This window comes from Gopherus flavomarginatus, chromosome 10 (genome assembly GCF_025201925.1).
Source record: "Gopherus flavomarginatus isolate rGopFla2 chromosome 10, rGopFla2.mat.asm, whole genome shotgun sequence".
NCBI lineage: Eukaryota > Metazoa > Chordata > Testudines > Testudinidae > Gopherus > Gopherus flavomarginatus.
The window spans coordinates 36,262,362-36,406,540 of NC_066626.1; the positions used below are offsets into that span (position 1 = coordinate 36,262,362).

General features: G+C 40.5%; 1 protein-coding gene across 3 annotated transcripts; it reads right to left on the reverse strand.

The window, feature by feature from the left end:
• Positions 1-13,189: 13,189 nt before the first annotated feature.
• On the reverse strand, positions 13,190-96,670 carry UBE2E3 (ubiquitin conjugating enzyme E2 E3). 3 transcript variants are annotated; one of them, XM_050916815.1, is made up of 6 exons: positions 96,594-96,670; positions 94,637-94,839; positions 91,934-91,984; positions 17,289-17,421; positions 15,519-15,666; positions 13,190-13,833 (listed from the first exon to the last, which is right to left on the reverse strand). In XM_050916815.1, exons 2-6 carry the CDS (start codon positions 94,828-94,830, stop codon positions 13,736-13,738), a joined length of 624 nt encoding a protein of 207 aa, XP_050772772.1. In that variant the 5' UTR covers positions 94,831-94,839; positions 96,594-96,670; the 3' UTR covers positions 13,190-13,735. The 3 variants fall into 3 exon arrangements, with proteins under 3 accessions (XP_050772772.1, XP_050772771.1, XP_050772770.1); XM_050916814.1 differs by lacking the exon at positions 96,594-96,670 and adding an exon at positions 95,943-96,301; XM_050916813.1 differs by lacking the exon at positions 96,594-96,670 and adding an exon at positions 95,436-95,791.
• Positions 96,671-144,179: the final 47,509 nt, after the last annotated feature.

Below are 144,179 nucleotides of genomic sequence, written 5' to 3' on the forward strand. Positions count from 1 at the left end.
GGCGCTGACTCTGTGCATGCTCCGGGACTAGAGTGGATGCTCAGCACCCACTGGCAGCCAGCTCCTCCCCCTTTCCCCCCCAGTGCCTCCCACCCATTGTGAATCAGCTGTTCAGTGGCATGCAAGAGGTGCTGGGGACAGGAAGAGGTGACGGGAAGGGGCAGAGTGGGGGCAGGAAGGGGCAGGGATGAGAGCTTGGGGGAAGTGGTGGGGTGGGAGCGGGGCCTGGGTCAGAGGTGGCGGGGTCGAGAACCCCCTGGGATTTGAGTAAATCAGTGCCTATAACATAATGGTCCTCACCAGTGTTATGCTGGCTTCAGTGCCACTCTAGGGGCCATAAATTAGAGCCATCTTTGCTTCCTCCACCCATCAAATGCCCTGAGCGTTGGCACTAAGCTCACCTCAGCCGAATATCGAGCTCAAACTTTCACATTAGTCAGTTTCTCATAAAAACAGTTGGGGAAATAGCTTCCTCTTTCAATTTCTTAGAAAAAGGAAGAGGTAGAAAAGCAAAGGCACTACAAAATGAGCAACTTTTAGTTGTTGCTGTCTTCTGAGTCTGATCCTTGTCAGCATTTAATACTTGTGCTAAAGAGAATTAAGTGTGCAGTATATGAAGTATCGAGGGTACTCTCATCTGATGTTTGCAGAGTGCTTGGCAGCTGTAGTAGTAAGTTGAGCACCTTTTTGAAGCAGCAGCAGTTCCAATAGCTTGTGTCTCACCACAGTCATCATAGTGTTATAGAAGTATGGAAACTTCTGCTAGATTTAAGACACAAAAACAAAAGAGAGGCAAGGCCTTAACCTGTCTAGTGACATTTGATTCCTACCCACCTCCCCAATAATAAGAAGAAATCCCAAACGACAAGTAAGGTCCTTACAGCCAAAGTTAGTGCCAGGCACAATAAGTGAGCTGCTAATAGAGCATTTGCTATGATGGGCCCTAAACATCTGAATTCCCTCTTCAAGGTCCAGAATACCCCCAGTCTCATGAAACCCTGAAAAGATCATCTCTTTCCCAGGGCAAAAGGAATTTTTGTGCCAAGATCTGGGTCTTGGGGACTGCAGTGGTTTTGGTTTCTTTTTCTGGCTTGGAGGAAGTTTCTAAATTTATTTTTCTTTGCATTATCATGTGGCAAAGGTTCCCAGGGCTGAGAATAGGCATATATTTAGTTGGTTAGTATAATGGAGTTGTGTAAATACAAATAAACAATCAGTGCTAACAAACCTAGCATAGCGGCTTCCAAGGTGAGCAACTACTTTGATCTGCACAATTTTAGTTTAACCCGAAGACTGTTATCATGATGTACATCATTTGAAGGACAAAGAAAAAGTATCAACAGTGCCTTCTCAGACTGTTGTTCTAAACCCAACCACACAGAGGAAAGGGAGAGAGGGGGAGGGAGGATGGCTGGCTGGCTATGCATTTGCTCAAGGCAATGGAATACCTTTTTAGGTCTTCCCGGATTGCCAAAAACAGTAAAGCATAATCCTATTTAACCATCATGCTGCAATGTTTGAAGGTGAGTATTACTTTACTAGGATCATTACATTCACAGCAAAAGGAGTTAAGATCAAGGAAAAAATTGAAGCCAAAAGAAACTAGCAACATAATCATAGCTGCACAACTGCGTTACCATGAGATGATCATTTTGAGCCTGCATTTAATCTCATGCTTTTTTTCCAAAGTTGTGGCGTGCATGTTCCCACCAAGTGTCAGGACACAACCAACCCTGAGCCACAGGTGCGTGCTATAGAATTCTGGCATTCAATAGAGCTAGACCTACTATGACCTGAGGCATGCTCTGATTTAAAATAATTCATCTCCAAACAGAAATAAGGAACCATGATCAAGTTGTAGATTACATGGCTCACTGCCCCGCGGATTTCTCTTACAAATCCCTTGGTACGCTCTGTCTCGAGCAGGAAAGTGTATGTGCCATAAGCGAGAAAGTCCTGGATCCCTGCAGTGCAATTTGTGGGACTTGGCAGTGATTCTGTAGGGCTTCCAGCATTTTTGTAGAGCTATGTTGGCTCTCGAGTGTAAATTTGAGCAATTTGCATAAATGTATAACCTTTTGCAGTTTGACTCTGTAATTGGCTTCAATAAAGACCCTACCACAGGCAACACCTTAAGACGTCTGCAGTTTAATAGCTTCACTCCAGGTTCCTAATGTAAATTAACAGGGCAAAGAAAGCCTATAAGTGTGCTGTGGTGATTACACAGGCCTCACTTTGAAGACTATCTAAATCTGATGGTGCAAGACTTCCTTTACAAAGTGTGTGATTTACACTTTGAGGCCTGAATCAAGTCACTTTAATTACTCGGTTAAAGCCTTTGCAAATCATTAGCAATTTGGTGTGTTTAAAATATTTAACCTTGCATCATAAGTCAATTTATTACACTCTGGAATGGAGAAAGAGAGCCATATTAGTCCCTGATAGCTAAATAAGCAAATACACCGCTACCTCAATATAACACAAATTCAGATATAACACGGCAAAGCAGCGCTCAGGGTTTGGGTTTTGGGGGGGGGGGACTATGCGCTCCGGCGGATCAAAGCAAGTTCGATATAACACAATTTCACCTATAACATGGTAAGATTTTTTTGGATCTTAAGGACGGCATTATATTGGGGTAGAGGTGTATATCATCAAAGTGGAAAGCCCCTTAGGTGACTTGTAGGTTTCTATGTCAGCTCTTCTAGTAACAAAATATAAGTCAAGTGCCAAGAAAATCTCTGTTCAGTTACACAGTAATAGTTCACCGTGACTTTCACTGATTAGAATAACCTCTTCCAAGATTTGAGCATTGGAATGGACCATGGAGAGTAAAGCATAAAACAACTCCAATGAAAGACAAATTGTTATTTAAAGCACCTTAACAGGACTTGGCTAATTTCCAGATGGCAGATATGCATGAATGTGTATTTAATCCAGGCAGTTTAATAGCTAATCTAGTAAAAAAAAAAATCAGGAAAGGATTTACTGAGAGCCAATCAGGGCTCAGCTTGGCCATAGATAAAGGCTGCCTAGAGGCGCAGGAGGCATTTTGTCCCAGACCTTCATGGGGGAAGGTCTGTCTCCAGAGCAGGAGACTAGCACCTGGGAAAGTGCAGTGCTGGGCAGGCTCGGGGGAGCAGAAGGGAACTCCAGCCCGCTACCTGCCAGGCTGCAGGCCCTGAGGGAAGGGCCTAGCTGGTGCAATGGGGGCCAAAGGGGAAGTGGCCCAGGGACAGCTGGACAAGGAGAGAGGAGGAGGACAGGGAAGCTGCCACTAAAGGGTTGGGACCCAGAGTAGTGGGCAGGCCTGCCCCCCGCCCCCGCTCCCTTCCCCCCTTGTACTGCACCTGGCCATGAAATAGGATGGCTGAAACAAATTGCAACTGGCCCTTGAAACAAGGGGATAGACTTTGGAGGCTGTGGTTGGCCACTGAGGCCAGTGCAAGGACTGTTGCTAAGCCCTCCTCTCCCCCTCCCCGGAAGGTGGTGAGGATGGATTAGGGGGCACTGCCAGAGGGGGAGAAATGCGGGTCCAGACACCAGTGAGGAACAGATGACGGCCGGGACACCACTAGCAGAGGGCGCTCCCCATGAACTGAGCTAATGCCTGGAGGCAGGAGGCGCCATGGTGGTGAGTCCCAACCCTGTCACAGCCTTCTTGGCAACAGAGGCGCACTGACTCGTATCCAGCTTCTCATCCACTGCTGTAACCCCTAGGTCCTTTTCTGCAGGACTGCTGCCTAGCCACTTGGTCCCCAGTCTGTAGCAGTGCATGGGATTCTTCCGTCCTAACGCAGGACTCTGCACTTGTCCTTGTTGAACCTCATCAGATTTTTTTTTTTGGCCCAATCCTCTAATTTGTCTAGGTCCCTCTATGTCCTATCCCTACCCTCCAGTGTATCTACCATGCCTCCCAGTTTAGTGTCATCTACAAACTTGCTGAGAGTGCAGTCCATGCCATCCTCCAGATCATTAATGAAGATATTGAACAAAACCGGCCCCAGGACTGACCCTTGGGTCACTCCGCTTGATACCGGCTGCCAACTAGACATGGAGCCATTGATCACTACCCATTGAGCCCGATGATCTAGTTAGTTTTCTATCCACCTTATCCATTTATCCAGCCCATACTTCTGTAACTTGTTGGCAAGAATACTGTGGGAGACCTTATCAAAAGCTTTGTTAAAGTCAAGAAATAACATGTCCGCTGCTTTCCCCTCATCCACACACCCAATTATCTCATCATAGAAGGCAATTAGGTTAGTCAGGCATGACTTGCCCTTGGTGAATCCATGCTGACTGTTCGTGATCACTTTCCTCTTCTTTAAGTGCTTCAGAATTGATTCCTTGAGGACCTGCTCCATGATTTTTCCAGGGACTGAGGTGAGGCTGACTGGCCTGTAGTTCCCCTGTCAAGGCAGGCCTACGCTATCCATCTGCAAAGCCTTGACCTGAATAAGATGATCCAAATCCTTCTCTTCTACATTCAGGTTTCCCTTCTCATCCACTCTTTGCCTTGGCTGTTGTTTCAAGGCAATTGTCTTTCAAACTAGACTATTTTTATTTGATATCATTGCATTTTTATTGGTACTGTAGCCAGTTGTCAATATTCCTGTGATAGGGAATGCCAGACACTCAGAGGCCCCCTGCTGGAGGCCTCCCGGCCCTGCCACACCCTTCCCCAGAAAAGGGCAATGGAGGGGGTCCTCTAAAATGCCTAGAGTGGCTGTGTCCCACATAGCTAATCAGGGCCCAGCAGCCTAGGATAAGAAGAGGGGCTGGAGCTGTAGGAGCATGGATGGTGTGTCTGGCTGATGGAGCTGCAGAACCCCAGACAGGCAGTGTTGCCAGAAGCTGCGGAGCATGAGAAGGAGTCCTGGTTGCTGGGACTCCATTAGGGCCAGGCCCTGAAGTAAGAGTGAAGATGGTGCATGGAAGTGGCCCAGCGAATTAGAGCACTGGTACGACACAGTAGATGACTGCTACCTACCGGTTCCCTGGGCTGGGACCTGGAGTAGTGGGTAGGCCTGTGTCCCTCCTCGCCCCACCCATTAGGCACTGGGGGAAGTGATCTGGACATTGAGGTACCCCAGAGGGGGAATTGAACTGTAGCGGCCCATCTGGAGAGCTGTGACCAGGAAGGCCCCAATAGGCTGAAGACTTTGTCTCCAGGAAGGGAGCCCTCGGGCACCTCTCTATCCTGGAGCAGGGGAAAACTGAGATAGAGGGCAGGCATATGCACTTGGCCAAGGGTGTGTGTGTGTGACAGGTGAGTGCACCCCCTTACAATTCCAAATATATCTTCTCTCTTTTCTGGAATAAAGATATACCCAAAGCAGAGGGGTGTATGGTGTTAGGTGGAATGGTCAGACTAGTACCCAAAATATTTTGTTTCCCATCCTCTTATATTCATAAGAATATTTTTACTATTGTAGGTTTCAAACCTGTTTTATGAGAATGGGTGAGACGAGTATTGTGCTGAAGACCTCTATTTAACAAGGCTGTAGCAGGGTCTTCTCATTCTGAACAAAGTAAAAAAATACTTTTTAACTGAATTAAGTGCTTATGGAGGATGACAGATTGACAACAGTGAAGAATAAAGCTTTCTGCTTACTAGGAGGCCAGGTAATGCAAAGGCAACAGGAGTGCAAGCTTCATCACACCACCCCATCTGCTTTGGAGAGAGTCCCTCAGGAGGCATTCAGTCTCCACACCCATGTAGGGTTACCAGACAGCAACTGTGAAAAAAACAGGATGGGGGAGGGATTATAGGTGCCTATATAAAAAAAAGTCCCTTTAAAAACATGATATCTGGTCACCCTATACCCATGGCTCCTTGGACTGTCTGCTGGCCCTGACAGCAATTGTGCTCTTATCCGTGCCCACTAGGGACTCCACAGAGCCTGGCTGTCATACAGCCAACATACGGAAACAATTTCCAGGCAGTGTTTACTAGGTATCATTGAACTGGTGACCTGGAGGTGAACCTTGCACTGTCCCATTACAAATTACCTGAATCCCCAGCCTTCTACAGGCAGCTTTTCCTTCCAAAGTTATATTTTATATCCTATTTACAAAAAAAGCATTTGGAAGGAATGGCATGTAAGCTCAAGTACCTTGGCTTCTATAAAGCTCATTTCCAGGAGAGCCAGTGTGTTACATAACTTCAAGTGCTGTCAAGTATATGGCTCTAAACTGTGTTATGCTGACATCTAGTGGAGATTTATTTCATCTAACATGATAAAACTGCCAAATTATTCTAAAAGAAAAGCTCTTACAACTTGATTAATCCCAACAATGGGGAATCTCCAGGGAAAGCCTGTTCTGAGCAGAGGCAAAACCTTCCAACCCTTTCCCCACCTCTGATAAATAACTAAGTAGCCAGAGATCTCTTTCTTCCTGACTCACAGAAACCAAGAGCAAATAGGAGGATTATCCCCCTCTCCCTCCTCCCACCTCTCCTCTATATTGTATGGGGAGTTTCTGGCTTTTCCCTTTCTCCCTTCATGTGCAGTGGGGCCACAGGGCCTTCCTTCTCAGCCCTGCACCCCTAGCATATTTGGGGGAGGGGAGAAGTGGACTTGGCCATTCAAATACTCCCTCAAACTGGGAATGTACAGACATTCAGTTTACCTATGACTGAAAAACCACTGTCTATGATGCCAGTATGTGAACCTTTCGGTGTCCTTATTAACTAACCCCACCCCTCCCTAGCCCGCTCACTGACCAGGATGTACCTGACATGCCCCAGCGTGTAATGTTATTGTAACCCTCCCCCACATGCTCAAAAACCTCCAACCTGGTCTCTTAAAACAAAATGCTGTTTTGTTTTTAGATGGTAACTTATTTTTTACAATCACCAGATCACTTCCTGGTGGAAGCCAGGAGATGCTTTGAAAGCTAATATCTACTTGGTAAAACAGTGAACAAAGAGCTGACAGGACATTGCCAGAGTTCCTCACAATTCCTCCCTCAAGGAACCAGGTGAGGTGGAGATAACAGAACTTCTCTTTCCCTTTCACAACCATGTGGAAATGAGGGGTGTTGGCAGGGGCAGGTGGCCATTTCTAAAGCACTTCACTAAAAGTGACAAGGGAAGAGCCTTCTCCTAAATGTGCCAGGAACAAGGTTCTTTCCCAGCCAGTAACAAGAAGCCAGACCCTCCAAAGGTGTTTAGGATACTCCCATCACAGCACCGAGGAAATAGGCCAGTCTGCAATTGCTACAGGAGTGTCCTAAGTCAGTTAGAAATCACCTTTTCAGCTGATTAAACAACTGTTGTTGAGGGGCTCTGATGAGAAGTCTCTTTCAGGCCTCATCATCTAGGCTGAAGCAATGAAATTGGACTAGGTTGGGTTAAAAGAGAGGGCTTCTCAGGACTGTAGAGGGTCCCTGTCAGAAAATGAACTAAGCCAAGTGCCATTCAGAAAATCCAGCTTCAAGGCCAAAATGTTGAAATTGGGCTGTGGAAAATTCTAAATGGATGGCCTTATTTACACACACATCTTCCAATGAAGTTAGGTTTGAAACTGATATAAAACTCATTAAGGAGAAATTTACAAAATATTTCATTTAGTTGTGCAACTTCCATGAAAGTTCATAGTTCTGTCGATCCCCTGAAGACCAATATTTGGGACTAAATGTTTGATTTGTCCTAGCTTTACTTTTTAATGCAAAGTTCAGTATTATTTTTTTTATCATCATCACTTTTCACATAATGGCCAGCTTCATATTATTTATTATTATTATTTGGACTCATGTCAGTGAAAATCCATAGCAAAGCTAATAACCTTTGGATTTGGTAAGTTATCTAGTCAGTGTATTTGACTGCCTCTGACACCTTTCATGTTCAGGACTGCAAAGCAAGTAGTATCCATATCTAAGTCAACAATATATCTCAAGAAATATAGAAATCCTGCCCAGTTTTGATCCCTCCAGGATTCACTTAATACTACTTCCCTTAAACAACAACAATCCATTTTCTGGTTTAATTTTCCTGAGCTATTTTAAAAATGCTTGGATCAAATATTATACTGCAGGCAATAAAAAATTGTGGTTATGTTCGGTGAAGGTAAATTAGTTGCTTATGTTATAGACCAAACTAGATAACCTACATCTTTGCAAAAGGTAACACATAGCATAATCAACAAGGAAAACCACTATGTAGTTTTGATTTGTGCTGTCTAACATAACGGAATATGACTTGAATTATTTCTCTTAAAATATCTACTAAAACTATTTGTACAATTTAAAAGGTAGATTATATGAACGTGTTTCTTACTGCCATTAAATCCGTAGTTATAAAACGGTTTAACTGGAAATCAAGAATGGTACAACTGAATTAGAATGAAAAATATTTGTTACAAATATGCAATAATAATTCTGATAATGAACAGTTAGCATATTTAGCTCCAGCAAAAAACTGAAACCCCCCCCCCCATAAAATAGCAAGTTGCAGTCTGATCCAAATTTTCATAAATATAAAGGACATCTAAAGTACTGGAATATATAAGCACAAAGACAGGCTGCTGCAATCACTGGCTGAAAGTAATCCCACCATGCACAACTGTACTTCAGCAGTTTCATTTAGCTTCCATTTATTGTCCCTATATATCCTTTCCTACTGCCGCTGAGTGGTTCCTCAGATAAATCTTAGATCGCTGATGTCTAACTCAATGGTTTGCTTCGGGGATATGTCCAGTTGGTGCATACCGGAAAACGGTCTCCCACAGGACGGAGGCTCACCCTTATTAGCTACCTATATCAGATCCCCAAAATCTCATCTATAACAGCTCATTCAGTGGAGCCTGGAATTTTTGCCATCTGGAGCTCCTCTTGAAATGATGACCTGCTGTTTATTCTGTAGAGAGAGACGAAGCCCGGATTGATGACATGAGCTGGCTGCTGTTTTCACCTGAGTCATGCAGAAGCAGATTGATAACTAGCCATCAGGGACCCTTTCTGTGCAATGCAACCTTCCCAGTGTATGTTGCTATTACTTTGTAAAGAACATATTACCCGTACAAACAGCCAGTACCAGAAAAATACAAAATCTCCCTTCCAGGTTTACTGGTGTTCCTTGGAGAGCTAACGCCCATTTGAAAGACAACTGCCACTCAGTGGTGGATTAGCCACTGGGGCAACGGGGCCCAGGCCCCAACTGGAATGGCCTGGTGCCCTGACCCAGTCCGCCTGCCCACCCGCCCAGCGCTCCTGCACCCGCTTCCTGACAGGAGCTCTGGGGGGGCTGCAGGCAGAAGGGGTAGAGAGGAGCCCCCACTTGCCCTTGCCCAGGCCCCACAAAACTGTAATCCATCTCTGCTGCCACTCAATTTTGTATCTGGAGTTAGGGATAATGACAACAGGCACAGTTGCAGGATATGTTAGGGCCAACAGTGGTCCAGCTCCTTGTTTACTCAGATTGCTGCACCTCAAGCACAAAAGTGCAGTACTACTAACATTCTAGCAATCATCACTCACCTCCCCAGCTGGTCAGGGTATTCGGAGACCTCCAGCAAAGGTTGATAATGGCATTTTATATCTGCAAAAAGGCAACTCCAAAAGCAACTCCAGAGATGCAACATTTTATATCTGATTTCCTATCTATGACAAAGGTTACATAAGTACTCTAGTATTTTTATAGATTAATAGAATCCCATCTTTCTCCTACTACAGTTACTGCCTTCAAAGCTGTTGTATTCTGTATGCATGGAATCCACTTCTCCCATATCCATCTCCAGTAGTCAGGCTGTACTGAGGACAAGCAGGTGGGCTGGAGATGTGAAATCCATCCTCCAACCCACAGCCAAGGTGTGGGGCTAGGAGACAATACTCTTAGCAAGAAGCAGAAGTAGCTGCTGCTTCCCCACACAAGTTGAGCCCAAGGGACTTTGGGGCCACAGGATTAATGTAAAGTGTAACTACAGTTGCCAGCTCCTTGGCCCTCTTCCTTGCAGCTCTCTGTGGTGGCCTATACAGGATCAGCAGAAAGCCCTTTGGAGCTGCAGAGATATGCAGCTAAATGTTTAGCTAAATCATAAATCCCTTGAACAAGTATGTCAATGCACCATTATAAGATGACTGTGAAGGGCAGGATTGTGACTTGTTCTGTACCCACCTCACAAGTCACAACATGGGGGTAGGGGGGAGAACCCCCTGGGGCTGCAGCTTTTCTCACCCCCTCTCTCCCAGGTAGGCTGGCAAAGGGCAGAGCCTTGACTCTACCCTGCATGAGCATCACAGTTGAGCCAGTGCAGAATGAGAACAAATATGCATCTGCTAACAGGCTAGCACAGACCTCTTCCTAGAGGGAGGGAGCAGATTGTGGCTGTGAGCTAATTCAGTCTCAGGCTTGCTTGTGGAGCAGCACAGCTCTGGGCCTATTACATTCTCACAATCTAGCCTCAAGTGATACCCTCCTCTTCCAGTGATGTATTTCTGATAATCAAAGAGCATTATGGCCTACACTGTATCTGAGCACATTCCTGTTAGCTAGCTGATGTTTTACAAGGATAGATATCGTAGACCAGGAAACTGCTGTCTTATAAATAATTCAGGAGCTTCTGTAAATATACAAATAAGGATATTTTTAGAATATCAACAGCTTTCTGTTCCTTTAAATCTATCATTTTTCATGGGAAACTGAATACTACCGTATTTCTGAAAATGCCCTGGGCATAATTTAGAGCAGCTCCAAAGCTGCTCTAAGTTACGTTGCCTGCAGGCAGAGGCGGTGGCTGTAGTGGACAAGAAGCTGGCAGAGTGCAAATCTCCATTTGGTCTGGCATGCACCTTTCTTTCCCTCCCTGCTCTCCAACAAGCTCATGCTGAAAAGGGTGGCACAAAACTGCCTGTACTAGTTCCCTGTGTGAGGATTTCCTGTGATGGGGAATCCCTGGCTGCCCCGTTAGGGTAGCTTTCCAAATGGTGCAAAAGAGCTGGAACCAGAGTGCTCATTGAGCTCATTGTGTTTGACTTGCAAATCATGTAGATTCTGGAGAGGAAACAGAAGGTCCAGAAAAGGAGGAGGGGGAGTTTTGAAATGTTAAAGATGTTTTTCGCCAAAATGTCATTTGTGTTGACATTTTCCAGCCAGCACTAGTAGTTGGAGATAGAAAATCAGAGAACTCGATTTTTAATAAAATAAAAGCATGCATAGCTACAGTGATTTGCCAGGAGAGATTATTAGCACTAGGAGAGCTAAGAAAATGGATTGTTATACACTTCAACTTCTCGTTTGATTTAGCATTTCAAATTGGCTGTAGCAGTTCTTGGATACCGTCAGGACTGGAGGAGATTTCTCCCCAACCTCAGGGAAACAGACACACATGCTCATTTAACAACTAATTGATTTATTTAACAATACAAATTTTCTTTCTACTGCTTGGTTTAGCAGAGAGAAGTTGAGAAACAAAATTAGCTTATTTTTAAAGTTTAATTGTTTACACAAAACCAACCTTTACTTCAGTAAATATAAAATTTACATACACAAACTACATTAAAAAGAACAGAATCATGACAAACCAACAAAAGGATGGGAATTCAGAGAAAAGGACCAAATGTCTAGGAAGGATAGAGTGAGGCAATGTTAAGAAGGTATCCCACCTGTACACCTAGGTATTTGAAGTCTGATGTGTGATATCAAACCAAGTACATTAAAATAAGAATTACATCTCTTTTATAGCATATCTTTTGTGATTATAAATATCTGAATTCTGTAGTTCACATATTTAACATGTGAAATATATATTTTGCCCCTTATTGGAAATTCAGTGGAGTGTTGTGCATGCATTCTTCTACGTACGGTGATCATCAAGGTCTTGGAAGTCTCTCTCCAGACTTCAGTTATCTTTTGTATGTAGCATCGTTCCTTGGTTCTTAGAAGCACGTTTCTTTGCCAATATGTATTATTTCTCACTACGTACAACGCTATAGTGAGAAATGGAGGTTGCGTTCAGCAGTGGTTCCCAGTACTTTGTTCACTTGCACTAGTTTATTACCACACAAAGATCTCCACTGTACTGGTCAGTTCCCTAACTCTTATTCCTTGTTGCCTTTCACAGCCCAAGCTCCAAATCCACCTCACAGCTCCTAAATATATCTAGTTAGAGATATATGGGATATATAGTCCTTTGAGCCACCTTGAGGAAACTCTACAAATATTTAGAGCAGAGCAAATGACACATGCTAAAGGCCACCTAACCCAAGAACAGGGATTTAACAGTGATAATTAACTTTGGATAATCTTCAAATTCTTCCACTGCTTTGATATTAAAACCTTGAAATTCTGCTTTCTGTACATTTAATGCACAGAACATCTTAGTAATGGAAGAGCTACATCTCCAAAAACACAAGGTCACATAGGAGAGAATTATTTTTAAAACAGGAGCCAATTCGTAAGTTAGTTTTAAAGGGATCAATGAACACTTTAGCTGTACTCTATTACTCAAGGGTCATCACTACAGTGATCAACACCCTAAAGAGAAAATTAGTGACTGTACTTGTCAAACTGTATAGAACATACACTTGCATTTTTGTAGCACATAAGATTTCCTGGTGAGAAGTCTAAGTCTCTTCTAATTTTCAGTTTCACTTGCACTAATGCACTTTCCCACAAGTGTTTCCAATCACTTCTCATATCATATAATCCCTGCCTAAATCTCCTCTATTCCTTTCTTTCCCAGAGAGCTGACAAAGCCTCCAAGAGGGCTTTGGAAGACTCTTTTCAATGGACAATAGCAGTTCTCTGGCTGGGCGAGCCACATTTTTGCCATCTAAAATTAAGAAATGAAGCCTCAAGCTATCAAGAGCCTGGCTCTGCTCCAACTGAACAAATGAATGGAAAACTCAGATTGACTATTATGGAAGCAGGATTGGGCCCATATAATGTATCCACAGTAACTGCCATAGCAACCTCTCACTAACTGCTCTCATTTTAACTTAAATAACCTTGTTAGTTTTAAAAAAAAACCCAAAAAACCAGGAAAATATTTTCTGTTTAAAAAAAAAAATCCACTGGAAAATGTTTCCTTTTAAACAATCCATAGGTATACATTTAATAGCAAGCCTTTGCTTGTGTATATTAATTTACCAGATGATCCATCGGGACCTGTGATACAATAGCTTTGCATCATTGTTATATTTAAATTCACTCCAATTCTAATTTAAATTAGGAAAACAAAGAAACTGCTCCTTGGGGAACATGTTTATTGTGTTTGAGATGATACACTGGGTGCTCTCTGAGCTACAAAGGGGAAAAGGAAATCCTTTCATTACAAACTGACAAAGGTAAAAGTTAAAACAGTTTTCACAACAGCATGTACCACATATTGGAAATAGATCTGGGTTTAATACAAATGACATAATTCCTAGTAATCTACAGCTACCTTTAATAACTTCATACAGATAATGAATTAGGCTAAAATGCACTATAATATTTGGTTGACTTCAGGAACAGTATCCTTAGTACATCACAAAATACATTTTGATATCCCAAAGAAGCAAGACTTGCAAGTAGGCTTTTTAAACATAACTAATCTACAGCTACAAAGTTCTACTCCTGATAGCATTTACCTTTTTTAGGGGGCAGAATCCCAGTCTTCAAAAGGATAAAAGCAGAGAGTAGAATCAGTATAACATATACACAGAAGTCCGTATTGTAAAGGCTATAAAGATTTGTTGCACACTGTAAAGTTGCCTTCTGCACCCTCACAGAGCACAAGTAGTTTGTCATTTATGTTGCATATCTCTTGGTCCACTGTCTGGCTATCCTGTCATGTTCTGCTCTGTTGGTCAGGTACTGAGTGGCTATGCTTCCGACCAGAGGATCAGCTGTAATGGTTTGGGGTAAAAGGAGAGGAAGATAGGGAAGAAAAACAACATCAGAAATCATTCTATTAAAAAAGGAAAAACACTTTAAAAATTACTTGCTTCCCAGTACACTGTCTTTGTTAGGCCAGAAAATGCTAGGCTTTGTAGCAGAGGTCTTGACACACAAGCCATTTTCAAGAACAAACACCCAATGAATGAATAGGAAGGATTTTAATCTGTTTTGATTATCTGCGAGCGCCAACGTTTAGTTTATTTAGAAGACAGACAGACATCTGTGTTTAATGTTATAGCTTTTCATTTTAGCTGACTGTCTGAACAACAGCTACAGGCTAGGAGTTGTGTAAAACTAGAAGCAACCCATAAGCCATTTGTGTCTGGAACTACTTGATATTATGCAATGTATATATAATTCACACTTTTAAAATGTTAAACTTAAAAAAAGAAACTTCACATGCCACAGGAGGCCAAACTGCTCCTGTGCAGATTAACACATCACCAGTCAGAGGTGACAAAAGCATGGTCTGAAAGATTTCCTCATGACACCCTTAAAAGAACAGTTGGTTACTTCCAAGCTAAATTTTCATACAGTCGCACCAGATTCTACCACCTCAACTGGAAGCCCATTCTCTGTAAAGAACCTCCTCACTGGTCCCTCAGAGTACATCTACACTGCGAAAAACAGGGCAGCACCAGGGAAAGCGCTCTCCCTCAGTCTCATTCAATTTGAGCTCTGGCTCCCTGCCCTGGTCAACTCACTCCCAACTCAACCCCTTTAACAACTTGAAATAAAAGAGAGAGAAAAGCAGGGAAGCTGAAATGTTGTTTGTTTACAGGGATAGGATTTACCATTAACACTTCACCTTCTTTGCTTTCCCCCTTCCTTTATTTGAAAACAACAGAATGTAGCTTCAAATGAACAAACATGAAAACTTAGATATTTCATAGAGTAACTGTATGTACTAATTTACAGCATTTTTTTATGAATGCAAAGTGCTGGACGCATAGTGCTGTGTATATTAATGAATTCAAGGCTCTTTCATGATAAAATCCTTGACCAAATCCTGCTCCCATTTAACCTAGTGTAAATCCAAAATAAATCCATTGATTTTAAAAGTATTGGGCCATATTCCTTCCAGTTTCACGGTCTTGGAGTTGTTTGAAACAGTCACCTCTTACAAATTTTCATTTTATTCTCTTCCTCTCCCCAAAAAATATATTTAAGGAGGCTGAACAGGATGCTGTTTTTCATATAATGGTCAAGTGGTTAAGGTAACGGACTGGTAGTCAGGAGATCTGAGTTCTGTTTCTGGATTGTCCACTGACCTGCCGTGTACGCTTGGGCAAGTCATGTCAACTCTCTGTAACCCCATTTCCTCCTTCTGTAAAATGGGATAATGCTATTTACCCTCCTTAAAGATGGATCAGTGAAAAGAGCCATATGAGAGCTAAGGGCTGAAGTGCAGATCTTGGCACTGGCTATGCAAAGGCTAGAAAATCTATTACAGGGAGCAATCTTGCCATGATACAAGTTTAGATGGATTTAAATAAAACAAGGGATTTTAATCTCTAATCTCAAACATATATTTTTAGAATGACAGAATTATTCAGCAGAGAATCATCTACTGAATCATTTTTTTGCAGCAAATGAGCAAGAGTTCATGCTTGGTAAATCAGAATTTGCTTACCAGGATTGCAGTCTGTCAAGAGAGAACAAATAGACAGCAAAACCTTTGAAATAGTCAAAGCAGGGCTCCAGTTGTCTTTCAGTATATCCAGACAGATGACTCCCTGACTGTTGATGTTGCAGTGATAGATTCTGGTACGGAAAGTAACCTAAAGTTACAGACAAAAATCATTAAATGCTATCTGTGAATAGCCTGTCCCTAGCTTTTGGGTAGCAGAAGTTTTGAAGGATGCATTCTGAATGGAGCAGAACTTCTGCAGAGACCTTTCTCGTTCACTGCATATTTTGTAAAATGCACTTATTAAAGTGTACATTTTGCTTCATTCATTGTAACTCTGCGGGAGCTTTGGCCTCATTCACTGCACATCTGGTAGGTAAATCACTTTATACAGACTCTTTGGCATGCACACAGAGTCATACATAGTACTACAGATACAGCGTGTATTCAGTATAAAGATAATATGGTGTTTGAGTAACAGTTTGATCATGAGCAAGACTATATTACAATTATTGCAATGCATACATATGAAAAAATGGCTTGAATGTGTAATCTTAGCTTTGTCTTTTCCTTACTTTTCTGTACCTGACTGTGCAACCTTACTTTTCTGTACCTAACTGTGCAATATTTAAATATTGCTTTTTAGGGAATGTATAGCTATTGTCATCTTCAAAGCATTTTGCATACTAAATCATCATCACATCCCTGTTAGGCAGGAATTACTATAACACATTTCTACTGCAGTAAGTGCCATCATCCTTCTGTTTTAATTGATTTCAGATTAATATTTGTATAGTATGAAAATGGTTTCTGTGCATAAACAAAATGAGTGAGAAATATTTCAATGCATTAGTTGCAGAAGGCACAGTTTATGGCAGAGATGAGTAAAACATCCATTTTAATTTTACTGTACTTTGGGAGACACATCTGAATGTTTCATGAAACTCACCCAACTCACATAATAGTATAATCTTGATGTGGAATTAGAAATATTCTGCAAAAACTCTTCGTCGTTCCATGAAAACAAACTTACGTCAAAGAACATTATGGTTTGTGTTTTGTGCTTTTTGGGAAGTCTGAGAATGCATTATTCTTTATGTTGTGCCCCAAGGAACCAACATACGTAAATAAATAAAGACACTTCAATGTGCAGTGACAGTCAAAAAGGCAGATCTAATCAGTTTCAGTTACACTGACATTTTATAATAATGGATACTATCATAGGATTCTTAGCCAACTGGAAGGTATAATGTAACATTTTTTTAGTTGAATTCATTCAGTTCTAATATCCTTTCGTTTTGTTACTGTTTGCTATGAAACTTATGTGTAAAGAGAAGATATCTTTTATTGGAATTAGTTTTTCACCTATTACTAGGGCTACCAGATAGCAACTGTGAAAAAAGGGGACAGGGGGTGGGGAGTAATAGGTGCCTACATAAGAAAAAGTTCCCCAAAAACGGAACTGTACATTTAAAAACGGGACATCTGGTCACCCTACCTATTACATCTGACCAATTACTTTAGAATTATCACTCAATTGACCACTAGGAAAGCTGGGGAAAAAAAACCAGTATGAATTGTGAAGCAGACATATTTCTTGAAATTGTTTGCCAAGATTTTCAAAGGTGGTTTTGGGGCATCTTTTAGGACATCTTAAAGGGGCCTGATTTTCAGAAAGTGCTGAGCACTCATCTGAAAATCAAGGCCTTTCTCCAAAAATCACTAGTCATTTTTAAAAATCTTGGTTACTATAAATAAAAACCTTACCCTTACCTTTGGTGGCTTGAATGGATAATCAGATGAAAATGTGATATCCAGGAAAAAAACACCTCCTTCATATACAGAACCTGGAGGTCCAAGTATAGTTGATCTCCATTCATAAATGTTATCTCCTTTAGGGCCAGCACTATTTAAAGAGAAAAGGAGAGAGAATCAATTGTACCTTTGTAAATAACATCTGCAGTGATTAACTTTTTACCAGTTTTATGTTTAATATCAATCATTTACATGACTTTAGCAGGTGCCAAGCTTCTCATTGACTTCAGTGGAGGATTATTGCTTAAAACTAGGCATTGTACATAGGTACCTAGCTGAATCAGGACCTTACTCCTTTTGAATGTTCTGGCAATATGGTGGATTCACGGGACCATCACTGTATTAAACACAATTTCCATCTTTGTGTTTTGGAGTATTTAGCTGCAGTAAGCTTCTGTATTCTGTCCTTCCAGTTGCATGGAACATACATATAAAAAAGAAATTATACCTCACACTCACTCACTGGCTCTGGGGCATTAGAAAAAAATTGTCGCAATTTATATTAAGGGCACATTTATGAATAGTTTATAAAGGGTTAATATAATAAACAATGGATGTTTTGATAAGTGCGTAATTGATTTAGAGATTGTTAGGTTCCAACAGGTGAACAGATTGTTTGTGTTTGTTTGTTTGTAACCATGGCTTATAGCCAGCTATAAACACCATCTATGGATGTGCTTATACCCAACTGTAAAATATACTACTCTAGTCTGTAATATTTATAAAATTATTTATAAAATTATTTATAAAAGTACCTTAAAGTGTGATTAACGAATGTAGTAGTGTTGAGCTGTTACATGTTTACTGTCACTTGTTTAGGATAATATAGAGTAAAATTTTGTACTGCCTACACTGGAAAGTTTAAGGTTCTCTTGTGGGGGAGGATAAGGAATTTAATCTATTGTAACAGCACCCCCAAATTAATAGGAACCCCATATTTATATATTTGTGTTACTACATGCTGTATATTTTAAAAATGGTTATATTACAGACATTTTCCTCAGGAAGGAAAGAGCACGTTAAACAAATTTTCTAGCAACTGAATTGATGTCAATATTACAAAACTGTTTATGAAATAATGAGCTAGCACTTTCCCAACTGCTGGGATGTTAGAATTAATGCTATAAAAATCTGAGAGTCCGTCTACATCGCTTCACAAATATCCAAAACAAAACCCTTTCTCCATAAAGCAGGCACTGATTTAAAAAAAATAAGTAAGTCTCTACAAAACCATAATTTAAGGTAATGTTTTGATTTTACATTTGCAGATTCCTCTCTTGATGAGATCCACGCTGATGGCTGTGCAGAGTAACATAGCTTGAGAAAGTGGCAATACGAGCACTCGTGTCTTACTATAAACTAGTTTCTTTCCTGCTTTAATACGCAAAAGAGGAACTTTTTCATCATCATCATGCATCCACATATCCTGTGTCATAAACATGGAAGCATTTTTAGCCTTAAGATGACATTCAAGAGAGAGCCAAATGCTGATTTTAATTATGAATTCTCTTCCAGTTATAATTCATAGCTTATTCATTTTTGTTAATCAGTGACTGTTTTATGTATTAAATAATTAGTCTGTTTGAGGCGTTTTCTTTATATTGCAAAAATAATCAGGAATTCTAGCTAGCATTTTTAAATAAATTTTAAAAATAATCTCCAGTGGTAATGTAGCTATTGTCCCTTTACCAAAAATAAAAGTAGACAGCTTCCAAGTTATAATTCTTAACTTTGTTGAAAAGAAATACTACGGATAAAATTTGGGCCTGTAAACCTTGACCCATGTCCTTTTGATTTGTATTGCACGTACAAAGGAGTTTAAAAAAAACTGCAGATAAATTTTAGAAGAAAAAGTGAAAACTGTGTACGAGGAGGCCAAGCAGTAGTTCTTAATGTTGCAGTAAATTGTTTGTACCTCACATCGCTACTGTAGATTATTCCATTCATGCTTTCTAAAAAGCAATTAGCATAAAAACTAAAAATACTGGAGCAATAATGATAATATTTAAAACCCACCCAGGCCACTGAAAAGTTTTAATTAATTCTTGATATTCATCAGGCTTATAGCTAATTAATATTATGCTTGGAAACTAAATTTCTATGAAGCAATTCAATTTCAGCATTAGTTGTCCTAATGGTTATTTTATAGTCTAATGCAGAGGCTAGTGTTCTTGCCTCATGTGTTAGCTACCTTTCTCTCACACAACTCTAAAGGCTGGATGGCATTCAATCAGATTAATGAAATAGCTGAATTACAAGAGCGACATATTTCAGCCAAATGAATCCATCACAATTAAGTACTGCTATGGCATCTAGCTTTGAGCCAATCTGGTAATCACTTACCATCTCGGAACAAGGCACCTATCAGTTAATAGCCCAGCATTTAAGTGCAATAACTCTCCATTTAGTATTTAGTGTTATCTTCGATGCTACTATTAGTCCTATGTAAAAGGATAAGGTTATATGTGGGGAGGAGAATGCTGTTTTGAAGGTTAGAATATTCTCACCTTTATAAGAGGGGAAGAAAGTGCCCTATTGGTACAATATTCAACATCCCTCTCACAGCTGAGAAAACATTGCTACAACTTCAGAAATAAGATAACACTGTAACAGTAAATACACTCAAAGGAGAAAACTGTTAAATCAAAAGATTGGTCATTGCATTATTTTTAATTGAGGTTTGGGAAATTTGTTACAACGGTTGGAACAGTGCCGCATGCTCCAATGGTGTGAGTGATACTTTAGCTTCACTAGTGACTGAAAACACCAGCTATTGTGACATTATTGATATGTGGAAACCATACTAAAGAGTGTAATACACAGCTAAGACAACACAACAGGCTATTTCCAATCAGTTTTTTTTCTACAGTACATTCAAGCACTAAATACTGAACAGCTGCTGGCTAAATTTACCAAGCTACATTTTATTCTTTTCTCTACCTGTTGAAAAAAGCAACACTCCCTGCCTCACAGAGATGATGGAGTATGACTGACACAAGGATCAGCAAATCAGAGACTAGAACCACTCACAATAGGATCAGGGCACCAAGAATCCAGTGATTAGAGAGGTTGTGGAGAGCATTGGAATCCAAAGGCCTAATTCAGCAAAGTGTTTAATCCTGTGTCTTCATGTAAAAATGCAAGTAGCCCCAAGGCCCTGATTCTCCACTAGGTCAATATGCAGCTTAGAGATAGTGGAGCACGGTGGCTGCAGGGAGCCAGATGCAGCTCGCTGACTCAGACCTACTCAGCCCTGGCAAAAGCTAAGGGGCAGCCCTCACCTAGGCCAGCGGAAGATTGGGAGTAGTGGAGATTTGCTCTGGCACACAGACATCTAAGTATTCTAGCTATGTAGCATATCTGTGCAGTTAATTGCTACTGTCTTGCTGCCCTACCACATTAGTTGCTGGCACATCCAAAATTCAGTTTTGCAAATAGGCTAAAAAAATGAAACAAAGGAACAAAGCAATCACATTTTTTTAAAATGATGAGAAATCTATGCTTAAAATTTACAGAAAATTTTATTTTATAGGTTAAAAAAATTGATTAGTGCAATTAGAGATTTATTGCTAAAATAAAGTTAACCAAAAACAGCTGCTCCTTAAATATCTGCTGCTTCACTGATGGGAAGGACTGTGACACAGGGCATGTCTACATAGAAGCTGGAAGGTGTTATTCCCAGTCTGGGTACACATACCTGTGCTAGCTCTGCTCAAGCTGCCTAAGGGCAAGTCTACACTCCTGCTTAATTTGATCTCACTTACATTGTGCATGGGTGTGGAAACATCCCCCCCACCCCCCGCAGTGAGATGAGTTTCACTGTCTACACTGGTGCTATGTTGGCAGGAGACACTCTCCCGTTGACAGAGCTTACGCTGCTCACTGAGGTGGAGAAATTACACTGATGGGAGAGCGCTCTCCCATTGGCATAACATGTCTTCACCACAGTGGTGCCACTGCGCCGAAGTAGCACTGTAGTGTAGACCTGCCCTGAGTACAGTCTTGCCCGACCTCCAGGTACAAACAAAGAGTGGCCAGCCCGAGCAGCCACAGCCACTCTGCTATTTTAAGGTGCTATCATGTGCATGTTTACCTATGCTGGGAATTACACCTCCCTGTAGACGTATCCCAAGACAAGACAAGGGACATATACATATCTTATCTGAATGACAAGCGGAAGCAATATATGTAACAGAACCTCAAGATAAGCACACATGGCAATCAGGGTACTGTGTAATCCTATGCCTGTAACCATTGCTCTCCCGTACTCCTTTCCCTGGCCATCCTTTTCTTGCAGGGCATCTAAAATTAGGCCTTGTCTATACCAGTCTTTTCTCCCTAAAACTTCCTGCCAGTGCTAAAACCAGTGCAGCTCTAGTGTAGAAAAAGTGCCAGCAGTTTTATTCTCATGTCTTCTACATCTGCTCTGGATGAGTTAAGTGATGAACACAACTGCAGGAGCCTGGAGACCTATCTACACCAGTACTTCCATCAATGCTATGCGTGTGAAGTTGCCACATTGGCTGCAAAGGTGGAAAACTTTGAGAGAAAAATGTTAGTGTAGATACATCCCTTGGCCCTGATCCTGCAATGAGCTTTGGTCGGTGCAGGGGACTGTCTGCACAGAGAACAGGGTTTTAGTGCTTGGTTCTGCACCACTGATGTCAATGGAAGTAGGAGCAGGCTATTAGCTTGTAAGTTCCTTGGGACAAGGACTTGGTCTTTTTATATGATTCTGTAAAGTGCCTAGGATACTCTGGGACAATTTGAAAATAAACACAAACACAATTTCTACTATGAATTTGATCTGAGATTTGTAGCACTACAAGACCAGTAAAACAAATGCATTTCTCGTCAGAATGCACCTGTCCTTCCTTATAACGTGTGAGAGTTTGTACAAACACTTGTCCAGAAGGTGGACTGAGCCTGAGATTTCAATAGAAGCTTTCCATGATTGTACCGGTTTTGGACAAGAAACTGAAAACAAACAAGACTTGTAATTTCTTCTACTCTTTTTAGGATTCTTCCAGTACAAAAGAGAGAATTCTAGGAGTCTTTCTGCCATCAAAGCCCCAATTTATTTAGCCAAAGACTGGCCAAGGATTATTCATCAATACTGAGGTGCACTTTGTTTCGCAGGAACCTTCAGTAGCATATTTTTACAGATACCACCATTCTGTCTTGATTAGTCATGATAACGATGTATATTTTTTCATGAAATACAGTTTGTATGTACTGGTTTTATATTAATTTGGTGCAAGAGTAGTTGGTCAAATTTACCAGTTTATTATGCACATCAGTACAAATCAGGGAAAATTATTTTTATTCATGTACTTTTTATTTAATGTTAGAATTACAACCAGAATGTTCCAATGCGCTACACTCTTCCTCTCTAGCTTTGATTACCTCTCTGAGCCTAATGATCAGGATTCCTTGTTACAGTTCACTAAATGCATTCAAACCTCCCACCTGGAGCCAGTTGCAGGAACTTTGCCTAGGACAATAATTTCTAACTTAACTGCTGCAAGTGACAGTAAAATACCATATATTATTAAGTAGTCTTCCACTGACAATACTTCTCATCTTAAATAATTAGACCTAAAATTTAGGCACGATTCATAATTTCATCATGATGGGGTTGGGTAAATAAAAAGGAAGGGGTATATGTGAAGGTAATTTACAGCCACTTGCACAAAGTCAACTCTATGCTGACCTTAATTATGGGAGGTAATGGAGGGCTGTAATATGCAAAGGTAATAATGAGATTAATAAAGGAAAAAAAGATTGGCTGAATACCAGGAAAATGTCCAAACAATGGGATTTGTCAGACTGTGCAACAGCCTCATAAGACAAGCTCTTACAACTACAATGGACACAGGGTGACTGAAGAGACCTTTCCAGTCTCTGACTGGAATTCCTGCCCAGCCAGGGCACTGAAAAGTTAAAAAAATTCAATAAAACAAAATACTACTCTATAGCCCCACCATGGCTGCTGGAGTGGTGCAACAGCCATAATGCTGATGTCAGTGGAGGCTTCCCTCAGCATATGGGAATCACTGAGTGGCATAAAAGCTACCATAGCAATTCCTATGCCACTCACCTTTTCAGGCATGATTCCTTTACACTCTGTATAAAGTGCCATGGTTAGAACAGCTCTAATTCGGGGATCCCCATATGTCAGAATGGCCCTTAGGATGCCAGGTAGAGGTTACAGTGAATTTAAGACATTCTGATTTATGATGGGAAGTGGCCTTGTCCCCAGTCAGCTTCAGGCAGCCAATTAAGCTGCAAATAGGGCATATTTAGGCTGTATGGAGAATGCTAATGAGAAGGAAGCTCACCTGTGAGGGAACAGGCACAACTTCTATAAAGCCAAGAGGCTAACCACAGTGGCTCAGGTAGCAAGAAGGAGGTCTGCAGTCTTTCTTCCAGAGGTAAGGGAGAAGGAAAGAGGGGAAGATATAAGAACCCCTGAGATAAGGTTTAAGCTAGCAGGCTTAAGAGGGATGGGTCTGACTAAAAGACTGATAAAGGACAAGCATAAAGAAGCATAGTAGGGAATAATCTAGGCAAGAGAGCGGTAGGGTTGATGAAGTTCTAGACTGTAACTGATTGCTGTAGGGCCCTGGACTGGACTCTGAACTAGAGGGCAGACCTGGGTTCCTGTGCTAACCATTGCAGAGTGGTATTGCTAGGGCAGTGAATGGGAAGACTGCCTGAGTCACTGTGGGAGTGATGCAGTCAGGACAGCAGGTGTGAGGACTGAATGATGCTGCTTGTGCAGAGAGACTTTGATAGAGTCCCCTAGAAGGGAGAACCAGGATGTGACCTGACCTGGCTAGAGGCTGAGTCATGAAGCAGCTGTACAGCGATCCTATAAGTGACAGGAGAGCAGCAATGGTGGAAGGGGCACTGACCTGGGCGGAGCTAATGCCTAGAATTGCCAGAAGCCACTGAGTGGTGAGTACAGTACCTCTTCTGTGGCGACAAAGCCCTTTTTGCAACCTTTGCTATGTTCCATAAGTGATGGCATTGAAATGTGTCAAGAGTAAAACTTCTGGGAATTTCAACCCTGAGATACTTAATAGGGACCCAGCAGGAGTGGAAGTGAAGTCAGTGTGAAATGCATTCATTATTTACATTTATGGGGATTTCTAGAGTACTTAGCACAGTATCTGAGTGCTCATGTGTAGAGCCCTGCATGGATATAAAACTTGTGTCTGCATTCAATCTGCAAACATGGTCCACCGATAGCCTATTTATATCTGCAGATTTGTGGGGCTCTACTTATGTCCTCCATACACAGAACACTATATGGCTTTTATTGACAAGGCCCTGAGATGCAATTTTATCTCTACAACAGCCTAATTTTGAAAGACTGATAGTTTTTTGCTGACATAGGACACACTTTTAGAAAAGCAGGATATATACAGTAGAACCACAGAGTTACAAACTAACCAGGCAACCACACACCTCATTGCATACTTCCAGTTCTAAATGAGGCAACAGCAGAGAGGGGGAAAAAAAACGAGTACAGTATTGTGTTGAACATAAACTACTAAAAAAAAAAGCAAGTTAAAAACAATTTGACAAAGTAAGGGAGCTGTTTGTGTGCTTGTTTCATTTAAATTAAGACGGTTAAAAACAGCATTTCTAAGCTGCATAGTAAGTCAATGCTGTATTAAGTCAAGGTTCAGTTGTAAACTTTTGAAAGAACAACCATAATGTTTTTGTTCAGAGTTCGAAACAACCTCTACTCCCAAGGTGTTAGTTACTCTGGAGGTCCTATTGCATAATGATGGATCTAATCAAAATGCCTTTTTTTGGATAATGTATATTTAGGAAACTAGATTTGAAGTAGTCTCATCAGTTTCTGCTTTATGTTCAAAAGTTCCAGTCCACTGTGAGCTTTATATAGCTGTAACTGTCATTTTATAGCTGATAGTTCAGTGGCAAATGCCTTTTGCCTAAACAAGAAAGATTGTTTACTGCTCTAAAACATCCATAAAGGGAGCATGTAATTGAAGATGCATGGAGTCTACTTTACTGCACAAACCCTTGCTTTTGTCACTCCTTAAGTATATCATGCCCTTAAGCCTAAAGTCTAGAAATCACTGCTGGAAAAACTTATTTCTTTGTCTTATGGATCTCCCGCTAATTCAGGCTTGATTGTGAAGTAGCATAGAACTTGTTCCTGACTATTTTAGTGCTGCAGATAGAAACACTCATTTTTTAGACAATTAAAACTGCCAACTCTAAACTTCACTTCAGTTAAAGAACACAGCATTGTAATAAACACAGCTGGGTAATTTGTTAATCATTTGATATTGCTGTCAAAGCTATACTATGGAGCTACCAAGTAATGTATTTTGGAAGGCTGATAGTTTTTCTCTGCCAGAAGACATGGGACAAAGAACCATTCAATTAATTCCTTGCTACTGTAGCTCAGCCTTACTTTCACATTTGTATTTGAGCTAGTTTTTAATCCCATTACTTGCTAATGTTAATCGTAACCAGGGTTCAATCTTTTTTCCAAAACATACAGAAGAAATCCATAAAGTTAGAGTTCTTGCCATTTTTCTGTTGGGCAACACAATCCGGAAAAATTTAATTTGGTACAATACAAAATATTGAGTTTAAGCCAATTAGTGCGTTGCTTCATTGTCACTAACAAGGGATACAAAAGTCATTTTAATCTACTCACCAACAGACTTGTAATTAAACATACTCTACCCCGGGGTAGGCAACCTATGGCATGTGTGCCGACGGCGGCACGTGAGCTGATTATCGGCGGCACTCTCACTGCCTGGGTCCTGGCCACCAGTCTGAGGGGCTCTGCGTTTTAATTTAATTTTAAATTAAGCTGCTTAAACATTTTAAAAACCTTATTTACTTTACATACAATAATAGTTTAGTTATATATTATAGACTTATAGAAAGGGACCTTCTAAAAATGTTAATATATTCCTGGCATGCAAAACCCTAAATTAGGGTGAATAAATGAAGACTCGGCACACCACTTCTGAAAGATTGCTGACCCCTGCTCTACCCAAACAGTACACAGTTTTATAATTCTGACAGCCCACTTGTTTTTTTTGAATGTCACAGAAGAGAAATCGAAATAGTGGGATCTGTGGTCATTAAAAGACCTACACCAAATCTGAACTTTGACTAGTTAAAAAAATAACTTGAAATCAACAAAATTCCATTAATGCTACAAGCACGTGTTTATAATAAATGTCTTTTAAAGAATAATTTCCCCTCAAAAACTTAGTTTAAAAAGTAAAGGAAAATATTTCCTGCTATTTCAAAACATTTTGTAATGGGCCAGTAGCTGACTTTGCTACGAAGACAATAAAATGCCAGTTCTCGTGTCTCCTTACTATCAACACTGAACTACTCTGAAATCTTTCTTTGTCCAAGCCTGTGAAAGCCTTACTGTCAACTCAAGGGCATTTCTGTGTGCGCAATAATTTTTGAATGCAGCCTCTGATCAATTCCAAAGCATGTTCTAGGACAGAGATGGGCAAACTATGGCCTGTGGGACCTGCCTGCCCGGCCCCTAGGCCCTTGGCCCCTCCCCTGCTGTTCCCCCTCCCCCGCAGCCTCAGCTCACTGAGCTGCCGGTACAATGCTCTGGGCGGCAGGGCTACGAGCTCCTGGGGCAGCACAGCTGCAGAGCCATGGCCTGACCCAGTGCTCTGTGCTGCGCAGTGGCGTGGCTGGCTCCAGCGAGCCTACCTGTCCTGGTGCTCTGGGCTGTGCGGCTGTAGTGCCACCAGCTACCAGTGCTCCAGGCAGCATGGTAAGGGGGCAGGGGAGTTCAGGGTGGTGGTGATGGTGGTCAGGGGTGTGGACAAGGGTTGGGGTGGTCAGAGGGTGGGAAACATGGGTGCAGGGGTTCCTGGGGGTAGTCAGGAAGGAGAAGGGGTGGATGGGGGGAGGGGGAGAGTCAGGAATGGGAGGAGGGGTTGGATGGGGCAGTCAGGGGACAGGGAGCAGAGGCGGGGCAGGTGGATGGGGCAGGAGTCCCAGGGGGGCCGTCAGGGGTAAAAAACAGGGGGAGGTCAGATCGGGGTGTTGGCTGGGCCACATCTGGCTGTTTGGGGGGAAGGATAGCTCAGTGGTTTGAGCATTGGCCTGCTAAACCCAGGGTTGTGAGTTCAATCCTTGAGGAGGCCAGTTAGGGATCTGGGGCAAAAATAAGTACCTGGTCCTGCTAGTGAAGGCAGGCGGCTGAATTCCATGACCTTTCAAGGTTCCTTCCAGTTCTAGGAGATAGGTATACCTCCAAAAAAAAATCCAGATTTTCAAATAAGCATGTGATGGGTTGGATCCCTTGGGAAGCCACCTGATTTGCTGAGATATCACTGATTCTACTTGTTCTGCCAGCATGGGCTCCCTTTCATAGAAGATTAGGGTTGGAGGGGACCTCAGAAGGTCATTTAGTCCAACCACCTGCTCAAAGCAGGACCAATCCCCAAAGAGATTTTTACCTCAGTGCCCTAAATGGCCCCCTGAAGTATCAAACTCACAATCCTGGGTTTATCAGGCCAATGCTCAGTTTATCAGGCCAATGCTCAAACCACTGAGCTATCCCTCCCCGCTTTAACCTGTCTTGCTGAGTCAGGCTCTCAAAATCTCCTCTAATACACACACAGGCAGGGCCACACCCAGCTGCAGATCCACTCTGGGAAGACTCCTTTTAAGCGACTTGCTCCAGCACTCAGATATCCACCTCCCTTGGAGTGCAGACCCAAAGATACTGTATGACATTTGCCCCCTCCCTCAATGTGAAGAGAGGTGTGCACACTTCTTACCCCCACAATTAGAAATTACAGAAACTGGGTTTAATAAACAAAACAATTGTATTAACTATAAAAGGCAGATTAAGTGGTAAAAGGGGTAACAAACGGAACAAAGCACATTACCAAGCAAATGAAATCAAACATGTAAACTAAGCTATTTCACTAATGAAATTGGTTACAAATAGTATTTCTCACCCTAGATATTGTTGCAGGCAGTTTGCAAAGCTTCTGTGGTTCAGAGTTCAGTAATAATCCTTTTCCGACTAGAGTCCTCTCTGTCTGGACTCCCCCCTTGCCTTCCCTTTTGCAGTCTTTCTTCTTGGGCAGACAAGCCATGGAGAGGAGGGGTCCTGTTTACCTTCCTCCTCGCCCTTAAATAGGATTTACATAAGGCGGGAATCCTTTGTTTCCCAAACCTGCCCCCCACTTTCCTGACCCTGTAGACAAGACTACCTGATCCTGTAGTATCACAGTGTCCGTGAGTCAGTGGCAGTATGGCGCATCCACAGGAATGCCAAGCTTTTCACAGCTCATTGCCCTACCTGATGGGCCATCCACCCCTGTCTGGCTTTTCCATTGTTGTACCTGAAGCGCTAGCAGTGGGTGTCACTCAACGTAACATAGTTGAAATACAGATACATAGTCAAGATTCCTAACTTCAGATTCAGAAATGACACAGGCATACAAACTGGATAATCTCATTCAGTAAATCATAAGCTTTCTAATGATATCTCACATAAGCCATCTGGCATAAAGTATATCTGTTATGTCATTCATATCCTAAGCATATTTTCATAAAGAATATGGAATGACACATCACAAAACAGTCTCACTGAAAATGTCCTTTTTAATTAAAAAATAGCTTTGAACATTTAGTCCATTTACAAAGTTTGGTGTCTATAATCTATCAGTCAGGGTGGTAACATGAGTAGCCTGATTTTCAGGGGGATGAATCTCTGAAGTCACTGGAAGTTGTCAAAACAGGCCACTCATGCATGTACCTAAATGTGGATTTAGATGCCTAACTTTTAGACACCCAACACTAAAAAAAATTGGCCTAAATATTTAATAAAATATTCTACACATTCTCTTCTGCTGATCACATTAACTGTAATTCAAAAAACAAAACAAAACACTATGCATACACCAGAATATCTGAAACTTCCTTTTCCAGACAGCAATGCAAAACAACTCCACCAATGAACAGAGTGTTTTCAACACAACACCCACATAGCTCATTACCCAATCACCCTAGATTATAGTTCAGGTCCAAAGGCTGATTCCAGGAATAAATAATTGAAAGCTGTTACTATTGTGGAAATATCACTGTATCCTGATAAGGAAAAAAATGCAATGCTGTGAACAGAATTTATTTTGGGACTTTGTGAGAACTCAAGAAAGAGACAGTCGCCATGAAGTCAGTCTTACTGATATTTTTCTGTATCCACGTGTCAGAAAATCAACACCCTAGATTCTTGGTAGTACTGAGGAAGGATTGTGCTGCTCTACTTTCGTTGCAATGTCATGTTGATACAATTACTTCGCTCTCTCTAACAACCTTTATCTACAACAAACATCTCAATTTTTGACCTCAAAATCAAACTGTTGGCCTAACCTAAGGGCTTGCCTACACGGCCCGCAGTTTGGACTATGGGAGTATGAATAGCAGCAAGGCTCCAAAGTGCTGCACTGTAACTCCCCCATGTAGACACTGTGGCCATGAACTACAGATTAATGTAATCTTCGTCAAACAGGATTATGTTAATACAAACTAGAAACCTTTTAATTAACGCCTGAAATGTTCATGTGGGGGAATTACAGAGCAGCACTTTGGTGCATGCTACTATTCACACCCCCGTAATCCAAACTGCAGGGCAGAGTAGGCATAGCCTTAGTCAATTAGTGGTTTAGTTGTCTTAGTCAGGTAGGGCACACTTGCATCTATTTAATTCTATTCTTTTGAAAATTCTTCCTCTCCCCCCTCCCCCGATTCATTTCCACATCCAAGACTAAGCATGGATAAAGTTAACAAAACAGAATAGAGAGAATCTCAATTCATTGGCTAAGTCCCTTGAGGCCATAACAATCTGAGAAGCATCTCTCTGAGTAGCAATAAAAGGCTGGACTCGACAAAAATAAAATGGTCTCTCCAAAGAAAGAGGGCCAAACAGCCTTTTACCATTCATTCTAAGAGCTATTTTCCCCCACCTCCACCAGCTAGCCATGCCTCAGTAAAGCCGCATTAGTTCAGCCTTTATAAGGGTTAACACAGGCTGGATAGAATAGTTTGTGCGAAATCATTTTCCTGGTAGAGCTCTTCCTTATTAAATATAACCCTCAACAACCGATTAAAATAGGCAATTGTGTGGGAATTCTGCAGTACAAATCTTCTACCCCTTTTAAATCCATTTAGTGCTCAACTATTTGAGGTGATAAGCAAGGAGATGTGAATTTCTTCACATGCTTGACCTTTTTCTATCTTCCCAGAGGCTTCCTGTTACAGTCCTTCTGCTTCTCCTGTTTACAAATCACATATTCTATTCCGTGAACAGATAAGTTGTTTAAATCTTGCTAGTTACTGATTCAGTCATTTATCAACATATACATTTTTTGAAGTAGGAACAAGTTATAGTTTTCCTGCTCCAAATCCTAATCATTGCAGCCTATATCACTAATCACTCAAGAAAAACAGAATAAATATTAAATAGACTCTTGCCCCTGCAGACACCACCTGCTTTCACAGGTGAATTGACACCATCTTCACAGTTTGATCAGAACCTGACTGAATAAGTACAGTTATCTAATTTGTTAGGGGTCTATGGATGGAGGAATTGAATATCAGCCTAATCCTTTGCACTGTATAGCTGATTCCCTCCATATTATCTCCTAGAACCTGTGATGGGGTGTCCACCCCACACAAGATTGGAAGGGGTTAAGATGGCCCAAGAAGGCCAATTTAATTCCACAGGCTGCACCTCAAAGAGCCGGTAGCTAACTGAAAGCAGGCTCAGCTGGGCAGGAACAGGTGAGGCCGATAAGAGCCAGGTAGCTGGGAACAGAATGGGGCTACTGCAGGGATAGGGCAGCCACTCTCTGGGAAGAGGGTTTGGAGCTGGTACACCCAGAGAGAAGGGGAACCTGGGGGGTAGGAAGCAGTCCAGAGTAGGAGCAGTGAGGGCAGAGAGTGAAAAGCCCAGAACTGCTGGGTTAAGGGTCTCTGGACTGGAACCTTGAGAAGAGGGCAGGCCCAGGTTCCCCTACCAGCCACCAAGAGCGTGCAATAGAGCGATGAGGACAGTGAACTGGAAGACTGCCTGAGTCACTGTGGGTCAAAGGATTCAAAGGACTGTACCCCGGAAGGGGGAACACTGAGTGATCCAGCTGGAGGGCTAAGTCATGAACAGGACGCTGTAGCCCATCTCGCTTCCTGGAGCGAGATGGGCTACAGACCAGAGAGAAAGTTGAAACGACAGCATGCAAACCATGGAAGGGGGCATCTATCATGAGAGCTAATCCCTAGAATGACCAGGATGATGTACAGCCCAGCAGTGAATGGAGCACCCTGTGACAGGATCACCCCCACTGCAGTCCCTACACTACACTATTCTTCCTCCTGCAAGAGAGCAGGATGGAACTCAGTCAGCACTGGTGGCAGATGATTGTTGCTGCAGTAACCCCAGGAGGTCATCTTCCCTCCCCTCTTCTGATAGAGCTGCCTCTACACTTGTAGCTTCTGCCATTCTGGAGAGCAAGACCAGATCAGGAAACTGGTGAGAGAACCCAGGTCTCTTACAAGTTTGTGCAGAGCATTAATCTTAAAAGAAAAAACTAACTGATTCTTAATGACCTAGCAAACCTGGAAGCCCAAATGAGTGTGACTATTTTTCACCAAAAACTGAAATACACTTGAAATAAAATCTAATTACAATTAGTATATCTGAGCCAGTTGCCAGTGGTTAACAACTAGATGCAAAGAGAAATCCAGATGACAACAGAGATGCACCAGTTTTCTGTAAGTGACTGTAGTAAGTATCCACTTGTTTTTAATCATAAAAATAACTAACTTGTTTAGACATTTATCAGATACAGTAGCTAGCTCCTAAATTTAAGCATAGGGAAATACCATGGTGTCTCTGACACCATGTGGCAAAAGCTGGTAAACTCTGACACTTTCTTTTAATAAGACTCACCTTATTGTAACAGGAAGACTTTTTTTTGAAATAGCATGTCTGACACAGAGGCTCTCAGACCACCTGTAGCACGAACTGCAATTTTTAGCAAGTACGTTACCATCACGAATACACATGGAGGTACCAATTTAAGTTAAAGATTCTGTTTTCAAATTCATCCTGTAATGTAGCTTATGCTGATAACCGCTTGTGACCTTTTTGAACATTCAGATTGTTGGACTTAGGATATCTCTGCTCAATTTCCTTCAATAAGAGGAACACTCTCTGCCTTATAATGTGTGGCAAGAGCCTGAGGTGGCACATAAGAATGCTCTGAAGCTCTCTTTGATGCCTCAATACAGTTCCTTGACTCCTAAAAGCTTCAGAGAAGAGGAATGCTTCAAAGCTGTCAAAGCTTCAGTCACTTTTTCTTAAGTGAATTTAATGTTTCAAGATTGACAGTACTTGAAAATGGAAGCATTCTGTTGCTCTACAGAAAAGTGCACCATTGGCATCAGCAGTGAAGATTCTCCTCAGCAGTCCACGTGCTTCAGGACTGACAGTGGAGGGACCAAATTTTTAAGTTCTTTAAAACAGACAAAAGGAAGAGCCCTGTATACTGTACATACTCAGCATATAGCTGTAGGTAGCAGGAGTTTTAGTTAGTGTTTGTTATGTTGGCTCTTCTGATGGGGTTCCTTTGGGGAAAAACAAACAGAGGTTACCTGATGACTTTTTGTCACTAGTTAACTGAACAGAAGAAAAAAGAACAAGGAGTACTTGTGGCACCTTAGACTAAAATTTATTTGGGTATAAGCTTTCGTGGGCTACAGCCCACGTCATCGGATGCATGCAGTGGAAAATACAGTAGGAAGATGTATACACAGAACATGAAAAAATGGGTGTTACCATACCAACTCTAATGAGACTAATTAAGGTGGGCTATTATCAGCAGGAGGAAAAAAATTTTGTAGTGATAATCAGGATGGCCCATTTCAAACAGTTGACCAGAAGGTGTGACTAAGTCTCGCGCTGAGATCCACTGATGTAAGATGCTATGTAAGAACTAGGTATTATTGTCACACAAACATCAAATATCCGTGGCAATGTGCTCCAACAGACAGGCCAGGGAGTAAGAAACTTAAGATTTTTTTGCGAGCTTTGCCATTGACCCTGGGCAAATCATTTCACCTCTTTCTGCCTGTTTCCCCTCCCACCCTTTGTCTGCCTTATCTAGTTAGATCAGGGGTGGGCAAACTTTTTGGCCTGAGGGCCACATCTGGGTATGGAAATTGTATGGCGGGCCAGGAATGCTCATGAAATTGAGGGTTGGGGTATGGGAGTGAGTGATGGCTCCGGCTGAGGGTGTGGGCTCTGGGGTGGGGCCATGGATGAGAGGTTTGGGGTGCAGGAGGGTGCTCCAGGCTGGGACAGAGGGGTTGGGGCACAGCAGTGCAAGTTCCAGGCAGCACTTACCTAAAGCAGCTCCCAGAAGCAGCCTCATGTCTCCCCACTGGCTCCTACACGGAGGTGCGGCCAAATGGCTCTGCACGCTGCCCCGTCTGCAGGCGCTGCCCCTGCAGCTCCCATTGGCCATGGTTCCCAGCCAATGGAAGCTGCGGAACTGGCGCTTGGGGCTGCAGCAGCACATAGGGGCAGCCAGAGAGCTCTATGTGTAGGAGCTGGAAGCTTCCAGGAGCTGCGCAGAGACACGGCACATGCAGAGCAGGGCAAGCCCCCAACCCTGCTCCCTGGCGAGAGATCAAAGGCTGGATTAAAAGGTCTGACTGGCCCGATGCGGCCCATGGGCTGTAGTCTGCCCACCTCTGATTCAGACTGTAAGATCTTTTGGGCAGGAACTGTCCCTTACTGTGCATTTGTACAGTACCTAGCACAATAGGGCCTCACTTTTGGTTGTAGCCTTTAGGCTGCTTCCAGAATACAAAATTTATTATTAATGAAAACTGAAAATTCCCCCATCTAAATTTATTTATCTCAATGTAATTACCTGATCTTAATCCACGTATGACCCCATTTTGTATACAACAATGAATTCTGGGTCCTTTATACACAGCAGATAACTATAAGAATAGTCATACTGGATCCATCTAGCACAGTATCCTGTCATCTGACAGTTACCAGATGTCTCAGAACGAATCAACAGAACAGGGCAATTACCAACGACTCATCCCCTGTCATCCAGTCGCAGCACCTGGCGGTCAGAGGCTTAGGGATACCCATAGCATAGGGTTGCATCCCTGACCATCTTGACTAATAGCCACTGATGGACCTCTCCTCCATTGACTTATCTAAGTCTTTTTTGAATCCTGTTATAGTTTTGGCCTTCATACAATGCACAACTTGTAGAACTCATTGCCAGAGGATGTTGCGAAATACTTCCTTCTGTTTACTGTAAACCTGTTTCCTATTAATTTCACTGTGTGGCCCCTAGTTCTTGTGTTATGTGAAGGGGTAAATAAAACATCCTCCTTCACTTCCCCATACTAGTCATGATTTTCTAGACTTCTATCATATCCCCCCATAGTCACTTCTTTTCCAAGATGAATAATCTGTCTCTCTTTTTTAAATCTCTCCTCAGAGGGAAGCTGTTTCAAACCCTTAATCATTTACTTTCCAGCTCTAATTTAACTTTTTTGAGATGGGGCAACCAGAACTGCATGGTTCTAAGGTGTGGGTATACCATAGATTTATATAGTGGCATTATGATATTTACTGTCTTATCTATCCCTTTCCTAATGGTTCCTAATATTCTCTTAGCTTTTCGACTGCCACTGCACATTGAATGGATGTACAACTCAGATCAGAAATATAAACCCCTATGAATTAGTTTTAATACTAAAATATTACAATTCAGATGATATTTGAGAAAATATAATGCATCATGTGCATGTACGTATATATAAATAAAATACATTGTTGTAGTGTAAAATGAATTTTTATTATGTTAAACACCTGGGAAATGGCTGAATTGTTCCATTGCAGATGGAACACTGTATTCAGAAAAAATAGTTTAAGAAAAAGCAGACTGAAGAAAATGTACCTTCCTTTGAATCCTTTGAGCTCTTTAACAGTGTTAATTTAATGAAATAGCTCTTTGAGATCATTGTTCTATGTTGGGGCAGCTGTTGAAGTGCACCACACTGAATAGTACATATTCCGGGTAGGCATGAAAGTAGGGCTTCAAATACACAGGACTTCACTGAACAGCTTGTCAGCCACAGCAGAGCATCAAGAGGCACTTTCAACAGCTAAGAAGTTAGTGGCCAACAGAGAATGTTATAGTAGAGCTGTTATTGATGGCAAGAGACCAAATGCCCTACATGTTCATTGCACCTTCTCTGTCATGAATTGGGGCTGTATCAGTACAACTTGTGAATTCTGATTGATGTGAAAAATGGCTGCCAGGAGTGTGGGTCCATACTGCTAGCAGGCACATACTAGACAGACACATGGGGGAAATAATTAAAGTTAATGACTGTATTTAACACTCAAAGGTAACACTAAAAAAATGCATTCCAATTTTAGCTTCACCCTCCTGCCCAAAATGGGAACTTACCAGTAGAACACAAGAGACCAGGAGAGGGGTTAAAATAAAAAAAAGACATAAGAACAGGGCAGGGTCAGAGAGGAAACAAAGGTGCTGGGCAGCAGAAAGCAAGGTCATAGTAGCTAGATAAGGGGCTACAGCAGGGAGCAGACTCTTTGGGGCAAACAAAGGCTCCTGCCCACTTTCTGGAGCTCAGATGGCCCCAGGGATTCTGGACAGCCCAAAGAAAGCCCTGGAGTTGTCAAGAAACAACTTGTTTAGGGTTTTGTATGATCTGTAGTCTCCTGTGTCACATGATTAAGTATAAAAAGGTGTTGGGGTATGTTTAGAGAGCCAACATTAAAGCAATGCCGCGACAGCGCATTAACGTGGCTGTGTAGTCGCAGTTCCAGTGCTGGGAGAGAGCTTTCCCAGCACTGCAGCACTATCTACACTGCCACTTCACAGCACTGAAACTTAGGGCTGGTCTACACTGGGGGGGGGGAATCGATCTAAGATACGCAACTTCAGCTACGTGAATAGCGCAGCTGAAGTCGAAGTATCTTAGATCGAGTTACCTACCATCCTCACGGCACAGAATCGACATCTGTAGCTCCCCCTGTCGACTGTGCTACCACCGTTCATGTTGGTGGAGTTCCGAAGTCGACAGGAGCTCATTCGGGGATCGATATATCGCATCTAGATGAGACGCGATATATCGATTTTTCTACCTGCCGATATGGCCGGTAGTGAAGACGTAGCCTTACACGCTCCCCCTGAGTGAAGAAAGTTTCAGTGCTGTAGGTGGCAGTGTAGACGAGGCGGGGTGTGTGTGTGTGTGTGTGGACTGCCCTTATAATGAGTGCATGCTGTCATAAACAGATAGCTAAGGGTTAATGTCTCTTTCACCTGAAGCACCTGACCAGAAGACCAATCAGGAAACCGGATTTTTTCAACTTTGGGTGGAGGGAATTGAGTGTCTTTTGTCTTTTGTCTGCCTGCCTGCTTTCTCTGAGCTTTGAAAAAGTAGTTTCTTTTTTTCTAGTCTTCTGTTTCCAAGTGTAAGGACAAAGAGATCAGATAGTAAGTTATATGGTTTCTTTTCTTTGGTATTTGCATGAATATAAGTGCTGGAGTGCTTTGATTTGTATTCTTTTTGAATAAGGCTGTTTATTCAATATTCTTTTAAGAAATTGCCCTGTATTGTGTCATCTTAATACAGAGAGACTATTTGTATTTTTTCTTTCTTTTTTATATAAAGCTTTCTTTTAAGACCTGTTGGAGTTTTTCTTTACTGCAGGGAAATTGAGTCTGTACTCACCAGGGAATTGGTGGGAAGAAGAAATCAGGGGAGATCTGTGTGTGTTGAAGTGGCTAGCCTGATTTTGCATTCCCTCTGGGTGAAGAGGAAAGTACTTTTTGTTTCCAGGATTGGGAACAGAGAGGGAGATTCACTCTGTTTGGATTCACAGAGCTTGTGTCTGTGTATCTCTCCAGGAGCACCTGGAGGGGGGAAGGGAAAAAGGATTATTTCCCTTTGTTGTGAGACTCAAGGGATTTGGGTCTTGGGGTCCCCAGGGAAGGTTTTTCAGAGGGACCAGAGTGCCCCAAAACACTCTAATTTTTTGGGTGGTGGCAGCAGGTACCAGGTCCAAGCTGGTAACTAAGCTTGGAGGTTTTCATGCTAACCCCCATATTTTGGACGCTAAGGTCCAAATCTGGGACTAAGGTTATTACACATGCCCCTAAGAGTTAAATTAAACCAGGAGCTTCAAACCTTTTGAGTGGAGTTCTGAGAGAGGGATATGTCTAAGTAATCGGGTATCTCTGCCAGTGCTGGTCCTGGGGCCTAGGGCAGGTGGGCTGACAAGAGGTAGCAGACAGTCAGAAAATGTGGCAGAGAGGCCAAGAGAGGAACCAGTGCTGCAGCCTGCTGAGACTCTAGACACTTTACACCCCAGGGGATCCAGAGCACAGATGCTTAGATTCGTCTCTTAGCCGTCTGAATGGGTGGCTGGCAGGCAGTGCTGCTAAGGATCTGTGATAACCTTCACATCACACGCTGCAGACTCATGAACAAAAAGCAATCATCCCTTCCCTCATGCTCTGCGCATGCTGGCCAGTGCATCTGTTGCAGAAGCCTCCTTCCTGAAAAACTCTGCAGCATGGCAGAAGGACCACTGCCCTCAAAGTAACCCTCATCTGGGGTCCACACAACCTTGCATGGCCTTAACATATCCATTTCCCCACCCCAACAGAAAATGGAACCACATAAGCTACACTTTGTTTAGGGCCTTCTACGTCTCTTATTTGGGTTACATAATTTGATTGTACATTTAAATGATGAAAGGCTTAATCGGGGTAGAGTTTTGAGAGGAGATATTCAGCACAATTTATTCTTAGACAAGAGTAAGCTTAATGAATTACCACTGTTGTAAAATTCATCAAGTTATGTACAAATTAGATATGATTACTCATTCAACATGTCTTATTATATACTGATATATATAGTTCTGTTTTCATAATATTTTTCAGTCACATAATTTAATGCCCTTGCTAAGTTAGGCAAACAGTTAGTTAGTAATCCAGTACAACTAGTGTCCATTTTGACAAGCCATCCAACTGAAGAGTGGGGGGGAGGGTGTGTGTATACACACACACACACACACACACACACAAATTTGCTGCCATTCTAACTGTTAAAAGTTGGGCAGTATTACAAAGAAATGGCATTTAAGAAAAAGCTTTGTGCAGCTCTCATTCTACATGCTCATTGCATTTCACAGAAACAAGCTGTTGAGATCAAACTGCACTACAAGTTAAACCATCAAGATCTCCTCCCAACAGTTACATGATTATATAAAACCTGAACTTTATCATAGAAAAAGGCTAATACCATCTCAGTGAACTCTGTTTAACTCTAGGAAATCCTTCTAGAATCTTAGTGTTATAACTTCTGTAATCCATGTGTGACTTGTCGGTTGGCCCACCGAGCCACTAGGGGATGGTGTGGAGCTACTGCCTCGCTGGCCAGCCTGAGTCATGCCATCTGTCACTAGGGAATTAGTGGAGGGAGGGGTGCCAGTCTGTATAACACGCCCCCCCTTGCGCCGCGGAGGGGGGCACTGGCGAGGGGCTGTAGCATTGTCGGGATTCTGCTACCCGAGGTGGGTTTGCCAGGGCAGAGGAACGCAGGCCCACTCAACTCCACGGCATTCCAGCCCAGGGCCCTGACAGTGGCAGGGCGAGGGTCCCGCCACTGGGTCAGCCGGGTCCTTCTGCAACATGATGACCAAACAGACTCAGCGCACAGTGCAGTTCTGTCCCTGGGCTACTTCCTACCCGGTCCCTTCAGCTCGTCTGGGTACTCAGCTGCTGGCAGCTCCAGCTCCAGCTCCCCCTCCGCATCAGGCTCCTCTAGTTCCTCAGCAGCGGGCAGTCCTGGTAGCCCCAGTCCTTCCTGCAGGTCAGGTTTCTCCTGGTCCAGGGTCTTGCCAGGTGCGGCAGCAGGGTCTGAAGGGAGCAGTCTGCATCTGCCTCCCTCTCTGGTGCTGCCTGACTGGGCTAAGGGCCCCGCCCTTTGTACTTCCTGTTCCACCCCTCCCCTTCTGGGGAGTGGAGTAAATTTGGCCTGGCTCTGCCCCGTCAGGCTGAAAGAGTGGCTATTTACCCTCAGCTTCGGAGGGAAGCCACCCTTGCTCCCTACACCATTGTACCACTACAGTGCTCATCGCCAACCATTCAAGAAACCACACACACACACACTTCCTATAAAAGTACCAGGGAAGTATGGTCCTAACTGACAGATTTAATTAACAAGAAGTGAAAAAGGAAAGGTTTTTCTCCCCTTAATCTTAATTTTAGGAAATGAACAAGTAGTGCCTGAAAAATACAACAGAACAAATTCTCTTCCCTGACTGTTACCCTTTGTGCCACTCCTGTAGCCAAAAGGGAGGAGAGTCCCAATACCTCCCCAGCTAATGATACTTACCAGCTTTAGAGCTGGTGTAGCTGCCTCCAAGACCAGTCCTAAGACAAAAGGCATTCTGAAGTGGAAAAGTGACCACATCACAATGCACTCCAGTTATTCCTAGTTGGTATATGGGCTCTTTGGGGTGGTGACAGCTTAGTATAAATTAGAGCAACTGCTTCTGACTTCCCCATTCAGTGAGAATCAGTTCCCTGACTATCTGTCCTCCTCAGTACAATGTACTAAGTGGATCTCTGCTCAGGAGAAAAGCTACAACAAATTTTTGAAAGTAGGAAAAGGTTGGGGAATTACTTAAGCCTTTTGAGGAAAGGCAGTTTTCCAAAAAAGAGTCAAATAATTTTCAATATCCCACTGGTTATTTGTGAACACAAGACTCCTAGTCTCCAATGCTAGGTTTCAACTTTTTTTTTTTTCTGTTATGAAGCAGAAGTAGCTGTTTGTAGATTGAGCCTCCATTTGAGTTGGAAGTTAATTACCAGATGTCTTGGAAATCTCTCCAATCTGCACAACTTAATCCAGTTTGCAATGCTTAATGTCAGTGCTTTGGAATCTATTCATTTTCATTTGTGTGCAACAAATTTTCAATAAACCAGGGCTTCTATGTTCTCCCCAAATGTTAAACACTTCAACATGAAAACAGTGAATTAAATTCAGTTTTCTGTACTCTTTTCTCAAATCCCAAGGACTTTCTGGTTTATGTGAAAATGTATTACTTGAAAAAAATCCTAGGATAGTTTTGTTAAATAACTTTTACCTAAATGGAACTGTAAAAATGACTGCCAACAATACTTGTAAATCATATACATGCCTTGTCAAACTTATGATCACTAATATACATATATTGAAGGCAACTTAAATGGAACATCTTGACGAGATTTAAAAAGAGAACTGAGTAGTGTTAGATGTCTGCTTCAATGAGGTTGTGCTAGATTAAAGTGTTGTCTACTATGTTTTATTTAAAAGATCTAACTAATTACTGAATGTGATCCAAGAGATCTATCAACTCTTCACTGGGACATTCCAACTCCTTGAACAAAGTCTAAAGTTCTTACCCAATGGAAGCATAGAATCAGAAGATTTAGGGTTGGAAGAGACCTCACGAGGTCATCTAGTCCAACCCCCTGCTCAAAGGTCTAACCTCAAATAAAATATCTCAGCCAGGGCTTTATCAAGCCGGCCTTAAAAACCTCTAAGAATGGAAATTCCACCACCTCCTTCGGTAATCTATTCCAGTGCTTCACCACCCTCCTAGTGAAATATCCAACCTAGACCTCCCCCACTGCAACTGTCATCTGCCTAACATCTAAGATCTTAGGATGACTATCTAAAATTTGTTTTTATATGTCTTCCTGATGAATTACCAGTTTTATACACCGATTTCTAGAAATTGCTTACCTTGAAAACCACCTAGCATAATTCTCAACTTTTTCCATACAATGATTCTGTGACAAAAGGAAATGTTTTCAGGAAGGCGGTAAAGAACTCTCTAAACATATTTCTGACCCAGGGTTATGATCACTGTACTGAAAAATCTTGTAGTAAATCTTTCAGCAACCAGAAGAATTAGCTTGATTAGTCTCAAATCATAACTACAAATGGACCCGTAGTGGAGGACTACCCAAGTTGCCATTCTTTTCTGAAGAACTACTGGGATTGTAAACCACAAAGGAAAACCATATGACTCCTACACCTTCCTTTTTGTATGCATGTGCCACTGCGACTCTATTTGACCTTATTCAATGAATTTCTAATTGTGTTGGTTTGGAAAAAATTTAGTAAGAAGCTCTCCCCATGACACTTAATTTTAACCACCCCTCAAAACTATGTAGTCTTCTGCTTGGAATTTAGAATAAAGGTCTTATTTCAAACAGATGAGCATCTCACCAGGGTCTACTAGAACTAAATGTTGTCTGGTAGGATTGCCCAGTGTCACTTGCAAAACTGCTCACAGGGGTTGTGCACACATGTTCTGCAGAACACAGAGGATGCATGCCCAAAATTTACCTAAATGTTCCATGTTTTCCTGCTGCATTATCTTTTGAGGAAAACAGTGAAAGATTAAGGGATGAAGAATTACTGGGTGTTGCAGAACTTGGGTATCAGTGTTGCTGAGGAAGCAATGGTGGCTCTCAGTTGCCTATTTGCATCTCCTTTTCCTGGGAGCAGACAGGAGCCACATGGGTTTCAGGCATAAGCTAGGACAGCCACAGGCCCGCTGTACTTTAAACAGGTGGTTTCTGCCTACTTAGAATCACATTGTTCTCTGGCTCTGCCCCCTCCTTGCTCTGGAATATCCCTTGTGCTAAGGAATGGAAGGAACTAGCTAAGGACTCCCTGGTATGTGGGGAATGGTTAACTGCTTAATTAGAGCAGCTTTTCATCTCAGGCAAATGATCTAGCCCACTGTATTTTATACATTGTGTAGATATGTCATCCCAAACAGCTTTGGAAGAAAAACCTTTGTTTTTAACTTCTATGTTATGGGAGACTGTTGCATAGAAATACATGCTTCAAGTACTCAAACTATACTAGATTTAGATACGCTGGCACTGACTCTTCCTAAATTTCCTGTTGTAGCACATAATAATCTGACATGAGGTCTTTTCCAAGTCAGTACTAGCCTAAGTGCTTAAAATACTGTTACCAACAGATTACACTCCAGAGAATATTCAGAATAAATCAAGCATATAGGCCCTGCCATACCAGGATGAATGGTTATTCCCCCAAAATAGAAGCACTTAGATTACAATCTTGATTTGAGCTGCCACTGATAATAGAAGGTAAACTGAAAAATAAAGCAATATTAAGCACAAGCCTTCTACTGCTCAGAGTGTGCCATGTTCTGAGAAAATACCATTACAGAAGGAAAAAAATCCCACCAGAAAACTGACTACTTATGAGCTGGCCCCCTGAAGAGTGGCACAAATTTGCTAATAAAAAAGCATTTAAAAATTCTAAATTCTTCTAAGTGCTCACTTTGTTAGATTGTTTTGTTGGGTTCTTTTAAATCATATTTCCTCAATCAATAAAGTATGTAAAGAAATGGAAGGATAAGCTGACCATAGGTCTAGTATTCTCTCTGAGGAGAGATTTTTGCCGTTTTGCATCTTCAAAATAAAAGATCAAAATCAGAGCTGGTGAGAAAATTTAACAATTTTTCTAAAAAAGGAATTAGTGTTTTTTCATTTTGTGTTTTTTCTTGATGAATTCAATTTTTTTTTAATTTTTGTAAGAGCTTGTTTTCACTCTTTCCCTCATGATTTCCCCTCTTTTTTCCCCACTGGAAAATGAGGGACAATATTTTTTAAAAAAAGTGTTCGAAAGAGTACAGGAATACTTTAATACTATTTCCCCTGCTGGTTTTTACATGGTAAAAAGTGTGTGTGGGGGGGTGTTTCTTTTATTTAAAAAGATAATGAAGTTTTCCTCCAAAATTTGAAAAATCTTGCTTCAAAAAATGTAGGGGGGAGGAAGAGAAGGGGGAAAGCTGAAGAAAATGAAGACTCTCAAAGTTTCCATTTAGTCAAAAAACAAATTCTCTCCAGTAACTGCCACAGAGTAGGTACACTGCAGCCTGTATACAGCTCAAGCCACTTTCGTTACAACCAGTTTAGATGACACTGTCACTCTTCTGTCTGTCCCATCTCTGAAATGCTCCATAATTAAGGCCAGGTAACAGGTGAGTTTTTTCTCTAGTTCTCTGTGCTTGCATGAATAGAAAAGTTTTTCCCCCAAGACAGTAATATAAACTGAACATTTTCTTCAGATTCCATTGTTCCATGACTTACTGAAACTCCAAAATAACTATCACTTCAGTTCAAAATGTCTAAGTCTAAACTTCTCATGACTTCATACCCCAATTATCTCTCGCACAGCTCAGTTAGTACCTTAAAATAAAAAGTGTAATGAGTACCTACAAAAAAGGGGGTTTCTGTTTTCCTCTACATGCTAATGAAAGATTTCAGTGTCTTTTTTTTTTTTTAAATAAGCATGGTTGTATGACATAAGGTACAGCTATACTTTTTATGTATATTGTAATGTCACAAATTAGTTTCTAAAGACTCTTAATTACATTTATTTCATCTCTGGAGAAAGTGATCCAATATTGCTAAGTGTAACCTATATTATTTGCCTTTTGACAAACTAGCTTAACTGCTTTCATTTAAACTTGCCAGGTAAAGGCAACTCCATTAAAAAATATCACTCCTCTTTCATAAAATATTTTTCATGGTAATTCCAAATGTCTCAGGAGAATACACCAATGTAAACCAGTTCTCTGAAATAAGAAGCTAACACAGTCCACATCAGACTTTGCAGGATATTCATTATACAGCATCCACAACTCTTTTTATTCTTTAACCTTGTAATCTAAAATATCACTGAACTGATCTACTCAGGCTGATGCATGGAGTATCAATACACGTTATTAATGGTCAGTAAACTATCATCCTTATAAAGTGTTCATTAATGATCCTATACTGTATTTCAGTCTCCAACAATGTTAGTTTCTGAGCAACTACCATATTGAATCTATCAGAAGTGAGACAATATTAACTGAGGCCTGGTCTACATTTAAAAATTAGACTGACCTAGCAACATCCCTCAGGGCTGTGAAAAAGTTTGTGTCGTGAATGCTGTATCAACCCAGCTAGATAAACAGAAGAATTCTTCTGTCAAACTAGCTACTGCCTCTTGGAGAGATGGATTAATTACACAGATGGAAAAATCCCTTGAACACTCTGTGGTACTGTTGACGTTGGAAACATCTGCAGTACAGAAGCCCAATCTTCCATGAACATAGCTGCATCTACAGTGGGGATTATGTCAGCCTAGCTGTGTTGGCCAGGAGTCTAATTTTTCCCCATCTGGACTATTACAAAGGAGCTTTTCAACATTAACAACTATGGAAACTTATGTGACTGGCTCTATAGTATCAGCCTTATCCAAAATCCACTGAAGTAAATGAGTATTTCTCCATTAACTTCAGTAGGCTTTAAATCAGGCCCTACTGGTAAAACTTGCAAAATCACCTGAGATCCACTGACTTCCAGTTGGACTTAGGTTTCTAAATGACACAGGTGTTTTTCAAGATTGGATTTAGATGTCTTAGATGCTTTGGCTCAAATTTTCAACTCTGCTTACAGGTAATTTATGTCACCACTGTAAATAACATAGGTATAAGTTAGGAATCAGGTCTTTCAAAAGGCAAAGTTTAATAAGAGAAGATTGGACACCTCTGCCTTCTACATTCTATTCCTCATGCCTTCAGAAGTAGAGTGAAATGTCACATCTGATACTGCAGCACACAGAACAGTGTAGAATGCTTACCTTTTTCCACAGAAATAAAATTACAGCATGCAAAAGGGCCATTCCAGCACTATAAATGTGAACCTGTCGTTTATGTGGGAACATCATAGGAGCCAAAAAAGTAATTCTCAGACAGCAGCAGAGATTTTTTCCAAATCTGAAGAAAACATGCTGCTGTTTTCAGAAGAGGGACACTGCTGAATCTGGTGTATTTCCTTAATCAGAACCAAAGTTAAGGCAATGACACTGTTTCCATTTCACTCTTTTGCTCTCCACAGTAAATGAGAATGTGACCTGTCATTTCTAAAGAGCAGACGGGCCACTCTGTAGTGTTTCCTTATAAGACCAATCACGGTACTAAAAGCGTTCCCTCCATCCATCCACCAGTTGCGGCCATAAGCTTGGCATCAACCTACAACCATCTCAATACCAGTAAAAACAACCCCCCCTCAACCTTTGGCAGCCTGCACCTTTAAATAAATCAACAAACACCACAACAGAACTCCAAGGCCAATGAAGTGTTTGAGGGTAACACACTGGCCTGGCTGTGGGGTTCTGGGCTAGCCCCGAGGAATTCCTCCTCTGTCCCAGCCTCACCCTGCACTCTTCTGAGAGGAAGCTAGCAAGCCACCCTAACTGGCCTATTGGCCCTTGACTGGGCAGTATTTCCTCCTGGCTTTTCTAGCCCTCTGGACAACTGTCTTGTTGGTAACCCCATGGAGTAGATTTTCCCTGAACAAGGCACTGACACCTCCCACAGAGCACTGAAAAGGCCTTATGGCCCCTGTCACAGGCCCATCCCCACAGCCTGTAGCCAGACTAAAGACAAAATTAAGAATTCCATTGTTTGTCTGCACTGGACTCTGTTCTCAGTAGGGTGACCAGATGTCCCAATTTTATAGGGACAGTCACTATATTTGGGGCTTTATCTTATATAGGCTCCTATTACCTCCCTCCCCCTTCCAGATTTTTCACAGTTGCTGTCTAGTCACCCTAGTTCTCAGTCCTTCCTAGAACCAGCCAAGTGCTTATTTGGGAGTGGGCAGGTGTTAAGCCACTACAGTCTCAGGTAATGCACTGTTCAGCCACTGTTACTGGTTGGAGGCTTTGGGTAAGATGAGTGTGGCATCATACTCTAAAAATGGTCAGGCTTGGACTCATCCACCTGAAAGTAAAGAGCTGCAGAGCAGAGAATCTCCCACCCAGAAGGCCCTACCCCAGTTCTTGATATTCTTACCAAGGCATCCCTCCTCAGTCCTTTGTTCTTGTTCCCAGCAAACATGGTCACCTGGCCATCTTTCTTAGTTCTTTGTTCTCCAGCTGGTCAGAACCAGCTGCCATAGCACCCACCCACCGGTCATTAGTTGCTAGGTATTAGATGTCCAGGCAATTGTCTGGGCCCAAGCCCCAGACAGCTACGCATCAGCTACACCTGGATCGCTGGGTCTCTGCAAGAGTAAACAATCTTTTCCTTATCATAGAACATCAGGGTTGGAAGGGACCTCAGGAGGTCATCTAGTATAACCTGCTACTCAAAGCAGGACCAAACCACAGCCAGATTTTTGCTCCAGATCCCTAAATGGCCCCCTCAAGGGCTGAACTTGCCACCCTGGGTTTAGCAGGCCAATGCTCAAATCACTGAGCTATCTCTCCCCCCAGGCAGCTATAAGGGAAACTGAGGCATGCAATAGTCATCCAAAATATTATCAAAAATTCCCAGTCCATTACAACCTATTTATATTGCATATTTTAAAAATTAATCCTACTCAAAACACTCATCCCAAAATCTAGGCATCCCTTCCACTATTTAGCTCTTAATAATCAATAACTTCACTGATCACTTAAAATCAATTATCCTTCCTATATAATCATAAACTAATCCCACTTCAGATTAATTATACTGTATTTACAAATAACCCTGCCTGCTCACCAAGGATGAAAAGGAAGAATTTTGCAGTAAGTCTGGGAGGCTCTGGCAAACCAAAGGAAGGGACAGCCTCCTGGAGAATGCTATATATTAAGGAAACCAGCGTAATCTCCACTAACTGCTGCTGAAGTATTATCAAACAAAGAGATAGGCAGTCTCTCCAGTAACCACATCCTAAAACCCTTAAGACTTTAAAGGTCAAACATACCACACTGAAATTTATCTGGAAGCCCAGAGGCAGTGTGTGGAGCACCAGAGTTATGAAAAGTTTAGTTTAACAGCCATATGCTGGATTTCAGCTTCTGAATGTCCTCCAGGCATAGTTCCGAGAAAAGTATATAACAGAATCTAATCTCAAGGTGACTAAGGTATAGATAAGTGTAGCAGGGTCCTCAAAACAGAAGGTTCCTCATCCAAAACAAAAAGGTTGCAAGAGCAAATGAATATAGTTCTTCAATACCGCTTTAGAGGACCCCTGAATAGATAATCTGATTTACAAATAATGTTTCCTCAAAATCAGTCACTAACTGCAGTTTATCTAGTTTTGATAAATTCCTCCAGGCTAGTGCCTTAGCACTACTACACAATCACACCCCTCCTCCTGGCTCAGCTTCAGGAGCTCTCCCCTCCCACACTCTCCCAAACATCGACTCCATTCGTTGCCATCTCTTTAAAACACAATGCAAATAGGTATCTTTTTTTTAAAACCTCAGGCTTGCTCTGCCTCCCAGATATCCTAGTTCTCCCAGAGTTCCTCAGACATTGCTCTGCCTCTCTTGCATTCCCTGTCCCGGGTCAGTGGTCTTTCCTATAGCCTTCTACTCAGCTTCAGGTGTACTCTTCCTTTTCACTTGAACATGTGCCCCTGAAATGCTTCCAAGTTGCTACTGTTCTTCCAACAGGTTTCCTGAGCTGCCTGTGAAAACAATCTAACTTAGAGATGACCTAGATGTAGCTAGTATCTTCACAACCATTAAAAACAGTAATTAGACAGGATGAAGTATTTGATCTGTCACTATCATTTATTCTATCAAAGAACAAGTAACCTCTTGCTGGCAATTTAATCTTTTCATATTTGTACTGGCAAGATTTGGTATAATGAGCCCTTTCTTTAAAACACAAAGTATACCATATGTATGTGACATTTAGGGGTACCCAGGGCTGTAAGGAACCTCACCATTTGCCCTCAGCATGAGGAAGTCTTGTTTGTGTCGTCTGTGTGTCAGTGCCCTGATTACACTCGCCTCTGGCAACACAAGCATGCTCCTCCAGCCCTCCACAGGCCTCACTCTCTCTGGCCAGGCTAGTGATGGGCATGCCTCAATCTCTGAGTCCTCTGAGCATTCCCTGGAGGGTTCAGGCCCTTATTCACTGGACACTCAGAATTACCAGGCCTGCTCTTCCCAAAGAAAAAGTACACTGCAGCGTATTACCTATACCTTAGCACTCAGCCTCACTGAACACACTGTACTTATTCTTGTTTTCACTATAAATATGTCTAAGTTTATTCTGTTGAATAAGAATACTGGAAACAAATGGTTACATTGAAACAAATCACAACATGCTTTCTAGGGACTGAATTTAACCACAAGTTCCGCTCCTATCTATAGAAGTTTCTCACCCAAAGTCCTCTTTACTGTTTTCAACCAAGCCTGGCTGAGATTCCTGTTTTTATGAAGCAAACTTGCTGTCAGTTTACTTCCCAGGTGAAGGATGCCAAGGTGTTTATTTGAACCCCCAAGTATACTACCACAGATGTCTGATGTGCACCTCAAGCTAGTGTCCTGCATTTCCTCCCCCACACACCCATTGTTTACCTCTTCCAGTTACATTTCTCTCTCTGAAGATTTCATAACCCTTAACATTCAGTTCAGATTTGTGAGTGGATGCTCCCTGTGAACCACACAATACCGAATTGACATGCAAACAGGAAGATGGTTAAACATTTCTTGCCTGAAAGAAAACTGTTCTTCACTTGCTGGTGATCAGTCCCTAGACACAATGCTAAGAATGCAATTTTCTGTGTCTATACGTAACAGCTTTCATGAAATCTGTACATGCATTTTGCAATGATACTGATGCTCAGTGACACAGGGTTTCAGTAGAATCCACATGTGACACACTCTGGGGATCTAGAATGTAAATACCAGAGGGCTGTAACCCGTATGCACTTATGCCCTCTGCCAGTTAGCATCAAGAGGTCCTTAATTCACACCAAAGTTAAATAGGTCATTTTAAATAATTAAACTCCAAAATATTGCTATTCATGTATTCCTGCTCAAGAACAAAAGGAGGCCTTTCTTTGTTTCTGGTAAGGTACTTCCCAGTGAGCGTTAAGCAATTTACAATATAATACAGTCATAATCTGTAATGTTTTCACTATCAAATAAGTTTAAAAAGGATCAAGGACTGCCTGTGACTGTATTTATGTTGTTAACCTCAAGAGACTATGTTTATGTAAATCTGATATGGTTAACTGAAATAGTTTGTTCTGTTACAGTACTTGCATTTTTACTGACAAAATTTATTTCCTCTTAAAGTCCTTCCTTTTGATATAGAAATACTTCAATTCCAGAGCCGGTGGGGGACTGCTAAGGGAACATTAAGATGTAATGGGGTTTACAAACTCCACATAGAGCACAGGCAGAAGGGAGAGGAGTCTCCCCTGCTTACAAGTGACTAGGCTGACCACACCCCAGCACACCTGTCAGAACTGCCAATCCTGGAGGCATGTGCTGGCAGCTGGGACCAATAAGGAAAACCAGCCCAGCTATAAAGGAAGGAGAACAGTAGGCCATGGGGAGGCAGAAAGGCCTGGCATGGTGGAGGGATAACAGCTTTATGCTAGCCTACCTCCAAGAAACAAACAACGAGATAAGCTCTAGGGCTTGCAGTCTTCCTTTAGGGGCTGATAAACTCATTTTAGGGTAAGTTGATGGACTGAGCTAATGGGAGATGAATAGAAGGAGACCAGTTAGGATGAAGCTAGGACCTCTAGAGAGAGCTCCCCAAGAGTAGCTGACATCATGTTATATGATTAAGTCTTCAGAAACCAGAAAATGTTAAAACTGCCTATGCAACTGTACTTCTAATTCCTCCTACATATGCATTATAATGCTTTAATTATATTATCACATATTGTCTAGCCAACATTCTTCCAGTTTTTGATATAAAATCTTGTTATACCATCTTCTACAGTTTACTCTGAATCCATGACAGCTATTTATACAAAGACCATGCAGTAAATAGTTTTTACACAACTTCCTACAGATTAAATGCACCCAAGTAATAGTGAAAATCTAATGGCTTGTACAGATGACTTAAATTTGCAGTTAAATTAGTACCCTAGTTAACTGACTATCCCCAGAAATGTGCATTGGGAAGACTGAGCTGTTATTGAAACGAATTATATAATCCTAACAACACTCAACAAAATACATCTTGGAGAAGAACACAGGGGAAAAAAAGCCCTCTAAATCAAAGATAACTTATGACATGAAAATAGTGTAAGCATACAAGAAAATATTACAAAGATGTTACATCTGTATGTCATGTTGGGGAAAAACAGTAGGATCTATTTGAGAAATAATATGTAATGAAAGCTTCTGTAATGCATATGCATCTAACAGACTAAGACTGTACATGTGACCTTGTTTTAATCATTTCCTTAATATTCTCTTAAGTTTACTACAAAACACATGTCTTTATCCTCTAGGACTATGAATCTTTAGTTTGTCACATATATGATAACAGATCTTAATGCACAGCAGTTTTTAAAAAAATATTAATAACTTATGTCATTTTTGGTTCAGATTATTCACATGAATAGATCATTACATGGACTGTTTGGAAAAGCTATGGTATTTATTTGTAATTGAAACACTTTTGAGTTATATTTGTGCAGAAAAACATCATGTAGACTTGTACAATAACTAAAAATGACTAACCTGTTTCAGTGTTTGCCTAAAGCACAGTTTTACATTAGTATTAGCATCAGAGAATAGGTATTTTTTTAAATGGAAATGCTACAACAATTTTAAAACATTGCTGGAAATGTTTATCATAGTGCTAAACCTGAATGTATACATTCACATGAATATTAAATCATTTTATACTCATTTGTTAAGTGACCCACCAAGGTTCAACTTTTTTCTAAATATAACTCCATCTACTCCTTTGCAGTAAAACTGAACGGTGCCACACCATTTAAAGTCTGGTTTCCACCACAGTTCACACTGAATTCACAGCCAAATAACATGCACAATATTGGCTTGCTCTTATTCCCCTGGTCATTATATATTTTATATAGAGGATAAGAGTAAGAAATTCTTCTTTCCTTTCAGCACATACACAGAGCCAAATTCTGCTCTGGCCCCGGTGTGGTTTAAAAAAAGAAAGTTTAAAAAAGGTTTAAAGACGAACAAATCCAGGGAGCTGGTATGAGGCATAAAGTGGTGGAAAGACTTTGTTCAGCCCTCTCAGTGCTGCTGAGCTGACAGGCGAGAATCAAGGGAGAAGACTACTTGGTATGGGTACTCTGGCATAATCAGTAGTGGAATTTTAGCGCATAGTTTGTTAAAACATCTTAAATCAATAATTTATTTTGGTGTTGATAATCATCTGCAATGAAAACAGTTGATCTACTAAATTTAGCCTGCAGAGATGCAAGTGTGAGGCTGATAGCTGATTCTGTAAATAACTAGTCTCACCTTCCCTCTAATTCAAAAGAGAAAATTGCTTACCCATTTCCTTTTAAAAAATTTCCCTATTTATTATCTTCAGGAACAAATGGTAAGGGTATTACCTGATCATTGCTCTCCTACATCATCCCACCAGGCAAAATATGGAGAATGTCCGTGCTCATTTTTGTCCAATCATAGAATGGTAGGACTGGAAGTGACCTGCACTCAAGGCAGGACTCAGTATTATCTAGACAAGGGGTTCTCAAACTTCATTGCACTGCAACCCCCTTCTGACAACAAAAGTTACTTCATGTTCCCAGGAGGGGGAACTGAAGCCTGAGTCCACCCAAGACCCACTGGAGCAGGGAGAGGGGGAGCCAAAGCCTAAGGGCTTCAGCCCCGCTGCCCAGGGTGGGGGACTCGGGCTTCGCCCCTGGGCCCCAATAAGTCTAACGCCAACCCTGGCAACCCCATTAAAACGGGGTTGTGACCCACTTTGGGGTTGCGACCCACAGTTTGAGAAATGCTAATTTAGTTCATCCCTGACAGGTATTTGTCTCACTTGCTCTTAGAAATCTCTAATGACTGAGATTCTGCCCCCCTCCTCCACTCACAATTTATTCCAGTGCTTAACTAACATGACAGTTAGGAAGTTTTTCCTAAAGTTCAGCTGAATCGCCCTTGCTGCAATTTTAAGGCCATTGCTTCTTGCCCTATCCTCAGAGGTTAACAAGAGGTTTTTCTCCTTCTTCCTTGTAACAACCTTTTATGTACTTGAAAACTGTTATGTCTCCTCTCTGTCTTCTCTTCTCTAGACTAAACAAATCCAATGTTTTCAATCTTCCCTCATCGGTCATGTTTTCTGAACCTTTACTCATTTTTGGTGCTCTTCTCTGACTCTTCTCTTATCACTTATTTTATCTCTTACAACTTATAATTTGCTATTATCATTATACAGGGAGCAGAGCAGACAGCAAGTAGTAGTGAACTCAAAAGCCCTGGGCCCCACCCTCACAAAACTACTGTAACCGAGAGCCAAATTTTGCCTTCACACTTCAATATGATTATATGCATGTAACAGAGGAGAACTTGGACTTTAGCTTCATATCACACTTTGGTTTGGAATGGAGGAAATAAACCCTATTGGGTATGTGAAGGGAGTAATTTGTCTATATGTAGAAGGTATGTCAGATGGTGTTGGTAGATCTTTGATGCTGAAGGGCATCAAATGATATAGGATGTTTACAGAGCAATTTCAAAAATTAGGCTGCAAAAAGGGGATCTGAAACTATGCAGTGAAATCTGTCCTTATCCTTCTGAGTCTTCATTTCACTACTTCCAGCTATAGCTTAAGTGGTGGCCTGAAAAGTTTTTGGTAACACGGTCTTATAACTACAGCACAGCAGTATTACGTGCAGATGTTCTCCCCATGGAGTTAATACCAGAAAAGATCCTCCTCTTCAATCCGGATGCATACCTCTGTCCAGCAGTCTGGACAAAAGAAGATGTGCATCCAGATATAAATTCTGTTTCTGGGATAGAAGGGCTGTTTAGCATTAAGTTTTTTGCTCTCTGTTTACAATGACGCCAATTCCAAAAGTTTTAGCAAAGAGATACAGGCAAATTCAATAGTGTTAGCTGAATATAGTTCATTCCATCTGTTACTTAGGTCCAGTTTCCAGCGATGTGGGTCATCAATGAGCTTCCTTCTTGTCCCACTCGAAAAGCCTCTGCCTACCATGATATGACAATGTAACTGCCCCCTAAATATTAATGCATGGCATTTACAAGCATATGCAATTTGGGTATTTGTTTCACTTCTGCAATACAGGGTTCCACAGAGCCACTACATCTGTACAGTTAATCTAGTGGGTTTAAAAAAAGAAATCAGTAAACAAATATTTTATCATGGGCGAAGGGCAGGGGCCATTGCCCTGCCCAAACTGCAAGCCTCGGGCAGGAGCAGAATTCCCCCACCACCAACACACATGGCCCTGTTGGCCTGACTGGAGCTGCCAGCCCCAAATATAGAAGTCAAACCGCGCCTACGATTTTTATGCATTTTCATCTATTGCATCCCAATCACAAATTCATCAGATTTAAAACAGTTTCCATTTTCCAGAATCTATTACACTTTTGTTTTAACACAGACATCTCTACCACTTTTGGATACAAACGGAGCCATGAAGACAAGCTCATGGCATCCTGAGATGAGCATAAAGTCAGACATTAAGAGTCTGAAACAGGAAGAAAGTAGCAAACTTCTGTTTACCTCAGTAGAACAGAAACTTTGAAGTCTAATTATGGTCAATTACATTTCAATAAAACTGCTTCACTGTTGAATAACGTATCAAAAACACATCTAGAAAATGGGTTTGCTCAATGCAGCCAAGCATACACTTGACATTGCCTGATGTTCTGTTCAGAAACATTTAAATAATCTGGAACAGCTGGCTCCAATCTTGGTTTTGACTTAGAAGAGCAAATGTTAAAAATACCAGCCAAAAAACCAAAAACCACATATTCGGGCCCTATTTACACGTAGAAATTCATCCATTGCTGATTAAGTTGGAACCAAAGGGTAGCAAATGGTTTAACTCCTTTTGCAGACAGCCACTTTCAGCACAGTTACAGAAAGTCAGATTGAGGCTTGGTTCTAGTGTAGATATGGGGACCAGGAAGTTATTAGTACCAGCTCAGTGGACTAAATAGAATCAACAATAGCTTTTGACAGCTATTAAGGTGAAGTACTTAAACAAATGTACGCTAGCCAGCATAAAAATGAAAACAAAACCTTTCATAAAATGTGTATACAGCTATTTGAAGTTTTCTACTCCTCTTCTTCTTGAATATTTACATTGTTTGTACTTAATGGTGCCATGTAAACAGGACCAAAGTTCTAAAACTTTAGCTATGCTTGGAAATGTCAAAGAATTTCCATTACTGCTGATGCCATGAAAGTCACAACATACGCAAGATTCCCAGGGATGGTTTAACTGTTCAGTACGTTTATTTAACTTGGTGGTAATAAAACACTCAAAGTCACTAGAGCCCTCTGTGCTGCAGTTCTGACTGGTTATAGTCCTGGTCAAGCTAAACCAGTGGGAACTTTTCTGTGAAATTCAACAGTGTGGCCACAGCCTTGCATACAGTGACAAATCCCTTTCTGTGCTATCAGGAATGTTGTAGTCAGAAGTTACATAAACACATTTCAACATATTATACCATGATATGAAACGACAACTACATTTAAAGTGAGACAAATTCTAATATGAAAAGTTAGTCGATATGCACAGGAATTAAAAAAATGTAGGGTTTGATTCTGTACTTGCCTGGGTAAGCTGCCTGCTTTTCATTGGTGAGTGGAATTTTCAAAGTAAGTGTATAGCCATTCTGGCTATAAAGATAACCTGTCAAAGTTGGCATAAGCCAAAGCAGTGTGGTCTTACTATATCTGCACACAACCAGTCTCCTATGCTTTCACTGTTGTTATTCAGAGCATCTTAAACAGCAGCAAAATTGACAAATTTGATCCATTTTGCTCTGAAGCTCATTGGGAAAGCTATGAGCAACATAATGGAGGGGGCAAGCAATAGGATTATTCATTGGGGAGAGTGACTCAATAGAGGCTGCAGGAGGGGGAGAGAAACAGAAACGTGAACTTTGCAGCTGCCAGAAAGCTGCAGGAAGGCTAGAGTAATGGAAATGCCACTCTCAATACTGCAGCAGACAGGAGGCTTTGGGCTGAATGAGGAGGGGTTGAGAGGTGGGCTTCACATTTCTTAAATGTCTAGTAGTTGTATGCTGATATGAAAGATGAGCCCGCAAGTAGGGCCTAGGGAAAGCATCTGGTAGGAATCCCAGCAGGGAGAGCTGGCCTCTCACCTGATCATTCTTGCCTGGGCAGTGGTATCCCTTCATCTTTTAAGTCAATCTTTGACTAGTGGGTTTATTTCTCTGGTTATTCGTTCTCTGAGAAAGTTTCCAAGCCCTACAAGGATGAGGCAAAGGGAGTAACTGGTGGATTAAAATGGCAAAAAAGTAAATCTCTCTGATTTTTTTGTAAAAGAACAAGAGAGATAATATAATGGAGGAAAAGCATATGGGTATTTAAAAATGACAGCATAAAGTAAAATAATAGACAGCTGTTTCATTCAATTAAATTGCATGGGGTGTGCCGGATAGTAATTTTTTGCCCTGGTTAGTACATTTACCAGGGCTAAGAGGTATTAGAAACATTTTTCTAGCTCTCAATATGCAGAGAATTATTAAGACTTAATCATACTATTCTCATTTAGCTAAACTCTGCTTTCATCTACACTAGTGTGAATCCTGAATAATGGCACTAAGTTAAGGAAGTTTCTCTGGATTCACACAAGTGTAATAATATATCCCCCCCCACTCACACACACACACACACCCTTGACAACGCTTAAGTTAGACAGTTTAAAAGAATCCAATACAGCATTCTCTACAACAAACATGCTTCATCTTATAGCTAGTAAACTAACTGGCAGTGTAAAAAGCAGAAGAAAATTAAAATTAAAATAAATGGTAAAACCTGATAATGTGTTCTAATAGCCCTTTTGGTTTAATATTAGTTTTAAAGTGAAAGGTAGTTTTAAATCTCTTAGAATAAGATGATATAAAATATAATCAGTTAATTTGCTGTTCTTTTTCGCAAAAGCAAAACTGCAATCTTATCATTTTTGGCCTTTTCAGTCAAGAGATTACATCCACAGGTGCAGTTACTGTGTTATATATACATTTCATACAATTGCTAGCATATTGCTCTAGCAGAGATCACGCACACATTTCTGTACCAGTTAAATAATCTTTCCTGAAATAAACATATCTTTTCAGCTATTGCAAGCTATAAAACTGTTCAAGAGCCCTGCAATAATCTTTTCATTAGTCTGCGATGCTTAAGCATTCAAATATTGAAACATTCCAATATAAGCCTTATGAGATGGGAAGAGTATAAATTTTACTCCCCCATTTCTTTAATGAGATCACCTAATAAAATTTTAAACTAATTCTCTCAGCTACCAGTATAATACAGCACTGAATGAGATCTTCCTTTTCACATTCACATATTTATTTAACTTTAAAGCTATATCTGCTGAAATATTTTTTTTTTAAATTTCTTCACACATTTTCCTTTTTATTTTAAACCAGACTATCACTCTGCCTTGTTAGCAATCCAGTCACTTGACTATGTTGGTATTCTAAGACTATATCTATACTACAGCACCATAGCGTAAATGTTTCCTACAGCGATGGAAAGAGCTTTTCCATCGCTGTAGTTAATCCATCTCTCAGAATTCTTCCATTTTCCTAGCCGTGTCTACACTGGGGTTCAGGCAGATTTAGCGATATCTTTTTCACACTCCCTGAGCAAGGTAGCTAAGTTGATCTAAATTTTAAGTGTAGATCTGGGCAAATAGTCCCACAATAGTTCATCTTGTATCCAGTTTGCAGTTACAAAGCAGAATTTTCGCCTGCCTCAGATTTGAAAAAAAAAAACAAAAACAAAAATCCAATACCACCAAACTTGACAGAGCAGCAGATTCCCATAAAGGAGAATGTCTTTTTTAAGGCTGACACTTAAGCAGCTGTAAGTGCCTCCCTCTGGATTAGGTAAGGATCAAGTGTCAGCCTTCCTCTGAGGGTTTTCACAATAGAAATTGAAAATCTTAGCAAAAGGTCTGGATCATGTGTGTTTTGTAGGCTACTACTGGTTAATTGTTTACTTAGCACCCTCCCCCTTACAAATGTTGCTAATTTCAGTCCCTGCTCTAAACAGTTGATGCCAAGGAGAAAGAAGAAATGAACCAAATGTGTTTAGTACATGTAACATAAGCAGTCCTGGTGGCATGATACCTTCCAGTCTCTAAGGGAAAATACCAGCTGGCTTGCTACTTCAGAAGGCTGCTAATGGTTGATCCATGCAGAGTGTAAAAAGAGACACTGCAGGCTGTCCCTGTAGCAGGACATAAGCAGCAGAACCAGCTCACATAAACTTTATATAAGACAGCAGCATTTTAGCTCTCACCTTTCTCCCTTGCTCTACCCACAACAATTATGATTATGTTTTTACATACCTTAGTTTTATTATTTATGGGAAAGGTGTTTTAATATATCATTTCTGCTTTGCAATGGCTTTTTTGAGGGTGGGGTGGGGGAAGCAGACGGTGATTAGCTCAGGATGTGTCCATCACATAATTGTACGATTGTAAGGAAAAATCCAGAAAAGAGTCCTTTCTTGCTTGTGAAGTATGCTTTTGACAACGGTTGTGGACAGCGCAGCAAAACGAGGAAAGACACAAGCATGGATTTAAGCAGCAGGCTGCAACTTTTATTAAATTTTAACACCAGAGGGACGCTACCCACCCATCACCCATACGCTCCTATACCCAGCATTTAATTGGCTCCAATGCAAGGCTTACAGGGCTCCTTGTCATATAAACGCCGGTTAGGCTCTCCTCATTCCCTCCCCGTCCGCCCTGGACTCGGTTCTCCCTGAGTCCTAGCACCCTTCTCCTGCAAGGGCACAGAGCGTGCAGCAGGGTGGGGACCTTGGCCTGCGAAGGCCACAAGGTAAGACCATATTACGTGAGCCCAAGTCCCATCAACAAATCCCAGGTCTTTTACCTCTGGGAACTGTTCATTTTATTCTCTTAACTATGTTGGAAACCAGCCGCAAGTTGCAACAAATAAAAATCTCTACCCCAGAACCTCATTTAGGTACTAAGCACATTCCTACTCAACCCATTGTGGCTTGAAGGTACTATGAGGAAGGCAAAAAACCCGCTGGTCCTCTGCCAATTGGCCCATGAGAGGAAACAATTCCTTCCTGACCCCCAAAACAGGGATCAGCTAGATCCAAAGCATCTGTCCAGCTGGGTTCCCGTTCCTAGTTCAGGTGGGTAGCGCGGGCTGCTGGAACAGAGCTTTACAGGGCCCCTGCATGGGTGGGTGTAGGTGGCCAATCAGAGCTAGACACTCCCTGGGGGAGGAGCTACCTATTGTTCCTTGGCAAGTGTCCCCCTCTCTTGCTACTGGGATTGTCCCCCTTTCACTGCTGACCCCATCAATTTCCCCCGCCCATTCCAGCAAGTGGGTGGCAATTCTCCCTAGGTGACCCCTGTCAAGTTAGTTTTGTGCTCTCTTCCAGAAAGGGGGGAGAGGGTAGGTGAGACAGTTGTCAAAATCCCACTTCCAAGCTTGCTGGCTGGCTTGCCTCATTTGTATGTGGTCTCCAGCATATAGGCGTGACTCCTCTTTTACACGCCAATGATATTTATGTAAGTGAGTCGGCAGCCTTCTGAGTACAGTTATGTCAGCTGGTTAACTTTTATCTTATTCACTTTGCTGTAAAGTCTTCTACCCTTTGACAGTTCCTGCAGCATGTTTAACCAGCACTAGCAGCTTGCCTGCAAACTGACTGCTCCTCCTAGATCACTGTTTCTCAAATGCGGCCACCGTGGCTGCATGCAGCACCCACGGTTTCCCTGTGACCAAGGCAGTTTCCTTGGCAATGGAGGCGATGGGGGGTGGGGAGCATCAGCCTCTCCCCCTCCTCCCTGTTGCTCCTGCATGTGCCGCCTCTCTGGACACATGGGTGGGACACAATGCTTAAGGAGCAAGGTGAGGAGGCAAGCGGTGAGGCAAGCACTGGGGTGAGGAGGTGAGCTGGGGGGAGGTGAGAAGGCGAGCGGCGAGATGAATGGCCAGGGGGGATCTGGAGGGGGAATAAGGAGGCAAGCGGCAAGCCAGCAGCAGGGTGAGGAGGCGGGCGGTGGGGGGGTGTCTGACTGCGAGTGGGAGAGTGAGGAGGTGAGCGGTGAGCTAACAGTGAGCGGGATTCTTGTGGCGGGCAGGTGGCTGTCTGTGGCAGGGGAGTGAGGAGGCAAGCAGCGGGTGTGGAGAGTAAGAGGAGATGAACGGCAGGTTGGGGACTAAGGGATGCAGAAGGCAAGCAGTGGGCGCATAGTCAGCGGGTTGATCACCCGTTTGGGGAGGTTAGCCCCTGACTCCACTCATTCTGCTTGCCCCCCCACCCCCCCGCAGCTGAAGCCCTGAGACCCCCTGCCTCCCCCACCAGCTGAAGCCACAAGCCCCCTTCCTGGAGAAGCCTTGAGTGCCCCTCCTCGTCCCCGCCAGAGGTGCTCCGGGCCAGCCAAAGCCTCGAGCCTCCCCCTCATCTCTCCACCTGCCCTGACGTGCCCGGGGCCAACAGCAGCTGCGCCTCTCCTCTCCTCCCTTCCCCTCCCCAGACCCAAGCCACCCAGATATGTTTTTAATTATTATTTGGACTTCTATTATGTCAAAGCATTTTTAAATTTACTTCAGAATTGTTGTACAGACAACCACTTTTACCAAAAAAGCAAAAGAAACAATAATAAAAAAGACAAGAACGTGCAAAGCACCTCATTTGTGTTTTTATTCTGTTAGGTCCAGTAAAGAACAGAGATAACTGTGCATTATTTTTAGTATTGAGTTTGCAAAAAAAACAACCCAAACCTTACATAAATAAATTGCAATGATTTGGATGTCTACATGTACATATTATTAACTATAGGAAAAATAAATAATTTTAGGAAGTAGTATCAGTGGAGCCACCACCAATAGTTGGTGGCCGCACTCTGAGGCCACCAAAAAATTTGTTGCGAGAACCCCTGTTCCTAGATCCTCTTCACAACACAATGTGGTGAGCAGTAAAGCAGCTCAACCACAAGTCACCAACTCTTAGACCAGCGAGGAAGGAAGCAGATCCCAATAGCACCCACGTGGTGTTCAGACGTATGATTTTTCTCCTTCCACTAGCAGAACAGATCAAATACACTTGCATTTAGGCTATTCCATTCTATAAACTACAATTAAATGGTACTGATTCAATGGCAATTTCAGAAAAGTAGTTTCTGGTACTAGGAACAAGCTGAAGTTTACCTCTTGATAGAGGTCCAAGCAGAGATAGTCACATGTCTGGCATCAAGGTTTGCAATTAGTAATGGTTTATATGCTATCCTGACAGCCCAACACTTTCCGGAGTAGTTGAATTACATGTGGCAGAGCAGGACTCTTGTACGGACTTAAACTGCTTGTAAAAAGAGCTTTGACCTTCAGCTTTTGTCTCCACATACCCACTAAAAATCTGACTGCCACCATCTGATATCGTCCCTACCCACACAGAAATATTCAGTTAAATTAACCCCCAAGTCTGTCTCATAGTTGTGATTTTTAAAAATGTTTTAAAATGAAAAACTGCCCCTGATCATATAAAATCTGGAGAAGATGCATCAGTCCAGCGCCTAGGGAACAGAGACTGGCAGAGTCTCAGCAGTGAGGCCCAACTGAGAAGAGACAGGGAAAAACTGGTGACATGCTGGGCAGAGTTTTATGGATGGCAGTAGAGACTGTGGATCCCACCCTTAATCATTAGTACAAATTTGCAAAGCTGCACAATTTAATAAATATTATTTTGCATATACAAGTGTTACACTTACAGCAGTGCATTTGGTCTATACCTAAGTTGTGGCTTGTTTTGCCAGAAGTTAATCAATTGACATTAACCCGCACTAAGGTTTAAATGAAGAAACAAAACAAATCAAATCACACCAGTCCCCAGACCTCCCCCCAGTTCTAGAATATGTAACAGGCTTAAAGGGATATTAACAACTTCCATTGTTTGAGGATTCTAGTTTTGAACTGAGAACCCTTTAAATAAAGAACATATTTTAAAGAATTCCTTTAAAAAAAATAAGGGATTTTCTGCATCTCTGATAATGTTTAGAAGTGTTTTATAGTACAGAGGAAAATGTGTGGGCCAGACAGCAACACCATGCAATGTGCTTTGGTCTCTGGCCCTTTACTTTCCCCTCCGTACACACACATCTGCCTGATGTCTCTTCAGTTTCAGCTTTTACTGCTGAAGTTGCTGGCAAGCACCCTGCTGCAGCATGTGGAGAAGGAAACACTAGTGAGCATGTATCTGGCATGAGCACAATGTTGATATGACAGTGCATGAGAAAGGAAGTGCAATTATCCATTAACAAAACAATGAAACTGACCATACACAGAGTGCTGCCTAACACCCAAGGTAAACAATTGGAAAAAATATTGTCACTAAACTCACATTGTCTGTAACTGTGGGCACAAAAAATTTATACAAATGTGATTTCCAAGTTTATAGTGTTCCTTTAAGGAACATAAATATAATTTTAAAAATCTAGTATCCTTTGTATAACCGTTTCTCTAGTATTTAGCTATAGGATTAAAAGAAATGACAATAATTTGCATAAAAAGATCAAAACATGAAATGATAATATAGGCTTAGTTTCCTCAAAGATATTATAGTAATGTTTTCTACAAATTGCTTCTGGAATCTGAATAGGCACTCTGACTTGATATATTTTGATTTAGGAACAGTTCCTCCCATAAGGGCTTGTCTACACTGGCACTTTACAACGCTGCAACTTTCTTGCTCGGGGTTGTGAAAAAACAACCCCCTGAGCTCAGCAAGTTTCAGGTCTGTAAAGCACCAATGTAGACAGTGCACCAGCGCTGGAAGCCGTGTTCCCAGCGCTGGAAGCTATGCTCCTCGTGGAGGTGGATTTTTTGAAGAGCTCCGTAGTAGCCGAGATGCTCAGTTAAAGGAGATGGTGTCTCTGTCTAGAGCAGTGGTTTTCAAACTTTAACAACCTGTAAACCCCTTTCACTAAAATGTCAAGTCTCGCAAACCCCCTCCTAAAAATGAATATTTCCAGGGATTTTCTCCTTTATAAAAGCAGTGATCTTGGAAATATAAAATTTGTTTTTATGACATGCTTATTGCACACTATTTATTATTATTATTTATCATTACAGTATCTTAATTACATTATGAAAACGGCAACACTCTTCCAAGATCTCACTTTTGTAGCTTGTATCACTTTGAATAAGCCTTTTATAAGACAAGGCTCCTATGTTTCAAAGGAGTATCAGATGTGAAACAGCATGAAGGTATTTAAGGACCCAACTCAAAGAGTTCCTCCTACACAAGCATTCAGATCTTGAGCAGTCCAGGCAAACAATGCACATTACAACAAAGCTTAAACTTGTTCTTCATAATAATTTTAAAAACAATACTAGCTGCCTATTTAATTTTAAAAACAGCAAAAAATATCTACCTCCCTTTCCATTTCTTATAAGGAGTCTTGAAGTTTAAAGCTCCTCAGTGTGGCAGATATGCTTGCTTTGATCTGCTTAGCTCTTGGAAGTCCAGGGGCTCCAGGCTGCTAGCCCCGTGCTGCCCACGGACCCTAGGGACAGCTCTGTCCAAGATTAGGGAATTTTTTCCGTGAGAACCCTCTGTAACATTTCGCAAACTCCACTTTGGGAACCACTGCTCTAGAGAGACAGGGAAGGTAATAGGTTGTTTAGTAGGGAAAAACAAACCCCACACATTAAGGTTTCAAATTTTTGAAAATGTTTTATTGGTTCCAATTCCATTATGAAAATAGTTAATAATACAATTGTTATACTAATACACAATGGTACCTAGTGAACAGAGTACAAAAATTCACACCTCAGGCTTTATTAAAAGATCAATTATTGTAGGAAATCTAGTGTTAGTGGAGCTGTTGTTACATGTAGTATAAAATCCAAGCCTGTAAACATTTTAAAAAGTAAAAATCCAAATCTTCATTTGGTCAAAGGAAAGGAGCCATTTCAGGTTTAAGGTAAATTAATTTAGTAAACTTACAATATAGAGGGACTAGGGATGTAAAATGTTAACCCTCCGCCAGTGGCCCCGTGCCGGCTAGAGCAGTCCCAGCCACGCCAGCTGGAGCAGCCTCAGCCCCAGCCCCAGTCGACCCCAGTCAACCCTGACATCTTTTTAATCATTTAAATGGTTTACTTTTTAAACGATATTTACATCCCTCAGAGGGACAGACATGATTATTCATATCAGCGTTTGAATGCACATAGTAAGGAGACACGAGGCAAAACTCACCAAATCGTTTTCAAAGAAAGAACAGCTGCCAAAAGTCTGTTTTACATAGCAAAAGATTTTACTTTTGAATTTACAATGCTTTTTGAAGTATTTTTTGTGAAGACATGGATTATTTGGAGAATTTATGCAGCTTTATCTAGACCTAATGTTACCAAAAAAAAAAGGCAGCACTGGAAAGTTGCTCTGAAAGGTGGGACAAACACCGGTGCCACCAACTAGCTGTAATTAGCTGCTAATGGAAATTATCAACAGACACAACTAGAAGTTTAAATCATTTGGTTCTGCTTCCTTCTTATGAGAAAACTGAAGTTTCAGGCCTGCATTCCACAATGGTGAATCTATGAGCCAATTTGACAAGCAGGGAAAGTGTCCTTTTCTATGGTCTATTTTAACTATGAATGTGCTCAATATATTTTTATACACTGTTCAGGTTCTCTTGCCCATTAAAACATAAGGCAAATACCTACAACAAATAATTAAAAGATGGGGATAGCGCGGAGATGGGAGGCTGGATAGGACAGATTGCAAGGTAAGGAGATGTGAATAAGGATAATAAGGGTCAGAGGACTTGCATCAGGAAAAGGAGTTCGAACAGAGGGGAGCAAAACAAAACCACAAACTACGTATATCTCATTTGTTTCAGACTTTGCTCAAAATTTCCCCGATTCTGAGAACCTTTGCATTTTGGCTACAGTCCTGCCCCCCTCAAGTAAAACTTCAACAATTGCTGTATAAACATTCAATTGTCCTCTGCTCTGCTTTATGGTCTAGGAAATGTATTCAACTAGACATGGTTTTTGATCAGTGTTTGATTATCCCGATATTCAGAGTCACGCTGCCCTGTGCTGTCATAGTCTGTGTATCCCTGACCTCTTCTGACAGTGTCCCCTTTCACCCAACTGTATCAAGCAGACACTAGTTTTTGAGCTGTAAAAAATAACGGACATGACTCCTTGGCCAATGCTGGTTTGTGTGCGATAAACTCTGGATTCATTAGTTCTGCTCTAATTGAACTTTGTCTCTAGCACCTAGGAATACCTGCAGACCTGGCATGGTCAATGTGTTTCCATTGCACTTTAGTTTCCCAAGACTATCCTTAAGTTGCAGTGAAAATACCTTGCATTCTATCGATCTTCTTTTATATGACCATATACATAACTTAGTGGTCTATTTACCTTTTGGAAACGGCAATTTCTCTACAAGCGATTTAAATATAAAACAGGGGCCTGTCTAAACTCCCTTCAATTCAACAGTGTCCACCAGCCTATCAAACAAGCCCATATGGATATAAACAGAAACAAGTTTCTGTTCAGCTACCCTTCTGCATCAGCACCATCTGCCTTTTATGAAACTCAGTCAATGATAACTTCAGACTTACCCAAGAACTAACTGATTTGAGGGATGTAATACACAACACTAAGGACAATGTTTACACGAAAGCTTACTGGAAGAGGGCAGAGCTTAGTCAAGCAGAAACACAGGCATGGGAAAGTAACCTTTTCTGACATTAGATGGACTGGTCACGTTGTAAAACTCATAGAATGTATGTAGATCCTTCTACAATAAAGTGTTGCTAGCTATTATTTTGCTGCACTTCCTGACCAGCAGCACAGTGACAGCACAGCAGAACTGCCATAATCGCTCACACTCCAGATGTCCCATTTACCCACAGCTCCCCTCTCCCAAATGCTCTTTTTGCATTCACTTCTTTTTCTTGCTAATGTTAATTTTTGAAAAGATATTGGGGGAAAGGGGGAATTGTTTCAGAATAGACCATTTAAAATATTAAGATATTTTCCCAAAAATAACTCTTGTAAAGGCCATTTTGCTGCAATTCTTTCCTTTGAAAGAACCATCTTAATATCTGAATTAGTACGGGACGTTGGCTTTTTAGATGGGGTATGATTTCACCCCTTCTGCTACAGGAACAGAGAAAAGTCTGTCAAGATAATCCTGTCTATGTACTATCTTCTATTTTTTTAAAACACCACTTAATATTTAAAACTATTAGTATGGGGATTTGTACAAAAATGGGATCTTCGTTTAAGATCTCATTTGCTCCTGTTGATTATTTGGCACCTGAAATTTTAATGCTGTTTCATTTCTCTCCTTGTAATATAATCATTACTCCTACTAAACGGATAATAGGCCAAAACGTGCTCTTTCATTTAAAAAGGTGGAAGAGGAAAGACTCTGCTGGAAACTACATGGACCAGATCCTTAGTTGATGTACACTACCACAGCTCCCAGAGCTGAGCTGATTTCCACCAGCTGATGATTTTGCCCATGAATTGAGATCCTTCCAGACAAATGCTCCTTTTGGAGAGATCAGCAGCCACAAGAAGGAGAACGGGGAAAATGGCCTCAGGTGGTGACTGGAGTGACTGGTCCTCTCACATATTCTGGCCTCACCTTGTTTGCCCTGAGTATCGTGGCTGGCTTTTTGGAGCTATGAGTCACAAATCAGAAGTCAAATGCTGCTATGAGTAGCATGAGCCCAAGGACTTTCCCAAAACAAAATACATGCATTGCCAAGTATTGCCTAGAGAAATTATGCCATGGCTTTGCCTTCTTAAGGCTCACTGCATTCAAAATGCCATTGAACCCTCAGCATGCAGCTTTCTCCACTGGATCTGTCAGGGATGAGTATCCCTCATAGGCTTTGCTGTTCTCCTTTCTGACTTTTCAGTTTATATACGTTTGCTGCCTTCTAAAGGGCAGAACAAAAGGAAATATTCAAATGAGAAATTACATGGAAAGCGTATAGCTTTAATGAATCCAGCTCAGGAGGAAAAAGGCATCAGAATCACAGTTTAGTATTTTACCTTGAAAATATATGTCATGACAACTGAGGTCTGCATGTCCACCTCTACAGGAGAAAACTAAAATAATTACCAACACTTCCAACTGAATAGATCATCTCAAAGGAGAACATAAATTCACAGCACTAGTTTACGTTTGAAATATTTTCAAAATATTGTTTTAGCTGGGTATAATAGACCCCCATAAGATTTGACACACAGCAAATAAAGGGCTCCAATTAAACAGCTGGCAAAAGGCCAGAAAGAGAGAAGGGCTCAGGCTGTCACTTGCTAGACAATATATTTGGTTATTTTGGCAGCCAAAACAGAATGTGATCATTGAGCCATGACACATTAAAAAGGCACATAATTTTAAAAGGAAAAGGTTCCTGAGCGCTAAAAAACAGAAAACATTTGTAGTGTGCCTATACCAAACCCAGACGCAGAAGTAATGATGGGATCTGATTGACCGCATATCAATGGTTCATAAAAAGTCACAGATTCCAACGCCACAGAACTTCCCCAAAATAATTCCTAGAGCAGATCTTCAAGAAAAACATCCAGTCTTAATTTAAAATTATCAGTGATGGAGAATCCACCACGATCCTTGGTAAATGGTTCCAATGGTTAATTATCCTCACTGTCAAATATTTATGCCTTATTTCCAGTTTGAAATGATCTAGCTTCAACTTTCAGCCATTGGATCACGTTATGCCTTTCTCGCTAGACTGAAGAGCCCTATGAAGGGGTTAAGGTGAAACTCTGATCCCAGGGAGCCCCAGCCAGCTGAATCTGCAGAGCATGCTCCAGCTGGAGGTGGAGCCAGTCAGCTCAGAAGGGGCCTGACAGGGTAGAGAGAGAGGCCTACCCTGAGGGCTCCTGGAGATGGGTGCTGCAGAAACCTCCTTCTGGAGAGAAAGCACCTGTCTGCTGAGCACGGAGGGGATGACAGCTCAATTATTTTCTTTTCTTTTACTACTTTTGGGCAAACTGTAAGACTTTGGGAAGAGAGTGGGTGGTAGGAAGTATCCCAGGAAGGCAGCCTTAAGGCACTCCTGGGTACTGAACATTGGTACCTCTTACAGGGCCCTGGGCTGCAGCCCTGTGGAGTGGGAGAGCCTGGACTCCCCTACCAATTCCCCCTTGTTAAGGGCCCAAAACGCTCATTTCTAGACGTCCTTTAGGGCAAGAAGAAAAGGGTAAAGACTGTCTGGGACTGGATATTCATGGGGGTCAACAGATGGACCCTGTATCTTCCCTGAAATCCTGTCACATTGGGGAGAGAAAAGGCTGATTGATGACCTGACTGGAAGGTGGTCAACTCTCATCAAAAGGCAGATGGCCACAGGGCATGATGATGGCCCAGAAGAAAGAGTAGAGTTGTGGTGAGCAGAGACCTAAACCTGTACCCCCAGGTGACACCACCAGCAAATACTGCCCATCACAAGTCCATTATTAAATATTTGTTCCCCACATAGATACCTATAGACCATAATCAAATTACTCCTTAACCTTCTCTTTGTTAGTTAAATGGATTGAACTCTCCCTGTAAGGCAGGTTTTCTAATCCTTTAATCATTCCCGTTGCTCTTCTCTGAAACCTCTCCAATTTATCAACATCCTTCTTGAATTTTGGGCACCAGAAGTGGACACAACTTTCCAGTAGCATTTCCACCACTGCCAAATGCAGAAGTAAAATAACCTCTTTAACTCCTACTCGAGATTCCCCTGTTCATGCATTCCAGGATCATATTAACTCTTGTCTACAACTTCATACTGAGATCCCATGTTCAGCTGATTATACACCAAAACTCCCAAATCTTTTACAGAGTTACTGCTTCCCAGGATAGAATCCTCCATTCTGTAGGTAGGGCCTACATTCTTTGTTCCTAGATGTATACATTTACATTTAGCTATATTATAATGCATATTGTTTGCTTGCGCGCAGTTTAACAAACAATCCATTGATGACTGCAAACTTTACTCAGTGATGACTTTGTTTTCTTCCAGGTCATTTATAAAAATGTTAAATAGTGCAGGGGCAAGAACCAATCCTGGAAGACTCTTCCCTCTCCCCCAAAACACATCTGCTTGAAACAATTCTCCACTTTGAGTTCCATTTTGAGACCTATCTGTTAGGCAATTTTTAATCCATTTACTGTGTGCTACGTTAATTTATCATTCTAGTTTTATAATCAAAATGTCTTGCGGTGTTTTAATCATCTACATACAATCAAACAAAAAATGTAGGTATAAAAGTCCACGGAGAACAATTATCAATGCTTTACCTTCAAAACAATGAAAAACCTACAAAACTGGATGTATGATTTTTTTTTGTTATTCAGTGCATTTTAATGTTAACTCAAAGACCAAGCTTTTACATAGCTGAATTTTTACTTCCAAAATTATAATCCATGTTAACTTGATTTCAAACTTTAAAAAAAAAAAACAGAAACCCCACAATTTTCCTATATATTTTGAGTACTAAAATAAAAAAATACTTTATGAACAGAATACATATCTCCTAAATCACCTGTCTACTACAAGGAAAAATGACTGCATAATGAAATATATTATGATGCTTTGATAGCAACAGCTGTTTGGAAACCAAAGCCCACAAGCTTTATATTTTGTATGCAACATTCAGAAATTGCACTGTCTTACTGCATGTGTGGTTTTATTAAATAATTCAAGGACATAACAATGAACAAATGTATTGAATAAAGACACGATTTTACATTAAGCCCAAACGCTCATGTAAAGCCTCCCTACAACTGAGCTGAAGTTTACATGCTGATACTGCTGCATTTCTTTCTGTAATAAAGTGCTCAAAAATCTTATCCATCCTCAACCCCACTCCAAAAAAACCCTCAGAATTTAAGTTAGTCCATGAGCTACAACTATAAACATATGGCATGACAGCTAAATTAAGCTACAAAGAGCTTACTTCCTAATCTTACTCTAAACTTAATACTGCACTAAAAATGTATTTAAATGAACAGTCAAAATTCATCATGTGCATTCTGTAACAGTAGGGCATTGTCTACACTAGAGAAATTTAACCCCCACCATATCTATTTTTTTCCGTTTCAGTCCCACTAGGGTTGGCAACAGAGGAACTACAGGTACAGATGGACTCCCTACAATGCTAACACCAATGGAGCTGAACTGCTGCAGGTAATGGTGAAAATGTTTCAAAAAAATTCCCTGGCACAGACTAGAACAAGCACTTGAAAAAAAAAATCAAGCAAATCATCAGTTAAGATGTTGACATTCAGACCTTCATTTTTCACGTCCACCTCTCAACTGTCATTATGCCCAAAGCTGTGCAAACTTCCTCCAGAACAAACTCCCTTCCAGTTCCAAACATTCAACAATCAGTAACATACCTCATCTCTAACAACCAGAGAAGGCTAAAACTGCACATTTATAGTGAGGCCAAAATAAAGACTCCAGACTGATAAATGGCTTTACACGATTTAAAGTCTAAGCACAGCACAAAATTATAAAAAGTCTATAATCTACTTTTTACAGTATGATAAAGAAGTATCTTTAACGACAGTGAGACCAACTTCAATGTCAACAACGAAGGAAGTGGAAAAGATCAGGCATGAAAGCAGAATATATGTATTTGGCTGTTGCTCTAGGAGATGTATCAGACAAATTTTACTCTTGAAGTATAATGGACTATTGAGAGTTTCCAATGCATATCAACAAACAAGTAAAAAATAATGCTAGTCCCAAGATTTTTTTCCCCAAAGAACTTCCTTTTAAGAATACCAGCCTGAAATATCACAATTCCTGTAGAATATTTTGGATCCACCAGGGTAGATAAAAATCGATTTAAAAAATATTTAAAACATTTAAATAAAAAATAAATAAGTAGAATCCAGAGACTTTATCAAAAAATGGAGTTAAAGGGTTCTTTTCTATATTAAAAAAAAGAATCAGGAAAAAAAATCTAACTTTTGAGGTCAATCTTTATAAATATAGCACAATAGGTCAGCCCGAGTAACAGGAGACTCTCATTTTCAAAAGACTTATGCAAGTATCAGGGTTGTTGTGTGTCCAGTTTTCAACCAAACATCTGGTCAAAAAGGGACCCTTCCCAGCCCTCCCCATCCTGGTGAAAATGAGCGAGTGAGTGAGGATGGGGGAGAGTGAGCAACAGAGGGAGGAGGAAAGATGGAGTGAGCAGGGCAGGGCCACAGAGAAAGTGAAAGCAAGGGTGTTCGGTTTTGTTCAGTCAGAAAGCTGACAACTCTAGCGAGTAGGAACTTAAGCTCCAGTCACTTTCCATTAGATATATTTCAAAATTTCCCCAGGCTGACCTGAAATGTGATTCACAAAAGTGAATCATCACATTTAATTCCATGAAGGTACTCTTCACAGCTAGATAGCGTCTCTTCTTAGTAAGAGGAGAGTCGAAAATCCAGAAAGAACAAAATCTTTGCTCTGCAAATGCTTGTTTTTCCTGTCAGCTACTAAACTTCTTTCATAATCTCAGTTTTTGCATCTTCCTTGTTTAGTAAAGGGCCTTTCCTATTAATTCTGTGGGCCCTGAGTCATTTTCCATATCTAGATTTAGATTTTTTTCCCAACGATTGCTTAAAATAGCAGATCGGATCTCTCTTCTTCCTTAGGGAGACCAAGAATACATAGATTACATTTATTTATGTCAAAAGCTAGTTTAACTGTTTGCTCTCTCTTACCTGTAGAGCAGTGGTTCTCAAATTGTGGGTCAGGACCCCAAAGTGGGTCATGACTCCGTTTTAATGGTGTTGCCAGTGTTGGCATTAGACTTGCTGGGGCCCAGGGTTGAAGCCTTGGATGGTGGGGCTCAGGTTACGGGCCCCACACCTGGGGCTGAAGTCCTTGGACTTTGGCTTTGCCTTCCCTCCGCCCAGCTGGAGCTGAAGCCCTTGGGCTTCAGCTTTGGCCCCACTGCCCGAGGCTCAGGCAGGCTCAGGCTTCGGTCCACCCTCGTGGGGTCATGTAGTAATTTTGCGGTCAGAAGGGGGTTGTGGTGCAATGAAGTTTGAGAACTGCTGGTGTAGAGCTTACTGTGTTGGTTGATCTGCTTCACTGGCTCGCTTGGGCATGTGTGCCAACTCAATACATTGCCGCTCCATGGATTCTGGATGACTCTGTTCTGCACTTGTAGTTGAAAGCTGTTTGATTTTAATGAATTAAATGTGATATTCATCTTTTGTAGTATCACAAATATCAGTCCATTTTAGTTACTGTCTGCCACTTCCTCTGTGATATAATCATGATTGCAGGTTCCTGATGCTAAAAGGTCACTGTCAACTTGATTTTTTAAAATGATTTTTGTAAAATGCATTAATTTTCAAATAGAGCAGACAGTGTTTTTTTTATTTCTGGGAGGGGGGGAAAGGGTTTTTCTCCTCCCTTGCTGAGCTTTAGCAGGATTGTTTGGCAGGCCTATGAGCAACACTGTAGCTCTTCCACCCTCCTCTGCGTCTCCATTCATACACCTACCAGTTACTTCTCCAGTTTGTGTCACTGCTTCAGGAAGTCCTGAGGTATATCTCGCACTAATCTGTATTCAGGAAAACATTTAAGCATGTAAATAAATATTAAGCATGTGCTTCAGTGCTTTCCTGAAACAGGTCTTGTTTCAGCTGATGGTAGACAGCTTTACTTAGCAATCCATGTGACAGGAAGTGCAAGTGGCCATCCTCAAAATAGTGAAATTGATTATGTATAAAGTGGTGTCAACTATGCAAAGTAAACAAACAAAATGTTTATTTAATCTTTGTGATAATAATATTAGGTGTTATTCGAAACAATAATAAATATCAGGGTGGGTTGGTATAAATCAAGGCTGTTTAAATCACCCAGTGCAAAGTCTTGATTTTAATCAGCATTTCCATTTGTACTGCAGTTATTTTCTTAAGAACGGTGCTGTCTCATTGGATGACATAACCACTAAAACATGCAGATTTACAGCTAAATGGAGCCTTTTCACCAGGTTTGGTACATCTTTTTGCTACCTAGGATGGTATACGATACCTAAATACATTTATTTAAGCAATTATGTAGCTTAATACTTTCAGATTTTTATTAATTGTACATTTTAGTATGTTAGAAAATGAATGATATAGTGCTTATTTACTAGATAATTTTTGCACATGATTTGGGTCAAGCTGCAATAGGATGATAACTGGAATTTAATTGAACACAACAGCATATACATTTATTTTTAGTAACAACCTTAAATGTTTTGGATACATACACTGCTCTTGTCAAAACGTTTCACATTTACAACAAAATGGTATATTAAAGGAACAGATGGATTAACTGTAGTCCCTGAATATTGGAGGAATAAGAACAAACTGAAACTGCTGCATGCATTGGTCATCTCCATTTTTCTGCATGCATGCGAGACAGGGACCCTTTTGGCAGAACTTGAACAGAAAATACAGGTAATAGAATCATTAGAGGAGGGTGGAAGAGCTATAGTGTTGCTCATAGGCCTGCCAAACAATCCTGCTAAAGCGCAGCAAGGGAGGAGAAAAACCCTTTCCCCCCCTCCCAGAAATAAAAAAAACACTGTCTGCTCTATTTGAAAATTAATGCATTTTACAAAAATCATTTTAAAAAATCAAGTTTGTAGTTAAGAAGTCTAGAGAAAGCACAAAGGAAAACAGTTTGGGGACATGAAGGAAAAAAAAAAAAACACATCAGCCTTACTGAGCAAGACAGTACAAGAGGAATGTGGATACAGCTGTCCTGGGAACAGTCAAAGGAATAATTGATATATAATGTGACTGAAGAAGAATGTGAATTTTAAAAATGTTAATTTATTAACATCTATCAAGGGGATCAGAGAGCTGTTTCTTGTTGTGGCCATGTTAATTCAATATTATATTTGGGCTTTTCTTCTTGGCTGTAATTGCTATACAGGCTTGGTCTTAAAAAATACAAGAAACTATAGTATGCAATAAAGCAAAGCACTTTTACCTGCTCAGCATTGTGTTCAACAGAGTTTGTAAAACATATGTGCCGGTATCCTTCTCTCCTCACAAACTGGAATACACCACTGGAAATTACAACACATCCAGCAGTGTAAATCCTCTCTTCAGTATTCATATTCTGGCTGGGATTCCTGGTGTTTTAAATTTATCTAACAGAACACCAATAATAATAATAACAACAACAATAATAAAACCTTTTGACTTTTTATTATTTTGTTATATTTCACATTTAAAAAAGAAGACCCATGCAAAAAAGCTTGGAGCACCATGACAATAGTTAATTTTTATTTTTTTTAGACTATAGTTTACATTTTATATTTAACACAAGTTTTTATACAGTTTTATGTATTTGCTTTACACAATTTTTGCTTTTAGAAGTCTTGCGTTATTAGGGTTACAGCTTAGCCTGACAATTGCTCACAGAGGGGACTGTTTGCATTAAAATTTCCTTTAAATTCCTGTCCGTTTTTGCTCTACTTCCACAACAATCCCTCTAGCAGCATTAATGTATTTGTATATTAGAATTAATTCTGCAAACCAGAAGCATTAAATAATTAGTGGTAACAATTTATAGCAGATAGTAAAAATGAAAACATAAAACCTCTTGTAAAGCTTCTTTCTACCAATCATACCCAGGAAGAATCATACCAAGGAACACCCTTCTTCCAAAACCCCTTTTTAAGGCATTCATCTCAATTACCACAGCACCATGTCCACTGTGTTATTAGAACTTCTGCAGAAAATTGGAGCATCTCTTATCACACTTTCACTTCTTAGCCCTTTCAATTTCAGCTCCTGGGTGCAATTTAGTGCAGCCACTTTGCATTACCTTACTGGCAGAATTTGGCCATACAGCTAGCATATCTGAGTGACAAGGATCGCTTCTCAGTAAGGCCACGTCCAGACTAGGAATTAAAATCGATTTTAGATACGCAACTTCAGCTACGAGAATAACGTAAAATCGAGGTACTCACCAGTCTGGACGGCGCGGCATCGATGTCCGCGGCTCTCCGCGTCGATTCCGGAACTCCGTTCGGATTGATGGAGTTCCGGAATCGATGTAAGCGCGCTCGGGGATCGATACACCGCGTCCAGACTAGACGCGATATATCGATCCCCGAGCAATCGATTTTAACCCGCCGATGCCGCGGGTTAGTCTGGACGAGGGCTTAGATACAGGTTCATAACAGACCCTACTCTGTTCTGCCTGTGTTAGAACATGGTTATGGGACCCCTAAAAAGCACTAGTTCCTGACTGAGTTTTCGGACCCTAAGGATAATTAACAGCCGGTATAATTTAGACCAGCCCCTCTAGCTGCTGTAACTTTACACTAGTGGCCCCAGAATCAGAGTGCAAATGTGAGCTTCCCTGCTCTTTTCTGACCTGCTCTTGATTGCAGTTTGACTAGCCCTGAGGGTCTGGGCTTTCCAATGGCTCAAACAATATTTCCATAGTGCCATAATGACTGATACCATTATAGAGTTTTCTAGCATTCTACACAACTAGCAATCCCTATTGCACAGATTTTACATATTGAAGGTATGAGTGGGTACAACACAAGACATATTATAAACACAGCTTGTCATTATTCATTGCAAATAACATCTGTTGCAAATCTAGCGCTATTTGACCTCGTTTCTCTGAATGGTGAACACTTAGAAAAAAACAAACACAAACAACGGTCTATGGACTATTCACTACCTTATTTATTAGATGTGCTGTATGATTGTGTTTGCTTTATAATTGGACGACCGAAGGTTTCTAAATTAAGAAACTTCTAGAACACATTTTTGGATGAACATTGGTTTGTGCTAAGATTTGTGGAAACTTGTTATTCACAGATATGTCCATAAATACCTCACAGACTCCAAACAGTAACATTCATGGGCCTAGCAAATTACAGAAAACCAGTCTCAGCACTTATATTTGTGAATCAGTTTAAAAAAAAAAAACGTTACCACCTCAAGTTCTAAATCTAGTGCAATGTAGGTAATCACAGAAGTGGGCGAGTGACTATTGTAGCTGGAAGGTTTCCCAGATTAGTTGGCTTTTCAGGAGGATTTTAAATGGGAGCTAGCCAGCTTATTTCATGTATAGAAGTAGGAACACTTTTACTGTCACCCTTCCTTCATCCAGAGGCAGAACTCAATTCTGATGACTCAGATCATGGATTCTTTTATTCGGTACCTGAATCAGAAAATGCTTAGTCTTCCATGTGCAAAATCTGAAAATGCCTGTTGTAGCAGTAAAGTTAAAGAAAAAATTAACTAGAGTAAATACTGATGTAAGGCTATTAATGCAGTTGCCAGTTTGTGTAACAGCTAAGGAAACAAAGCAGAGAGTTACCCTAACCCTGCATTACAATTCTGCCCAGTAAGTGGTAGTCCTTTAAAACTTAGATTTAAAAATTTTATTAAAGCTAATGTTAAAAAAAATTATATAATACATAGGTGGGGAAAAGTGTGTCTGTACATCTGGGTATAGTGCTTAGATTATCCACAAATACAAAGTTAGTTTTTACAAGTCATCTTATACATAGAGTAAACAATCAGCAATAACCTAAATGTAGGTGAATAGATTTAACCATACAGTTTAATATTAGAATCCAAATACTTGGGTACATCACTCATGAAAAGATGTACAGAGATTTGGTTGTGGAAAGCAAAATATATCAATGAATGGAGATTGTCCCTCAGTACTTGAGAATTAGGTTGGTTGTCCATTTAGAAAATACAGCCCATGAGGAAAGTATTTGCTACTTTCCTAACTGCGCTTCTCATCAGCACTGCAACTCCATTCCTCCCTTAATAACACAGAAGATATACAAAAAAGTAACCCAGGATAGACAGGGGCAGAAGAGCCTTGTCCATGCTCGAAGTGATGTCTGATGGTATGGGAGGGATTCAGACTCCTCCACTGATTGAAACACCCATTTAAAACAATTTCTGAAGTATGGATAATCTCCTCTACAATAACTGATTTGTCAGCATAGAGATGTATCCTGTTGTCCTTTTTTATTCTCCAGCCTCAATGTATTTCAATGATGAGTTCTGCACATAGGTGTTCAATGACAGGTATCGCCACCTTCCCAAGAATTCAGCAGCCAAAGAATCTGGCACAACATCCACACTCTGCTTCAGAACTGTGTTCCAGATTGAAAGATTTAATTTGTGTTTGTAGGCTTCTAGCCCACATATTTGTGAAGACAGCCTAGGAAACGCGAGCCAAGTACAAACTGATGCAATGGTGTTTACATGAGTCTGCAGAAAGTCTGAAAAAAATCTCAGATGTGAATTGCTAACACCTTCACTTCAATGTGTTAAACTGGAAACCACAAAGTGGCAGTTTAAATGTCAATTTCACTTGCTTACCATTTAGTTGAAACATCCAGGTAAGATGCCTGTCCCTCCCCCACTTCCCGTCCCCAACTGCTTCCCCATGTACTAAAATCTAAACTGTCCAAGAGCTTCTGCTTCCCCAAACAACTTCTCTATGTAGTTATGATAGTTGGTTAGTACAAAATCTCCTTCAGAATGTGGGTATGGCATAGAGTAAATCAAATCTAATACTAAGGCATATAAAGTGTTCAGATTGCATTAATCATTTACATATTGAAGTAATAAATTTAAAAAACATTTAAATGAAACTTCAACAGATCTTCCCATCAGCCTCCCTGCAGTGCTATTGTAACCTACACACCATCTGGGTGTGGTGTTCTGTCCCATTTAGTGGCACTGACACCACTTAGGCCTGGGCTAGTGGGGTGGTTCAACTAAGATATGCAACTTGACCTACGCGTTTCGCATAGCTGAAGTTGAAGTATCTTATTTCGACTTACCTAGCGGTCCTCACGGCGGTGAGTCAACCACCATGGCTCCCCCGTCAACTCCGCTTACTCTTCCTGCCGAGGTGGAGTACAGGCGTTGATTCGGGGATCGATTTATCGCGTCTACATGAGACGCAATAAGTCGATCCCTGATATCGACACTACCCGCCGATCTGGCGGGTAGTATACACGTACCCTTACAGAAAGAGAGAGATAAAATGAGTCTGCTCTACAGCCTTAGCTAATAGCCAGTTGGCTTTTGGCTGATGTGGTAGAGGCTCATGCACTAAGATCCAGAGCTCCCAGGTTCGATCCAGTCTGCTGACGACCAGGGTCTGTCAGCATTACACTATAACATGCAAGGACATAGCTGCAGAATTCAGGTCCAACTTATTGCAGAGTATCAGGGACCCACAGGCGTCACAGGGGGGCTCCTTAAATCCAGACAGTGAAATTAAATATACAAATGTACTTCTCATGAGGGCCTGTACCCAGACATTTAGCAGCAGACCTTTGCAGTATGCCACTGCCACTTTTATCCACAGGAAAAGACTCACAATAGCATAAAGGAAATGGTTGGTAGGGGGATTTTGAAAATATTAGGTTTCTAAAAGAAAAAAAAAAGTTAATATGGAATCTACATAACATTCCCCGAAGATTAAAGAACTGACAGAAATGCTGATTCCTCTGTGAAGCCCCTGCATGGAGCTTCTTTATTGCAACATAAATGCAGCAGAAGGAGAAGACTAAAATGTTTTAATTGAAACTGCTATAAAAAGAAAGGGCAAGATAGATGTATTTTATATGTTAAAAAAAGTCAGAAAAGTAAATTCTAGTGGTTTAAATGCTTTAATACATTTAAAGAACTCTTAATATTGGGAACAGTCTTATATTTGGTAGACAAAAAGTAAGTACGGCTTCAATCCTGCAAACTCATACACATGGTTTAATCTTTACATCCTCCAGGAGGTTCACACTTTGTGCAGGCATCCACCCATATATATAGGCTTACAGGATGAAGGTCTGGTTTTACATGTTCCCAGACACAGAAGGTGCAACATGAAAAGAGCCACGTCCACGAAGTTTAGGTTCCAGATTTAATCTACTTTACAACAGTTAGAATCTACTGGGGACCAAATGACCTATTAAAGAAACCTCAATTTTTATTCTTTTGCAAACTTAGGAACAATAATTCACTGATAGCCCAACTTAACTAAGAGATATTGTGATACATCATTAATATAAAGAGTCTTTTGCCACACTATATTGCCTTCTAAGAAAAATATGTTTGCAGTATAAGAACTAACACACACCTGAATGCCCTTTTTTTTAATTACTTGACTCTTACCACAGCAGGTTTGTGGTCTTATAGGGATTTTTTCCCAGCATGCTCTGTGGGAGGCTGGCCCTTTATATTTGGCAGAACCAGCCAGCTGCAGGCCTAAAGTGGCCATTTACAACTAGCAACTGCACCTTCCTCTCTAGAGCGGGTAAGACCTTAATTCCATTACATTTTCTTTTTTATTGCTAATGACAAAAATGACTAGAACTGATAATTATGCTAATCTGGAAAAATTACAAACAATGAAGCATAAACAGACATTGAAAACATTTTACAAAGAACAACTTCCTTAAAGAATTTTGTTCTAAAATTTACTTCTTCCAGAGACTACTTGCTTTATTTAAATTTTGATGTATTTTGTGTTAGCAGTAATACTTTATATAACATTTCTGCTTTTGTATTTCTCATATGTGTAAATGAATCAGTGCTATTTTTCTGCTTTGCTCCCTTTCAGCAATCTGCCTCTTAGATGCAAAACTCAATTACCACTCTTGGGGCCAAACCAACAGCTGGTGTTGTTGGATGCAATTCCACTGAGAAACTCTAATGCCAGCAGTGAATTTGGATTCTGGATTTAAATATTAACCAAATCAGACAGACTATTAGCTAGCGCTTTCTGCAGCTGAAATTCACTTGAAAAAAAATCAGTTATGTTTCTATTTTATACCCTCAATACTATAAATGCCACATTAAAGATTTGGAGAGAGGAGAGAAGGGTGACACTGGCTACTACAATAACTACCATATATTTCTAAGTACACAGCTGGAAGAAAACTACTTTTCTGGCAAAGAGAATTGTTTGTAGTCATGTACTATGTTTGTACTTCAATGTTAAGCTTTCCCTGTAACGTTTACTGCCCAAGAGCTATTGTCTGCATAGTCTTAGATAATACAGTATTTTTCCTTTCATGTGAGAAATTGTGTGCCCACTCAGAAACTGTATTTGGCATAAAGCAGGTTGAATTCACCTAAGTTCCGTTTCATGGGACTATAGCATTGCTTACATTTTTCACTGTAGATGGATTCTATTCTACTAACAAAGACCTCATCTTCACTTTTCCTTTAGACAGAAAATAAAGCTGGAAATCAGTCAAGCAAGCCCTCTGTGCACAGAAGTCCAACCACAGAAATCAAAGTGGGTTTTGTGTACTGAGGGTTTGCTGGATTGTGTAATTTGGTATACCTATCTTAGCCTCCTCTTGTGTACTGCAACCTGTATGAAAGTCTGCATGGAGATGAAGTGAAAAACACTAGCTGATCACCCTTTGCTTAAATAGAAGCTATGCTAATAGCTGCTTCCCAATGAGAAATGTCAGCAGACAGAAATGTGTATATATATCTCCTTTCATAGTACTACTAATTATAATATACTTGTTCAGAATCATTTTTTGCAAAGTATTTAAAATCCAAATTCTCTTTAAAATGCAAACAGAAGTAAACATTTTTCCATTGATTATTGTAGATTATAGAAAGGAAAATATCAAACCCGTGCGATAGGTCACCACACAGGAAAGCAGAAAATGAATGGAAAAAACTGTTCTTTACATACAGTGGCAGATTAAATTGTGGCTGTTTTTTTGTTATTGTTTTTTTTTAAATCTATCTTAACATTTTCACCTGGTGGGAAAACTTCTCCAAATTCTGCTGCTTCCCTCCTGTGGGATGATTCTCCACTGGATTCTCCTCACTGAAATTGGAGCTACATTCTCCTTTCTAAGGAATCATTCAGACACCTGAATAAAGCCCCCATCCTGCCATCTGATCAGGATGAGTGGCCCTTGTGTCCATGCAGAGTCTCACTAATGTCTCAGGTCTTGACATCTTCACTGCAGGATGAGCTCAAGATACACCTTGAGTGTTGCCCCTAACTCAGCTCCTGTCCCAAATCTTTAGCTCAAGTTCAGTGGCACTGTAAACTTGAGGTGGCTGGCCCAGCAGGAGGTTTGGGTTTGAAGCTCAAGTGCTGCTGGCACTCAAGCTAGCGATGCAGTGGAGACCTATCTACTCTGTGATGCTAATCCAATCAATTTTCTGTGTGCAAAGACTGTAGGACTGGACCCAAAAGGGGGGGGGCGGGCAAAAAGGAACAGAGGTCAAAATTCCCCAGAAGCAACCTGTTTGGTATCTTAAGCTCTTAATGGGAATGCAAGAATTATTCTGGGGAAGTTCTTTGGCCTGTATTATACAGGAAGTCAGACTAGATGATCACAGTGGTCTCTTATGGCCTTGGAATCTGTGAAAAGAGATTTGCTGTTCCATTGTGTGATGTAAGGACTGGAAACATGTATTTGAATAATTTTTGAGGTGTTTTTAAATTACAGGATTTAGTATTGTTACTGAATGATTATGCTACAGATGTGATAATAAATGTTATTATTATAGGAAGGTTCAGAGAGTTACACTTTGCTCCTTTGATATGCTAATTTAAATCCTAAACACAGTGAAAATATTCTTCACTATCTCTATTGAGAAGATCCTTAAAGAAAGTTTGGTCAGTCTCTACAAGACATAGTACAGTATATAATCAAAAGAGTGGTTCCAGCCCAGGCCTGAACCAGAAAATAAACTAGGGGCTTGTCTACATGGGGATACTCAAGCAAATGAATCCAAATTAACTAAAAGTGTGAATTTAAAGTAGTTTAGTTAATCTACATGAAACACCTGTGTGAGGCTTTCATTCACAACTGAAGTGGCCTTAAAATAAAGGGAATTAAGGCCACTTTTTATTCTGAATGGGACTGTCTACACAGGGGTTCAATGAAGTTTAACTAAGGCACTTCAAATTCACACCTTCAGTTAATTCAGATTAATTTTCTTAAATGTTCCCATGTACAGAAAGCTTGAAGTGACAGGAAGTGGCAACTCCAACTCTCTGAACTGAGATTCACAGGCAAAACAATGTGATGAAGATGTATTCAGTGTGCTCCAACCTGACCATATATACTGTTTATTAAACAGTAAGTGTGAAAGACTGCTGATGTTGGTTAATACACAACTTGAATGTAAAATATACAAGATTAATCAGTATTATCAAAGTGTCTGAAGGACCTTTATGTAAACTATTAAATGAGTATTTGAAAAAATGATTTTTTAATGCTGAGAACACATTTCTTTAAATTTTAAAAATCTTATCAAACAAAATAAGATTAAAAATATATCTGTTAAAACTATCTAATCTGGGACTCGCCCCCTGCTGTTTTACTGCGTTATATCCGAATTCGTGTTATATCAGGTCACGTTATATCGGGGTAGAGGTGTACCTATGAAGATTGGCACCAGCTTTATGAAGCCTTTGGCTAAATTATAGCTATATTTCCGAGCATATATGAAAGGGAAAGTGTGGATGCTGCTTACATAATAAGGGCGCGATCCAACAAACACTTATGTATCTATTTAGCTTAACAAAGAGAGAGAGTGACTTGATTACAGTTAATAAGTACCTATGTGAAGAACAGATACTTAATGAGGGGTAATCAAGCAGAAAACAATATAAAATGATCCAATGGCTGAAACTTGAAGCTAGACAAATTCAGACTGGAAATAAGGTGTAAATTTTTAACTAAAAGTAATTAACCATTGGAACAATTTACCAATGGGCACGGTGGATTCTCCATCACTGACAACTTTTAAATCAAGGATGGATGTTCTTCTAAAAGATCTGCTGTACGAATTATTTTGGGGAATTTCTATGGTCTGTGTTATACAGGTCAGATTAGATCATAATGCTCCCTTCCAGTCTTGGAATCTATAAACTATAAAGCTTTACTTCCATAACTAGACCTGCTGGCTTTTATATTTCTTCAGTTTATCGTAATTCACTATTTCTCTGGGACTACTCATATGAGTGAAGTTAATCATGTACAAAACTCTTTGCAGGATCTTGTTCTATACCTTGCAAGGTGCTAAACTAAACATGAAAGTACACGACAAAGAATAACCGCTCAGAAAAAGATGTTGGAAAATAGTTGGAGTTACCAAACCTCTGCACAGAAGAAAGTTTAAGTGGAAAAAGACTAGGAAGTTTTTATATTTAATACATACATTCAAGAGGATAATGAATAATTCCTTAACAAAAAACTGTATTGCTGAGAACATGATGTATGTGGTTCTTACTGCTATATTTTGGAGCCATCTTCCACTCTCCAGTTAATCAAAAATCTACAGATTACATATATACTGGTACTCCTTCCTCAGATCCTGAGTGCGTTTTATACCTTACTGCTTAAGTACTCCCACTGACTATTCACAAAGTAAGGTAACAGAATCAGGCAGTTGGTACAAATGGGCAAACATATTTGATCTGTGATTGCTGCACTAAATTATCTCACTCTTCACTGGTTTAGTCTAATCCTACAAAATTGAGTCCTTGTTATAAGAAAAAAAAACTAAACACCAGAAATTCCTTGAGAGAAGTAGTTATTAGAGCTGAATTAAGGTTATCATTAGATAAATATATCTTTAAATGGTTGCAACCCATTGATTTACCTTCTGAAGAGATTAATGATGAAGAAAGTATCTCAGATAGAACTGATAGTCTATCATTAGAGCTGTACCAAGGCTACAAGTATTTAAACATTTGTTTGAATAAGAACTGTGTGTGTTTTGTGGAATGTGACCCTTTTCCTTAAACAGTCACATTTACACGAGCAAAATGTTATTGGTAAGAATGTATCCAGAAATATACTGTTCAAAATAACATGCAAATATAATATATATTCACAGACCACACTGAAAGCTTTGCCACATATCTTTGTTTTTCTGGTGCTCAACTGGTATAGTAATTATACAAAGGGTGTCTTTTTTTTTTTTTTTTTTTTTTTACAGTGGTAAGGAAGTCTTCCTTTTGGATGAAAGGCATTGTATAACTGATATTGCATTCATTTTTGGCTGCTATTTCTTTGCTTTCGTTCCCCCACCACAGAGGATCCCTAACCCCAACAAAGGCATTTTGGTGGATCTTCCCATTACACATTCTTACATGTCCTAATCAACTCCTCTCTCTACTGGGAGCTGTTTAATGTTACAGTTCAGATTTTCAGTACCAAGTGGTATCAAACAACGTAACACAAATCTGAAAGCTTTTGCCAATCAGAGGAAATAAACAATATAAATGCAAAATTGAAGGACAGTTACTGTATCTAGAAAGCAGCACGTCTGAGAAGGATGATGAAGGATAATGAGTAATAACTAAATTAGCTTGTAGTGTGAAATTCCCATCAAAAGCCAGTGCTATTCTATGATATGACTCCCTTCTATATTCATACACTTGTGTACCTAGGGAAGTACTGGTGCTGCTTTATAGAGTCTTGATGTGCTTGTACCTAGAATATGCGCTCTGCTCTCACCATGATATGTAAGTAAACTAAAGAAAAGACAAAAGTAGAAAAACAAAAATGATACTGGAGGATAAAACATAGGAGGAGAGATGGAGGGAATTAGATTTACTGAGAAACAAGATGACTAGGGGGATCAGATCACAGTCGATAAACAGCTTCAAGATAACAAACATGAAGGAAAGGATTTATTCATAGCCTGTGAAGATGGTAGGACAAGCAGGTGAAGTTTTAAGATAAATATCAGGAACATTTTTAGCTTTAAGAACCCTACTTGTTTTAGTCAAGGCACCATCACTACTGGTATTTAAGGCTGGTACAGAAGATATTAGTGAAAATTATATAGGGCCAGATCCAGACCTGAGGTTGAGCAGAAAGGTGGCTTGTAGCCACCTCTGCCCATACACCCCAGTCCTAGGAGACTACCAACAGCTCTAAGGGGCCACTACAGCTGTCAACCATCAGCAGTGGCAATGTCCCACTAAGCCAAAAGTCAGAAGGAGGGTTGGTGGTGGTAGCATTGTGCTAACAGGTCAGGAAAAGATTTTACTGAAAAATGCACTGAGGGGATCAAACCCAAACAGTGATTGCCCTACTGTGGGCAGATCTTACTTTTCACAGATACCTTCTGTACTTTGACAACACTTGTATAACCTGTAATACCAGTAAGGTCCCATTGAACTGAGTGGCATAGAGCCACAATGGCACACAAGAAGCATTCCTCTGTAAAGCTCCATGAGAATTCCCAGTAGATCTCACTCTCTCCCAGAGCTGAGCCCTCTGATAAGGGCAGAACACAATTATCCTGGGGCCAGCATTCCGCTCCCTTCTGATCACACAATTCAGGGTGGGATGCACTCATTGGCTTACCAAATGGACTCCTTAGTAGTAAACTGGCAAGTTTTAAAGCCCTAACAGAGGGACAAAGGGTGCCTGAGAACTAAGCAGTGGTGCTGAAATATTGAAAGTACCTACTAGCCAAAAGCTGAAATACTTGGAAAAATCAGAGTCCTGCTGCACTGTACTGCAATGCATGCTACAGTACTACCATTACACAAGGTAATATAACAAAACCCAAGTCTCTTGTTACTAATTGTATAGTATGGGCCAAAGGCAGTCTTTGGCATGCAACTCCCTTGTTTAGACATATGACAAACTGTAAACCGAGTAGGCTGCTGTTATTTTAATGTAGACACACCAATGTTCACAGGTACAAATTACATATCACTTAAATCAACTAGATGAAGGCAGAGACCATATGTAAATTTCCTTCGCAAAAATCCTTCACGTTTTAAAATATGAAGTTTATACACTAATTTAAAGCTAATTATACAAGCAACATAACTGAAAATCTGCATGGAAGAGTTTATTTCAAGGGACGTATGAGTAATAAAGTAATCATAAAACGAAGGTAACTAAGGAAAAGCTTTATTTAAAAACAAAGCTTGGGAAAACCTCAAAGCAATTCTGTACACTGATAGTTTAAAATGAACGGCTCACAAATGATGAATTTTGTTGCGAGTTTAAGCAGGGCTAAGGACAGCTTTTGTTGCAGTCTATCACCGTTCTTGTATCAAGAAACTATTATTGGAAAAATCTGTTTGTATCTATGATGAGTAGGAATTTTCCCTGGTATGTCCAACAACTTTTACATATTCAAACCTTTTATTTAAATTTCTAGACCTACTGTTGCAAAGAAAATTCTCCAAATCTGAAGTGTGTTAACCATTGCTATGCTGTCTTCCCAAGATTGCAGAAAGACAGCTCCAGTGTTGCTGATGCTACTTAGAGCTTTCCTAAGCTGCTGAGTGAAAACTGTTGGCACTCAGAAAAATGTGGACATCAGTGAAACAGAGAAATTTTATTCTGCTACTGTTTGGGAGTCTATAACATGGACACCATAGCTATTCATTTAGGTGGAAAATCGAGGTTGCACAAGATAGCAGACCCACTATCATCTTCCTCAGCCAACACATTTAGGGAAAGGTACAGGAGCAGAGCTCCCATCACCTCACGGCAAAAGCAGCAGCAGTGTGAGAACAGATACAGAAGGAAAATGTTCCTACTCCTTTTCAGCAGCCTGAGAGATGAGGTTTCAGATTTAATCTGTTGTCTCAAAGTCAGAGGCTGATACAAAAGATGGAGCCTTCAGCAGATTACAAGGATAGCATCCCGGTGAGACTTTTCCAACAACTAGGAAGGGAGGAGTTTGACTGTCTGATTTGGGCATTGTCCTTGGACACTTCCATTTGCAGTCTTTGCCCACTACATTTAGGCTTCTATCTATCAGGTGTCTTGATAAAATTTGTAAGCACTGGGTGTGAGGACTATGCTAGAAAAGCAGTGCAGAGTTCTGAGACTACGGCTTGGTCTACTTGTTTAAGTTGCACCTGTTTAAATTCAAGATGTTTTTAAACCCAATCAGTTACACTAGGCCAGGCAAGCCCTTCGGTGGACAGTCTTGTTTTCTGTTTCCAGTCAACTGAAGCTAAAAACAACCCCCTCTTCCCCCACGGTTAAACTGAAATAAATGTGTCAACAAAGGCCTTGTGTAATGCCAACAGACAGGCCCGGCGCTAGAAGTTTGAGCGCCCTAGGCGCACGGTCATTTCGCCACCCCGCGCGCTGGTCCCCCGGCTCCACGGTCCTGCCTGCGGCCGGTCAGCTGCTCCCGCGGCTCCGGTGGAGCTGCCGCAGTCGTGCCTGCGGGAGGTCCACCGCAGCCGTGCAAGCAGCCGACCGTCCGCAGGCACTGCTGCAGCAGCTCCACCGCCGCTGCCTGCCGCCCCCTCCAGCAAAATGCCACCCTCTAATAATGCTGGCGCCCTAGGCGATTGCCTAAGCCGCCTAAATGCAAGCGCCGGCCCTGCCAACAGACCCCAGTCGCTAGCAGGCGGGATCGAACCTGGGACCTCTGAAGCTTAGTGCATGAGATTTTACCGCTAGCTAATGCTGTAGCAGACTCAATCTCTAGCTGGTCTAGGTGCCACTAAAGGAGGGGAGAGCGTCACACCAAGCAGGCATGAGTTATACTTGCACCAGTGTAACTAAAGCTGTTCAAATTCATTTGTTAGGTTAAACTGGTGCAACTTTCTTCCATAGACAAGCCCTGATTAATTTTGGAATGGAAAGCAGGAGAAGGAAAAAAACAGGAAAATGTGCACTCCAGCTATTCCGGATCAGCAGAGCAGCTCATCAGCAATTGTGGAAAGCTGCTGAAATTTACAGCATCCTAGGAACTGCTCTAAGTTGTGCCAATGAACAACAAGAATCCAGAAAGTACAACAGTGACACAAAGCCAGCCTTCCCCCATTCCCTTTCAGCTGCAGCTTCTGAGCTCCACATTTCAGAACTGCAGGCTCAGGTGCACCCTTAACTAAGGAGTGGGGACTTCCATTCTAGAATAGCTTTGTGCTATGCACTAAAAAGTTATTCCAGACATGCAACAAACCTATAAGAAAATCTCAGCAACATGGATTTACAATGCATTATGAGAAAAAGAGCCTTGTTAATACTATTCTGAAAATGTATAAAGGTGAAATTTGGCACATTTCCATACCTTGAAGCATGTTTGAGCATTTGGCCATGGTTTGAAACAGAGCTGCCTAGATGCAATGGGGTAAGAAGGGCCTTTTTTAACCTTGCTTTATAGTGTGAAATACACAAAAGACATTAAATACAACACTCTGCATCAAACAGTAAGGTACTGAGTTAAGCCAACAAAAGCAAGAAAAATTTGGCATTAAGGTTCTCTGTCTTCAATCTCTCTCTGTGTCCTAGTACTACAGGACTTGGAATCTTGGAATCACTCATCTAAGACTCCTGTCTTTAGACACACGAGCGGTCTTAAGGATAAAGTGGCACTTAATTTCCTTGCATTTGTTGCTTAAATCTGAATCTTTATTTTAACATAGATTTCTGGAGCCCTATCCTGCCATCATTGCACTTGGGGAAATCCTACTGAAGTCAGAAGTTCAGAGTGTGACATGATTGAGCAGGGTACAGCCTTTACCAAGTACCTTAAATAGAAACCAAAGGGCAACCCTGAGCACTCAAGCAATGTGGATCTCACGTACAACTTTAGCATGTTTTCAAAACAGATGCTGCAGATGTGGCTGTGGGAAGGTTTAACCAGCCAGGCGAAAGCCACACTTTTCTTGTTCCTGAATTTAGGTCTGCGCACCAGTCAGACACGAGTCTAGCTACAGAGGGCTAGTTTTCTTAAGCTTTTTTTTTAATTTGTAATTTTAGTGCATTTCATACTTTGTACTTAAGTAACTTTTTTTTACTCAATGCTACAAATGGAACAAAAGTGTATTCTGGGTTGTGTTAAATCAGACAGACGTATGCACGTCAGTGGCTTATGTGCTAATACAGGCCTGCTCAACATGCAGCCCGGGGGCTGCATACAGCCTGCATGGGCTCACTGTGCGGCCCGCGGGGGGTGAGTAGGTGGGCTCACTGTGCGGCCCGCGGGGGGTGAGTAGGCAAGTGGCAGGTGAGGGAGGGGGGCTGAAGGGACGGGCAGTGGTGGAGGGTGAGGAGGCGAGCCAGGAGGGTGGGGGGCTGAGGAGGTGAGCGGGAGGGTGAGGGAGGCAGGTGAGCCGGCAGCAAGGGAGAGGGGCTGAGGAGGCGGGCGGGCAGTGGTGCGGGGTGAGTAGGCGAGCGGGGAGAGTGAGGGGGGCTGAGGAGACAAGCAAGGAGTCAGTGGCTGACCTGTTCTACTGATCTGGTCTGGCTCCCATCCCCTCTCCAAGTGTTGCAGCTGTCTGGAGGTGCTGCCTTCCACGCCTTCCTCATTCACACCTCATTCATTCAACAGGATGATTACAAAGTTGGGGGAAGATCTTATTCTACTTCCAACAAAGACATTGTTCTTTTACCTTAATTATACTACCTTAGGGGCCCGCTATAACATATTACCAAGGTTCAATACCGCTGTTTTGGTGGGGGCAGCGCTGGGGAAGGAGGATTTGTTTCCGCGGAGTGGGCGGTGCGGGGGGGGGAGGGTGTTGTGTTTTGGGGAGGCTTGGCGGCGCTGGGGGGCAAGGGTGTCAGGACTGGGGGGCGGTTCGGCCCTCAGCTGTTTTCTTTGAAGTAATATGGCCCTCGCCGCTTTACGAGTTGTGCAGGCCTGTGCTAATACCTAAAGCCATCTTCCTGTCTGTAACCCTGTACTGCTAACAGAGCTGTAACAAATGGAAAAATTTAGGCCAGGTAAATGCAGACCAGACTTACTTACTGAGACCCTTAAGTGTCTGCTGAACATTGAATATTCATCAGCTAATACAATTACACTTAACACGAGTTACATGTTTTAAATGGCATAGAAAGCAGTTTGTACAGTACCATGCTCAGTTACTGAGCACCAACTAAACATTATTCCATGATTATCCCCAATAGTTTTTACCAAAATTGTTAACACATTACACAAAATACATTACACAATGGATAAATATCATTCAACCCTTGTACTGTATCCTGCTAAACACTAATACTTTTTCTTTCACATAGTACTATCACCTTATTAGAACTAAGGAATTTTAGAAATCTACTTTATTTTTACCATTTCTGCTTGTACAGTGAGTCATTTTTGTTACCATTCAATTTTGTATTACTTGCTGCCATGATCCTGCAATATTATGGTTGCAAATAAGACAGGCACATTTATAGTCAAATTGAAAAAAACACTCTTCATTAACATTAAGAAACATCTTCTGGATATTTTTAATGAATAGCAAAGCTCTCTAACTTCTTAAACACACATACAACCTATATTACAGGCCTAAAACTAACTGATGTTGTTTTTCCCTATCTCCAAGAAATTACATTTCCCTCAAATATGCAAGGAGTGATAGAGCATTTTAGTGCTTATTGCACGCAGAGCAATTAAGGTATATCATGCACCTGCTGTGTCAGTTTGTGCTGCCAAATCTGTGCTATAAGAAGATATATGATATCTTCCACTTCACTGTTCTACATGCAACAAAATGCTGCAATCATTTCCTAATAGAAAAGCTTTTTGTAAAAAAAGAAGAAAAAACTGTTTTAAGTTCCAATCCATGGTACTCCTGGAGTCAATGGAATGCTCTTCCCAAATTGTGCATCTCAAAAATCTAACTTGTCTCTAGAGGGATGCCAAGGTCTTTTTCAAATGTATTGCTGATCTTACACAAGGTGGAAGGGACTTGCCAAACAGTTGCACTGAGCGAAATGGTGCACTTTCTCTTTAAATATAATACGTATGAGACACATATGAATAGAATAATAGATTTTCTTCACTGGCCAAAAATATTTTTTCTGCATACTCTCAGAGAAATTCAAATAATTTTAAACGTTTTTGTTTATTTTTTTCCCTAGTTCTTAACAACGGTTTCCATATCTACCCTGAAGACTTTATCTATGTAGATATACTTAAACTGATACCAGAGGAGCAAATTTTCCCAGAGTCTAAATATGCTCATATCAGATGTTACAGCAGAGTGTAATTATCACCTTCTGAAAGTCAGTTGTCACATAATGTGCCCAAAATGGGTAAAGAGCAACACATGCTTTGAAATTAAAAGGTGAAGTACCTCTGGCTTATTTCCTTGTAATACTCTTTCTCCCATACCATGCCACCTTTTGGTCTCTGATAGCACTAACATGAAGGGGATGTAGAACTGGAGAGCCATACTGCTTTGATCAGGGAAGACAGTGACCATACACACATATACATAAGACTATTACAGGGCATTCACGGCACGGACCTCTCCGGATAAGACACCCTGACCGTAAGAGTCAAATAAAAGCACAAAGCTGCGATAAATCCCAGTCATCCAGATAAAAATATGAAAAAAATACATCTTTCTTGAATTGTAAAAACTCCTTTTACCAAAGTCTTCCAACTACTCAATATATCAAAAAAGCAAAATAAAACTCCAGAAGGTTTTCAGTATTCTCACATATGAGCAATGCTGGCATTGTACAGTATCTGTTAAACTAAGTACACTTTATGCACAGGCAGCCTGCTGAAATATGTATAATAGAAAGGTAACATTAAATTAGGTATCTTATTTAAACTTAAGAAGATTTATTACAGATTTCAACATTGGATGCTTACAGTCAACATGAAATCTTTTCTTAAAATAAATATGGCATCACAGCTGATAATTTTTCAGCAAGTTTTAAAGATAAAAAGTTAGTTTAGTCAATTGTTACCATTTAAGTTTCTTATGGACTGTGCACCACACTAGTCTTAATTTTCTTTAAGACTGCATAAATCACTAATCTCTCATACACTCTAATTTCATTTTCTAAAACTACCAACAGTCTCCCAGTCCACTGGGGAATTTCCTTAAAACACCATGTATCAAGACAATACAGTCTCTGGCCAACAGACAGAAACTTCAAATGTAATACTTCAGCTTTACTCTAAACCACTGTAATAAGATAAAACTGTAAAAAATAAATCTCATACAGTTATTTATCTAAATTTTAGAGCATCGTAACATCACTTTCGTATATCTCAGCACGCAAAAGGTAAGTTAAAATTGCGTACAAGCAGTAACTTCAAAGCTTCAGTACATTTGGAAGTTTATATAACACTGACTTTAAAATACACAATGAACCTCTACAGAAAAATCTACTGAACAAACTCTACCATTCATATCAATCTCAATGAGACAACTACTACATGTACTTGAAAAACCAGACTTTGTGATACCTTATCAAATGTTCCCAGACAATTGTTCAATTTACCTTACACAATGTTTGTATTATAGTTGTCCACTTACAAACATTAAAGAACTGCTTGTCTGTTCTGCTGAGCAATCGTCTCTATCCATTTGAATTTCCTATCACTGTCCACAATTTAAAAAGTTGTTACATACCTGCAGTTAGGAGGAGGATCAAGGGTTATTTCAGCTAGCTCCTTCTGAATTCTGTGGGTGAAATGAGAACAGACACAAAGCATTTGAGAGAGTTTATAGAATAAATCAGGAATTACACTGCCCTCTACCACCATGCAGTTAAATGCAAGACTGGCTGTGCCTTCAGTAATGCTAACATGGCTGCTTCCTCTTTGTTCTCAGAGGCATAACCCAAATCCCATAACAGAGAAACTTCGCAGCTTTTTTCTTACTTGATACAGTAAAGAAACAGAACATTTACACCTGAGATAGGTAGAAATATCCCACAAGTACTCATAAAAGTAACTATTACCCATATCTAAATGCTTTTTACCAGAGAGATTTTCTTTTCAAGCTTATATGCAAATGAGGGGGGGAGCTATACAAGCATATTTGACAATGACTTTAAACCAGTGTAACAGAGCTGTAACTGAGATTGAATTAACAAGCTATATTGTGAACAAATACATGTTTTTTACATGCTACTTCATACAGTATTTAAAGAGTGAATCTATAAATTTCCCAAGCTGTTTTTATTACTGGAATAATTCTTGGAGAACCAACTTTGCTTCTGTACACACCTTTTGGTACATCTCCTACCCCCCCCCCAAGACAATACAGTATTTTGGCTATTTTTATATAATATTAGTAAAGTAAATCATTATCTTAATCAGAAATAATCCATGATAGTTTCATTGTCTCCTTTGAGAGTAGTTATAGAAGTGTTGTTAATATCCAGAATATTTTCTAAACTTTTTGCCAATTAAACAAGTTATCCAGAAAAATACGCCTGGTTTAAAAGGTGTGTATTAAATTACTTCTAAGACTAAAGAAATTTTGTTTCTTGCTGCTAATTGTCTGTACACCAAGAGATACTTACTTTTTAGAACAGAAGGCCCATAAAATAAGACTGAACAGCTGTCAGTATGCTAAAATTTCCAATTCAAAGGAGATCAGCAGAACCTGATCCTGAAAGACCTTTCAGGAATAGTCCCATTAAGTTCAATTAGATGACTTAGAACTACTCAAGATATGTGGACTCAGACCCCATCATGATTAAGGAAAGTAAAGTTGCACGGAAAAAATCAGTGATGAGATTTTCTGTACAATACATCTCAAGCTTTCCAAAAGGGCTAGCAAAAGCATTATCTTAAACATATTATACTACAAGTTATAAAAACAATCAAATACTTTAGCTTCTTTACTGAGGGTATGTCCACATGACAAATGGTACATCTGTAGTGTCTCAAGCAACATTCCGGTAGTAGTGTACACACATACTACCGTGACAAAAGGGGAGTTTCTGTCACTTATAATAAATCCACCCCCTCAAGAGGAGAGAGCTAGGTCAATGGATTTCTCCCACTTACCTACCTGCATCTACAGTGGGGGTAAGGTCGACCTAATTATGTCATATGGTAAGAAATTTTTCACAGCCTGGCCCCTGAGCAATGTAGCTAGGTTGACCTCCGTTTCAAGTGTAGACCAGGCCTGATTTAAAGTATCTACCTTAGCTATTACTATTTTAGACCTTTATTTCTTTTACAAGTACAAAAATCAGTGGAAAATACAGGTAGTATTCTACTTATGGCTAACACTTTAACATTTCAAGGAGTATTTACTGAAGTGGAATATAAAACAGCCTGAGGCCTTTATGAAAGGTTGAGCTATAGTGTCCATTCTGAATAAGCAAAACACCAAGTTGTTCAATAGAGAACTGACTCTAAAATTAAAAAATCATTTTTCCACTGTTACACTTCAGATCTATTTGCTATTGGCCATAATGTAATATGTATTCCTAAGGAAAAGTAAATTTAAGGGAAAGGATTAATAAATTGTCTTATCTCAAAAGACCACAACAGATCAAGGGATTTAAAGTCTGCCTGTTTCACATGGCTGAAGTTAAAGAAAATGATCAGTGTGCACTTACTGAAAGCCAGTCTGACAAAAATTTTATATATAAATACAGATATTTATCAAATAGACTACAAGAGGTTTGTGAAGTTTTTGACACTTAAAGGTAGAGCCTATATAATTAATCTCTAGAGTCTGATTCTGCAGGCCTTATTAAGGCAAATGTCCTACTGAAGTTGGTAGTTTTTCCAAAGGAAGAACTACAGAATAACACATATTAGGTTACTGTGTATAAATGATATATTGTATGTTGGCATGAAAAGGAAGTTACAGGTACAATCCCAAACCATCTATTTTTGTGCCAGTGAAGTTTTTGTAAATATTTTTATATTCAATAGCACTGATTGTGTGCACTGTTGACAATCTATTGAAATACATCAGAAGGATGGTACTCTACACAAATAAAGGAAGAAAGGCTAAGCCTTTGAACTCAGGTGAAAACGTTTATAGTTCTCATACTACTTGCAAGGATAAAATTCAAGTTAGCGAATAAAAGCTTTTAGAAGCCAGTATTTTAATTTTTAAAGTTATGAAGTTATAAAGTCTCTTCCAAAGACATGTGACAAGTTTATTTAATGGTTAGCTTACTAACCTTCGCATTATTGAAGCTAGTGATTGACAGCCACCTAACTCAAAAAAGTTTGTAATTCAGTAAATGACTCCCTAATACAGCTTTGCAAGAATCCGTCTGTCTTAAAAATGCCGTGCAAATATTTTAGCTCAAAAAATACAGTGATAGAATGTTTTACAATCACTTCTTATAGTCATTACCTTTTAGCACTAGTGGATAGCTTAGCAGTAGTTTTGCTGGATAGTTTGGTATTTTTCTTCTGTTGGGTTGCAGAAGGTTTTCTTTCTTCTTGCTCTTCAGGTTCTGGTGCTGGCGGGTCCCTCTGATCTGCATCTGAACTACCACTGCTGGTACTTGGACTTTCATCATCTGACCTTTGCCTGTCACTGGACATTGTGGTGAACTTTTGGGGGGGGAAGAAAAGAGAGGAGAGGGGAAAAAAGCACAGTTCACTTTAGGTTGCCGTTTGACAGTTACAAAGTAATATTTATACGTTTTTTATAGAGAGAGATCTCCAGTTTTTTAAAGCCCACTCACATTTTTTTCATACTTTAGACAACATATCAATTGTCTACTTTGTTGGAAGCCATGAGACAGGGATTTTAGCAGGGTCCTTCAGGCAATGAGCATTAATAACTTATGACACATTGTAAGTAACAGACCTGCTGAAAATGTTTTTTTTTAAAAGTCACTAATACCATGTAAATATTTACACTGGAGCACAGTATTTTATTGGGTCCAAGCAGCCAGATAACCCTCTCTCTCGAGACCATATATTGCCAATAACATTCCGGCTGATTTAAGATTGAAATTTACACTCACTCTGTCTCTTTGTATTTAAAGGGCCGTGAGGAGGAGGAGTGATTTTTTTTTTAAACACTATATATTTAAAACAACTCAGAAAGCAGAAGCCTAGGCTATTTACAGGGCCAGCAGCAAAAATTGCATTTGGTCACCACAAAGCTCCTGGAGGGGGAAGAAGCTTAATTAAAACTGCACCTTCTGCAAAGCTTTCAGCGCCACCGATCCTTGACCAGTTTCTACAAAACAGACCGACATTTTTAGGGGAAAAAATTATATAGATACACGCGGGAGGCACCCAAATTGGGGGAAGGGGGGTGCTGAAAAAGAAAATGAAGCTCCTAGTAGGAAATTGCAGCAGGGTTGAAATGCAGCTTTGCACACACACTCGCCCTCTTCTTCCCTTCCCCCCCACCTCGGCTTTGTGGGGAGAGATCGAGCTCCCAGCGAGGTGGGTACAGAGGGGTTGTTATGGTAGGAGGCTCTCCAGGATCAGCATGGTGTGTGTGCACCAAGTGAGGCGTGAACTCAGTCCCGGCTCCTCTCTCTCCCGGCCACCGACAGGCAGCAAGCGCTGAAAACAAGAACAAAGCTCCCTCTACCAACCTCGCCCCCCCCCCACCCCCGCACCGCCTCCTCCTCCTCCTCCCCCCACCAAGCTCGCCCAGGCTCCTGCTGCAGCCACCTAACCCGCTTCTCCTTTACCTTCGCAGGCGTCCTGTCCCGGTGTTAGGTCGGAGGGGAGGGATGGAGGGGGGGAGGGAAGGGGATACAGTATCGGTGGAGGGGCTGGAGGAAGCCGGGGGGGATATAAAGGAGCAGAGGCGGCTCTGTGGCCGGGCAGTGTGGAACATTGAGAGTCGGAGCAGGGGGGAGAGAGACGGGGGGAGGGTGCAGTGCGGCTCGGTGGCCGGAGGGTGGCGCTGGCGTGTCCCCTTTTTGCAAAGCGGGCTCCCGCGGCGGGGCAGGGGGTAAGAGGGGCGAGAGAGAAAACGCGATCTTCCCCTCGGAGGAAGGAGGCCGGATGGAACGGGGAAGAGCCGAGCGTTCTATCACCTCCGCCCCCTTGTGTCGCTACGTTCGGATTCAGAATGTTGCAGTCAGCAAAGTTCCAAACGACATGGGGGCGGGGGAGGGGGTGCTCGCTCCCTGGCTTGTAAGCGCGCCCCCCTCTGGGCTGGGGCACGCGCACGCTCTCTCGCTCCTCTACCTTTGCAGGGTGCGTGCATTCTCCCGGCCTGGCCAAGGACAAAGAGTTGGTCCCTCTGCAGCCCCCAAGTTGGCATTGGCAGCTTGAACCTTGGTTGTGTGTCTTACTAGTGGCTGGTCCTGTCCCCCCTCCCCCGATACAAATACCTTTCTCGCAAGCTTGCAATTCCCGAGCAGCCACTACGGGAGGGAGATCCTCAGATCCTGAAATTACTTCAATGCCATGCACAAGTGTGCAAAATCCTGCTGGGGCCTCGCCAGAGGAAGGAAACTGCTCTGCTTTTGCTGGCTCCCCCTCTGTTACTCACTGCTGTTTATAGAGATGGTCACTGAATCTGCGGTGTAAAGAGGCAGGTCACTCAGGAGTAAATGTATGTATCTGGGCACTGGAGTTGGTTGGGTTTGAATAATATAGTGCCTTAACATATGGCATGTAGAGTCTGATTGAAAACTAAATCCGGCCAGGTTTTGTCCCCAGGACCAAATCCCACTGCCTCAAATGTTCAGTCTTGCTGCACCAACAAAAGCTGGGCCCCAATGTGCCCCAGCACAGAAGTGCCTCAGAAATCCAGGTCCTTCTGGATCCAGCCAATTTTTGGGACCCCAGCCCTGAGATTAAAAATGTGTAAATAGAGAAGATGTTTAACTGCTCTTTCTGCCTCTTAAAATTCCAGACCTTGCTGTCCCCTAGCAGCATAGTCCCACAAAAACTCTGATTCGGCATTTGGATCAGTCTGGATTTGGACAAACGCAGAAACTGTACCATCAAAATAGGCAAGAAGTGCTGCTGCTACCTTTCCACCAAAAAAAAAAAATTAAAAAAAAATCTAAACACTCTAGTACAAGAAAGTTGTAAAAACTCTTATTTGGCACCCGTGCTGCAAAAAGAGGTAGAGATACACGTTTCACAACTATATAAAACAAACAACAACAAAGTTAGCAATATGTATTCAAAATCCTATTTATTCTAAAGTACTGGCAACAGCATGCTGATCTGAGATACTCCATAAATGACCAGCCATACAAGCTGTAAAATCTATATTTTAGGGAGGAGAGGTGTCAAGAATAATGATCACAATATATGCCAACTGAAGTATCATTTTACAGAGAAGCTGGTTGAGGAGAGAGAGTCATTTCCTTCCCCTGTCTAGTCATGCATAGAGTAATTTCTGGTGGTTACTAGTCCACTATATGATGTAAATAACTAAGCGCAATCAACAGCTAGAGTATTTGTATGTGGCAAAAGTGGGGACATTATGAATCTAGCACAAGAACAAAGAAAAACTGAATATTTCAACCTTGTGCAAGAGATGATCATATTGAAAATTAAATCACCTTGAATTGAAAAATTGATCATAGCCCAACAATATTTGTAGAACAGATAGTAGCTGATGTGGATGGGTGAGACTGGGATGGGAAAGGACTGTTCAATTATAGTGTATTACTTCAAATGTTTGTGCAAAGACCAAATACAGTGATTAACAAGAAATCTCTTTTGAAAAGTGTTGCCCACAAAACAGTGCACACTTTTAGCCATATGTCTTAAAACTACTGTATTTTCTTAGGCTTGATGGGAACAAGGAGCCAGAGTGTGTACTCTGTGGTCTAAAAGGAATAAACCATTGGATGTGTGTGAGTTGACAGTCCTCTGGGTAACTGAAGTTAGTACAAATGAAAAGTATGCTAAAGGTTTGGTGGAAGAGTGTGGTGATGTGATGTGGAGAAATAGTGGAGGTTTATTTATTAAAGTACGCTATGGAGAATTCCCCGCTCACCACTACAAGCAATTTGCCCCTGAGGTATGCTGTAGAAAATTCCTAGCATAAACAGTATCTAGTAGGATGAGCAATCTGGGCATAATTAGTAAAAGAGAGACATGGCAATATCAAAATCTAACAGTCAGCACTACAAGGCTTTTGTTAAGATGTGGATGATGCTACAATATGGTCCTTAGTAGATTCAGAGAACTTTGAAAGTCAGGATTAAATATTTTAAATAATATTTTATTATAGGTGAAAATGAACAATATATCCCCGCTATCCAAAGAAGGATAATTATGAAATGATAATGCAGGTTGAGTATAATTAGACTGGTCAAAGGTTGCTCACCATATCAGCTACCACATACTGGTTCCTATTTGTCTTTTAAGATGTAAAAGAAAATAAAAAGAGAGCCCATTTAACAGGGATTAATTGAAAAGACAAACTAGATGTGATTTTCAGCTGTTCGAATCATCGTCTTCATACAGATTTATTATAGCAACTTGCTGATGTAACATATGTTTATTTGAATGAATATTCATTCCTTTGACATCAAGTCCCAAGGGGTGACACTTTCCTCTTAAGAAGCTGTGTTTTCCTCTCGTATGTTGTTTATTATTTCTGTGTTGTCAGCTGACTTTTAAAAAGGGATTACATTAAAAAGGTATACAAAGTAGGTTATTGAAGAGGTATGATACAGTCAGAGCCAGAGGGGAAAATGCAAATTTTGTTAACAGTAATACGAAAACAACATACCGTGAACTTGGTGATTAATCTTATTCTTCATAATTTGACATCAGCCTGATCACTACTGATGTACCTATTACGTATGTTCTTTTCCATCAACTCATTACAACTATGAGAAAAGAACTAGCATTGTGAGGTGCAATGGGTGTAAAGCTCAACTAATTGATTGATCTGAAAAGTTCAGGACACTTGCCTATGAGGGATACCTGCATTTCCTTTCCACAAACATTGAATATGTGCATTGGGTGCTGTTTCTTTTGATCCTACCATCAAAAGCATTGTTCCTGGGCAAAATGGAGAGGCACCAGGTATGCTCTCATCAACTCCTGTAGATATCCTTTTCAGAAACTCAGCTTCCTGGACATGGCTCAGTGGCTATTGTGGCAGAACACAGATGTGTAGTTGTTATTGATACATGCTTTGGGCTACACGCATGTGGGCATCCCTTGTAGGATTAGGAACTCATGACTCAGTCCCTCATCCCCTCAATTTGGCAGTTGGTGCAATAGTGAAAAGTAACTAATTGCCTGACACTTTTGTCCCGTTCTGACAGCAGAACCTGCAGGGAAAGCAATTTCCCCTTCTAGCAGCAGAACTGGAAAGAGAAAGACAACTCATTGCTTGACTCCCCTACCTCTAATAGCATAAGGCCCCACCAATGATAACAGAATGCCATGGTGGTGGCAGTTCATCTTTAGGAACAGCTTCCGGTTGGGACTTTATTACCCCGGAAGGGGAGTGACTTATGTGACTTGGGTGAGGTGCCGAGCCATGGAAGACTTAGTGAGAGGCAGACAGCCTGCAGGAGGTGCTGGAGCCGAGGATACTGGTGACAATATGCATGGATGCAAGCCGGGGGGGTGCTTCAAGGGTGAATGTGCCCCATCTTAGTCCCAAAGTCTAATCTGTCTCATCTATTGTTTCATTCGCATTTATGTTTGCAAGTAAAATGTGATGAGCTTTCAATAAAGTGATCCTGGCTGCTGGGGCCCCCAGTAAATGAGTTGTGGCACCGCAATATGCACATCTTTTTATAATATTTAATAAATATGTAACTCAACCTGCTGTATCTTTTCAGGCGAGAGAGTTGTGTGGCACTGCTTCCCTATCAGCACACATGCTATTCATGAGTATGTTATAGTCCTCTTGAGGTTAAAGTTGCAACTATAACAGAAAAATTAATGTAGTGAGTGGCTGTCAATTGCTCAAATACAACTTTAAAATGCTTTAATATGCGCATCCTAAGTTAGCTGAAAAGATGTTCTCATATCTTTTAAACAGCAGTGGTTCAGAAAACTAGACAGAAACAAACTTAACTGAAGCCACCCTTATTTGCTTATTTTCTTTGTTTAATCCTGCCTCGTCAAATTTGAATTTTGAATGGTTGCCTTTTGCTTTTTCTTGTAGTATTTTTGCTAATGCGTACAGTGAATATTATGGAGTGTTTTGTTGTTGTTTTTTTTTTAAAAAAGGATTAGTTGGTTAAATAAAAATAAAGGGCACTATTTTAGATTAGAATAAATAAGAACATGATGCTACTTTCAAAATAGTGGGGAAAATATGCTGATGAAGCTGCTTCAGGACATCTTCCATCAAAAGATTATTTCACTCTATACTATATCCCTGATTTTGAAAGCCATAAATAACTTTTCTCATGGTTATTTTTATCCCTCAATTACTTTAAGTTGTTTACATTTTTTTGAAATGGATATCATGATTTCTGAGTTCTGCTTATTTTTGTTTCCATTTCATCCCTGGGTGAGACTGGTCTCTTGGCCTTTGATGATAGCATGAACAGGACTTTGACTAGTTATTTCCCTGTGACTAGTTCGTATTGATCCTAGTGCAAAAAGAAAATCATTAACTGAGAAATTTCTTGGACAGTGGAGTTGCTCTTGTGTGACTGGGGATTGAACTGGGACAATATGTGGAGGCCAAGATTTTTAAAAATAGATGCCTAAAGTTAGGTTCCTAAATCCACTTGGGTGCCTAAGCAGGTGGCCTGATTTTCAAAAGTGCCAAGCACCTAACAGCTCCCAGTGAGGTCAGTGTTTTATACACAGTATCTCCATCTCAGCATCAGTCCAAGGATAAAATAATTTTGAAACCCATGAGAAGTCAATTGAAATAGTCAAATCATGTTCACTTTGATGAAAATTTTAATAGATTATTGAATGTATGATTTTTCTACTATTTGCCTAGTCGTTCCTCTCAAACATACTCTGAAGTGGTGTAATATCTAGATAGGACGTAGCTCTAGCAAAAATTCTTGTGTGATATTTACCTTATTTTTATAAAGAAAAATTAGCAAATCTTTCATGGAGATACACATGGCCAAAGTCGTAGTGATCAGCCTAGCGAGAGGTGGCAAAGTATAGTTCCCATTGGTGAAAACTGTCACATGACTCAGAATGTGTGAAATTCTGCAAAAACAAAGAAAACAACAACAAAACCTGTTTAGTTTCCTGCACTGAGGAAACTGCTGACTCTGTCTTTGAAATTCCTACCCAGTGCATTTTTAGAATCCTCTCCAACAAATAAATGAGTATGTGAAAGAACAGTTTACAAAGCTCCAAGTCTACTCACTTTCTGTCTATTATTCCTTATCAGTTAAAACATGATTGACACACTCAAAAGGCACAATACAGATGAGTAATATATAATATGCACAATATAAGGTCCAGGGTTGAAAGTTTGTAGGCTACAGTTATATTCCCAGAAGAAAAAGAAAAAAAATAAAGGGAACTGGGTGGAAGAATAGCACGTTTTCATCCACCGCTCCTCGGTACTCAGGAATAGATCTCCACTAGCTGTGTTCTTTACTACACTGTGGTAAGGAGTACCCACAGAGGTAGAGCAATTATTTCATTTCCTCAGAAGCTCTTGCATGAAGTAATTGTGTGTGTTTCTATGTTTGTACAGTGCTTACACTAATAGAGCTCAAACTCACGCTGCTTCACCAGGATGCTCAAAACCAAGGATATAGTAGCAGTGCTATGCCACCCAGTCATGCAAACGAGGCAGGGAAAAAGAATCATTTGAGTACATCCATGTCATCTGAAAATAGATGAATAAAAAACCTGTCTAGGAATCCTGCTAATCTGTAGCTCTTCCAGCAGGAAAGGGTTCCCAGGAGGGATGTTGACTACTATGATGTTGGGTTCTCTAGGGCTCATCTTTCTAGGAGATTTCAGCATCTAGGCAGATTATGCCCAAATCTGCTGTCCATTGTGGATCTCATAAAGCTGATCTCCAGTTCAGCACATAGTTTTGTCGCATTCTTAAATTAGCTCATTGGCTTATAAATGGGCTTGAGGAATATAATAAGTACACCTCTGCCTTGGTTGAACTATTCTACCTCCTTCGAGCAGACACCAATGCTCATATTTATAAACAAGAAGGTTCAGCCATCATAGTCCATTCTTTAAGTTTCATGCACACAAGTACCTTAACCAACCCATGAACTGAGAAGCCGGGGTATTGGGAGACACGTGGCTACACAGTGGCCACTCTTGCATCCTTATCCTTGTCGACCGGGTCTGCAAATTGCCTTCAGTCTCTAATGGTTTTCATGAGCTGAAGTAGGAAGAAAGGAAATTGGAGCACGAAACACAATCATGACGTTTGCAGAAACACAATCATTAGAGATAAATCTACTGCAAAAGTTTCCTAAATTCTACATTACGGCCAAGGTAAAAGTTAAGAGATCCTTTCCCCTCCTCTATCAAAGCAGCTGAATTGTGCTCTCTCAACCTACACTGAATCCATTGTGCTCCAGAAACTAGGTCAGTACAATGTAAGGAACTGACAATATACTTTTCAGAGAAGATCAACTGCATATGGCAAGTCCTTTCCAGATGGCAGTAATTATACTCCAGCCCCACGACAGAATACACCTTTCTTCCTGTCACACAGATTTCAGCATGTTCCTGGGGTAAGGCAGTGCTGAAAGAAATCAGTTACCACCTGTGATTTGGATTCATGGCCATTTTGGAAGGTAAAAGATGCTCAGAAGCACCTGGCAATGCTGCTGAACAACTGGCTACTACCAACTGTGAAGAGGGGAACCTACCATCTACCCTAAACTATGCTATAGTGCAGCTAGTTGTCTCAAAACCATTTTGAGAACCAGCAGACCATACAAATTACATCCTAATGTCAAACTTCACATTTTTAGGTAACATAACACAGAAGCAAATGAAGAACTACCTCCAAGCATGCTTATCCATTAACAATATTTTAATTACCTTGCTGAATTGAGGCCTAAGAGAACTTCTAGCCAGTATTCTACTTACTATACTGGCTCCCCCACAGGATTCTGGGTCAGTTTCAGAATATCATTGTTAATTTTCAAAGTTCTCCATGGAACATTCCCCATGCCATTTGCTGGACTGCCTCTCATTCTCAGGCCATGTTCTTGCCTGCCATCCACTTTCTTCAGAAACAGTGAAGCTCTTAGCTTTATGGGGAAAGCTCCTCAGATTTCTCAGGAACAGGGTTAAAACTTTCAAATGCCTTACTGGACCAGATAAGAATGACTGCACAACTCACTGTCTGCAGAGCAAAGAGTAACAACCACCTTTTTAGATTTATTATGCTCCCTCATGGCTTGAAGCAGCACTGAAGAGAAGAGGAAAGAGGCAGCACTGTAATTAGGGTTGGCAGAATTTTACTTTTTTCTAATTTTGATGGATAATATGTGTTCATGAGCAGATTTTACATTTAAACTTTCAGTTGTGGGAAATTATGGGGGCTCAGATACTGGTAGGGGGAATTAGGACAATAATTATTTAATGACAGTAGACATTGAGATTCAAAAGGTAAAGCTTTATAACGTTTAAAAGACAACTTGTCAACATTACATGTAAAATCTACAAAACAAATATCAAACTAATAAGTTCTCAAGCAGAAGTTTTCTTACTTTGCTTATCTGTAAACTTCAATTACTATAGATGGAAATGTTTTCTCATCAGTTTGTGTACGTACAGTGAAATCAACATTTGTAGATTAAAAAAAAGAATCCTTCCCAGGCAGAGGCTTGCAAGGTGGCTGTTCTGATGAAAGAACCCAGAGTGATTGTTCCAATAAAAGAATAGGTAGGACTTACTTGAAAGCCCAGGTACAGCAGAAGATTCTGGAACTGGGTTTATGGGGACTGTACACTGCACATGGGATAAATGGAATGTGTTTTAGAACTTGCAAGGACTATTTGCACTCTATGGAATAATACACTAGCCCCTGGTAGGTATAATATTGGGTCCAAGAGAACTTGTGGTGGAGTCTTGAAGGAGCTTGAGAGTGGAAACTGAGGTGGTGACCGTGGTATTATTGCACTCAGCTGCAAGGGGGTGCTCAGAGGTGAGGGGGTTATTTACTGGTAGATAGGTAAATGAAAGTCACAGGGACCTAGCAACGGTAGGGGGAACGAGAGGCAGGAGAGCACATGAAATTGTTTTGACAAATACAAACTGATACATCAAGAGGAGAAATAGTGATGCATGATGGGAGATGTAATCCAGGATTGGAACGTTTTAGTTTTGAATTGAGACAAGATAGAGAAATAAATAATGAATGGTGTGAGGGAGCTACATTTGGCGTGCCTGTACAAGAATGAGATATTGAAAAGCAACAAATTTAAATCTAATTAAAGGAAACAATTTTTAGCAGTGAATACATATGCTGTGGAACTCACTGCTACATAATGCAAGAGCTTAGTAGGAGTCAAAAAAATGTTTGACATTTATATGGATAAGGGGAACATCCACAGTTGCATTAGGGAGGATTAATTTTTATGATGGGATATAAATCCTTGTGCTTTATGATATAAATCAGCCACAAACTGATAAGGGTCAGGAAGAAACTTCATCTGTGAATAGTTTATTCCATAATTGTCCACTATGGGGTTCCTTGCATTTGGTCTGAAGTATATGACACTATGATATGGTACTGGACTATATGGACCTTTGTTCTAAACTGGAAAGGCTATTCTATGTCTTATTCTCTTAATTAGGACAAATATTGATGCTAAAATGCTTGTTTAGGCACACACAAATACTCATGTCGCTAGAATCTATGGTGCATTGTTGGCTCCTCAGCTGTGTTAAATCACTGTTCAGTTTGCAGATATCATAGCTGTACGGACCTGTGACCAATGAATTACCCACCCCCTCAATCAGTACTAATTCATCACATACTCAGCAATACATGTTTATTTTCCAGACAAGTGCACCGCCCCACTGTAAAGTTAGACATAGCGTTGTATGATGACTTTGCCATATATTGTGAGGGGGAAGGGGGCTCACCATTAGGCAAGCTACACATGAATAACTGTACAATTTCATATATTGGCAGCAGCTGCTATCACAGCTAAAATGAGGTTGTAGCAGTATGTGTGTATATATATTTATATATATATATAAAATCAGCTCTTTGGCATGGCATTGCTCAAAGGACACGTCCAACTGTACGTTAGTTGAGTCTTCTTTTCCTGACTGACCTCTGAATGAGATCTATATTTCAACTAGAGCTGATTCAAAATGATCAATTTTTTTCACAAAAATATTAATGGAAAATTATTCCCATTTTTTACATATGAAAAATGTCAAGATTTTTCAGCCAGCTCTAATTTCAATGGCTACTCCAATGTACCCATTTTTCAGGATGCTGAGTAGCTTCATTGCCACAGACCCACACTGTTGTCACATTATAACTGGCTCTCAAAGCAGTCTTTGAGCATGAGCTTTCTTTTGCTAAAGTTAATTTCCAGGTATCTCTATAATATGCAGTGCTAAACATCTCTCAGCTCTTGAATGTTCCATGTGGTACCTTCCATGTTCCCTTTTCCTCCTCCGCTCCCCCTGCAATGCTGGCTCCAAGAAGATCACTGACATGCACAGCCTCTGTAGTTCTCGCTCCCGCCATCTCTTGGCACTCACTGAGATCTGTATTCAACCCCTCACTGACACTTCCTCCGCAGCTGCCATCTTTTACATCCACCTCTTCTCACACACCTTGCCCCTTAATATTCCCCAGAAGAGCAAGTTGGGTGTTAATGGTTTATCTCTCAATCAAGCCATTACCAATCCTCCCTTCTCCCCATTCAAGTTCCTTCTCTCCCCTTCAATCATCTGCTCCCCTACTTTCCCAACCACCTGATTTTTGACTCCCAGTTCTCTCACCTCACAGCCTCTCACTCATCCTTAGCAAATTCCGCAATAAAATCTCATTTGACTCTTGGATTCTGGCCCCCTCCTCCTCACTACCTTGTTTGACCTCCAATGGGATCAACTCTCTCATTCATCATCATGGCTGCTGCTTGTCACCAGTCAGCTCAGGTAAATACATGGTCCTTGTTACTGTTTCCCTCATCCTGAATTTTCTGATTATTTCCTATTTTCATTTTCTGTGCATTGTCTCTTTAGATTGGAAGCTCTTTAGGGGAAGGGGACCATCTCCTGTGTGTTTTTGGCCTCTAGATAATACAGCTATACAAATAATAAGTAATCATAATAATAATATTGGTTGAACTGATTTTTTTTCCAGACAGTTGTGTACACTTTATTTTGTTTTTCCTCAGATAAATGAAAATGTAATAGTCTCTTGTTTTCCTGTTATGATATTTTAGCTTCAGTGTTTTCCCACAGTTGTAAATGAAAGTCTCATTTCATCATGTTTTCCAGTATATTAATGCTAACTTGCTCCACAGAATTCTTAATACATTCTCTCCCTAGAAAGAGGAAATTTGAGTGTAGAACATACAGTAAAAAATAATGGGGCATATAGAAGTAATAGCATCCTAGTGTAATTGGTGCAGAAAATACTAAATCAGCTAAATTACATTAAAGCGAAACATGTATTGACAAGGACTGACAGTATTCTCGAAGGGAATGGAAGTCACCTAGTTCCACATGACCACAAGTCTAAAGGGATGGTAGAGAATGATACTCATGGCCAGCAGCATGTGAACAGAAAACAACAGGGTCCTTTCTGGATGGTTATTTTCTTCAAGTATTACCTGTGCACAACGAAATGAAAGTGTACTTCTGAAGAATGACAGCCCCTCACACTATTATGTTTATCCTGACTTTTATAGGCAAACTTTGATGCAGTCCAGGCATAAATCTTTAGGGAAGTGGAGGTATTCACATAAAAGAAATGAACATATTTAAAAATGCTTAAACTATATCAAACAGTTGGATTAGAGAAGGTTAAAAAACAAATCTCTGTAAGAATGGAACATTGTTGCACCTGATTCACTTTGCTGTGCACTTTGTACTGTTTACACCAATGCAAAATGCTGAGTTTCCAATTTGATAGCATTTTGCAGTGGTGAAAATAATTACACAGATGCAGAGCAATGGTAAATCAGGTCCTTCTAATGTTTTTTTAATCAAAGATATCTCTTACCTGCTCGACTATGTTGGACACACAATTCAGAGACTTGAGTTTATGGCAATTGCAAATGTGCTAGGTAGCAGATATTTTACCTCAAAATGCAAATAAAAGGTTAACAGCAAATGTCTTAATCCAAGCACACAACTTCTATGCACTTCTGTTCCCTAGCTGATGTATCATTCAGTGATTAAGTGAGTAGGATTAATAAATGTATTTTTATATTTTAATAATTTTTAATAAGTCATCTGTTAGCAAATGTAACCGCTAACCAGGCTTTGTCAGCACTTACCCAGTCTGATTTTGTATCTAAAACCATAGAATCACAAGGCACCTAGATTACTGCAGCACTTTGGTTGTAAGCAGCTTTAGTAAATGATTTAATATAGTTGATGGAAATACAGTCAGCATGGAATATACTATCACCACAGATTTCGGCATCCTTGATTTTCAGAATTTCATTTCAGTGGAATAGCTTTGTGAAATGGTCCATGTGGTAAAATAAACTGGAACATGTTTCCTCTTTTGGGAGTTTCTCCATGGACTTGAGGGGGAGTTGGGTTCAGCCCTTTTTCAGTTTAACCAGGAAGCAAACAGTAACGATGCACCTGTCACCTGTTCAGCACCTTTGTAAACAAAACCAAAATGCATAGGTCATATCAAACAGGAATTGGTAAGAGTCCTAGAGTGATGCAACTTTACTGATTTCCATGGAGTTGCAGTTACATTGCCTCAGGTCTTGATCTGGCCCAAATGCAGTTAAAAAAACAAACAAACTCGGCGTTAAGCAGTGAAAGCTGGCTGCTGGAGTCTAGACATTCTTTCTGGTATTAAGAGGAATCATTCATTTGGCAGGAGAACTGGATAAAGAGAATTTGATGGGTTGCATACAAGACTGGGGAAAAAACCAAAAACGAAAGGAAATATAAACAACAGAGTAGTGGGGTGAGGGAAAAAGAGGAAGAGGAAATCAAGCCAGGGAAAAGTTTTGTACCGTTTTTAAACCAGCATAAATAAAATCCCTCAAAATATTTGATTTAAGAAAAGAGGTAAAAGCAGAGGTGGATGCTGCTATCATTCATGATTGTAGCAAAAGCAGTAGTAATGATCTGGGTCACATTCTGTAACTGCATTACAAGCAATAGCAGAAGAGAGAAGAAAACGCAGCCGTCTGGGCAAAAGCAGCAGTGGTACAAGACAGGCAAGACCAGCAGCAGCAGTCGAAGAAGTTGTGGCAGTGAATGTATAGATACAATGTATAGATCTAAACTCCCTTGTCCATGAATTTTAGGCTCTGTGTTAGATGCTGAGATTTCCGGCACTGTCCCTTTTAAACAACATTCTTTGCCAGAAGCTTTGATATTTCCTTCAGAATTTTCTGAAGCACTATATGTCTTCCTGCTTTGTCAGCTTTTAATGCTTCTAAGCTGCCAAATAGGCTCCACACAGAAATGTGTCTCAGTCTTTGAGATGTTCTAGTTGCTTTATTTTTCTTAACTGTATTAATAACGTTGCATGCTGCTATTGTCTCTTTTGACTCTGGGACAAAGAATGAAGTTAAACCTTCAGTGATAGCAACTTCAATCCCTTTATCAAATATGATTGTGATCTCTGCTTCCCATGTTTTTCCTACATTTGTGCCCTTGATCGCATCTTCTGTTACTCAGAACCAAAACTAGTATTATTTCTTTCCTAAACGACTGATGTGTATATTGAGTTAAAAGGCCACTATAAGTGATCCAATAACTAACTGCAGCCTTATTTCCTCTCCAACCCTTCATTTCACATTCTCTGTAGTCCATACCTGAGCAGTTAGGTCTTCCATTACTACCACAGTGGCGTGTGTGTATATTTCTAAGTGTTCTCTTGTTCACTGTTCATCATGCTTAATCAGTACTTGATGGTATAAAATGCAACTATGAAAAAGGAAAGCATTTGTCCCATTAAATAGTCAGCTGTTCCTACAATAAAACAGCCGTTTAACATAGATGAACACTAACCTTTCAGTCAAAGAAGAATATATTTTCCATATGTATTTTCTTCTCTGATTACACTGGAAACAACTGTAGGTCGTTTACCCTAGGGAAGGTCAAATTTCTTCTTTCCTAAAAGGAAGCTATCATTTTCTGCCAATCCAGGCTAAACAGATGTCATCGCCTTGAGGTGTGTTTAGCATGGATCTGGGTAATTTTTGCATGATTTTTTTTCAATCAAACAATCTTTCACAACATTTTCAGGGATCTTTCTTTTCTTTCGCTCCTGTTAGTACATGTTTGTGACTGCAATTTCCATTGGAAGACTCTATTCGCTTTTTCAGTAGCTCATTCAGTTCATGACAGAGAGGTGATTTATTGCTGACAACACAGAATTACCTTTTGTGATACTTCCTTCCCTTAGAGATGCAATTTATTGTAGATGACTGTTTTGTGCAAGCAGACATATTTCATGAAGAAAACTCCTGTGAGCCACGTTGTGCCCAGAGTCAAGCTGGTAAAAAAAATGATGGAAAAGTTTTCTGTCTGAAAATATAGTTTCATCAAAATTGAAACATTTCACAGGAATGTGTTGATTTCAACCAAATTTCTAGGGGGAAGAAAGAGGCTTAACAAATTGTTTTTATTTTTCTCATTTCATTTCAGTAATGTCAGTGTTTTGTTTTTATTTGATCATTTAGATTAATTTCATTTTGACTTTTATATTTAGACTTTAATATTATATATTAATATAATGATTAATAGTTTATATTGGTTTCAACATTATCAAAACCATTTGATGGAATGTTGTGTTTTTTGAGAAATTTTTATATTTTTGGCTTTTCGTTCCCGTTTGGAATAACAAATTTCACAATGTCAGAATTTCCTGCACAATAGAAACTATGTTTTTCCTACCAGCTGTAGTCCTGATGGATATGTCCTTTCCACACATAGATCTCCCCTTCTATATGGTAGCATCAGATTGCCTCCACAGCAGCATTTCTCTCTGCTCCTGAGTCTCTGAGAACTCTCTCTAGTTCTGTGGATTGCCAAGTTGGTGGAGTGAACTAGAAGTGACAGAGATGGGCAGGGAGCAAACCCCTTGCTACCTGACAGAAGAATTTGGAGGTAACTCTACAAAGGCAAACTCCTAGAGCTTCTTGGCTTCTACTTGAGGCAGACTCAGGTCTTTTGTTAACATAATATTTTGTAGACATAAGTCAAGAAATTCTGTTTCTCAAAGTAACCTTAACTTGAATCTCTTCTGCTTTCATAATGTTTTGCATTACTCTGTGTGCCATTACTTTAATGACTCGATGTGCACTGCTTAATCTGTTACTCCATTTGCACAGTGGCGGTGTTACAAGTGCAGTGGGTACCATAATTTTAAACGTTCTGATTTTGGTATACATCGGTACAGTTTTCTGCATTTCGTTTCTTTTTCACTGAGCATGGTTATTTGAATGGGCTGAGCTTCTGAACTTTTTTTTAATTCAAAATCATATTTTTTTCCATGGAGATAATTCAAATATGAGGGCTTTTTACCCCAAAAGTATTTGCCATTGGGTTGACAACAAACCTGAAACACTTGAAATCAGGCAGTGTGTGTTTTTTTAAATTTAAAGTGATATCTTTTCAAAAGTTATAAGCACCTGGAAAAAAGTTTGTCTTCTGAACCATAATGATCATGATGTCATAGCAATATTATAATAGTCCCTCATTCTACAAAGATACCTAAATGTGCATTGCAGAAGTTGTGCAACAATTTAATATGATGTAGTGTCTGGTGCCAAGCTTAAGAGCTGAAAACCTGAGAAAAATTAATCAGTTTTATGAGCAATCTTTTAACTAGTCACTTTGTCTTGGTGTGCTTTAGTACACTGTGAAATGAAGTAATATAATGGTGACAGTTTTTCTAGGTTCCAGAAAAGGACAGTTTTCTCTACAGCTCGTCATGACTGCTACCTGTATTTTGTGCAAAATATATTCCCTTTTTGCACACATTTTCTTATGATACATGGCCAATTAGTTTAATTACTTTGGCTGTTGCTTGGATACATCTGCCTATTAGAATGTCAATTACAAGATGATTTCTGTTATCTTTATTCCTTGTTCTGCCTCTTCTCTTAAAACAGGGAGGGCCAAATTCTTCTCCTAATGCAGAGTTTTTATTCTTGTTTCATTTGTGGACCCCTACACATTTTTTGAAGGGAGGTGCGGACCCCTTTGAAAATCTTAGGCATAGTCTGTGGACCCCAGGTTGAAAACCATTGTCCTAGTGCATTGGAGCCGACCCCACTGAAGTCTTCAACACGCTGATTGTATATGCTGGCATTCCACTGACATAATATATTTGTTTCTCCCTTATGTTTCCTGTTCACATCAGAAAATGTAAGCATACATGGCATATCTGTTGATATGTTATTGTAGGAGCTGCTGGTACATTTTTTCCTACTTACCACTGAAACACTGTGAATATCCATTATTGCTATGAAGTCACCATCCTTAAGGGGGTCGGACTAGATGATCATAATGGTCCCTTCTGACCTTAAAGTCTATGAAAAACAGCTGCTGTCACCAGGACACCATCTAACCCTTAGCTTTCTCACAAGTGTTTCTATCCATGGTACTCAAGGTTTTCAGTGTCTTGGACCCATTGGTCTTATTTTGCAATTATGTAACTTAATAATTAATGAGTGTCTAGAGTTTGACCAAAACCATTTTTTTCTGGATTCTTACTGTCACATACAAGGCAATGATTTGTCTGAGATAAAGGTTTATTAAAGAAAAAAATATAAGATTGAAGGGAGAATAGTTCATTCAGTCATGACTCATTCATTTATTCAGATTCACAAAGCTCACTGTTACTGGTTTCTCTTTCTGTGCTGAAGGCAGGCAGAGTAAGAATACAGCTTCATGACAGACTCATTGCATCCATGTAATATAAACAATAGATAAGAACTGATGTATAGGCCAGATGTGTGTTTAATTCTCTTCTGCAAGATTATTCACACTAAGCAGAAGATTTTAAGATGCATTCTTTGGCACAGATCACTTTTTCTAGAACATGTCCTTTTAGCTGATTAAATTTCTTTAACAAAATATTCCTGTAATTTTAAGAATCACCTTCAGCCTTTGTTTAATGCTTTAGTCAAAGTTAGACTAGTATTCTTTCCCCCTTCTTATGACGAATTTTTCATTCAATATTTCTTAGAGTCCCTCAGGTTGGTCACAGATGGTAGAGGAAAAAAGTAGGTTCGTTATTTAGAAACATTGCTTTCATTAGCAGGGCTTTCCCTTTTAATTCTAATCTTGCTGCGTGAAGGTTTAGCACATAGGTTGAATACCATTGTGATGGAAGATAGTGGGAAAGAGAGAGCAAGTTTTGTTCTGACACACATTAAACATCTTTGATGGGAGCTTTCATCACTTGTTCAGGTTTTGATTTAACTTTTTCCCCAAATTAAATGCTCCCGGACTATCAGTTGATTCCAATTCAGATAAGATTCGTATGGCCCAAGAAATTGCTTTTGCATTCTCTCAGATAATTGTCCATCTGTTTCTCTTCATCCTTCTTCTATAATCTTTCTACCAGCCGTTTCAGATATGATGCCCTTTTCCCTAAAGGACATTAGTTATGTGCCACTTTCTTTGAGGTAGTTTGTGCATTTCTTAAAACCTTCTATCAGTTTTTTATTCTTTCTTTTTAAGTGTAGTGTTTTAGCTTGATATGAAGTTGTCTCACAACTTATGCAAGTTATATTTTGCTGTCTCTTCAGCTTTATTTTTCATTGTCTTAGATAATCCTATGATAGCTAATTTCTGCACTGAACTAGACAATTGTCCATGTATTGGATAATATCAAGATTATAAAACAAACTCAATTTTATTTGTTCTCTATTTTGGGGAATTTCCTGCCCTTTTCATTTTACAATCCTTCTCCTTTTTTATTTCCAAGACTGGAGCTGATCATCACAAAGTTATTCACAAGTATTTGTATGAATCGAGGCAGCGAGTTCAGTTTGCTATTACGTTTTTTAATCATGTTGTTCACCGTTCATGAGTATTTGGACAGCTGCCGGGTATTTTAAAGTCTCTCAAATTTTAGAAGATATGATTATTCATCCAAAAATCCATACCAGAAATGTATTTTCTCTTCGGTATTTGCCAATTGTTAGTTTCTTCTTTGAAAAGTTTCTAACATCCAATCAGGAAAATAGAAACAGTACCATATGAATTAAGTGACCATGAATAGTCTGCGATCTGTTTGCAAACAATGCAAAGCTGGGATTTTCTATTTGGTGAATACTTATGAGCAATGAAGACATTCAGAGAAATCAGGTTCTGATCACAAATGATTCTTGAGCAGGAAAAAAGGCTATGTTTGCGACATAAGAACGGCCATACGGGTCAGACCAAAAGTCCATCAAGCCCAGTATCCTGTCCTCTGACAGTGGCCAATGGCAGGTGCCCCAAAGGGAATGAACAGACAGGTTATCATCAAGTGATCCATGCCCTGTCACCCAATCCCAGCTTCTGGCAAACAGAGGCTAAGGACACCATCCCTGCCCATCCTGGCTAATAGACATTGATGGACCTACCTTCCATGAATCTATCTAGCTCCCTTTTGAACCCTGTTATAGTATTGGCCTTCATAACATCCTCAGGCAAGGAGTTCCAGAGGTTGACAGGGCATTGCCTGAAAATATACTTTCTTGTGTTTGTTTTAAACCCGCTACCTATTAATTTCATTTGGTGGCCCCTTGTTCTTGTATTATGAGAAGAAGTAAATAACACTTCCTTATTTACTTTCTCCACACCAGTCATGACCTCTATCATATCCCCCCTTAGGTGCCTCTTTTCCAAGCTGAAAAGTCCCAGTTTTATTAATCTCTCCTCATATGGAAGCCGTTCTATACCCCTAATAATTTTTGTTGCCCTTTTCTGAACCTTTTCCAATTCCAATATATCTCTTTTGAGATGGGGCTACCACATCTGCACGCAGTATTCAAGGTATGAGTGTACCATGGATTTGTATAGAGGCAATATGATATTTTCTGTCCTATTATCTATCCCTTTCTTGATGATTCCCAACGTTCTGATCACTTTTTTGACTGCTGCTGCACATTGAGTAGATGATTTCAGAGAACTATCCACAGTGACTCCAAGATCTCTTTCTTGAGTGGTACCAGCTAATTTAGACCCAATCATTGTATATGTTAGGATTATGTTTTCCAGTGTGCATTACTTTACATTTATCAACATTAAATTTCATCTGCCATTTTGTTGCCCAGCACCCAGTTTTGTGAGATCCTTTTGTAGCTCTTCGCAGTCTGCCTGGGACTTAACTATCTTGAGCAGTTTTGTATCATCTCCAAATTTTGCCACCTCACTATTTACCCCTTTTTCCAGATTGCTTATGAATATGTTAAATAGGACTGGCCCAGTACAGGTCCCTGGGGGACACCACTATTTACCTCTCTCCATTCTGAAAACTGACCATTTATTCCTACCCTTTGTTTCCTATCTTTTAACCAGTTACCAATCCATGAGAGAACCTTCCCTCTTATCTCATGACTGCTTATTTTGCTTAAGAGCCTTTGGTGAGGGACCTTGTCAAAAGCTTTCTGAAAATCTAAATACACTATATGCACTGGATCTCCTTTGTCGACATGCTTGTTCACCCTCTCAAAGAATTCTAGTAGCTTGATGAGGCATGATTTCCCTTCACAAAAAACATGTTGACTATTTCCAAAAAAATTATGTTAATCTATGTGTCTGATAATTTTGTTCTTTACAATAATTTCAACCAATTTGCCCAGTAGTGAAGTGAGGCTTATTGGCCTATAGTTGCCAGGGTCACCTCTGGAGCCCTTTTTTAAAAATTGGCGTCACATTAGATATCCTCCAGTCATTTGGTTCAGAAGCTGGTTTAAATGATAGGTTACAGATGACAGTTAGTAGTCCTGCAATTTCACATTTGAGTTCCTTCAGAACTCTTGGGTGAACACTGTCAGGTCCTGGAGACCTATTACTGTTTAGTTTATCAATTTGTTCCAAAACCTCCTCTAATGACACCTCAATTTGGAACAGTTCCTCAGATCTGTCACCCAAAAAGAAGAGCTCAGTTTTGGGAATCTCCCTCACATTCTCAACAGTGAAGACCATTGCAAAGAATTCATTTAGGTTTTCCGCAATGGCCTTATTGTCTTTGAGTGCTCCTTTTGCATCTCAGTCCTCCAATGGCCCCACTGGTTGTTTAGCAGGCTTTCTGCTTCTGATGTATTTAAAAAAAAATTGCTATTAATTTTGGAGTCTTTGGCCAGCTGTTCTTCAAATTCTTTTTTGGTCTTTCTAATTATATTTTTTACATTCCTTTGCCAGAGTTTATGCTCTTTTTTCTATTTCCTTCATTAGGATTGATCTTCCACTTTTTAAAGGATATCTTTTTGCCTCTCACTGCTTCTGTTACTTTGTTGCTTGACCACGGTGTCTCTTTTTTTGTTCTCTTACTATGTTTTTAAATTGGGGTATACATTTAAGTTGAGCCTCTATTATGGTGTCTTTAAAAAGTTTCTACGCAGCTTGCACGCATTTTACTTTTGGTACTGTATCTTTTAATTTCTGTTCACAAAACTCCTCATTTTTGTGTAGTTCCCCTTTCTGAAATAAAATCCTACAGTGTTGGGCCGCTGTGGAATTTTCCCTGCCACAGGGATGTTAAATTTAATAATATTATGGTCACTATTTCCAAGTGGTCAAGCTATAGTCACCTCTTGGACCTGATCCTGTGCTTCACTTAGGACTAAATCAAGAATTGCCTGTTCTCTTGTGGGTTCCAGGACTAGCTGCTCCAAGAAGCAGTCATTTAAGGTGTCAAGAAACTTATCTCTGCATCCCGTCCTGAGGTAATATGTACCCAGTCAATATGGGGATAGTTGAAATCCCCCATTATTATTATTGAGTTTTTTATTTTAATAGTCTCTCTAATCAGCCTGAGCATTTCAGAGTCACTAACACCATCCTGGACTGTAATATAGCCCTACTGCTATATTCTTATTTTTCAAGGATGAAATTACTATCCATAGAGATTCTATAGTACAATTTAGTTCATTTAAGATTTTTACTTCATTTGATTCTACACATTCTTTCACCTATAATGCCACTCCCCCACCAGCACGACCTGTTCTGTCCTTCCGATATATTTTGTTCCCTGGTATTACTGTGTCCTATTGATTATCCTCATTCCACCAGGGTTCTGTGATGCCTATTATATCAATATTCCCATTTAATACTCGGCACTCTAGTTCACCCATCTTATTATTTAGGCTTCTAGCATTGGTATATAAGCATTTTAAAAATTTGTCATTTTTTGGCTGTCCCCTATTGCATGACATAATTGAATGGGACTTTTTTTCATTTGACTGTTTCTCATCAGATCCTCCTCTCCTTATTAGGACATAGGGAATCTCCATTTATAGATCCTCCCCTAAGGGATGTTAGAACCGCATGCTCCACCACACCTGTCAGCTTTCCCCCAACCCTTAGTTTAAAAACTGTTCTATGACCTTTTTAATTTTAAGCACCTGCAATCTGGTTCCGTTTTGCTTTAGGTGAAGCCCATCCTTCCTGTATAGGCTCCCCATCTCCCAAAAGCTTCCCCAGTTCCTAATAAATCTAACCCCCTTCTCCCTATACCATCATCTCATCCACGCATTGAGACCCTGCAGTTCTGCCTGTCTAACTGACCCTGCGCATGGAACTGGAAGCATTTCAGAGAATGCTACCACGGAGGTCCTGAACTTCAATCTCTTACCTAGCAGCCTAAATTTGGCCTCCAGGACCTTTCTCCATTTCATATTTGCATGCAATGAATAATGTGACCAGTTCTATAAACCCTCTTATCAGTCGTCTTTTGCCTTTCAGTCAGCTTTCCCACAATGACAGAAAAATTGATTGTAGTTCAGTGCTGAACCTTCGTAATCTACTTCCACTTTAACTGAATGACTGTTCCAGCCAACAGTGTCCTACATGTTCTTTCCTCATGGTACATATAATTCCCATCTTTAATATAATTAACTCCTAATTCACTCTTGAATCCAGTGACCTGAACATCCTCTGCTTACCTATTTACAGCTCTTTGCACTGTACCAGGGACAACAGAGCAGTGTGGAACATTGTCTGCCTGCCATTGATGTGACGAGCATAGCCATGCTCCATATAAGACAAGTAGTGGATGTATTGCTCGGAAATGTAATTGTGGTCATTGGATCCACATAAATATTGTTGGTCATAACATTACAATAAAGTGTTGCAGGCTACGCTTTTGCTCCCTGCACTATATGCACTGGGACATGTTGGGTCTTTCCCTCAATGCAGCTGTGCTGTAGTGCATTTTCAGGTGGGCTAAGTCCTTGCTTGCTTTTTCAGAATAGGTTTAATAATAAAGGAAAAAAACAGGAAGCTGACGAGTACAGACAACCTGTCAGATGGTCTATCTAACCTGAAACTTAGCATTTTCCTTAGCTTGGCAACTGACTCCTTTAAAAATGCATGCAAAGGTATGTCTGCGATTGGTAGACTGACCTGCAGGGAGCTAGTGCTACATCAAAGAAATGGAATTTTTCTAAATAGTCCCAAAATAATACTATACGCTGGAAAATAATTGAATGTATTATGCAACGCAGTCTTAAGAAACAGTATGTGTCTATGTATATTAGTTACTATATACAATGTACATACTCATGTTTGTTCATTGTAAAGAAAGTACAATGTAGCAATTACTATGTTTATTTTATTTTTTCTTTTTAGAGTTAGAGCAATTTACCCTAGTCAACAAAAATCCTTTACAACTGCAAACATTTGGCTAAATCTTATTTTATACAAGACACTAGTGAGTTTCTGGCTAGAACAATATTCCCTTATGTGGGATAATACTACTAACATGATTCATTTGCCAATAGTTAGCTTTTTCAAGATTTTTGAAATCACACTTGACAAAAACAGTTGGCAAGGGCATTTCTGACTTTCAGATCTTTAAATATTGGCAAACAGATAACATTTACAGTTGTCTTGGAGTGTTCATAACATTTTGTACTTAAACAAAGCAGCTGTCATATACTGGAATGCCAGTGTTTCTGCTTAACACCCATGATGATCAAGTGGTCTGAAGCATTGATTCTAACTGATGACAGTAAAAGGAATATAGAGAGTTCAGAGGGAAGGGACAGACTCCTTGGCACTGACTCTGTGTTTGGGTGTGTTGTAGGGAATAGTGTGGAGAAGATAGGAAGATTCTCCTTTACTCCTCATGCAAGCATTTCACGAGAACCGTCTGTAGAACTTAAAAGTGCTCATAGCAACGTCCAGCTCCAGCATCAGCCTGGGTAGGGACTGCTGTCCAAAGGGGAGCATGGTCTGACACCTGGGGTGATCCAGCGCCTGCCTACTACATACATAGGTGTGTGTGCAAGTGCTACACTAGTTTCCCTTCACCTTGGCCACTCAGAATTTTATCACTAGTTGGATCTGAGGAACAGAGGACAGTTAAGCTAGCCATAGGCGCTGACTCGGTGGGTGCTCTGGGGCTGGAACACCCACAGAAAAACCCACTGGCAGCCCCCTGATCAGCTCCTCCCCAGCGCTTCCAACCTCCTGCAGATGAGCTGTTCAGCGGCATGCACGAGGCATGTGGAGGGAGAGGGAGGAGCAAGGGCAGGGTGCACTCAGAGGAGGGGGCAGGGTGAGGTGGGAAGAGGTGGGGAGCAGGGTGGAATGGGGGTAGGGGAAGGGATGGAGTAGGGGCAGGGCCTGGGGTGGAGCAGGGGTTGAGCAACCTTAGGCAACTCATAAATATGGCGCCTATGAAGCTAGCAGCACTATTCCCTCTAAAAGGGACTGGCTGCTACGGGAATTCTAGAAACACAGATATATGAGGAATCACGAGGGTGCTGTATCCCTAGTATTAGGGTATGATTTGGGTCTGTTTTTACAGAATCCAGCCCAGAACATACAATAAAGCTAAATTAAGAATTTGGCCTAACATCGCTTATTGAAGAAAGACTGTGCACGGTAGGTCACAGACATACTTATCAATATCCAACTCAAAATCAGAGGGATATTACAGATTAAAAATAACAATAATCAATATCCCTGTATCATTTAATGTATTACTAATTTCTTAAATTCTGGAAGAGAACATCCCTTGATATCATCAGCTGAAGGTATATCAGGATAATATAATACACTATTAGTAGGAGGGCAATTGAGACTCCAAAAATTCTTTGGCTTGATTATAGATCTGTAAAATTTTTATTTCTGGCTACACTTATTGGTAATTTATCACAAAAAATATAGTAAATTAAACTCTAATCAGTGACTAATCATCCTTTGCTAAAATTAATTCCTATCTTTTAATTTCAGTATAAAGTGACAGACTGGGAAATAGATGTACATTTCTAAATGCTTTGGACTAATCCTGGCCCCCTGGTGCAGCTGCTTTACGCTAGTCAAGCTGTGCAAAGAGGCCATAGATGCAGTTGTTGGAAGATTTCCCCAAGAGGGGAATCCACAGGTGGCACAGGATTGGCACAATAGCTCCAGCACGGCCTTCCATCCTGTGCCCTGGAATGAGAGAGGGAGGATGGGTCAGTGGTTATAGTACTAGCCTGGAGCTTGGCAGACCTATGTTCAATTCCTTGCTCCGCCATATGCTTCCTGATTGACCAGAACAAGTCATCAAAGGCCTGGTTCACAAGGATATTTAAGCACTTAAAGGTGAAGGTAGGTTCCTCCCGGGACTTACATAGTGCTTAAGCATGTTAGGTGTATAAGGGTTTGTCTACACATCCCCACAGCACAGGCTAGGGGTATGTGAGTTGCAGTGTTGCATTGTAACTTCCCTCTGTAGACCCTACTAGCACAAATTAAATGGTACCTATTCACATTAACATACTCCTGTTTGATATAGACCTTGCGATAGCCGTGAGGAATATGTTTCACTGCTGCTTTGGTAAGAAGGTGAACAAAGCAGGCATCATTCTATGGGATTGACTTGATACAATTTATCCCATATTCAGCTTCAGAGGTAGATGCAATCCAGTTAACTTTGTGGAAATTCCAGCACTATTTCAGCATTGATTCAATCAGCAGAACTCCAAAGCTGACATGCAGAATAGTGGGATGCTGTTGACTACAGGAAAGCATCCAAACACTGCTTGTGAAGCTTGCAAAGGAATATCACTACAGTCTTTCATCAGAAAGTAAAGTTCCAGGTTCAGGGTTCCATCTGGCCAAGCAAAAAGTCCCTTGTTATTTAAGTTCAAAAAGAAGGTGAACATTGGTGAACAAGGTCCAGTCTGTGAGTTGCTCACCAGCTGCATCATTTCTGCTATATCCCATTGGGAATGGTGGCTATGAAAGACACCTAGGTGCATGTCTGGGTGGATAAAAGATGGTAATGTGGGCTTTGGCCATTTGAGATTTGAAGACATTTGTTATGGGCAGTTATACAAAGTTTACCACAACAACAGAGATTCCCATAGTCTTGGATTCCTCCAGGACTGAGACATCTTTAAGACTGTGCCTGATGTACATGGCAAGGTCATACTTTGCATTACTCATGTTGGCAATTAGTTCATAGCTATGAATTTTGTGTCTTGTAGCTTGCTCATAGTCTGCAGCATGAGTTTCTTGAGAGCAGAAATGTTAGTGTTGTACACCTTAACATTAGTAGCATATGACAGACCTCCCCTACTGAGTTGGTACACAAAAAGAGTTGGTCCAGTTGTTCTTTGGTGATGTCCCAAAAAAGACTCTAAACAAATTTTGCGTTGTTAATCATACCGGGAGATTGACAAATCGATGTCCATTAGCCTGTTGAGGACATTAATTACAGGAGCACCACGCAAAGACTGTCGTCTTGCCCTCTTAGCTCACAATCTAAGATTTAGGTAAAATATAACAAATGAATAAACAGACAAACAAAAATGGGGAAGGAAGGACAAAGTTGTAGAAGAGGCAAAAATTGTGTAGGCAAAAATTAATCATAACACTGTTCTCAGTAGCCACAACTGGTGGTCAGGCTACACAAATAATGCAAAAATAAACAACTTCTCTCTGACTCAAAATATTGGGACTGTCGCTATAAAATTGGGGACAACTGGTCACCCTAGCATTGGGGTATATTGAAGTATGCTTGGTAGACAATCGAAGATACACACTGTTGGCGAAATTCACTCAAGTTAAGGTGACCTTCTCCACCATTTAAGCTCCACATAAAGGATTGAGCAGGGTGTCTCATGGAAAGCATTGGGCTGGAATCAGAAGGGAATTGGACATTCAGTTTCCATGTATGAAGATCAGAAATAACAACCAATTTTATATTCATCACTTTGTTTTGTTTTAATTTTCCTGTCCTTGCTTAGTCCAAGTCAACTCCGTGTACTACACGTAAATTCCTAACAGCGCTATAATCTCAGGTTTCCCCCTAGTACTTGAGGCTGTCTGTTTTGATATTTGAAACTCACCTTCCTCATTTGCAGACTTATGTATAGGTTTTCTTCAGGGGGGAGGGATAGCACAGTGGTTTGAGCATTGGCCTGTTAAACCCCACATTGTGAGCTCAATCCATGAGAAGGCCATCTGGGGCAAAAATCTGTCTGGGAATTGGTCCTGCTTTGAGCAGGGGATTGGACTAGATGACCTCCTGAGGTCCCTTCCAATTCTGATATGCATATTGCTTAAATTGTTACGTAACCAATTTGTTTCCCTGGATTTTATGGTGTTTGGGTGCACAATTTGAATAACCAAAATAAGTTTTTAGCAGCAGGTAATAATGGTGAGGAAACATCTTAGCAGTACACACTATATTCTCAGCCACAGGAGTGTCAAAATTATAAGCACAGGCATTCAGATGTTATGTCACAAGCTTCTTGAATATAATTGGGTAAATAATTATTTTCTATCTCTAATTTTCTATGAACAGCTTTAATATGTTCATTATCTGAAATATTTGACTAATTTCTGCAAATAGTACAAACTTGATCTGTATGTTCAAAATTGAGAGTGTTGATTAGTTCTTATTAGAATCATATAGGAGACATGATATGATTCTGTTCCCTGAGTAGATGAGCATACCTTTCAGAATAAAGTTATTGGTGTAAATACAACTTCATTTGCTCTGTGAATATTCATTGTTCATCATTTCATTGAGTATTTGCAGGAAGCAGGCACACAAGTCATTAACAGTGAGAATATTCACTTAAAAAATTTAAATGACTATTCCCCCCAAAAGTCTACTAGTCTACTATATAGAGCTACAGCAGGAAAAACACGTCTGTACTACAATGATTGGCACTAAATAAATACCTCATTGTAAAAGAGAACTGAAATAGACAGAAGTCGCCAACAGCAACAAAGACTTTAACAAAAACACACATACCATGGCAGTGGAAAACAAATTGCCAGCTATTGTAAATCCTATTATTTTCTCAATGCGTCTAAATACTGTACTACCAGGACTCCCACTGACATTACCAGGGTGGAAATAGAATATTATTGTGAACATATTTTCAAAATACTACAGAAGCCAATGGAGTCAAAGTAACTTTCCATGGCATATGCAACATAACCATGCTTTTGATGTCAAAAGATACAGCTTTACTTGACCTCTGATGTCTGTGTATAGTGCCTAGCTTAGTGTGGACCTGATTCTTCAATAGGGAGTCTATGTGCTGCCACAATACAAATGAATAAATAATAAAAAGTAACTATGACTAATACATTCTTTGCTATAGCGAGCATTTTTACAGTCCCCATGCTGAGTTTCATTTGGCGTACACAGGCAGCTACAGTTTTTGACATGTCTTAATTTCTTCTTTATTATGAGATTTTTACATAAGGCATGCTGTGAGGAGATGTGACAAGTCACAATTGATCATCATGTCATGCTTTTCATATCTCACAAATGAAGGGTTGCAGATAATTGTAAGCCAGTTATCTGGGATTCAAATCAGGCAGTCCTTGGCAAGGCAATCAGTAGAAGCAATACTTGTCAGGAGGGCCCATAGAGAGAAAGGGTTGTGCCCAAATTAAGAGTGTTTATTAAAATACTTTACTTTTTTAAACTAAAGATACTGTGTTATGTATATTCACTATCACTCAGAGGTGAGGTCCTCATGTATTTCACTCTTTTGCTCTGTAGTTACACTGCAGAAGGTTTGGTCATAGTGTATAAGGGATCTGATATAGGCAGGAAAAACAAGAGGTAGCTTTTTGCTATTTATAGTTGTTATGAGAAATTCATCTTCACCATTATTCCAGTACTTCACTTTCAGCTCTAGCACTCCATGGAAAACAGTCTCTTGCCAATACACCAGCCGTAACTTGTCAGTAGAACTTTCACATTTCTTCAGGTTGTTTAAGTTCCACATTGAGGTTGATTTGTAAATTTGTCACCATGGACTAGTTTTTCAAACCATCAGAAGCTGCTCACAAAAATGCACACACAATCTTTTTGGGAAATGGTGGCAGTTCATATGCAGTTTGAGTATTTGCACATGTAAATGATCAGTAAGCTGTGTAACTGGCAACTTATACTACTTTTCAAGTAGAATTATAGTACATACATATGAAGATTGGAGGTAAAATCCTGGACCTACTGAAAATGATAGTTCTGTAGGGCCAAGATTTTATCCTATTTGTGTAGTGTGCATACATTTTTTTTACATGCAGCCTTATACTTCTGAGCTTTAATAAAATCTGATTTCCTATGTATAATACAAATTCTATCACACACTCACATCATGAAACAGTGCTAGTTTCACAGTGGTCCCAATGCAAATTTCTCAATGTATATCTCAAATTTCACAACATGCATATATAATATCCACAGTGTTTAATGCAGCTCCCCCAACATACTTTATTAAAATGCAGATTTTAAGATATGTATGCTCCATAAATAACAGAGCATTAAATGCAAACTTCATAGCATACAAGATTTAAAAAAAACCAAAACACTGGGCAATACTTTTTAACCTGTGACACACAGCCATTCCATATGGAACACAAATTTTGCAGTGTAAATTCCATGCGGCATGCAATATGAATTACAGACTATACAAATGATTCAACTGTTAAGCATATGTCTAGTTTTCTAATGTTATTGTGGCTACAATGAACATGGGTGAAACATAAATTCCATATCACACGTTACATATTTCACAATGTACAGATTATGTAGCTTCCAGAAAACTACCATAGAAAATGAACATCAGAGCATGCAATATAAATTTCTAGCTTCAGTGTGAATTTCAGAGTGAGTAAGACAAAATAGACCATACGTTTGTATGTGGGATGTAAATTGCACAATACAGATTCTGAAACACACAGTGCACCTTTTGAATAAAATGTTACAAGATATGTTTTTAAATAACAAGTCAATAAAAATACCACAGAGTGACTATTAGGCCGATAAACAATTAATCAGTTCATAGATGATTCTCAAATGTTATTTGGAATATAGAGTGAAAAACCAACATTGTACATTTAAAGACAGCGAATGTATCAAGCAAATTTGAGCAGGTTGATAATATTGGGAACAAACAGTGCAAATTAAACAGCACACGTGATGAATAATTCAAAATATATACTCAATGCAAGTTTCCCCACATAATTTTCCAGCATGACTGGAATATTAACTTTACAGTGTACACAACACATTTAACTCAAATTCAGAATGCAAATATCACACATTGTTTTGAAGTTTTTCATATGTATGTATGTGCAAAATACTTTCCAATATGTACGTAAGGACTGCCCAAACGTGTCATGGATAGAGCTGGGTGAAATTTTTTGAACAAAACTTTTCACTGAAGAATGCAGATTTGGGTTGACTGAAACATTTTGCAAACTTATGTCAAATTCATCAGATTGTTTTTGTTGAAGGAAAACTGCAAAAAACCTCAAGCATTTTGTCTCAATATTTTCAAAATGGAACATTTTGATTTGAAACAACTTTCCTTTGTGTTTTACATCAATTTTATTTTTACAAAAAAAATTTACTCTCTAAAACAGAACATTTTATTTTGGATCAAACAAAACATTATGTTCAACCCAAAATGAATTTTTTTCAGCTTTGTTCGTTGAAAAATTCAAGACAGATTTGTTTTTAGGTTGATCTGGAATTTTTTTTTTTTAATTCAACCAGTAAAGCAAAAAATCAGTTTGCATGCACAGGTCTGGTCATCAGCAGAATTTGAACCTTGGATTTTCAGCCCCAGAGCAGAGACTTCTACTACTTGGGCTAAAAGTAATCTGTTACCTGGTAGTGGTTACATACCACACACAAATTGGCTAATTTGTTATACGTACACATTTCTCTGCTTACAGTGCTAATGCTACTGCACTAGTGTAGTGTAAATTTCAAACACTCAAAATGCACATTGCAAATATACTGTGCAATCTGTGTTGTGCAAAATTATTTACAACTTAATGTTGATATCATCACAAGAAACATTGTGGGCTAGGGCTGGTTGAAAAAGAGAATTCCATTTTCACAAAAAACAAAAATGGTTTGTCTTTGCATATATTCTAGGTACTTATTTTGTTTTTCAATGTAAAAATCTGAAAAAAATAAAAATTTTAGTTTTGTTTTGGATTTAAACTGTTAAAATTTAGGTTTTTCAGATTGCTTTTTACAAATTGTTGATTTTAGGGAGACGTTTTTCCTCATTTTAATTTTTTTTAATTCCTTCCACCCTCCCTTCTCTTTTAGGGGCAGGGGGAATCAAAAGAAATGGAAAGAACCCTACCCAACAAACCAAATACCTTACAAAAAATTAAATTAAAAAAATAATTTTCTTGAAACAATAAATTTTGTTTAGAAATTATTTTGCTGAAAAAACTGAAATTGTGACGAAAACAAAAAGAGTGGAAAGATTTATAAGTTCACTGATGTTTAGGCCAGAAGGGACCTTTATGATCATCTAGTCTGATTCAATTTACCACATAGTCTTATTAAACATTAGACATTTGAAATTTACCTTGGAGCTCTGAGTAGACGGCTCTTCCATTTCATGTGGTTCTACTCAGAATCCCTTACTTTACTTATAGCTGTACCCAAATATCCAAGGGCAGAATTTGACCTACTATATTTTGGACAGGAATAGGTTTTCCTACTAGTTAGAGCCTTCATCCTTGCACTCTTATCTTGGAGTTTGTTCCATGTAAATTCTAATATTTTTAGGATTAAAGGAGCACTAAGACTGATTAGAATACTTTTTCTTCCTATCAGCTCTTTATAATATCTGAGCTGAATCAAGTATTCGTTAACCAACATCAACGTCAACTAAGTATACATTTTTGGTTACAATCTGGATTTGATAATGACAAAAGCAACTCCCAATGGGTGTGACAATCATGAGACAATCAGCCTTAGAGGATTAGAGGACCCCAGGGGTGTGATTAGCTCAGGTTAGCCAAACCCTCTGTCATGCATTAATTTGGAGATGAGCATTTGCATTCCAACAACGTATTTACTGGATCAGTTTGAAGACCTATGAAATGTTTCACTTTACTTATGAAAGACAATTCACATTTCGAAAGACAATTAGCAGCTGTTGCTAATGAAATGTGAGATAATTAAGCATGATTTGTATTTTTTACTGAAGGAGATCATTGACAGAAGTAAGGGAACATGCTAATTGTTGTTTTTAGAATTGTATTTTTCCTCACTTTTGTCAAATGTTTGACACGGTATTTTCAAGTCGTTTGATTCCATACTTGACAATCTGATAACTTTTCCTTTGGTAATTAGCAATTGACAATTGTACAAGAATACTGGAACATGATCAGTCTTGCATAATAAACAGGAGGGAGAAGTGAGAATAGCAACTTTTGATTAACTGAAAATATAGCTGTTGAATGCAGGCACAATTGACACACAAGCTATCTGATAGGAATTTGAAATAGTGTTACATACGTATGCACTGGTGGAATAAATTGGACATTTGACAGTTATAGTCTATTCAATCTGATGCATTTTTCTTAAATGTAAAATTACAATATTGCATAGACTTAACCTAGCAGATGTCAAAATAAGCCAGGACAATGTAAGACCTGGCCATGCAGTGATAATTTAAATCTGTGCCTGTAGAATAAAAGGAAATCAATTCTCTATAATGATGATGTAAATAACTAAATGATTAAATTTGTTCTTGCTGTAAGATAGTTCATAATACATATGTAGTAGTTATGGACAGTAGAGGCAAAAATAACCTCTTGGAGCATCCACCCCTTTTGCACAATTACTCCCTCCTTCGTGCCCATTCGTATCTCTTACAGAACATGTTCTTGAATATTTCTCATGCCTTGAGCACCTTGCTTGTAATCTATCTCATCATTTTTAATTTGTGCCTCGGTCTCCCTGTCTGTATAATGAGGGTGATAATGTTTATCCATCTGGAGCTGCTATCGACACTGATTTCACCTGCAATGGTGAAGGTACTCTGAGAAAGTGTCAAGACTGGCAAAATTTGGATCTATAATTTTCCACTGGTAGGAGCTATGTTGAAAGCTGTAGTGTTGATAGTATGCAGGAGTTTTTAACCACTATTTTCTAAGCCGTCTACTGCTTTTACAATTGCTACTGTTAGTGAAGCTACACTGATGCTGGATTATTAGTCTGATTTCTCCTGATGTACATGGGACTAAGAAGAGATGAGTCAGAAATGCAGCTGCATTGCGTAGCTAGTGCTTGAGCTGAAAAATCTGGCTAAACATATCCAGGGGATTTTGGAGAAGGTACAGCATGATAAAGAGGAATAGGGATAGGAGTGGTCTGTTTTCTGAAGGATTGGTTGAACTGTGACACATAATAACCCAATATCATGAAGTTACATATTTTGTTTGTAATTTGCATCTGTAGTATTGTTTTACATGGCAGTTAGAGCTTTTAATTTCCCTCATTATTAACTAACATGTAAAAAGGACATTTTTATGTGGTGTCTACTATGCTGTTTTCCTTCCTATGTACACTTCCTTTAAATCTCTCAACTTTAAAAATCTCAACTCCTTTCTGTCTCCTTTCATCTGCTAATCTCTCCTTGGGTGTTCCTCAGTGCCAGCTATAAATTTGTCCATGTCTTAGATGGCATGCGGTCTCTCAGCATGTAATAAAAAGCAGCCAGCAATGAAGACAGGTCCAATTATCTAACCACAATACCCCAGGTTCAACCAGCAATGTTAAATGAATGTGTGCAGAACAGCTAGCATACAAAGAGGAAACAATACCAACAATGTATTGCCTTACCCTCATCTTTTGCTTTCTGGAATCTGGAGCCTTGTTAAATTAGCAGTTCCCAATCTGCTGGCATTCATGGCGACAGACTCGAAGAGTGCGATGCTCCTTCCATCTTGACTGCTACCAAAGCAAACGGGCAGCAATCCCTCACCCATTTACATCCTCTTATTTCCCCATGCAATGACAATCGCTAAAACATGCATGGACACCTTATGTCTGGTAGTGGGCAACTTCCCTCATCAGGTGTTGGTAGCTTCCCACACCTACAGCATTACTAAACTAGACATGTTCTGTGCAGTTGGCCGCCTGCTCTTGTGATCGTGAGCTTTGACATTTCAGAGCTTCAGGTCCATATTACCACTGAGGCAATCGAGGGTATGTCTACACTATGAAATTATGTCGATTTTATAGAAGTCGATTTTTAGAAATCAATTTTATAGTCTATTGCGTATGTCCACACTAAGCACATTAAGTTGGCAGAGTGCGTCCTCACTACTGTGGCTAAAATGGACTTATGGAGCAGTGCACTGTAGGTAGCTATCCCACAGTTCCCACAGTCTCCACTGCCCATTGGAATTCTGGGTTAAGCTCCCAGTGCCTGATGGGGCAAAAAATATTGTCAGAGGTGGTTTGGGGTACATCATCAGTCGCCCCTCTCTCCGTGAAAGTAATGGCAGACAATCATTTCCCGCCAGACACTAGGGTGATTAGAAGAGCATAGCAAGGCACACTGCACATCAGAGAGGCTTTGGAAACCAGTTTCATGACTGGCCAGGCTTTGGTTTGACAGTTATGTTTCTCCTAGATGCAAACCCACCCCCTTTGTTGATTTTAATTCCCTGTAAGCTGAACCACACTTCCCCCTTCGAAATAAAGTAACTATTGTTTTGAAACCATGCATTCTTTCTTTTTTAATTAAAGAAAAAGAGAGAGAGAGAGAGATAATGGACAAGGTAGCCTGGATGGGATGGGGGAGGAGGGAAGGACAAGGCCACATCACTTATTGCAGCCACACTAAAAATCAAAGTGTTTGAATGACAGCCTTGAATGACAGCCTGTTGCTTGGGCCATCCTCTGGAGTGGAGTGGCTAGGTGTCTGAAGCTTTCCCTCCCCCCTGTTCTTGGGCATCTGGGTGAGGCAGATATGGAACTTGGGGAGGAGGGCATGCGGTTATACAGTGGATGCAGCGGGAGTCTTTTTGGCTTTCCTACAGGTCCAACAGACACTTCATCATGTTCCTTTGCTCCCCCATTAGCCTCAGCATCGCATCCTGCCTCTGCTCTTCACGCTCACTTAATTCTTTCCTGGCCTCTGCCACTGAATGCCTCTATGTATTAACCTGTGCCCTATCAGTGTGGGAGGACTGCATGAGCTCGGAAAACATGTAATCGCAAGTGTGTTTTTTTTTGCCTTCTAAACTGCAGTAACCTTAGTGACGGAGATGATACGGAGAGCGTAGAAACATTCTATGCTCTATGGTTCTGAGGGGACTGCATGGTCACCTGTGCTGCTGAGTTTGCCATGCTGACCAAACAGGAAATGAAATTCAAAAGTTCCTGGGGCTTTCCCTGTGTACCTGGCTAGTGCATTGGAGTTCAAAGTGCTGTCCAGAGCGGTCACAATGGAGCACTCAGGGAGAGCTCCCGGAGGCCAATACCATCGATTTGCATCTGCACTACCCTAAACGTTACCCAGCAAAGTCGATTTTAGCTCTACTCCCCTTGCTGGGGAGGAGTACAGAAGTTGATTTTAAGAACCCTGTAGGTCGACGGAACGGGGTTGGTTGTGTGGACGCATTAATTTTTAAATTGCCCTAATGCGGCTAAATTCGACCTAACCCCATCATGTAGACCAGGCCTAAGGGTCCAGTCCTGCCACTGTTACTCACACTAAGTAGCGCCTTATTACATGAGCAGTTTCATTCAAGTAAATATTACTGCTCGGTTGAATAAGTTATTACTCAACGTACGAGCAGCAGAATCTGGCCACAAGAGCAAAGGGACAGAATGGTTTGAGAGGCAGGTGGATCAGAAAGTTTTGCCATTGGTGTGCTAGTAAGGTTTAGGCATGTGACAGCAATAGCCTGAGCCCTTGGTGGAAGGCAGGAGGTTGAGGTTCTACTCTAGCCACAGTGGAGAATCTGAAGAATTTGAGAAGGGAGAAGTTTGGCAGCCAGAATGCAGGATTAGAATTCTTTTTGTTTGGGGGATGAGTTGTTAACTTGTAATGGGGCCATTTGTCCCTGCTCCAGGAGTTAGGTTTCCAGTAAAAGTTTGGGTGGTCTATAGGCTGATCACATAGTGAACTAGTCAAGTGAATATGGCGTAGCTGTGTCTCATCCGTGCCCCTCTTCTGTTCCCATGCTTCAGGATATGGGCTTCTCTCACTTGGGCACAGAATTGTGAATTGGATGCTATAATGGTTTCTGTGGGAAGGATCCAGAATTGTCAGCGGTTAAACTGTGCTGAGATGATTTCCAAATTGTTAATTAACCAAATACAGTTATCTAACATTTACAATGATGGCCAAGCAGCACTTGACCCTGGAGTCCAGCCAGACCCTCTGGATGGGTGTGTTCCCAAAACAGCATTCACGTAAGCTGTTGGCTTGGCTAAGCAAGATTTCAAAATCTATAGACAAAACCATTTACAGAAACTCTTAAAGCCTTATCTGTCACACTTCTGCAATTTGTATCACGATGAGTAGAGGTGGGAATTGAACTATGGCCACTGTCCCAAATAGACATTTAGGGACAGTTTCTTAAAGGTATTTCAGAGTCTTGAAATGCAGATAGGCATTTAGGTGCCTAATGATGTAGAGAGGCACCTATATACTTTTAAAAATCTGACCCTTACTCTCTGCATCTCAGATGTTAGGGCCTGCATAGTATCTTAGCATTTTATAATTCTGATTTTGAAATACTGGTCTCCTTTATAAGAGAACAGCTGCATTCCTCTCAATTCTTTCTGATCCATTCATAGTGTTCTGCCACTTCTAGGGTGACAAATAATGATGCTAAAATACATATTTAACAGTTTCTTAAATGGATTGAAAAAGAAAGAGGGAGAGAGAAATGTGTTTTTAAGTTGACTTTTACTCAAATGAAAAAAGTGCTGGGTACATATAATCAAACAGGGTGGATTATAGGTCATTGAACTGAATAGGCTCTTTTCAGTCTCCTAATGCTGTGAAAAGAATGAATGTGAAATTTTTGCCTCACATATTACAGATAATGGATTTTCAACAGTCACTGGGAGAACTGCGTTTTCAGACATTGTGTCTCTTATTTACAACAAAACCCTTTTAATCTTCCATTAGAATACAGATAATGCCAATGTTTTATTGTTTTGCTAAACCTCTTTCCCAAATTTTACTGTAGATAATTGTCTTCCTGGAATGAAAGGCAATAGGAATATAAAAAATACGTGGGGGGCTGAATTCCTAAAGCAAAATCTGTTGTGTCTGAATGAGAATCAGGGATATTACCATCACAGTTTGCATTTAAAATAAATATAAAAAGCATGTCCAGCTTTCCAGCTCTGGAATAACTGCAAGGCTACAGGAACCATGAAAAATTAATTTTAGGGGCTTACAGAGAAATACATAATCTAAATTTCTGCAACTCAGACCAGTAGAACTCCCCATCTACAGCCTGTTACCCCAAAGGAGTTCATGTTGATGGAAGGGGAGGCAGTGGCTTCACACCATGGGAGCCAGCTGGGCTGCAAGTACTGTAATGTAAGAGCTACTACAGCGTGTTGCTGAAGATACCTTTAGATGGACTTAATTGTGGATCTGTGGGCTACATACCAGGCTAGATTCCATGACAACCTGGCACCATTGCTGAACCCAGCCTGAGGAAGGAAGCTTGCATTGGCCTTCTGAGCATATTTTTATAGCCAAGACCTCTTATTTCATGACTTTTCTGGGGAAGGTAAGGAAGAGAGATGAGGATATACCATATATACTCATTCATAAGCCATTTTTTTTTTAGTAAAAAAGGGAAGCACCAGTGAAGGGGGTTGGCTTATGAATGGTTATAGAGAGGACAAGGTGGGACTCGGCCCCTATCCCCAACAGAAGGAGCAAGGAGAGGCAGCATAGCCAGAAGGGAAGAGACAGAGACAGAGTCTCTCCACTTCTGGCCACACTGCTCTCCCCACAGCCTCTGAAGCAGCTGCAGCTCTGGGGCTGGCAGGCTGCAGCTGTGCCGCTTGGCCTCACCCCCCCACCCCCGAGCAGGATATTGCTGCGCCACCCGGCTCACCAGAGCATGCTGTGACCATGTTGCCCAGCCTAGCCCACTGGAACATGCTGTGGCCGTGCTGCCTGGTCTGGCTCGCCGGAGCAGGCTGTGGCCACACTACCCTGCCTGCCAGAGCAGCTCCAACCAGGCCATAGACATCCTCCCCTGGCCCTCCCCAGATGTGGTAGGAAGGGATGGGATGGGAAGAGTGTGAGAGTCCCGGGCTAGGGGTGCGGTCACAGGGGTTACTCCCCTGACTCCCAGCTTCTCCCTCCTCCCTAATTTCCCCACCAGTTGCTGTCCCAGCCTATCAGAGTAAGCAGCTGGTACGCAGGAACACTTCGTTTACTTAGGTTTACCTCTGTGCCTGCAGACGCTCGAGGTAAACAAACCATCTTGGACCACCAGTGGCTTATCCTGATGGCCCGGGAGCCAAAGTTTGCTGACTCCTGAATTATAGGGTCAGCTTATGAACTGGTCATGAAAATTTTCCATTTTTACTTATCCATCTTGGATGGGGACAGGCAGCTTATAAACAAACCAGCTTATGATTGAGTATATATGGTAAGCCGAATAACTGATACTGCAGGATGAACAAATATACTTGGTACTAGGGGTACTTTGTCTTAAAGCCCTTTTTTAACAGCCTGATTCTGCAAGGTGAGACCTCTTGTTGGCTATTGGGCATTGAAGGCACCCAGTATCTTACAGGAAGAGGTTCTTAGTCCTTACCAAGACAACTCTCATTGTGCTCAGGATGAGTTTTGCTTTACTTAGGACTGATTAAGGAAGGCAAGATTTGGCCTAGTACTTTGCTTTCTGCCACAACAACACATAATACGACACAGCTCATTCAAGATCCTGTATCTCACTCTAATTTAAGATCAAGGCCAACCCCTGCCTCTCATAGTTTCAACTGTGTTTTTTTGCCCCAGTGAATCAATAGGAAAATCCTTCTGTTGAAAGAGTACATCTTAACTGGAAAAATAAATGTTGCTAGCTTTGCATTTTGGACATAGCTCTCCTGTTCCTCACTTTAAAATAAAAAAGCGATACCGAACAAATGCCTATGAACAACCCAGCAACCCAACAACCCAGCAACCCAACAACCCAGGAATCAAAAAGCCTATTCCCCAGCTATTTATGGAGTTTACACCTGAGGGGGAAGGGCACTTCCTGATCCATTGTGACTCATTACCATGCGGCTTTGCCCAACTAAATACAAGACACCCTATTCTGTATGTAAAACCCAAAGCTGTAAAGCAATACATTAAAACCCTTGATAGATCATTTATTTCAATAAGGCACACCGCATATGAATTTACATGTCTGTCATGTTATATATGAATGTCCCCACAAATATGTACTTGCTGACATTTTATAAGAGTGAAAACATGTCCACACTGAGATTTAGTATGGAATCATCTCTGCAGTGTGCAGTGCTGACATGTAATTATGAAACATTGGAGAAAGTAGCTGCAGCAGCTATTTCTCAGGTATAAATATCCAGTCCTTTTCACCGCACCAAAAGTTATTAGTGTGATTTAAGGAATAAATGCTTGCAAGATTCTGTTTGTACAGAATTAGAAGTTTTGGTTCGAAGACATAAAAAGAATGACTTTTTTCTTGTCATCCATTATATTTCTTGATTTCTTGCCACCCCTCCCTGCCAAAAAGAAAGGTTATGAAAGGTTCACCTTTGAGCCAAAAGGCTGTTCACCAAATTTTAGCTTTTTTGACAAATAAATTGAACAGGTTTAATTATGGGCAAATTCTAATGTTCTAGTCCTGAAAACACATACACATGTGCTTAATTTCAAGCATGTCCATAGTACAGATAATTTCAATAGGACTACTTATATCATTAAAACTGAATACGAGTGTAGGTCTTTGCATGATTAGCGCCTAAACTATTACATTGCTATTGCGTGACACAGTAACCCTCATTTAATCAGAACTGGCTGATTCAGATAATTGGAGCAGAGGTGAAAATAGTGAAATCAAGATACAGATCTAACCTTTGAGGCTCTGGCCCATCTCTAAAATAAACCTGTTGCAGCAGCAAGAGTCCTTTGTCTCTTCTCCTCTGGAAATCCTTTCAAGTCTATGGATTAAAAGTACACATAAACCCAACCCTGCTCCAGGGGTAAAATCCAGCTTCACTGAAGTCAATGGGAGTTTTGCCATTGACTTTAATGAGGCCAGGATTTCATCCAAAGCTTTAATGGGAACTGAATCAGGCCCTATATAAGTACCAAGAGTAATTAGTAGCACTATGCTATATGCACAGGAGAATGATTTGTGACCGTGGAATTTTTACTTCCTATAAATGAATAGAGGAAACAGATTTCATTTCAGCCAAACAGAGGAGCTGCCAATGCAATGAATTACTTGACTACACTTTAAATTAATGATGAGAGAGAGAGAAGGGAAAAAACACACACATATACCAAAGATGCATGTGTATAGGTAAATATGAGTCTGAGAGGGAAGGAGGGGCTTCTTGAGGAGGCAAAGAAAAAACAAAGGAGTAAATTACACTAAGAATGTAAATAATGTTACACAAATTCTAGAATTAATATGAATCTGTTTTTAAAGGCATAGTTTACACAAAGGATGTGCTGTCAGCTTAGCTCTTAATCAAAACTGGAACTTCTAGTCAATTTACAAATTAACTTTTTGGAGCCTTAGTAAAGAAAACAGATTAGTACAACTACAGCTTCAGATTAGTACAGGCAGATTATTACAACAGAGGTGACGCTAGATATATTAGCTTAATGATTCATGCTATTATCCTGAAATTAACTAGTGCTCTAAATTTCATGAATGAAAATAATTCACAATTGAGCTCAACTAATGAATGATACAAAATGGTTTCTGTGCCAGCCAATCAGAAGGCTTTATACCTGGCAGTTATTCATAGGTGAAAGTAAAAATAAAACTTGAGACAAAAATCTGATATCTATAAGAATATCAGGATAACTGAATTAAGAGGCTTTAATTCTATTGAGGGGTTCTGCTCTCAAACTCTCAGAGCATATCATCCTTGCTGAGGGAATTTTGCCTGCAAGTCTGGAGCTGTCACTTTTCTCTGTATGCAGTGTTGCGGAAGCCAGGGTGGTCCCAGGGTATTAGAGAGACAAAGTGAGTGAGATAATATCTTCTATAGGATGAACTTCTGTTGAGTAGCCAAGAGCTTTTGGAGAACATTTTAGCTCTGAATGATGAAAGTTAGTGCTGGTCATAATGTGCGATCATTCACAAGCACCAGTCTTTTTGTTTCACAAAACTATAATTCAAATAACTCCCCACAGCTGTGGAGTTTGGGTGGGACCAACCATGGTTGGGCTCATCACACACATGTAACCCTGATTTCAAAAGTTGGATTGTAGTTTAATCTGACTTTCTCTCAGGCAAGGTGAGTGAGGTAATATTTTACTGGACCAACTTTGGTTGGTGGAAAGACAAGCTTTGGAGCCCCAAAGACCTGAAGAAGAGCTCTGTGGAGCTCCAAAGCTTGTCTTTCACCAATACAATTTGGTTTAATAAAAGATATTACCTCACCCACCTTGTCTCTCATATCCTGGGGCCAACACAGTTACAACAACCTTTTCTCTCCTTTCTTCTGGAATCTGCACACCTTGTTTTTCTGCCCCAGATGGAAATACGGAATCTTCTGGGTCGCGAATCCTTGCCCGAGTATCTAGAGGTGGACTACAAGTAATACCCAGCATGCTCAGCTGTGGTATGACATTAAAGCTGCCATTAAGGGCAGACAGGTCTGAATGGAGTTGCACTGTATGTAAGAAAGCAGTGTGATTGCTCACAATTCCAGTATGAAACTGGAGAAAAGCCTGTTGAGAGTCTTTGGGTTAAGTTTAGAGGCAAGAGCAACAAGGGTGATGTCATGGTGGGTGTCTGCTATAGACCAGAAGGCTTTCTTTGGACAACTAACAGAAGTTTCCAGATCACAGGCCCTGGTTCTCACGGGGGACTTCAATCACTCTGACATCTGTTGGGAGAGCAATACATCAGTGCACAGACAATCCAGGAAGCTTTTGGAGCATGTTGAGGACAACTTCCTGGTGCAAGTGCTGAAGGAACCAAGTAGGGGCCTTTCTCCTTTTGACCGGCTGCTCACAAACAGGGAAGAATTGGTAGGAGAAATGGAAGTGAGTGGCAACCTGGACAGCAGTGACCATGAGATGTTGAGTTCAGGATCCTGAAAAAAGGAAGAAAGGAGAGCAGCAGAATACGGACCCTGGACTTCAGAAAAGCAGACTTTGACTCTCTCAGGGAACTGATGGGCCAGATCCCCTGGAGGCTAATATGAGGGGGAAATGAGTCCAGGAAAGCTGATTGTATTTTAAAGAATCCTTATAGAGGGCACAGGGACAAACCATCCCGATGTGCAGAAGGAATAGCAAATATGGCAGGTGACCAGCTTGGCTTAACAGTGAAATCTTCAGTGAGCTTAAACACAAAAAGGAAGCTTACAAGGAGTGGAAACTTGGACATATGACTAGGGAGGAGTATAAAAACATTGCTCAAGCATGCAGGAGTGTAATCAGGAAGGCCAAAGCACAATTGGAGTGGCAGCTAGCAAGGGATGTGAAGGACAACAAGAAGGGTTTCTATAGGCATGTTAGCAACAAGAAGGTGGTCAGGGAAAGTGTGGGACCCTTACTGAATGAGGGAGGCAACCTAGTGACAGATGATGTGGAAAATACTGAAAAACTCAATGCTTTTTTTGCCTCAGTCTTCAAAGACAAGGTCAGCTCCCAGACTGCTGCACTAGGCAACACAGTATGGGGAGGAGGTGTGACCAGCCCTCAGTGGTGAAAGAACAGTTTAAGGGCTATTTATAAAAACTGGATATGCACAAGTTCATGGGACTGGATGCAATGCATCTGAGGGTGCTAAGGGAGTTGGCTGATGTGATTGCAGAGCCATTGGCCATTTTCTTTGAAAACTTGTGGGGATCGGGAGAGGTCCCAGATGATTGGAAAAAGGCAAATATAGTGCCCATCTTTAAAAAAGGGAAGAAGGTGAATCTGGGGAACTACAGACCAGTCAGCCTCATCTCAGTCTCAGGAAAAATCATGGAGCAGGTTCTCAAGGAATCCATTTTGAAGGACTTGGAGGAGAGGAAGTTGATCAGGAACAGTAAACATGGATCCACCAAGGGCAAGTCATGCCTGACCACCTGATTGTCTTCTACGATGAGATAACTGGCTCTGTGGATATGGGGAAAGCGGTGGACGTGATATACCTTGACTTCAGCAAAGCTTTTGATACAGTCTCCCTCAATATTCTTGCCAGCAAGTTAAAGAAGTATGGATTGGATGAATGGACTATAAGGTGGATAGAAAGCTGTCTAGATCATCAGACTCAATGGGTAGTGATCAACAGCTCAATTTCTGTTTGGCAGGTGGTAGCAAGCGAAGTGCCCCAGGGGTTGGTCCTGGGGCCGGTTTTGTTCAACATCTTCATTAATGATCTAGATGATGGGATGGATTGCACCTCAGCAAGTTCGTGGATGACACTAAGCTCGGGAGAGAGGTAGATGCGTTCGAGGGTAAGGATAAGGTCCTGAGTGACCTAGACAAATTGGTGGATTGGGCCAAAAGAAATCTGATGAGATTCAACAAGGACAAGTGCAGAGTCCTGGACTTAGGACAGAAGAATCTCAGGCACTGCTACAAATTGGGAACCGACTGACTAAGCAGCAGTTCTGCAGAAAAGGACCTGGGGATTACAACGGAGAAGAAGCTGGATACGAGTCAATAGTGTGCCCTTGTTGCCAAGAAGGCTTACAGCATATTGGGCTGCATTAGCAGGACTGTTGCTAGAAGATGGAGGGAAATGATTATTCCCCTCCATTTGGTATTGGTGAGGCCACATCTGGAGTATTGTGTCAGTTTTTGTCCCCCCCACTACAGAAAGGATGTGGACAAATTGGAGGATGTGGAGTTCAGTGGAGGGCAATGAAAATGATTAGGGGCCTGGGACACATGACTTATGAGGAGAGGCTGAGGGAACTGGACTTATTTAGTCTGCAGAAGGAAAGAGTGAGGGGGCATTTGATAGCAGTCTTCAACTACCTGAAGGGGGGTTCCAAAGAGGATGGAGCTCGGCTGTTCTCAGTGGTGGCAGATGACAGAACAAGGAGCAATAGTCTCAAGTTGCAGTGCGGGAGGTCTAGGTCGGATATTACGAAAAATTATTTCACTAGGAAGGTGGTGAAGCACTGGAATGGGTTACCTCAGGAGATGGTGGAATCTCCATCCTTAGAGTTTTAAGGCCTGGTTTGACAAAGCCCGGCTGGGATGATTTAGTTGGGTTGGTCCTGCTTTGAGCAGCGGGTTGGACTAGATGACCTCCTGAAGTCTCTTCCAACCCTGATATTCTATGATTCTATGAATGGCTATACATCTGTATTTCAAAGCCAGTGAAAGTGAACCAACTGGAACTTTGGAGATGCTGTATGTAGTTTGCATAAGAATGCACCAAGAACTTCTACGACAGCTGAGAAAGGGAGTGAGTAAAATATTGCTCTTTTGTTGAGAGCTTTGAGATCTGACTGATGAGAAACTAGGTGTCAGAAGCTCTAAGAAAAAGGTTGGATGTAATAAACAGCTAGTAATTCAGGAGTCCTGTTACTGTCACTGTTAGAGATGGATCTGTAGTGTTCTGTTGGCCACATCAAAAATAAATCTTTCCCCAAGTGCTCACCACCTTCTGAGATAATGTTCACTCCCTAACATGAGAACACTGAGAATTGGGAACTATATACAATGCAAAGGAGGTGAAGGAACAGATATGCCACAATTTATTCAACCATGTCATTAAGGGACCTGACTTTCTTATGGATTTACTGGATACTTTATATTTTTTCAGGGCAGTTGTCTTTATTTTATCATCAACTAATGTTATCTATTGGCCCTGGATCACAGGGGATGGACTCTAGGCCTGCACCCATGTGACCTATTGACTTCAACACTGGCCCAGATCCAGTGGCAAGGTCAGAGCTTGTCTGAGCAATTTAATTTATCTGGCACTGGATAAGACAAAGAAGAAATTGGTATGAAATTTGAAGCTGGGTAGTTTTAATATTTTAGTTGGAAAAAAAAATCTGGCAACTGCTCCTGGAAGTGGCACAGTTCTACTAGCAACCCAGACCTGTTTGTCTAAGAAGTGTACCAGTTATCCTGCTAGCAGTGGTCCAGTGGCATGATCTATGTTAAAGTGCTGAAGTTGGATATGATTGTTTTTGTACACCTCAAACAAAGAAGATGGCTACTTCAGCACACTCGGCACATTCACTGGTTAGGCCTCAGTCCTGCAACAATTTAGTAATTTTACTCATGCAGCTAATACCATTAAATTACACATGTGCTTAAGTGTTTGCAGGATTAGGGCTTTAGCTTGTCCTAATTTAGCTTAAGACATCATAAAATCAGAAATCGAAAACATTGGGAAGTGTTTCTTGGAAAACATAAGCTCATCAAAAAGACTATTCTGAAGTGCACAGGAAAGAAGCTGGGGTCACTAACATGAAACAGGATTCTTGGGGAAAATTCTTGTAGTTAAGCTGGAATTTCAAAGAGCTGCTCCCAACCTTTCCCATCCCAAAACAGAATGAGTCCAACTGAGGAATAGGGGATGCTCCTGAGCAGATTAGGATACTTCTTCCTACATGTTGAATCCCACATCCCATCCTGCTAGAGTTAACATTTGAACTCAGTAGAACTGGATGTATATTTAATGTGTCCTCAGTTGAACTCATATTTCATAAAATTGATATAAAAGTACATCTCCAGCTACAATCCTGCTTCACTTACATAAATATGGTTTTAAAGTCTGAGTAGATTTTATAGTATAAAACACAGTGCCTTCTTTATCCAGATATGAGATTATAGTGAATAATTCATCATGAATAATTTATAAGATGAATTTGGGTGCCTTTTGCTTGTACCACTTACATGAGATTTGTTTTTTGATGCATACCCAAAATTCAAGCCTTGTTACTTAGTTGTGACTGGTTAGGTAAGTTGCACGGTATTCTTTCTATCTTCTGATTGGGTAAGCAATGTAAGCATTTCTGGGGCAAATATTTTTATTTATAAATTTCAGACACACAGATAAACATGAATTTGAAATGCAATTTCAGAAAAAAATGGCATCAGTAAAAATAAATCACTGAGATGATCACAAAAACCAAACACAACAGGGTGGAGAACATCATGGGAACCAATACATTTAAAAACTTCAAACCAACATGTGCAGGCATTTTAATTATCATGTCTCCAGAGAATGTACTATAGGTGCAGTACCTAGTCTATCTATCTATGAGGGGCATAAAGCTGATAGAAGTCCCCTTTAAGGAAACCTCCAGCATAAAGGCCTCTGGCAGGCGCTGGGCCTACTGTGCTGACTGCTCCATCCTTTGCGCCTGCAGAAGCCTCTAGTGTAGGTGGCATTCTGGGCCATGCTGGAGCACAGGGCAGGAGGAGGCATGGCTGTGGCATTCTTATGACATTGTCATTCCTCTGGTGCATCAAAGATCAGAAGATAGCATGGTAACCATGTGCAAGTTAGAGTGGCATTATGCCACAGGCTGAGCTAGCTCCCAGCACCCTCAGGATACAGGAGGCTTAAGCCACCTACCCTCAGTCTTTGCACCAGGCTCTGCATCAGTTCAGGATGAATCAGGCTCATTGTACCTACTTTAATAGTTGCAGACTCTTAATCCTATTTAAATTTTAATATGAAGGGTGGTTTCAGTTTCTGCAATTTGAGACATTAGAATCAGGATGAGGCATCTTTAATCATAAAAGCTTCATTTCCATAATTTATGTTACCCGCATTTTAAGTTCTACCATAAAGTGGAGTGAATTGGGGATGATAGTTCACAACAAGAAAATGCGATCCATCAGGAAACCTGTTTACACTAAAACATTTTGACAGCTGCAGTAATTAAACCTGCTTCCCAGGTGCAAAGTAGTGCTTAAATGCCCCTCTGGCTGCAATACTCTCCAGGTTTGTCTTTTTTTTCCCTTAGTGTCTGTTGTGAAAACAAGATAATAGAAGAATAGCAAATTCACGAACAGCTGGACACTACCGTTTAATAATTAAAGTACATAATCAGAATTTTTAAAATTTAATTGTAACTGATTTTTCTATTGTAAGTTGTATGACAGTGAAAAATTTGTTTGTGCCTTTTCTTGTGCTTGGAATACAGTAAAAAGGAAATGTTAGATTCCAAGGCCAGAAGGTCATTGTGACCATCTAGCCTGACCTCCTGTATAAAACCGGTCATAGAGTTTCCCCAAACTAATTCCTAGAGCAGATCTTTTTTTTAGAAAAAACAACCAATCTTGATTTAAAAGTTGTCAGTGATAGACAATCCTCTATGACTCATTGTTCCAATGAGTAATTACGGCACTAAAACTGGTTGTTACAATGAGTTACATTCTCCCATAAAAATACCTGATCTTGAAATGTAAGATAGCTTTAGAACACAGGCACACAAATCTTTTTATGTATGCAGCACATGGTTTTTCTGTGATCCTTTTTTTGGGTAACAGTGCATAATAAATGCCAGATTAAACAAAATACTTGATGAACTCATAAGAGCATAATTTGGACAAGTGCGTACTTGTGTCATGAAACTGAAACTAAGATATGGTTAACTTATACATGACATAGATCTAATTCTGCCCTCAGGAACTCTGCTATGACCCCATGAACACTTCAGACTCAGACTAACTCGCTTCCCATCACCTATCTTTTGAAATCTACCGAGCTGACAGGTCAATGGGCATTTAACTGCCCCTTTCCTGGCACCTATTGGAGTAACCAACCAATCCTGCTCCCATCTCCATCTGTCAGGGGAATATCACACCCATGTCCAATTTTTCACTGGAACTGAAATCTTCAGAAGTCGGGTCCCAGTTACCCATCAAGTTGCCTAGAAGAACAAGTTGACTGTACCTCTTTCTTTGAAAGACCTGGAACTGGGCCACCCTGCCCTTCAACCCCTATCCCCATTGAACAATATTTCCTGGAGTCCAGACAAAACTTCACAAAATGTGAGCGGTTTCATATAGGAAACTCCAACACAGTGGAGTGGGATTGAGAGAGGCAATAACTCCAGAAGTAGTGGATTACAGACAGGAATGACAGTGGGTCGCAATGAAGTAGTGAGGTGAAGGAAGACAGTCAGAATATGTCTGGAAGGGAGGACCAGAGACAACCTGCACTTGCCAATAGTGGGGAGGAGGGTCAGAGTGAGGGCACCCGGCTTCAGCGGTGTTACCAAGCATGCTCAGTCTGTGTCAGCATGCTCAGTACAAGTCAAGCAGCAAAACATGATCCCACATGCCCCCTCCCATGTGGCCTCCAGGGAGGATTGTAACCCAAGGCTGTGAATCTCCTTGTTGCCATCTGTCTCCAGAGTGAGGGAGTCTTGCCTGTGCCAGCTGAGTGTCAGCTCCATAACACAACCATCCTGTCAGCCACTCAAGCACTCTTCTCTGAGCTATACCAGCCCTGCCAGTTAACAATAGATGCACCCCAGCTGCTGAGTCCCTTCAAAGTGCTCCTCTGTGGTATCCAGCCTCTGATCATTGGATACGCACAAAAATCCCAGATCCTCTGTTTCCAAAGCAACAGTGTATTCCACTTTACCAGTTTTACTTTAGACCACTACTCCTGTATCACACACAGCACTTGTTTGTTACAATAAAGCAAAAGGAAATTCATTTAAGAAGGAATAGAGGTTCAAACAGAGTGTCGGAACCAACTGGTTACAACACAAAACAAATTCATAAAATGCGAACTAAGACTTACACTTAAGAGTTCCCTTTCCTATTTAATGAAGTAGATTCTCACCCCCAAAGTTCAGCCTCTTGCAGCACTTGTTAGCCCCAAGGAGCCAGTCAATCCAATCTTTCATGAAGCACCCCCTGCTCATCAAGGTACATCCTCAGTGAATCCTCAGTGTTTTTCTTCACTCTATGATATACTGTATCAGTCTTTTTTCTTTATTCACAGACAGGATGATCCCCTCACTGTCATTTTGTTCCTCACCTCCAAATGGTTTTGATTTTTATAGTTTATCCTGGGTGGTTTTCCATTGACTTTTATGGGTTGTTGCAACAGTAGACAATTGAGAAAGTCATTATGTAATTGACTAGCCAGGAAATGGTGACATAGCTAGCTGACTACCTAGAGAGAAACAACAAGGAGTCCTTGTGACACCTTAGAGACTAACAAATTTATTTGGGCATAAGCTTTTGTGGGCTAGAACC

Excerpts from the sequence above, each read along its gene's own strand:
- UBE2E3 (XM_050916813.1), bottom strand. The coding sequence starts at position 95,495 with ATGTCGGTCTGTTTTGTAGAAACTGGTCAAGGATCGGTGGCGCTGAAA. Across the intron at positions 91,985-94,636 it reads CTATCCACTAGTGCTAAAAG|AATTCAGAAGGAGCTAGCTG; the intron begins GTAATGACTATA and ends TTTCACCCACAG. Across the intron at positions 17,422-91,933 it reads GATCCTCCTCCTAACTGCAG|TGCTGGCCCTAAAGGAGATA; the intron begins GTATGTAACAAC and ends CTCTTTAAATAG.